Below are 144,179 nucleotides of genomic sequence, written 5' to 3'. Positions count from 1 at the left end.
TTACAATATTAAATTATTATTATTATTATTATCATTATTATTTATTACTTATTCTTTTATTCTCATTAATTTATTTAGTGAAGAAAAACACAACACACGCATATACATATAGTTCCAAAGTCAAAAGCCCACAAAGTAACGAACAAGTTTACAATAATTACTACATAATCAATCAATAAATATCAGTTCTTTTGGGGGGAGGAGGGAGAGTATATAGCTTAACCCTAATGTCATTTTCTTTGATTGACACTAATCAGGAAGCACATGACACAATCTAACATGTGTGCCTTGTAAAGTTGCAAAACTACCAAGATTCTTTTTGATACAACCATAACTGACACCTGTATACATTGTAAAGTGACATAAGGCTTATGACACCTGGCCACATTGCCCGTGAATTTTCCTTTTCACGATAAAAAAAACCCCAACAAACTAAACAAAAATCAAAGGAAGATTTGGATAAAATAGTACGATTGACAGATAGATAGGAAGTGAAGTGACATGCATTCGACGAAAGTCGATAAACTCGTTATGTCCCCAACGTAACACAAATAAACGAGCGCCGGATTATCAGATAGAGATAACTTGCTTCGGTGCAGCGACTTCCCCCTCTTATAACTAACTCTACTTTTCTTCAAATAAAACGACGGTTTTCAGAGGAATATTTGGGAACTTGATGATTAGAAGTTTCCATCTTTTGAAATATATCATCTTTATATATATACAACACAATACATGGAGCGCGTATGCCCGGGTTTTATATATATATTTGAAATTTATCCTATGTTTTGACAGGTTATAATTGCACGAATTTGTCAAGCTCAACATGCACATGATCAAATAACACCCTGATTGTATATAAAGTCTGGGTTCCATGAATGATAAACTAATAGTAATACGTATCATTATTCATACCAATGAAAATATTTTTAGTTATAGTAAACTGAAAAAAATGATGAAGTTGTTGAAGGAGTGGATTTTTAAAAAATAAAATGAAACGTTCAAACTTACCCGACTTTTCTTGATTGTGGTTTATGGTGGGCGAATGTACGTGGTGGGTGCGTGACTGAGGGGCACCATCGAGAGGGCTCTGGCCCGCTACACTCCCGATACCTGCCGAGACGCGTGCCGATTCGCTAGCCACCAAATCTTCTAATGTTGACAACGGCCCGTGACTATGGTGTAACTGGTTCATCGCTGCTGATTAATTTTCAATCGTAATTATAGAAAACAAGAAAATAGTTTCTCGAGGTAGATGGCTCACGAAGATGGTGGGAAGACCGGATGAATATTGGCGAGTTGAGGGATTTTCAAGTTCGCGGAGTTGAGTGAATGAGGAGGGATTTAGAAGCCGAGCCTAACGGCGTGTGTCGGCTAAATCCCGTCAGATAGGATTCCAACCGCCAGCACAAAGTTGACGATTCGAGGAAGATTTCGTCGTTATTTCGCCGTATACGACTGACTGACGAACGACGGCTTGGGTTGAAGGGTGAGGTGACAATCCTGGAGCTCAACCAGCGGATCACCGCAAAGGATCAAACGGGATAGTAACGGGTTAGAAGGCAAGCAGCTACCGGCGGTGGCGAATTACCGGGTAGAATAGAACAAACTAAAAAAATAATAATAATAATCAGTCATAACCAAACGAGTCTATACAAGTGGACTATTACTGAGGACGACATAAGCTTGATCTCGAGGTTCTCAGCTCTTCCAATGTTGTCCCGGAGCGAAGGAAAGAATAACCGAACTAAAGTCAAATCACTTGTTTGCATGTAAGCTTATAGCTTAGCTGATAATAACAGCACCAGCAAGAGATCAAGCTTTGAGAGAGGAAAAAATAACCTGTTAACTGGACATGCCATGGACTATACAAAAAATCTCGTGTCATCCGCTGTCGCCTTTCGCACTCCGCCTAAACCCGTCTCACCCTCTTCGTCGATTGGTAGCAAGGCTCAGACCTGCTCAACCAAAGTACTCATCAATGACGTCACAATGCCATTCGGAGTTAGGCACCCCAACGAATGATTTTGGTGACATGGGTAATAGGTTTGGGGGCAAGCCGAGCCGCTGCCGCGAAAAAGTGAGCGACGATCGGGGTCCCCAGATCAAAAGAAAAAAAAACAGATTAGGAAACGCTGGAGAGGTGCTCATTTTCTGCCGAAAACCATAGACCACTCATTGGACTACTCTGAGAAGACTGTTAAACCTAAAAACTACCATAAAGTGAGCCAATCTTCCACTCTTTTTCAATGTTTCAAATGCCCAATATGGTCAGCAGTCAATATACATCAAATGTGTAAATCAAGGTATGAAATTTAAAAATATATATTATTTGTCTGTGTTTTACATAATTTAATTATTCAAATTCCCTTTTTTGCGAATTTATCATACGACCCCCCCAAAAAAAAAATCAGGCATCAATAATGAGAGAAGAAGAGTGAAATAAAAACCAACAAGGGTATAAGACACAATAATGAACACATGATTTACTATTAAATATTTATTTATGGCTATTCATGGTAAGTTACATATTTTGTCAAATCTAATCTATGATTATTGATGAGTTATGAAGGAAACGACAATGATATTTCCATCCAAAGCCTTGGCAAACAAGGCTATAATTCGCCGGCACATCTTTAAGATCTTTAAAAAAAGAAATCTTGATGCTATAAATGGTAATCACATGAGAAAAGCTACTTACTGTTAGACATTAACTGATACAAACTGAATAGAAGATAAACAACTTATGAAAGATGAAAAATTATATGAAGATAAATAACCAAATATTTGTTATAATAAAGATAATGATGGCCATAACATTGTCAACATCTATCAATTCTAAATGCATTTTATGATAATATTGATAATGTTGAATAAAATGCCAAGATCTGGACTCTCTGGAGCAGAAAAGTGTATTTTTGTTTTATCAATCTTGCTATACACCAGTAAAGTAACAATACACAACTGCAAGATGATAATCTTGGAGAGGATTGCTGGAAAAAAAATTATATGTAAATATTTGTAGAGCAAAATAAAGTTTATCTCGATTTTTGTTGTTCTATCTGGTGACCCCATTCAATACTAGTAACATCAGGCGGCCTACAATGTTACGTGAAATGCATTTTCTGGTGTCTTCTCTAAAGGTTGACCCCATACCTTTCATTTCAGAGGTTTTTATTGTTAGTTAAATGCCTAACTAGAAAGAAGAGGTGCACTGTAGTTTGTTCAGTATCAGATAAAATTAACTTTAAAAGCATATTTAGCTCAGATAAATGCCGTTTAGACATTTACATGACAAAAAACAAGTACAGATGAGAGGGCATGGTATTGTCCAGATGTTATGGGGTCATTAGTTGAAGAATGGTGGTGATTTTATGAAGATCAGAAGGAGGTCTTGTTGAGTGTTTGTGAACGCCATAATTTTGTTATTATCCGTATTATCTGAAATGTGTGTCTTTTCTTTTTCTTCGTAGATAATACATTGAAGGTGTTTTTTTCCTTATGTCTTCCTAATTTAAGGACACCACCTTAGTATAGGCAGATTGTTATTCAGGTTTATTAGGATTATCCATGTTATACCTCCTCACCTAATAACATATCACAGGAGATAAAAACCCACTTTAGTTTATGCAGTCTCCGAATAATTGGAGGGGAGTGGTGTGCATTGTGTCCGTTGTGACAATATGGGCTATCGTATTTCATTGAGAATAGCAAGGAGGTGTCTATCATTTAAGATAATACCATTGGTCCATTTTAATACCCAGCGATTCGAAAATGTAGAAATTTGATATATTTACTAAATAATACTGAAATAATTATAGTCGATCTTTCTGAACCGTAGTTGATACTGGTACTTCAACACTGTTAGATACTGTTAACCCCCTTTCTCGTCTTTTAACTTAATGCTAAATGATTTATCAATGCCCGAACTATAAGACCTATCTTTGATCACGATATGAAATGAATAGATTCAGCATCTTAAATTAACAGACCTGATCAAGTTAAATGAATTATATATATAAAAAACCGCCCAATACCTCGGAGCTTATGTTGAGATTACCAAAATATCCTTTAGAGAAATTGCTATACATGCTTTCCTGTATCTGTTTTATTTTAGAGACCTTTTTTCAATTAATTCGAAATTATAATCCAATTATTTATCCGTTGTATTATCTAATTATCCATTTATTTATTCAGGGTGTCTGTGGAATATGTTTTCTTGTGTAATGAGGTATACACTCATCTTTAGTGTATTTTCTTTCACGTCAGCACCGACGGTGAATTTATTCAAAGACGACGAAAGAAATAACAAAGGTCACAGATGGCGCTCTTACTATTCTTTACGTCTTGGCAACACTTGCCGGTTGCAGTCAGCCGAATGAATCCGACTCCAATTATTATGTCATTCAGAAATTATAAGTCTTTAGTCTGTGTGGAGTCGGTTTTTACCTGTTTGAATGTGTCATTAGAGATAAACCGTGCCTCAGGGGATGGAGGGGGTCTCTACCCCCAGTTATTTTAAATAAACGTGTATAAATACATTTAAAAATTAATGTATTTATACTTTGTATTTGCCTTTATTTAGACAGCAAGTAAAACATACAAAGTAAAACATGTAAAAGGGATACCAAAAAAGGTTTTAAAAACATATACAAGCTTGAATCCCAATAAAGTAGAATTACAATAAAGTATCATCAAGATAAAAACATAAATCAAACAATCGAAAAAATAAAACAATGCAAAATACCAAAGGAGAGGATATATATTTATGTTTCAACTAAAAATAATAAAACGTGAAATGAAAGCAAATCGATAGAACAGACATAAGATAACATAATATGACAAAATATAATGAATTAATGACAAATGTCAATCTGATCATGCTGATTGTGATTTCCTCTGCCCCCTTCCCTCCCACACTTTCAAAACTGCTCCGCATTTCTTGTATATGGCAAATCATCTACCAATGTTGAAACCACTTCAATATGTTGAATATTTGTTTACATTACAGGGTTTGATCATTTTATCTAGATTATATCTAGCATTATTCTAATCGTCAAAACTATTTTTACAATGCTTATAGCATAATAATGAACTGCGTTATTCCCTTCCTCATTAATTCTTTATTATCACCAAAATTAGAACCGTTAACAAAATTAAAACGTTAATAAAAAAGAAATATATTATGACAAGCTCCCGTCAGTCCGGCATTATAAAGTTGTGAAATTCCTTTCTTTTATCCTTCCTTTGTTAACTATTTACATTTTTTTAAATATGGAATTAGCAGTTATAGCCGTTATAAGTATACAGGGGTTTTGCCATGACATTTAGATTGGATGGTATCTTAATACCAACATATCTTTATCCTTTCTTTTTACCAATCTTACCTCTGCCATTTTTACTTCTACCATTTTTACCTCAGCCTTTTTTGCCTCTGTAATTTTTGCGTATGCAATTTTTTACCTCTGCCATTCTAACCTCCGAAATTTTGACCTCCGCCATTTTAGCCTCTACTATTTCTACCTCTGCCATTTTTTCCTCTGCCATCAATTTACCCCTACCATTCTTTTTACCTCTGACATATTTTCCCCGAACCTTCAACATGATCTCTACTTAAGCCGGCATTCTACCATTGTTCAAAACATGCTATATTCAACCATTGTTCAAAAAATGCTTTATTCTACACTATATGGTATTCAATTTTCTTTTATTGCCAATATAACGCAACAAAACATAATAATATACGGCACAATTGTTTGGCACGCAGTGTATCTGGCTATATTATAGTTGGCCGATAGTTGGTGGTGAAGAGAATTTATTCAATCACGGTTAGCGGGTTAGGTGAGGAATAAATATGGTATTTGTGAATAATGCAATGACGGAAGGAAGAAATATTTCCGTCGCCGTAACTACATAATATCCGATTTTATTTGATATTGGCGTTTATAGCACAATTTTATGAAATGCCATTGCTATGAATTTATCCGTGGAGCTCTCAATCAGTGTATAGGGATACTTTATTGAATATCTAATATAATTCTTACGAAATTTTCATTCATATCGGCAATGGGCCACTGTATGGGCGTTTTCATGGAATAGAATTCATTTTAATTGCTTGCAAACAATTGTAAAAAAATATTATAGTAATTTTTGTTTATTATTGTTTCAACTGATCAAATAAAACTAAAATCTGAGGTAGCGAGATGTTTTATTTCATGTAATTTTTTATGTTTTTTTTTCGTTTCATTTATTTTGTCCATAAAAGAATGATTATGATATTTATTTTTTATTGTGCAACATTGGACAAAAGTAGATTGCAATTCGTGACTGACATTAAGAGGGTAAAACACAGTTATAAATCAATTAATTCGGTAGGGGGTAGGTTGGTCTTTGAAAAAAATCTGCAATATAAGATAAGTTTTTATTTTTCATAAAACCTTGCTTCTATTGTAGGCATATACGAGTAAAATTGCCAAAAATCAGCTGGGTGCACATTATTCAGCAATATAGTTTCATGTCAAAGAGTTTATTTTATGTTGGCTTGGGTAATGCTATGTAGAATATGACTTCATGATATCATTAGTCCATCAAAGGAACCCTCTTTATATAATGTGAATGTGGCGAGAAAAATGTTGAACACGGTAACGTGTGAAATTGCTTGTCCTATTATGAACGCCTGACTAACATGACTATGAAAAACAAACATGGCTCTATAGGATAGAAATCAATCTTCATAATTTCAGATTTCATCACTTTATCATGTCAGAAAGTGATACAAATCCCTCATTTCGCCTGTCTAAATAATGGAAGTGGGTTATTTTCACGGAGGCGCGTTCTTGTATTCTCAGCTCATTAAAACGCAAATACCGCAAGCATCTGGGGGCGTGCGCCTCAAGACCCGGGGAAATTTATATCAAACATGAGATTGTTTGTAATGCACATTGTCCGAAGAGAATGAGGGGGATAGCAGAAGAGAGGAAAGAGGTTTTTGACAGCTCAATTATCAGTGGCGACGTAATTGACCAGAAGACTTTCATCAAGTGTTGCTACTTGATCATTCTAGCGAGTAACAGCGATACATCATCCTTCCATTATTGCACCTTGTATCATAACACACGATCAATAAGCGATAGTAAGGAGTCGTTTAGAGACGAAGGAGCATCCCTTTCGAGGAGAAGTCCCCTCGGAACTCGACAATCACATACCCGCTGTCGTGTCTATTCCCCCTAGACGGTCACGGAAGCGGGAGTATGAGTGTTCGTGAAGCGCGCAGACGATTTAGGAGGTACGGGTTTACCTTTTCACGCATAGCTCAAGCCAGCGCGTAAGCCCCAATTAATGGCGGACGTATTTACTTTCAATTTTGTACCATAATGACTGCAAATCCTGTCGGATGTATTTAAACACGAAATCCGTGCCTCTAGATAGCTACTCAGTTGGTTCTAGCGTGCTATCTAGTTTACAGCACCGGAGGTTATTGGACGAAATATTGCACTCCTCTTGGGCATTTGGCGCGCTTGAATTACCATTGTACATGCAGTGAAGGGAAAATATAGCGGTAAGACTGAAGATGGACGTCATTAAAATGCTCTTTAAAGAAAAATCCAGCTTCAATCCCATCGTCTCCACCTCTTTCTCCTTGGCATGCTTGAGAAAAGATGAGTGCCGAAAGAGCTAACAATTTTCTTCTTGAATTATCTTTTTTTTTTCAGATGATCATGACTGTGGGGGAGGGGATGGGTAACAGGAACTCACCTTCTTGTTTAGACTGCATGTTAAGACATATTAATGAAACAAAGAATTTTAAATCACTGATGTTTACAGCATGCAAAACGATTCATTCATTATTAGCGCTCCTACATGATTATACAACATGTACAAGAACAGAGTATTTTATGATTATTCTTGATTATTGATGTAACCACTGTGACACGTGATATGTTTTTCTTGAACTACACGTTTACACTGTCTACTTCTTTTCCTTCTTCCCCTTTACCCACTTTCTTATTAATTTAAGGGTGAAAACAACGGCGGTACTATACGATTCTGTTTATTCTCGATATTTCATGATACAGCCATTTTGAACAAAAATATTTGAATTTCATCATGATAAAATACATTGAAATAGAGACCCATACAATCATCAATGTTTCATTCTCTGAAAATAAATGTAATGAAAAAAAAAATCGTATCTTATTTTAAACCACTCATTCTTTTCCAATTGTCTTTTCTGATTTCATCAAGTAATTTCACTCTTGTGATCAATTTTCAACGTTAAACGTTTTAATGGAGTGTAGTTTTCTTTTGTATGGTGGGTTTATGTAGATATAGATACGTATCCATTATAACTTATGTATGTGGAACGAACGTTAATGCCTCTATCACGTAGATGAGAACAATGGCACAAATGATTGGTCTCTGAACGAATTCATTTCCACCGTGCTGTTATTATTTTTCTCCAGGCGAATGCCATAGTGAGCTTACACAAAATGATCGTAGATGGCGATGTTTCAGTTTAATCTACAGCCCAATCAAGTAAACCACGTACGTCGAACTCGCAAGGCAATCGATGACTTGCGAGAAACAAACAGGCCGAGATGCAATTCGCATACAAATTGAGTTTCCAAAAGGTTTCCAGCTCTGGTGGTTAATAGAACTAAACCATAGAAAATGGTTTGTATTGAATTAAACTCTAAAAAAAAAATTATTGCCCTCTTTCATTTTATTGTTGCTCTTATATCTTTGCTTTCAAGTCTTTTTCTTCTTCTTCTCCATATTCATCTTCTCCTCCTCTTCCTCCCTTCCCTTATTTCTCTCTCTCTCTTCTTTTCTTTCACTTTTCCTCCTCCCCCTCTCTTCTTCTTCTTTTTGTTGTTGTTGTTGTTCTTCTTCGTCTTCTTCTTCTTCTTCTGCTTCTTCTTCTTTCTTCCTCTCCTTCCTTCTCCTCTTTTATTCTTCAGGTTCTTTTTGGCCTTTCTTCCCCCTTCTTCGTCTTCCTCCTCTTTTTCTTCGTACTTTGTAAAAATTTGAATTTGAACAGATTTATAGACCTCTGTCGGTGATGATTTTGTAAGGGCGCCGTTCAGACCCTTTTTATCACTAACATGCAGTTTTTTAGAAAAAGTAGGAGCCCGCCATCACGTCGTCAGGCGTGAATTAATGGCGATCAACTTTAAGGTGGTTTTGATAAGCGCAAAAAAATTGTATGAGTGGCTATTTTAATTAAGATTTGAATTAAATTGAATTGAATTGAATTTATTTCTATACTTCACAAATTATATAACAAAATATATTAACATGAAACAAGAAATACATTTTGATTACATACAGAATACAGAAAATTGTAAAAGTGAGATATCAAGGAACCTGCATAAAAAGCAGAGCTTGTAATGTCTGCAGGAACCTTTGCAACATCTGTGGAAAAAAAAACAATAACAAGGATTTGCATAGTTAATAATTTGTGAAGTCACATGCGAGCGACTATCGTATGTCATTTGATTTAAGAAACAACATTAATATTTGCCAGAGCCTTGTACGTTTTGGGGAAACAATAAATAAACGTGTTTAGAAATCTTTCAACCTTGCTTTTGGTCTTCAGATATTGATGAAATTTTTATTGTGTGTTAAAATTTCGTTTCATTTGATAAAAGCAATGTATTAATCTCATTTTAGATGTATGAATCAAGAGAACACCCCCTCGACCACGTGGACTCTACTACTGTTAAGAAAAAAAAAATCTTGACTTATTATCTTAATTTGCTACTTATTGATAATGAAAACTTTGAAAATAAGATCTTCGTTTCGGACGATTGCTTTTTTATTTTATATTTTATTTATTTATTATTTCTTATTTTACCAGGGTGACTCTGTCAGTGGGTCAAACACTGTTAAACTTAGAGGCCCTGGAAAAAGATGAAATAAGAAGGAGATTTGAAAAAAAAAAAAATACAAAACGGACTATAACCCAATTTGTATTTGTTGACGATTGTTTAAAGATCATATAAGAAGGAGCTTAAAAAGGAAATACAAAACTAAAACCCAATTTGTATTTGTTGAATATTCTACTTAGAAAAATATCGATTTTAATCAACTTAACTGGTATTGTTTTTACTTATTTTCAAGATCTGTCGTCCTACTTAATTGACACTGATTAGTATTAGTCTCCTACTCAGCTGTCTTCCTTTCGGCATGCTAACATCGAAACGTCTTACAGCTTTGATCGTAGGCGGACATTCCCCAAATGAATTGGCATACGACCCCTTGGCACTCAGAAGAGTATCGTTATAATTAGTTTAAATGGGTCTACATTCCATGGGGTTTTCAATTTCAACTCATCGTTGGAGAAAGCTAATCATGTACAGTATGTACTACATGAGAAAAAAAACTTTAAGGACATTGTTCTGTTTATTAAACAAGAATTGAAAAATGCAATAATTTCAAGAAACTTCGAAGATGCAGATGATAGGAAATAAAAACCATGTGTTTGCCATTTTAATGATATAAATGCATTAACCAACTCTGTCAAACATATTCCATGTTTTCCCTCAATTTTTTACCGAATTGCCACTTTCTCTCAATAGATACCTCTTAAATATGTCATCCTAAAAAAATAGATGTTGACTTTCCTCTGAGAGGGTCTTCGACCTTGGATTCTTGGTAGCTTGCTTAATCATAATGTGTGACAATCCCATTATATCAAATGAAATATAATAATGATTAGGAGTATTTTATCTTTTGGTTTGTAAGGATAAAGAAATGAGATTCATATAGCACCTAATACCATAACATGCCTAATGCCAACAGATGCAAGTTTCTAGTTTTAAGTCTGCACAAAATACGTAACAAAGTAACGGAGATCAACACCATTTTTGCATTCTTCTTTATAATCATTGTCGCAATAATCCTCCTCATAGTATTCATCATCGTTGTCATCATCATCGTTGTCATCATCATCTTTATCATCATCATCATCATCGTCGTCGTCGTCATCATCATTATCATCTTCATCATCATCATTACTATCTTTATCATCATCATCACACCACGACCGATATAAAAATCATCACCACCATCATCATCATCACCACCATCACCAATATCATCATCTCCGCTACCACCATCTTCAACAGCGTCATCATCACACTACCACCACCATTACCAACATCGTCACCATCGTGAACACCATAACCACCACCACCACCATCATCACCATCATCATCATCATCACCATCATCATTATCATCATTACCATCATCATCATCATCATCATCATCATCATCATCATCATCATCATCATCATCACCATCATCATTATCATCATTATCATCATCATCATCATCATCATCATCATCACCACCATCATCATCATCATCATCATCATCATCATCATCATCATCATCATCATCATCATCATCACCACCATCATCATCATCACCACCATCACCAATATCATCATCTCCGCTACCACCATCTTCAACAGCGTCATTATCACACTACCACCACCATTACCAACATCGTCACCATCGTGAACACCATAACCACCACCACCACCATCATCACCATCATCATCATCATCATCATCACCATCATCATTATCATCATTACCATCATCATCATCATCATCATCATCATCATCATCATCATCATCACCATCATCATTATCATCATTATCATCATTACCATCATCATCATCATCATCATCATCACTGTCATCATCACCGTCGTCACCTTCATCATCATCGTCATCATCATCATTATCATCATCATCATCATTATTATCATCATCATCATCGTCACCACCATCATTATCATCATCATCATCGTCACCATCATCATCCTCATCATCATCATGAAACAAAATCGCTTTGAGATGTTACCACGATCACCATCATTATCCGCAGCAACGTCAAAATCTTTATCAGTTCATTATCTCACTGTATAAATGAGAGGGGGTATTATTCCAATAAGGCTATATGCTATGCTCAGCCATCCCATCCATCACACAACCCATGTTTCCTCCTCTCAATTGACATCTTACTATATCCTTCCTATTTAGTTTCATTCCCGTGGTTTCCGGTGCCCCTTACAGACTACAGGTAGGCCATCGGTAATTTGGGTTTATAAAAATGAAGGCACTTCCAACATGTCCAAGAGACCAGTGTCATATCCAGGGCATATTTCATTAGAAGGGATAATTGTTTTCAAGGATATATTAACGGGAGTGATGGAGTTCTACGCTTAATTTTTTCAATTTCTAATTTTTATTTATTTATTCATTTGTTTATTAATTAATTGATTGATTGATTTTTTTTGTATTATTATTATTATTATTATTATTTTTTTTTTTTTTTTGGGGGGGGGGGGCACTGTCCAAATATGTATTGCCTTTTATTGTGTGTAAAATGTCACTAATATTGTTTTACATGGTCCCCATGAAAACTGTTCCATAACTGGTTGGGCCTTTTTAACCGTGTTTAAAATATCAAAGATCGATAAAAACATTAGAGATGATAAGATGGATGGGTGAAGATGCGAGGAAAAAAAATCCTCAGTCAACATTGACATTGAATAATCCCGAACTTTAACGATAAAAAAATGAATTCGTGTCTCCCCCATGTGGAGGAGGATAGGGCGGGGGGGGGGGTTATCCCCTGCGCCAGTCCTTCTCCTCTTAATCTTGGCTTGTTGAGATACCGCTGTGACGTCACTCGTAAATGGATGAAATTACTATCGTCTGCATTGAGTTCCTGTTAGTGATGGCGAGTCTTTTCTGCTTCAAAGACACCGCTCAATAAATTTGGCCATGATCAATATTGTTTTGATGATTTGATTTTGCCAACCTCGTCCATTTACGTTCTCTTGTTTGAAATTCCATTTGCACAAAATAATGCACCCTCCCGTGTACCACATTAAGGAATAATTGAAATAACTCCACGGCAGTGATACAGTTTCCTCTTGCTTTACTATTTTATTGTACACGTTATTTGTTACTGTCATTGTATTCATCTAGAAGAATTCTCAATGTAGTTTGTACCAGTGATTTCAATGTCACAAAAGTCTCACTTTCATGACTACATGTCATCAGTAATGACAGACCTTGATACCTGACAGTCACGTATAGGATACTGAAATATTTTTAAAGCATTTTTTCGTTATTTAATTTCTATTCAAACATGATACAAAATGAAATTAATCAGATACAAAATATCATATTGATATGTTAAAGAAAAGCAGTACAAAATAGAGCATATTATGGAAATAGTAATGAGGTGGGGGGGGGGGGGGGCTACAAACAGCATTGCTTTAAAGTGTGGATTCCTTTGAAAGTAATTGGGTAGGGAAAGGCAGGGTAAGTTGTGACACTTTTTGCATTTTGCATGTTGGAATTGATATGACTAATAATCTTGTAGAAATAATTACCTTGCTTTTTAAATTTAATTCTTGGGAAATATTTTTCATCTGTAAATGACTTTCTACCCCCACACTGCAAGTCATTGTCACCTTTGAAAAAAACGATGTCAAATAGCTCAACTTGCCCCATCTGTGGGGTAAGTTGTGCCACCTTCTGGGGTAAGTTGAGCCACAAAAACTATTTACAAAATGTATGCGAGAAGAACCAGCATGTCATTTTTTTTATTTAAAGACTTTTCACTTGCTAGTTCTCTATAAATACCAACATCCTCTAGAAGGAAAAGAACTGTCATGTGAAATTGCTCCTTTCTGCCTGCATATCAATGACTTTTAAAGGTTTTTTTTTATTGTACATTACTATAAGAATTACTATGGCTCAACTTTTTTGTTTAGTTTTTTTTTTCCCTCCGATAGGGCATATACGCGCATAAACATTTTAACAATGATATAGTAAACATAATACCAAGCATAGCATACACACATAGTATAATTTTGAACAAAGTATAGGCCTACAGGTATTGGCGGCGGATGGAAAAAAATTTAGGGGTTCCACGTGAAATTTTGGGATGGACACAGATAAAAAAATTTGACCCCCCCCAAAAAAAAAAAGTTATCAAGCAAAATATTAGGGGGGGACCAAATAAAATTTAGGGGGGTCCACCTGAATTTAGGGGGGACGCAGGAAACAAAATTGACAAGCAAAAAAAAAAAAAAAGTTCTCAACAAAAAATTTAGGGGGGATCGTCCCCCCCCCCCCACCTCAAATTTAGGGGGGACAGGTCCCCCCCGTTCCACCCGCTTCCGCCGCCTATGTCTACAGGGCGTTTCAAACAAAAGTCAACCAATCCCTAGAGTGGCCATGCCCTACGCCCATCCGTTCCGCCGCCGACACATGCAGCAGCAAAAACAATGAGCACCGAACAAGGCCCCTCCAACAATAATTGATCACCTCTAACCCGAAACACACTGCATATTCATCATGGAAATATGTTTACATTAAACAGAAATAGATATCAAGGTCCGGAAATCTTATTACAAAATGACAAGTATTCTTTCGAAATTAACCAATTTTTTATCAAATTTATGTGTTTTGTTTTCCATAATACTAATTTGCCTCTCATATTTGTAACATTTTCTTATATATTGTTTAATTTTCTCAAAACTAGGTATGGTCTTTTCCACACGAGCAGAGTATAATTGTTGTTTCGTCCAAATTATTAAACAATTTAAAGCATCGTTTCTTTTTTCTGTGAAACCAAACAAAACATGTACAGCAGATATATTTATTCTAAAGCTTGTTAATTTGAATAACCAATATGTAAATCGTTCCCAGATAAGATTTACCACATGACATTGATTAAAAAAATGTATGGCGTTTTCTTCTTCCCTTCCACAAAAAGAGCATTTTGCATCTACAGTTATTTTCATCTTTACAAGATCCTTATTCAAATATAATATCATATTTAGTAGTCGGTACTGAAAGTACCTCATTGTAGTATAAGTTGTACATCGAAACATTATTTTAAAATAATTATTCACATCTCTGGTGTCCATCGAAATGCCATTGACAAGCCATCTATCAGTCTATTACACAATTTAATCAAGTTATCATAATTTTCTTTTAACATGATATGATATAGTTTTTACATGTCTACATCCTTTTTGTCCTTCAGTACATGAGAGATATAAGCAGGGCATATTGGTTCATTAGATTTCATATTACACGTATTCAACTGAGCTTTATACTTACATTTGATAATCTGACATAGGGCATAATAATGAAGAAACTGAATTTTGATTGAAAATCTGTTTTCACACTCTTCTCTTTCCAAAGGTTTTCCATTCTCATCTAATAAATCGTTAATAAATCTAATGCCTTTGTCCCACCATTCCTTTAAGAATATACCTTTTCCTCCAATAATTTTTACATCAGAATTGTACCATAAAGGAATAGCCGGTCAAAAAAAGAGAAGTACACTGAACATTTCGAATAAAGGAGGAAACTATAATAAACATTTCCTTCCAAAAACTGTTTTGGAACATGGGGGATAGTTTAATGAAATATATATCCCCTTTACCCCATTCTAATAATAATAATAATAATAATGATAGTGATATCTTATTGAGCGCGCACACCGTCCAGAGACGCTCATGGCGCTAGCGCAGCAACAGTTCCTTTAGATACAAATATTTTATACACGTACATTACAAACAGCTACTTACATATAAATAGAAATCTTAAATCACTACAAGTACCATCCTGCATCACCATCTCTGAAATTCCCAGCTACATCCTGGTGGGGCCTGGTGCCCTTGTGCTTGCTGCCCCGTTCACCGACAATTTAAGGGACAAGCCCGGTCAGCTCAGTACTCTAACAAATAAGGGCACCAGCCCCCATAGGAAGCCAGTCAGACCAGCGTGTGATGACAGAGAGTGTACCTTAAATGCATACAAAACAAATATAATGTTTAATACTAATGGTTTCAAAAATGCATACATTAAATGGGAAACTTCTTCACATGAATTTGACAGTATTCTTCTTATCCAAGGCAGCTTCAAAGCTCTAGAAAATTGTCCAACATCGATCATTTTAGTCCACCATTTTCATAGTTACAAACAATCTATTTCCTGCTTATTTTGTCAGGTTTCCCCTTCCATATAAATTTATAAAAAGACACATGTACTGATTTTATGGCTCAACTTGCCCCATGTTGGCTGGCTCAAATTACCCCAGTCCGAACTTACTGCGATATTTTCAAATCCATACATTTATTGTGCATCCATCATGTAAAAGACTATGACATAAATGAGAATCCATACCTGGACTAACAATATTGTTCTTATTTCTTTATTATATTTAAAGACGTGTGTGGGTAAAAACACTGATATATTTCACACTTTTTTTTTCTTTTTTGGCTGAAATTTGTATTTTCCCTCTTAAAACGTATTTTTTGTTTCAAAGTTTAAAATAATGTGGTGGGGTTAAAGTAATGTAATGGGCCATCAATACATGACACCACCACAATGTCTGACTCACTCATTATTTGCCTGGGGTGGTGGCTCAACTTGCCCCTATGCTCAACTTATCCCGCCTTTCCCTACATATTAAACATTACTTTTTATTATGGGAATGAAATGAAGAAAAAGAATCAAAACCTGATATCACGACGAGGACTGTATTAAAGGAGAATGAAACTCTTGGAGCAAGTTAGCTTTTGTGAAAGCAGAAAAATCAAAGAATAAGATCAACAAAAGTTTGAGTAAAATAGGACTAGCAATAGAAGAGTTATGAGCATTTGAATGTCGAGATCACTAATGCTATGGAGATCCTCATATTGGCAATGCGACCAAGATCTATGATGTCACAGATGAACAACTCTCCCCTTTTGGACACTGAAAATATACCCCAAAACATCTCTTTTTGCTCATTCTTATCATGTGATAAATGATTCATCAATGATATAATGTTGTGAAACCTCTGTACTTGTCCTCTCATAAAGAGAACACCTCACCTTGTGATAGACTCTATAAAAGTGAGAATATAAGTGAAATAAGTACTAAAGTAATGAGGGAGATCTTGGTCGCATTGCCAATGGGAGGATCTACATGGCATTAGTGATCTCGACATTCAAATGCTCATAACTTTCTTATTATTCATTCAATCTTGCTCAAACTTTCAACAATATGTTTCTTTGATTTTTCTCTTCGTTATGGATTCAGCTGGTTTCAAGGGTTTCATTCTCCTTTAATGTATATTTTTCAAAAACCTAAAGATTACCCTAATGACAATAGGTGTATGCTGTAGATTCTTTTATTATGTGGGTTTCCAACAATAAAGTGGTTATTTTGTAATTCATTATTTTAAAAAAGTTTTGGTAAATGTAATTAGTGAGACGATGAAGACCACATAATTACGGCAATGATTGTCATGATTGTAATATTAAATAGCGCCATCTGGGACAGCGACAAGCAGATATTCTGATAATGATATGTCAATCAAAACGACATGTAAGACATTTTCCACGATCACGGGAGAGGGGGGGGGGGGGCACTCCTCGAAAAACCCTAATCGTAACACACCCTAACTCTACCTCCTAACCCTAATCCTAACCCTAATCCTAATCCTAACCCTAACACCAACCCTAACCCTAAATCGATTTTTTGTTTGTTTCATCAGTGAAACATAACACTTTTTTAAAAATGAAATAAGTCATCACAGTAAAAAAAAAAAAAAGGGGGGGGGGGAGAACGGAAAACAAAAGGACATAATCTTAACGTAAACACGTGTATGTGAGCGAGCGAAGCACGAAACATTTTCAATAATAAAACTTAGCATTCGACATGGGTAAGAATATCAAAATTTATCTGTTGATTAAAGTTTGTATGTATGAAATGAAACGATCTTGTATCTGTATTTTTTGTCTTTTGAATTTATGTTTTTATAAAAAATAAAAATAAAAATAAATAAATGAATGTTTACAGGAACAACACCACTGATACCCCCAAAATAAGATATGATGAGGCAATTATTAATATATTGATATATTTTGGCCTTCCCTCCCCCCCCCCCCCCCCCATCATCAGGTAAGCTAGTGCCTTGTTATGCTGGTTCAAGGGCACCTTGATGTTTTGTGCATTACAGAAACCTGGTTAAGTAATCAGGATAATGTATCAATAGGGGAGTGCACTCCTATAGGATATACATTCATTAACTCTCCAAGAGACGCAAGTAAACGTGGAGGAGGGATTGGAGTACTGTATAAAAGTATGCTCAAATTAAAGATTAAGAACATAGATTTCAAGTTTGCCACATTTGAATGCGCTCATATTACCGATTTGTCAAGCTCTATCCATTTTTTCATTGTGTATAGACCACCCCCTTCTTCAGCAAATAGATTCACAAGTTCTGACTTCTTGAAGGAATTTGATGAATACATATGTGAGATATCACTATGTCCAGGAAAATTGGTGTTATTAGGTGATTTCAACGTCCATTGGGAAGATATGAATAAAAATGATGTGCTTCACATGAGGAACACCATTTCTTCGGCTGGGCTCATTCAGCATGTCCAAGGTCCAACACACAATCTTGGTCATACTTTAGATCTAGTTTTTACCAGAGATGACTCAGTTATCTTACAGTGTCACACATTCGACACTTGTATTTCTGATCATTATATGATTCGTTTTTTATTGGCTCATCAGAAATCAGAGCCAGTCTCTGTTACTTCTTCCTTACGTAATTATCGCAAGATTGATAAAGCTCAATTCAGTAATGCTTTACTTGACTTAGTTTCATCTCAACCAGAAGATTTAGATAATGTGTCTCTTTTTGACTGGTATGTTTCTGGCGTCACTAAGGTACTCGATACCTGTGCACCATCTTCAACCAAGTCCCGCCCTCTGAAGCGACGTAGACCCTGGTTTAATCAGTCTGTACTTGTTGCTCGCCAGCACCGACGTAAAGCAGAACGTAAATGGCGTAAAACACGACTAGATTCAGATCGCACATTGTTCATAGAAGCTAATAGGAATGTATGTCAAATCATTGATACCGCTAAAGAAGATTTCTTGAAAGAAAAGTTAGGTTCGTGTTCTGTCAAGGAGGTATATCAGATCATTCATTCACTTTTGAACAAGAAGTCGAATCAACTTCCCTTATACGAATCTGCAACCAGATTAGCTCATCAATTCTCTTTGTTTTTTGTCAACAAGATAAGGAGAATAAGAGCTGAACTTGATGCATGTACTGTACCTGTTAACATTCAGTTTAGTGATACTGAAAATCAAAATATTCCACTTTTCGCAGAATTTCAGGTGCTTTCTCAGTCAAATGTATCCAGAATCATTATGTCTTCGGCTACTAAATCCTCCCGACTTGACCCGATTCCTACATGGTTTTTGAAAGAAAACATTGTTCATTTATTACCATTGCTCACAAATGTAATCAATCAATCTCTTTCTACAGGTATTTTCCCTGATCAAGCACATTCAGCAATCATCAAACCTTTTTTGAAGAAATCAGGGTTGGACGTAAATGACATCAGTAATTATAGACCGGTCTCAAACTTAACATTTCTAGGTAAACTCATCGAGAAGGCGGCATGTACTCAACTAGCTGATCATATTGAATCTAATAATATTTTTGATCCTCTCCAATCTGCCTATAGGCCAGGTCACAGCACCGAGTCAGCTCTGATCAAAGTAAAAAATGATATCATGTTTTCTCTCGACTCAAATAATGTAGTTTGTATGGTGCTGTTAGATTTATCTGCCGCGTTTGATACAATAGATCATAACATTTTCATATCTCGGTTATTCAATAGAATAGGCGTTAGGTCCAAAGTCTTATCCTGGTTCCAATCATACCTGTCTGGATGGACTTCGCAAGTTGATATTGACGGCACATTGTCAAATCCCATAACTCTAGAATTTGGACTCCCTCAGGGGTCAATAGTCGGACCCATAGGCTACTCAATATATACTCTTCCAGTTGGCGACATCATCCGAAATCACTGTATCAATTATCATTTTTATGCTGACGACATACAACTATACGTTTCTTTTGATCCGAAGACTCCTGGAGCTCTCAATAATGCACTGGTTAAACTCCAGAATTGTATATCAGATATAAGACAGTGGATGATAGTGAATAAGCTAAAATTAAATGACAAAAAAACTGAATTTTTTGTTGCGGCCTCTACTTATAACTTGCGCAATCTTCCAAATGTTCAACTTGATGTTGATGGTACACTCTTTAGACCATCAGAAAAAATAAGAAACCTTGGTGTCATATTTGATTCCCGCATGTCAATGTCGTACCATATCTCTCATATCTGTAGCACAGTCACTTTTTATTTAAGGAACATTTCTAGAATCAGAAGGTTCATTGACCAGTCTGCCTGTCACAATGCTGTTCGTTCATTGGTTCTGTCTCGTATTGATTATTGCAATGGGCTCCTTTCTACAATTCCCTCTAATCAATTAATTCGTATTCAACGACTACAAAATTGGGCAGCACGATTAATTTTACAGGTTTCCCGAGATCATCCTTCCCAACCACTCTTTAATTCTCTTCACTGGCTTCCTTTTAAACAGAGAATTACGTTCAAATTACTCTTGATTGTCTACAAAACACTGAATAAACAGGCTCCACAGTATTTAAGTAACTGCTTGAATCTGTATACACCAACTAGAGCACTTAGGTCGGCCAGTGATTACCTTCGCCTCACATATTCATTAACTCGTACATTAGCTGGTGACAGAACTTTTACAGTGTCGGCTTCAAAATCCTGGAACGACCTGCCACTAATAATTAGACAGTCTCCAACATTAGCAATTTTCAAAAAGTCATTAAAAACTCATCTTTTTCGTACTTTGTAGTTTTTAAAATATTACATTTAATTAATTCATTGTAAGCGCTTTGGGCCTAATGGGAAAAGCGCAGTACAAATAATAAGTAATAATAATAATAATAATTAAAAAAAAAAAGGGGGGGGGGGAGAACGGAAAACAAAAGGACATAATCTTAACGTAAACACGTGTATGTGAGCGAGCGAAGCACGAAACATTTTCAATAATAAAACTTAGCATTCGACATGGGTAAGAATATCAAAATTTATCTGTTGATTAAAGTTTGTATGTATGAAATGAAACGATCTTGTATCTGTATTTTTTGTCCTTTTGAATTTATGTTTTTATAAAAAATAAAAATAAAAATAAATAAATGAATGTTTACAGGAACAACACCACTGATACCCCCAAAATAAGATATGATGAGGCAATTATTAATATATTGATATATTTTGGCCTTCCCTCCCCCCCCCCCCCGCCCCATCATCAGGTAAGCTAGTGCCTTGTTATGCTGGTTCAAGGGCACCTTGGAATCGATCGTATTACCAGAAGGATTTTCCGAACTCTGCAGAAATATGAAATTTCATAAATCTTTCTCTACAAGAGGGGTGTCGGATTCTTCCTTCGCACTTTGCCATGTTTTATACTGCGCTATGAAACGGGATGCGGAGATGCGTGCTTGAAATGAAGAGAAAAGCACTGAAATGGAGCTGGATAACATTCGATGGGCAATTACGTGAGAAAAGAGACTTTATTGAGAAGGCATCATGTCTCGTTTGAGAGTGAGAAGAGTGCGGGGGTGAATCAATGCTAGAAAAGGAGATGGTTAAGAAATTATGTAGGATAAAGTACAGAGATGTTAGTTTTGTGACGAATAGGAGAGGAAGGGGCAAGGTTGTAAGAGAATTTGAGAGTAAGGAGTGTATTGAAAACGATGATAGGAAAGAAATTACAAGAATCAGAACTTCCAGCAGTCTTTTAAACCATTCTCTTATCAATGATTACCTTTGATATCTGTCTAACCTTCAAGTTTCCTATAGCATTTATCAACGTAAGAATATTTGTTTTTGTTTTATATTTCTATTAGTGTGACGTATAGCATAGGCATGATGGAGATACTGAACTAGGGGCAGGGCCTACCCCTGTTTTTTTTAGAGGGGCAATATATTTTTTTTCTAAGGGTTTTATAAAATTACACGAATAATACACATCTGTTAGACATGTTAGATGCCCTTTATTCTTCTGTTTTCTATTTTTTCTTCTGATTTCCTCCTCCTTATTTTAAGACTTGTGTAATGATAAGGGCGGTGCCTCATCCCATGTGGAGCCGCTCTTGAATGGGGGGGGGGGGCAAAGCTTGAAAAAGATGTTAAATGATTATGTGAATTAATTAATAGGGCATTTTTATGGCACATATTCTTTTGTCCAAAGCCTTAACAACAAAGCAGCCTTTGTTGAAAATTATTGGTGAATGAAAACAGCAGTGTCCTCCTAGACACAGGACAAACGACATATTGACAATTTTTTGTCAGGTTCGAGTCTGATGTGCTGTCCCGGTCCACCAAGTTTCGTCAATGACCTCTAATCTGTCCATTGTGATTTGACGGATATTTTCAATAGATTCTGAACGTTGTATAAAGCATCTGCAAAGAAGATGCCAAAATGTGCTACTAATAGGAGATGGAATGGAGCTTGATATCAAGGGCAGAAGGGGGGGGGGGTATATAGAAAAGTGACGGGAAATAAATCTGATCAGGTAGTTAAGGGAAATTAATAAAATCTGAATATTTATAACATTAACGACATATGCAGTGATGGAAGGAATGGGTGGAATCTTTGTAGAGACAAACAACGGAAGGAATAGCATTATCCGATGTCCATTTCTGAAAATGTTCCATAAACATGATAAAAGTCGATTTCATAATTTCTCTTTTCCAAGGGTCAGTTCTTACTTTTTAAAAATCCCATTACTTCAATAAATCTTCTGCAGTTCAAAGAGATTGAGAACATGGGGGAGTAAAATCCAGCTTTATACTATATATAGCATGAATTATGCATAGTCTTGTTAAGCCTGGAAAAGTCATGAAAATTATGATTGTCTTTTAAAAAAAAAATCTCCAGACCGAAATCTCTGATGAACTTTACCTTGGAGCGAGGACATGGCTTGTGATAAGATACTGTAAATGAAATATTAAATGACTTTGTGATTGATTCACATTTCTTTTGAGGGTATTGGGGGGAAATCAATACGAATGCAATAATAATGTGGTCTAACGAACTACAATGTCGAACAGCAGTCTTGGGGATGTTAGGAATATCTATTTCATTTTGTCCACATGAGAGAAGTGTTGAAAGCAACATCAGCTGCGTTTCAGGCTAACACCAGATAGGACGGGTGTCGAAAAATTCCCGCTAATGTTACCATGGATACGAAGACTAAACTGGCATCACTTTTCTGACGCGAACAAAAACGTTTATATTGCGGGCTGCCATGCAATAAATAACCTGATTTTTGCTATGTATGAATGAGTACAATTTAATTCTGAGTAAGTTGGTTTTAGTGGGGGTGGGGGTATTTAATATACAAAACCAATTGTTAAGCGTGGAATTGGAGAAAAAGGTTATAGGATACAATCTTCGTATATATTTCTTGAGAAACATTAAAATAATTCCCGCCAGTTAAGACGAGCTGAAGAAGCGTCCCGGATCGGACGTGAAACTGTTTTTCGTTTCAATAACAGTAAGTCCAGATGAACGGATTTATTTTTTATTCGTAATTTGTATTTCTTCCTGTATGAATAAAAAAACATACATAAGTTTATTAAAATAATTCATAAGGTAAAAAATAGAAATGTTTTCATTAACATATCTTAATAACAGTCACCGAGAGAGCGGTCCAAAACTAATAATCAGCCAAATTTAGAATCAATCAGTAAACAGTATATAAGGATAACTGTTCATTTTCATTATTGAACCTTCACTCACGTTGATCCCATGACTTTTCAAATTTCAATCTGATTTCACAACGCTCTTGAATTATTGGTTATTCATTATTATTGTTATAAGAGATTATGAAAAAACATACAAAACACACAAACAAATGAGTCGACGTATGGCAATTCATATATATGTACATACATATCTCATTTATTCAAACAGGCAATGGCATAGGCTAGTTCTTTCTTTATATCCTTTGTGGAAAATATACAACACAATCCAATGCAATAATACGCACTTCATTCGTTATACAATCACTGCATACTACTTCAACGTGAGAGACAGAGGAATGATGTCTCTTTTAGACACAGCCACTCGAACGAAATCGACTGCAAACCGACCGTAGGTTATTACAGTGGAAATAACGTTCAAGCTTTGGTCGGTCTAGAGTAGATTTCACAAGTGTGACTGTGACATTGTGCATTAACGGTTTCTTTTTGTTTGTTTGTGTGTTTCAAAAAGACGAGGTCATCGATCAGTAACGCAGGGGTAAATCAATAGCTACTTCAATTCCTTTTCCAAAAATTACTGAGAATCAAACTGGACAGGTAAGTAAATTCGTCTGTCTATTCATGGCGTTACATATACAAAAAAATATAGACACAGTAAACATCATTATTCTATCGCCAACATTCTGAATTATCGATATCGTTTATAACAATCATTTATAGGTAAAGGATCTCGCTAATTATTTTAACTGATTACAATATAGAATTATACCAAATAACATGTAAAGTGTAAACGAGAAACAAAATTAAACGAAATAATTTCTCGCCCATAAGACATTATAATGACATAAATAACTATTTTTGTATGTAACAACATAACTAACAGTGCGTATTAATCAACAAACTATTCTGTTTTCCTGTGATGTTATATCCATACATTCTGAAATGGGACAATGAAGTGAACGAAATTACTACATTACTGTCAACAATCCTTATCAATGCCGGATCCATTGACGTTCATGGGGGGAGGCGTTCCCCGTTGATTTTCATCTATTAATAAAACAGCATATGGCAAAGGGTCCCCCCCCCCCCCCTCCTCCGCCCAACCCAAATAGCGACACGACCTTTACTCTGGCGACAATCGCTCCGTGCTTTATTTCCTCTAAGTTATAGGATTAGGGTTGCATTAGGGTTATATGTTAGGTTTAAGGTATAGCGTCAAAATTTAAGAGTTGAAGTTGGTCGTTTCATTGGTGTGTGGAATTTACAGCGAAGCAATTGTCGCCGAAGGAAATGTCATGGAACCGACCAATTACAAAATCTCCGACAGTTGTTGAACGTAGTTTACATGCATCATCGCGCATGCGCTTCAAGGAACCAAAGATAGCGCCTTCAACATCATTCTTTTCGTTTTTATTGGCTTGTGCTGAAAGAAAAATATCTCTAATATTCTAAAACCGATATCGTAAGGTGATGAAGAGACAAATCAGAGCAAAGAGTTTTGTAAACTTGTTAGTTACACGTTTTTGTTTCGCAAAAGTAGAGAATGATGTAATAAAAAACCAATGAAATCTAATTCATATCCTTTTAATGTTATAATCTGTTGGATCTTGTATGAAATTGACTCGTTCAAAGCTTTATAAAAATTGAAAAAAAAATAAAAATATGTAGATATCTAATAAGAAACATATACAAAAAAAATCAAATACATACTGCTAAAAATGTTACCTGGTTTGAACTTGTACTTGAACTCTGTTGTACAATTAGGTCATATATACTCATATTCTCACAATGAGACCAATTCTATCAACCATCAAGTAATGTGAACGGAGTATCATCCCCACAACTCAAGTTAAAAATTCAAAATTCGTGATATCCTCAACCCCAACAAACCACGAATCAAAATGGAATATAACATGTATAAAGAAATAGACTAAGGAGATAGGAGGTATAAACTTCAGAACCCTATCACTATGTATCATTCATCATCTTAATTAGCGTGGTGAACTGAGATTGTGAAATTTTGGACATGCAGCTTCGTAATAAGATAAGAACTATGAATTTAACACCTCACCAAAGACAAGAACATGAAGAACATAAATAAAAGAGCGTAAGAGAAGCAAGGAGGTCCAGCATATAGTTTTGCAGTTGTACTTTTGACATGGAACAATAGCTGAAACAATAATGACCAAACTCACAACCGACGTCCCAACAAGGTAATGAAGAAGAACAGAAAATGGCGCGGATGAACATGGAAGGAGCAGAGATGAAATTAGGTGGGTGATTTTTTTTTGTATCGGATGCAGGGAGCAGACATCTTTCAATATGAAAAACATCATAGCCAATCTGCGCTTAGAGATCTGGCAAACTGATGAAAGGCTGGCTTGGTTTTGAAGACCTTCACTGATAAAGACGAAACATAGCAAAGGATAGCAATTTGAAGAAAGTGGTAAGGGCATTGAGAAGTATCGCTTTCTGTCTATATAACAACTCATTAAGGTACCCCCAGGGTCGTCTTGTTCTTGTGACGCATTTGAAGATACACCGATCGAACTAGCAGTGGTTGGTAGTCGATTGACCAGAACATCCCTCGGGGGGTATTGTTTTAACCGATTGATACCAGGTTTTATCATTAAGAGGTAAACGACTTTCTAAACAATACGAGTATTAAAAGTCATGTTAATAACCCCCAAGAAAGATCAGGATTTTTCTCTCCATGTTTCCTCTTTACCCGATTGTGTTAACAAGGAGCTTGGTTTTTAACTTCTTTTGGAGTAAATCAGTCCGTCTGAACACAATTCGAACATTATTTTTGTCAGTCACAAGGGGAAAATTGATAGTCAAAGTCATGAAAGTCCGATTATTCATAAGAAGTGGTTGTTGTACATGATGTAGTAAGTATGTTGAATGTCAGACAGGCAGATTAACCGGCTGATTAAAAGGAATATTGACATGAATATTATTTTCTCCATAAAAGTATATTTTCCCTTCAACATATTTCCTTTTGCGCTCTGTATTAAATGAATTTGTGATAAATCCAGATCGACTAAGGATAAAGACAAGTCTAAATTTGGATTAAGACTGAAATCATGAATATTTTTTGGTAAATCTTAGATTATCTAAATTCTATATGTAAATCTAGTTCAAGAATTCTGCTGCAAAGTCACATAACTGTTCTGGGTCTATTATAAATATATGAAATTAACTGTATTATTCTCCAATATCAACAACATGAATATCATTCTAAGATACCGCTGTAAAGCCGGGGTAATAGAATGTAGCGCTTTGAAACATATTGTATTAAACGCTATTTAAATGTTGCATATAGTATTATCATAATTATTCTCTACTATGTCCCTTTACAGTAATCTCTTTTTAGTCAGATTTTAGCAAAAGGATTTACAATACTGGTCAGATTTACATAATGCTAATAAAATTTACGAATTGCAGTCAGAATTGTGGCTTTCCTAAGTCTTTCCTAGCTAAATAGTCTTACTGTAGTCTTGCCAAGTTTGGCCACAATACTGATAAACCAAGCCAGTCTGATGTTGTGTCTACATTTGTTCTGACGGTTTGAGCTTTGTGGTTATTATAATTCTCGAGTTGTCACGCAATGGTAACTTGATAACTCTGAGTCCTGTCATTAAACACCCACTCAACACCGGCGGTTTTCATATCAGCTAAAGAGGGGTGTTAGAAGGCGCCACTTACAATCTCCATTTCTCTTTGAAATTTCTTGATTTTATACATCAGCTCGGAGTCCAACGCTCAATGTGGCGTATGTATTCAGAATATGGATAACAATTGGAACCATTGCGTTCATCCACCCCCGACATTTAGAGACGTAACCAAGATAGTTATATATAGTATTATACTATGATAAAATCACTTCTGGACATAGTCTGATACTGATGTTGTTAATTTAAAGAATAAAAGCCTAGCGATCTTATCCATTTCATCATAATATCTAAAAAGTAATAATGCGTGGGATATACCTTTTATCATTGTAGCTGGATAGCAAGGTTTACTAATGAGATAAAAACTAAGGTAGTGCTATAATGCGAAGGCCTATAGCTTCGGTGCATATATGCTATCGTATTTCAATTAAGATACTACAATTCTGACAAAACAAATGCAAATAAAATACAAAATTTCATCCATTTCGGAGAACATCTACATACTATCTGGACATTCTAGTCACGTTAGTACCAGTGTCGGTATGTCACATCGGTTCCGTAACACAAAGGTTTGCAATCAATCGCTAAATACCACTGACCAATCAAGATCATCGTTGCATGCGTACTCTGTTTAATATACTGACCGGGAGCCAATGAGTGCGGTTTTTTTCATATTTGCAATTCATCGCAAACCTTTGTGTTACGAAGCCCTGCAGTAAGTCAATGTCAGTAGCGTAATAAGCCAACAGTTTTGAGGGGGCATAGAATGAGGTGTGTGGCAGTTTTTTAAATTCCCGAGCGAGCGAAACGAGCGAGCCAAAATTCTTTACTGTTAAAATAAAAATCTAATGTTGTGGTAGATTTTCAAATGATATTCAGAAAATAATATATCTGTGTGCCAGTGGTCACACTCCCCCTGCCATGTCTAATTAAAGCCGAAAATAGAGAGGGAAAATGTAAAAAAAAAGAGCTGAGATACTGGTGATCATTCATCTTTATCAATGATACAATTTTCAGTAGACACTTGTATTAAAATGATTCAAAATTTCCACAACATTGATAATGTGTTGCAAATCTGCGTCTTTTCTAAATGAAAAAAAAAGGAAATCATGTATAACGGTCATGTACTCAATAACTTTCCCATCATCACCATCACGTTAGGAACAGTTCCGACAAAATTCGAGTTTCCTCCAGCCAATTACGACTCGAAATTCAATACAATGCGCGGCTCCTTTTACGCATACATCTCCAAATGTATTAGGAACCCCTTTCTCTATATTCTGTTATCATGTTCTTTGCCATGATGATACATTAACGTACTTCTTTCGCAAGGTTCCAATAAACTTTTCATTTAGAATCTTCTCGATTTGTAAATAATGTCCATTTCTATCAGTATTTCTGTAGAAAATAAAAGGAAATACAATGCATTAGAAGATAATGAAGTATGTTACTATAGCAATTTCAAACTAATACTTTACACAATACCAGAATAGGATTTGGCTGATGTTTCATTTCTTTGAAACTTGATTTTTACAAATTCTGACAACCTTTCCATCATTGTGTTATATGCCCCTACGGCAGCTTGTAACAGGCAATCGGAAATAAGACAGTGTTTGAATGATTTCTTTGAACACGTGTAATTACAGACGACACATGTTATTATCACAATTGTTATACCAACTTGGTTTATCAGCGTTTGGAAATGATATTCCAAAAATGTAATATGGAACTTAATAAAGGAAATATATTATATCATTAGCCATAAATGTAGTTCTTATCCAACATGTCAAATTGAAACATTGAAAATGTGTATAATGTCTGAAGGAAACGTGTTCAGTGATGGACAAACGGAATAGTATAATACATCCCTTATATAAAGATAGCAATAAACCCATAAGTTTTTCATTATTTTAATGGGTAAATAGTTGCCTATCTTTTCACATTATATAAACAAACTATTCTTCAAATGATAAACAACACGCACACGTAAGTGTTGCCCTACTTTAACATTTTAAGGCATTGTTGTATAATTTCTGGAGAAGACTTGTTTATTTCACAAACTCATTACAAGGTCTACCGCTGTTACGATTATAGGATCAACAAAATATATTGACTTGTCAAATCGAGGAAAAAATGATCTTCTAACAGCTTTCCCTTAATCCACAAGCTCACCTATTTTTTTACCTGGGAATAGATCTACCTCGGAGTTTTGATGATTTTTGTAAATCCGATTTTGGTTACAATAGTTTCAGTAGCTCATTGTTATTATCCACACAGTGGATTTAATGAGGACGGCTTCATAATCATGATGGTGTTTGTATAATTTAGCTGTTCGATAATTTTTCCCCACATTGTTAAATAAGAATAAACAGGTGTGACCTAGACAAGTTTATACCATTAGAACGCGCATATATTTTAAAACTAGTCTGTTCATTTCAATAATAGCAGGTAAGTAAAACTATTTTTGATCGAATGTGTATCCGGCACTTTCCACCGCCTGGATAAACACCATCCAGATAACTGCTTGCAACATGGGCAAGCTAACCTTTCAGGATTAACCTTTAGGGAGAATACAAAAATACCACAAGGACATCCCCCACCCCTTAGTACCCAAGACGAATACCCCTGACAACTAACCCCTACGACAATTATGCTTTAGTTTATAGACTATCTCCCCGAAGAGATATTTGTTGTTGTCAGTTGTTGCGCCATAGACGCTAGAGGGCAGTATCGTCGCCTATGCTGTTAGGAGACTCTGACAGTCTTCATTTTAACTAAATGAATATACCGTCGATACCTGTTTAACTGTTTTCATTAATTGAATAAACACCAGGATAAGTACTTCCAGATATTACCCCCAGCATTGTCCCCAGATGATAATAAATGTGAATGACATAATTCATGGTAGTTTTATAGTCTTTACCAGTGGCGTACCGTGGGTCACGGCATTGGGGGGGGGGGGCACACCAGCAAAAAAATTGAGTCATTTAGTGAGCGCGCGAAGCGCGCTCAGTTGCTAGGTATACTGACCTAATAGAGACATTTTAAGTACAGTGCATTAAACGGATATGTATGTCACTGACCAAATAATGCGAGCGCGAAGCGCGAGCTGAAAATTTTTGATATTCAGACCCAAAAGGGACATAATTATAAGCAAATTTTTTTAATCATAATACGTACCTGTCTCACTAAACAAACAATGCGAGCGCGAAGCGCCAGCTGAAATTTTTGTATATTTTGACCCCAAACAGGGATATTTTAAGGACTATTTTTTAAAGGAATCCATTAAGAGTATGCATATCTCACCATAGTCATCTAATGCGAGTGTCAAGCGCCTCCTAATTTTTTTGTAATTACATCTAAACACACGAAGCACTTTTTGTTGTCGTAATCATGATTATCATACGCATCTCACTAATCAAATATTGCGAGCGCGAAGCGCGAGCTGAATATTTATGAAATTCAGACCTGAAGAGGGGCATTCTAAGGCTTGTTTGTAGGAATTCACTAACCGAATATTGCGAGCACGAAGCGCGAGCTGAATTTTTTTATATTCAGATTTAACTTAGAAAAAGGGACATTTTAGGGACTGATTTTAGAAATTCATGAAGAGCAGGCAAATATCACCAATCCACTAATGCGAACGTAAGCACGGACAGAAAATGTTTTATATTAAGACCTTAACATGGAGCAATCACTTTAAGTAGTCATGAATAAGAAGCATATTTCACTGCATAAAACAATAATAACTCGAAGTGCGCGGAAATATATTTGGTGTATATTGACTTGAAAACGGGAGGTTTTAGTAAGATTATATATCTCGTTAAACAGACAATGCGAGCACCAGGAACAATGAAGACATAGGCCCTGAGCAAATCATGTTTCATAAAGTTATGAAAAATGTTTTTTATGCAATATAACATAATTGTTATTATAATTATAATGAAAAATAATTTATTCTTTCCCGCTACGTTTCTCTTCCTTTCTCCCTCTTTTTCTCCTTTCCCGTTTTTTTTGTGGTCAGCCGATGGGGGGGGGGGGGGGCACGTGCCCCCCATGCCCCCCCCCCGTAGTTACGCCACTGGTCTTTACGCTGAGTCATCGACAAATAATAAAAAAAAAATCATGCTCGCATATTGTGCAGGTCATCAACACATTTATAATGAATCGTTTATATAACGATTGGAATACAAAATGATATGAGACATGTACTCTTTTAACAGGTAAATAAATACAGAAATCATTTGGAGTCAAATCCTTCCGTTTTACTTCTATGAATTTAACAAGATGGCATTAGACATTAAAACTAAACTGGGGTTAAAAATACAACGTATATCTGAAGACAACTAATTAACCTGCTTCACATTGACAGAATGCAATACCCCTTTCTTGTTCGTAATACTCGTGGGATAGCCCCAAAATGGAGACAAATGCCATCAATTACAACCTCAATTTTTATCCAAAAAATATAGATTTGATATAGGTTGGACATATTGGAGGAGTTAATGAGGAAGATCAGTTTTTTTGTTTCATGGTCCTTATAAGATGCTCTCATACAAGAGCAATGGTCAAAGTTAGACAGTCGGTCAGTAGAGTATTTTAGTATTCACTTCGCAGACGATTTCTGGAAGTTCAGAATCTATTGAAAATGCCGGTCAAATCACAATGGACAGATTAGAGGTCATTGTCGATTGTTGATGGACCTGAACAGCACATTGTCTAAAGATTTTGACCGGACGAATAATTGCAAAAATGTAGTTTGTCCAAGGTTCAGGACAACACTGCTGCCTTGATTCACAAATTTTCGGCAAAGGCTGCTTTGTAATGGAAGGCTTTAACAAAAGAATATCTGCTTTATAGAAAGCGTCTGCAAAGTGATTGCTAAAATGCCCTAATGGAGGATAAAAGGCCTTCTTGAATCGTTCTTGTTCGGTCTACTACGCTCTGCTGTAACTTCATGCGTTCTTCTGCGACTGCATTATGGCATCAGTGCGATCCAGAACGGCAAAAAAAGGTCACTAATATTGGTCGTCAATGCTTATATCCGACCTATCCACATTTGATACCAAATCGTCAAGTTAGATGCTTAATTGATGAAAACAAATAATTGAGGTGTCGAAGATGGGGCTATTTGTCATTTCCGAGGCAGTTTGGATGTAGCTATCTTCTCAAAGCGAGGCTGATGAATTATAGCGTTTAGCTTATTTCACTCATATCTCCAAGAACGTGCATAAAAAATACATTAAGGGGTTTGGGGATAGTAGTAACCAAGGCGACAATGTCAACTTTTTTAACAATATAAAGTTAAAGTGCAGCCAAACAAGAAACAGGGCAGTCGGACTACTACATGAGAACGAATGGAACACACATGGCCTGTATTTCAATTATCATAATTGTTCGGCATCAACAAATTTCTCATGCCTCGGAGTCAAAATACGGCAGAGATATTCATAAAATTCATTCTCATCAACAAAATAAAAGTTTTCCCCTGTTTAAATAAAGGGAGGGTGTTGTAGGCAGGCCTGTTCACTTGTCATGTGTATCTTATCTTCAATAAGCTGATGCATTAACATCACGAGAACCGTTCCGTTAGGTTTTCGGTCAATGCCGTCTCCACTTCCAGTCCTTACACATAGGCGCCCATGAAGACATCCAGTGTTATTCTGTCCAAGCACATTCGGCAGAGTTTGACGAATGTTCGGCATCACATTGTGTCTTCGGCCGGAGTTCGGCATCACATCGTATCTTCGGCTGAGTCACTGGCCGATGTTATACCGACCGAAGGCATCCGATAAGACACAGTTCTGTGGTCTTTGCCGTTGACTATTCGTTGGCTGCACATGTAGTTGGTTGTGTTGGTTGCGTTTGAGCTAGCAGGGACGTTCGAACCTTGCTGCTGATTGTATCCATTGATCCGGATTGGTAAAAGACAGAGGAACACTCTCTTGAAGCCGTATCGAAATCTGTATTAGAAAGATAAGAAAAAGAATACTGGATTACATAATGGGTTATCTTGAACCACGAAATAGTTCTCTCCTACAAGCATTGATGTAACCACGGGATGAGTTGTATTGTGTCAGAGGCTTCTGCGGACATGGTGGCTGAGTGGGAGAGCGCTCAACTGGCGAACTGGAGGTCGGGGTTCGATATCTGGCCGAGTCTTACCAGGGACTTAAATAAATGGAACAGTCTGCCTACTAAATTGTCAAGCGCTAGACTAGAGCAGTGCTGACTTAGAGATCAGCTATGTGGCTACCCTGCATGTTGGGTGAATTCAAAATCATTATCATTATAAAATTATTTTTCTGATGATTCACCTGATGCCCTGACCATGCGATGCTCTTGTTTGGTTAAAGACAAAGCAAAAAAGTAGCTTTATTATCAATTACATTTCATTATCAATTATCATTTGAGTTAATTTGACAGACTCGGACTTTCTTCCTAACACTTCCTGAACCCTCATTGCGAAATAATAAAACATATAATGTGGGTATTATCATTCTTTAATACCGACAAGAATGATAATGGTATTATCTTGTTCTGGATATTACACCCACGTGGCATTTATTTTTCATCAAGCTGGATTATAAATACTGTATACATAATGAGTGCAGAATAATGAAACATATATTAAGGTACAGGGGCGGGAAGGGGGCAGATGAAGATAGAACACGGAAGCAAACAAAAGCTACCTTGATAGACAGTCTCATGAAATATTATCTATCAGCGTCAGAGTGGTCACGAATTTGTAGGGGCGCGATTTCATCTCGAACTGGGGTATGTTTGCAAACGGGGGACGTGGTGAATGCATTAACATCCGGGACGTTATTTCTCCTAGATACCCCCCTGGCGGAATAACATTATACCACAAACCTCTTAACAAACAAGGGGGTTACATATTAATGGCGCATTGACTAAAAATAATCAATGATAATTATGATTATAACTGTATCTAGTCCTTCTCTTATGAAACTGAATCTGCAAGCGACGATCTGATTTGGATGTGATCTAAGGAAGCACGTATGTGGGCCAGAGACCAGGCGTCGCCCGTTGGTGATATCTAACACGAGTCAATAAAATTGAGTTAAATTTATTGTTCGTTTTCTCGCTTTTGAGGTGAAAAAGTCACACATTTTGCAGATGGACATCGGGTGTTGGATGTGGGAGGAAGCCACGAAGTGATTGATTTCTGCGATAAACTGTTGGCCATTTTAATTATAATTGCGAGTGGTGTGACTCGATGGAATATGGAAATAAAATAACTGCATTGGAAGGTGTTTTTTTTTCTTTCATGCATTGATGAATGGATGACAAACTAAAGGCAGTTTAGTAACGAGAAAGGACATGGGATGACATAGAGTGAAGGGAATTGGAGATAGGTTTTGAGTTGGTGGGAAAAATACACAGAAATTAAAATGTTGTAAAAAAAAAAACCTGTAGGAAATTTTGATAGCATATTTTCATGTCGCTGTTGTGATATAGTGGTTGAATAAATGTTTTACTTGTTGGTAGCCAAACGTAAACACTATTATATTACTTCTTTGCCATGCAATTTACCAGATACTACCAGCTCTTCATAAATGCGATCTTAAAAGAATCTTCGTTTTTTTTTCTTCAATCTTTTCCCCCTTATCTTGTCTTCCTAAACTTGAACGCGCTGTTTCTTGAATGTCGTGTTTGATATACAGGGGGGGGGGGGGTGGTCTCATCCGTTATTAATAAGACAAGAACAATCGTCATCTGATATATAGAGATCAAAACAACTCTTAAGAGAGGTTTCCCATCCTCTTTATAAACTTTATTTTATGTTTATGATATTTTGCATTATATAATACTCTGTTTTGTTTTACTTATAGAAAAATATCATATATTGTACATGCCTCAATTTATATTGTCTGTATAAGTTCATTGTAATTATTTCGACCATTCTACTTTGTTCTGTTGAAAATGAAATAAATTGAAATTAGAAAATTGGAAATTCCTATTCTTCAATTTAAATACTTTCTTATTTCTTTACATGAAAGAAACAAATAGTGTGTTATAACGCATGACAGTGACTTGAAATTAATATATGTATGATACAAGGACATGTCTATAACTTTTACACATGGTTTCTAAGCTTCTGGTATAGTTGCAAAATGTATGTTTCAATAATATACAGTTTGTTCTAGCGGTGGTTAAGTTAACTGGAAAAAAAACATATAAAGGATGCCTTTTAAAATCTCACAGTCCAACTTTTTTTTGGAGGGGGGGGGGATGGGGTGCGATTCTGTTTTTTTGTATTGTGTTGTTTTAATTGCAACAATATTTTATAGAAAAAAATGTAGCTAGGCTTATCCGATGGAGTCTGACTGTGCGAAAGTTTTGATAAAGATACAAAAAAATATGCCACCTTTTATTCAAGTCTTGACCAAATTTCATTCGTAATTGATTTTAAAATATTTTCTTTTCGCGTCTGTAGTATGTAGAAATTCTACACATCCCTATTACCACTAATCCCCCCCCCCCCAAATTCTGCTTCTGAAATGATTTCACGAACAAAGTGGCCATAGTTTAGCAATGAAAATTCCTTCTACATTCCTGCCGATGTCCATTTTAAACATATGGAATTATTTAGTAATTTGTATATGTATTCTCGAGAAACAAATCGGATAAAGTTTCAATATTTATTCTGTGTATAAAACATGATACGCAGTAAGTGATTCTTTTCTTCATCGAAAAAAATCAAAATATCCAAAACCGAACATAAATGACAAATAGCCCGGGTAAATATATATTTTTGATATTTTCATTATCGAATGTTCCGTCTACATTGTGACGTATCGTAGCCAAAAGCTCTAAGTTCAGGAGCAGTTCTGCGCGTCTCAAATTTCAAATCCATTTCACGACACAGCCTGAGGGAAGGGCTTTGTTTCCAGAGTTTTCTTCTTTAATGTATCTCTTTTTATTCGCTGCCCCTGTTTTAGTGCAGAGTTTCTGTTTGTGCTGTTGACGGAAAGGTGGTGTAAAATAAATATATTGAATTCTATCGCAAATGTTTTTAGCATTTATTACTTCAGATTTTATTCATACCGAATGGACAAGGAAAAAATGGAGAATAACTATTACTTCAATACACTCTAAAAACAAATCAGTAAAGAATGACTAGTTAATAGGGTCAGCTGAGTGCAACTGTTATTCTAATCATATTTGACTATTTTCTATTCGTATTTTACCACAACATAGTTATTTCTGACCAGAATATATGTCAGAAATGTGGCTAGATATATCAGTTGCACCCAGCCGACTACTGGTGTAGTCAATTTGACTGATTTGTTATGAGTGTATCTTAATTCTATTATTCATTAAACTAAGAAACGCGCAAACATTTTGGAGGAAGCACATTATATAAAGAAAGAAGAAAGTACCATTGTAGCGATCTGCCTCTTCAGTTCTCTCACAACTGAATGAGAAGTTTGAAATGCCCAAGCAGCAAACGACCTAAGCGTTCTCACATCAAACACGTTAAAGCATTCAACGAGTAGGGAGAGATACTGATCTTAAAAGGCATAACAGTTTTTGAAAGCACAGTTGAAGTATCGAATTAGGCTTGTATTACCGGTGGAACGGCGCCACTTTGGCTCTTGTGTTACAAATGCGATTGTGCGAAACTGGTTACTTCCAAAACCAAATGACGCGGAGGGATAAGCAGTAGAAATCATAATTCAAGAAGTTAAACTTTTCTTACGCTTTTTATCACTTGTGTTTTGATACAGAGAATCGTGATAAAACATCCAGATTTTATTTTTTATTGAAGTAAACTCTTTTCTTTTTATCACAGTTAGTCAAAAATAATTAGTCCCCTCATGCTAATTAAAAAATATTGACCCAATAGAAAACAAACAATTCAAGCGAACAAATTGAAAAACACCTTCTTAATGCGACTTTGGTCCTCTGTTTCCAAATATCATCATTAACATGATTAACAGATGAAAGTCGTATCGTTTCATTGCGTTCTACTCTATATATATAGGAATAATGTAATTCAATTATAGAAGGCAGTTACATTTTGTATTAAAACGCCAATAAAAAAACAAAATGGTTGACGTTTCCCATGTTTGACAGAATTCCAACATTTTCGATCTTCACAATTCTCTGTTCCCATGTGATTCTTTATCTTTTTATCATTCTTATTCGCACAATTTTCTATCCGCTTTTTCGTTCACCACCCCTTTCTCTTTGGCGTTTCTTCTGATAAACTTTTTGCATAGAGTATTTACAAACAGCCATGGCTGCTTTTAACCACACGACCTCAAAGTCCGAGTAATGGTCAAGTGGATTTGAATCAGTGCCGCTGGACAGGTCATCGATCAGGTGATTGGGGGCGGTCATTCTATTCTCAAAAAGCATTCAGTTTGAAGAAGAGTGAAAAGGCTCTCAAAAAACCAGAGAAGTCTGATGAGAAGCGTATCGAGTATGATTAACCTTACCACCCATCCTAGTTTGATGGAACTAAATAAACACGAAGTAGCCACTGTATTTCACCGTTTCTTCTACGTATGCCCATGGACCTATAGGTCCATGGTATGCCTCAGGACTTGTATCGGTGTCAACCAGGGGCGTCGATCCATTTTTCAGATTGGGGGGGCGAAATCATTAACGTTCCAAAGGCGCTCGATCGTACAAAACACCCACCCACACATACACACACACACACACACACATACATATATATATATATATATTATATATACACACACACACACACATATATATATATATATATATATATATATATATATATATATATATATATGTATATATCTATATATATGTATGACTCATGAGACACAGACACGTATCTCACTACACAGATAGTACGAGTGCCGAGAGTGAGCTCAAATTTCTTTATATTCTGAGCTGAAAACTTGATATTCTAAGCATTTTTGGTACCAATGATTAAGATTTGTATCTAAAAGAGAATAGATGCGAGCGCGAAGCGCGAGCTGAAAATTTTGATATTTCGATCTGAAAAAATGACAGTTTACTGGACGTTTTTGATAAAGAACAAGCTATATATCCAAGAAAAGATGATTGCAAATTGAAGCAGTTCTTTTGAGGCTTAGAACTGAAAATGGGACATTAACATTCACCAATTTAATCATGAAAAGTATGGGTTTTTGCTACAGAAATGATGCGAGCGCGAAGCGCGAGCTGAAAATTTTTATATTCCAATCTGAAAAGCGGACATTTTGAGCACGATTTTAAATAAAGAACGAGTTGTGTATCTCAATCTCGCTTGCTGAACATTACAATCTTGTTTTTTTTAAATGCATATCCGGAATTATTGGGGGGGCAAAATGATATGTTTGCCCCCCCAATATTTTCATTGGTGGGGCGATCGCCCCCCCTGCCCCCCCCAGGATCGACGCCTCTGGTGTCAACGTAATTATCTTCTTTGAGTAATAGACCAGGTTTGACATGGTCGACAGTTTGTTCATTTAATGTTAAGGGTTTCTCATTTATATCTTTCCCTTTAAATCCTTGAAGACATCTGTCATAAGAAGTGGCTTTATAAGCCCCCTCCCCCCCCCAAAAAAAAAAAGGGACCAGATAATGGCGTATGGGGCAAAAATTCTAGAAGCTGCGAAAGAGAGAAGCGAGCAATCAAATAATTTGATTATTTTGATACAAAAACAAGTTATATTAAATAATTTGACGTACTCTTCAGAATGTGTATCATATTTCACCCTTTTCCCTTTCATTTCTGTCTTTTTCTCCTTTTTTTGTTGGTCGTGAAACTTTTTTTTCTGGGGGGTGTGGCATGGCCCCAAAGTCCCACATCCTTACGTGGTCATAAGACCCACATGGCAGAACCAAGGAGTGCTTCAAACAAAATAAAGAATTCACCTTGTAATGTTCCCAAATTTATTTTCTAACATGAATAGTTATTCTATATTTAAAGAAATCAAATGAAGTGTTGAACCAGCTTCCCCTACGTCACAATTATTCCTATTGCTTTTTAGTAATACAAAAGCATTGACCTCACCCCCTACTCCGAATCTTTGATAAACCTCCGATCTGTTAAATGCATAAAGGGTTAGATATGTCGGTCAGCTGTCCTAACCCAGACGTTTAAATATTGACCATGATTGATCGTAGCCACTTGTTCAAAAAACAGCTGCAGACCTAGAACTTTAGAACAAGTGCTTACACATACATTTTGCAGGAGAGAAGTAGTAAGCATGACTACTAAGTTTATCCACAGAAAAATCCATTAACATGCCAATTGTAGTTTTTCCAGATTTAAGTATGATGATTTTTGTTGGTCAGTTGACATGTATATAACAGATGACAAGTTTTTTTAATATCATTATTGCAAATTGATGGGATGTCGGATTGGGGATTTTGCGGACACAGTGGACATCGTAGTGTTTGTCGTGAAATTGTACCAATATGAACTTATGACCCTCGATGAAAGGGATTTACCAGATGATGGCTGTGTCGAAGGGGGATAGGGCATGACCTTTAGCTATGACTTTAATTTCTTGTCATGCATGTCATATGTCATCAATTAATTGTCATGATTGATACCTGCTCTTCACAAGAAAGTAACCACATCATACAATGTTGCTACACGAACCAACGAGATTTAAAATTTGAATGAGCGCAAACTGATGGTCCTTCATATAGAACTCCTTTCCTTGCCTAACCCATCTCTAAGGGTTGTTACTTAAAATGGGAGTACCATGCACCAACTAGAATACCAATATCTCTAAATTCCCGTTTGTATTTTTATGCATTTAGCCAGCCTAGGGAAATTGTAAATGCGTTTTTCGACCTTGAACGTACTTCAAAGTTTTGATTGATTAACAATTTACGAAACAATAGAATAATTATTTCGAGTCTTTATACCTAAAATAACTGTTTTCAAGAAATAAACAACTTGTAACTGGGAGAAATACTCTGAACATACGGAAAGGGCTCACCTACAAGGTCATCATGATCATGATAGAGAATCATAACTATGTTATTATTATTATTATTATTATCATAAAGTCTTATTTATCCAGGGTAGCCTCATCAGTGACTTACACTGTTCTCCCAGAGGGCCCTGCTACATTTAAACACATAAAAAAGGACCAAAAAATAGAACGATACAAACAGAATAAAGTTTAGCGAGTTGTCTTATAACCGGGGATGAGATTTACGGTTTCTCCAATAGGATGAAATAAATGATTGCAAGGATGCAGCCCTTCTTACTGCAGATGGAATATCATTCCACAGAATTGAACCGTGTTCTGAAATCCTTTTCTTTCCCTTCTCTGTTTTACATTTGTGTATTATGATCCCATGTTAGATATGTACGACATACAGTGAGCGAACCGATAATGATTTCGAGGCTGAATGTGTTAAAAGCACTATTCCTGTTTAACATGGTACATCTTCACGCCTAAAGATGAGCTTCATCGCACCCTCGACGGATAGGCAAAACATGCTTGGAGATTTTGGCTATTGAATTACGTGCTGAAGGTTCTTTTCTCAATCATGTACGATCGTTTGTTTTGTCTGATCGATTTCTTGTCACGAGAGGAAACGATGGGTATTTTGTGGAAATTACACTCCTCCTCTATCCCTGGTTCCTTCCAACAAAGTAAATAGTTCTTCCATGTCTTCGGGATGTTAGTGTCGGGGAGGGGATATGAATAATGACACATTTTGTTTTACGTCATGGGTAAAGGACGCAATGTGAACATGCAGTCTCTGGTGATGTTCTACATATAACCTCTTCAACTAGGCCTACATTACATGCATGTCCTGATGCCATGTATCGTAACATGGATAGCGACAAGGGACATACAAAATAATACTTTTTTTATTTGTATTTTGAAGCATAATTCTTTCACAAATTTTAACTTTACAAAAAAAGCATCACTTTTATATCCCATATCGCAATCCATGTTGCGACACATAATTATACCAAACGAACCGAATTGAGTCAAATTTGCCTACGCAGTGTTAGTTGCAGGGGTCATGAATCAGTCAGATGTTGGCGCCTTGCATTCCGCCATCACCGTAACAGAATACCTTTGAAAGCACACCAATTTCAATTCAAAATAGAAAAAGGAAGGTAACAAATAGCCTGCGGACATTGTTCCGTCTACACTGATATCTTACTAAGATGTGAAACTATCAGTGGAATGCATTGTATGTTAAAATATGGGAATCAATTCTTGTTTTCAAGATTCATCCTCTTCTAGATCGTATGTTTTAAACTTCTGTGCAATCAACTGAATAATTTTTTAATCAATCAACTACCAAACCAATTTATCAGTCATTCAATCAAACGAACGATAAATAAATGTATAATTGATCTAACTTGTCAGTAATTTTATCACACACATTTCAGCACTGGCATTCCTTTGATTTTACTACAATTATCGAGATAATCATGAACTGAAATAGCTGTTGATTCATCATGGAATGAAGTTGATCGAGTGTCGGTCTAACTAGATTCAGGCGGGGAATAGCCAATAAAACGTTTAAAGTAAAATATTTAATAAAATTATTTCTACAACTTCCTTCTGATAAACAGTGAATTCCCTCCTCTCCTCCTCGTCTGCCCCACTCCTCCCTCCTCTCCTCCATGCTCTCCCCCCTCTCTCTCTCTCTTTCATCTCCTATCTCTTTCCGTCTCACCTTATTTTAAAAGTAATATCTGTGACATGAATATCATCCTTAATTATCGCCCTTATTTAATGTTATTGCTATAATATAATTTTATCTTAATAATCAATATCGGATTGTTGTACCAAGGAGTGGGCCTAATGCCGATTATTTTCATTCAAATTCTTTGTTGCCTACATATCGGCTATTCAATCCCTATCCCAAGTGTTTATCATGGATATCGGATCCTTCGATTTAATTGGATTAAAACGATTTGTTAAATACAGCGCACCATGAATGCATCAGGTGATTTCGACCGGAGCAGCTTGGCGTGTGGTACAGTAGCTTGGCGTGGGGTAAGGTGAGATTGAAGCCCCCGCGTGCAAACATATCGATGATTAGTCATTAGTGATAGAACAAGGCCAAGGCGCTGGCTGAAAGTAGGTCGTCATTTTAGAAAACAGTTCGGATTCCGAAAAAGACACAAAGCTTGGCATGCTTGGTGTCTCAAAATCACATTCAGCCATTTTCTGTCACAACATGGAGGGTTGGGGGCCTCGGATGGAATGGGGTCTGTGACGTCATACCCGAAAAATAGTTTCATTCTTTCTATTGCGATAAAGCAAAGCAAATTTGATTTTTTTTTTACGTTTGCTGTTTCTAAAATTAAAGAGGTAGGAGGTGTATGATTCAGGTGATTTATAAAGTATGTACGGATCATGTCAACGGAAAAACATGACCCTGAGCAAAGGCAATAATAAAGAATATAGAGAATATAGACATAAGACGAAATGAGGAAGTAATAATCATTGAAACACGTAACAGAAATGATTTCGATAATTCTCCTAGAAATTAAGATCATTTTTGACTGGTTACTGCTCGCACTTCCGAAGAAGGTGCACTTAGAACAATAATCTTGATTAGCCAGTGATATTTATCAATGACAAGTTCTGACGGTACGGTGGACTTCAACGCTTTATGTGATTGTGTTGATAACGGATAAGCAGGAAAGCTGAAAAGGACAAAATAGTTTATGCACATGACAGAACGCATTGATAGTAACCATAGTAACAAGGCTTTTGAAAAGGAATCAAATCAACGACAAATTAAATCATTAACCGGCAATAAACAATTTCTACATTTAAAAGTAATAAACGAAACCTGATATATTTGTATGAAAATAAACACTCGGCTAAAATCCCTATAGTCTCTTAATGAAGTTTCAAAACAATGCAATATCAATTCTATAGGAATCGACAGATACGGTTAAACTAGCAACACGCACTGAGTTTGATCGTGTAACGATAAAATAACATGTCAACTGCGAATCTAATATCTTTGCTTCAAAATTCAGCAAAAATACTTTTTATTGCAGTTTACAGTGCAAATGAACATCGAGTGTTGTGTGCCACATATATATTATACATGTTAACATAGATACTTATCAAGGAATTCTAGATTAACTGAAAATCCTGATTGCGAAAAGATACTCTAAACGGCTATGAATGAATGGCGTAAAATGTGACTTTTATGTTTTCCTTCGTTTTTTTCTATTTCCTACAAAAAATGAGAAAAAAAACTTACGCCTTGCTCTTAAATTTTCTTTTCATACCCTAAACGCGCTTCGCGTGGATCGCGTTTGAACTGTTTTTGCATTTTTAACGGGGACGGATTCTACATTAGTAAATCCATTGAAAATGTCCGTCAAATCACAATGGACAGTTAAGAGGTCTTTGTCGAAAATTGATGAACCGGAACAGAAGATTGTCCTAAGGTTTGGAGCTGATGAAAAAATGCAAATAATCGTTTATGCAGGACGTGTGTGGGTGCAGGACGACACTGATTGTTTTGATTCACCGATTTTTGACAAAGGCAGTTTTGTCATGAAGGGCTTCCCCTTATGTTACGAATTCTTAATTATCACTGCGTGCTTTTAATATTTTTATTTCGCTGAAAAATAGGTTTGACTTGATCCTACTATAACATATGATTCCATATAATTTAATATAACTGAAGAAAGACAACTCTTTCGGAAATCCACTAATATAAAATGGATCTCTGCGAAGTACAAAGTACAATCAGGAGATTTGTAGTTTAATCTGATAATTACCTGTCATTTAGCCAGCAGTAGATGAAAGGGTTGTACATGGAGCTACTCATAGCTATCAGCCATATTGTAATGTAGATATGACGGCTTCCCTTCACCGTTAATGCATCAAAGTTCAGATACGTCATGAAGTGGTAGGCATGGAGTGGTAGCCAGCATATGGCAAAGACAGCCACTACTATCACTATCATCTTAACAATCTGCAAAAAAGGAATGGAAGATATATATATAAGATTTCATGTCAAACTTTGACGTCCATAAGTATTGAAATCAGGCTACATTATTTTCCGATACACACATCCAAAATCATTTGTTATGTTCAGAAAAAGAAATAACCATAATGTTATATAAAGGAACGTCCATCCAGTTCTTCTATATAAATATGAGAAATCCAGCCATACTAAAAAATCATGAAAAAATAACAGTGACGCTTTCTTTAAAATTCAATATTTAAAAGTCCGAACACGTTCGACTCTACAGGGCGAAATCATCTTAATTCAATGTGTTCGATGGAACTCTCCATCGATGACGAGTTGGTTTGTGACTAAAAACTGTGAAGGGCTTCGTTTATACGATATGCCTCCTTCTTACAAAGCGCCTGTGGTCTAGTCTTACATCATCCAAATATCACAAGCCAACGTGATAATATTCTTACTCCGAAATTATGTTCTTGTAGACGTGTTAATGTGATATATATATATATATATATATATATATATATATATATATCAGCAAGCATATTACGTGATTTTCTAGAAATTGTATTGAGTAAATTTCTGCATTTTTTTTTTTTACGTCAGAAAACTAATTGTCCACGATTCCATGAAAACAGTATGAATCCGTTATGAACATTATAAAAAAAAAACAATATATGATAAAAAAAATAAATATGAGGCAGGGTGGTTTTTAATATATGCTAGCCTTAAAGCGAAATGATGATTAAAAATACACAATGCAATTGTAACCATATCTACACATGTAATTGAAAAAAAAAACTAATGAAAGACATAATCGCGATATCGATCCTGATGAAGGAAAATAAAAATACCAGGAATGTCGAAACCTCACATAGCATCATATCCGACTCTCCAACGCTCATGTGTACTCTCTAGCAGGACAATAATCTCACCTCCAAGTCATTAAATCTCACCTGGTTTCCAGTCATTTTAGGACTGCACCTTATATCTCGAAATAAAGTTCCCACTCTTATTTTTCCCCATTCTTGCCTGACATTTTTCATCTCTATCACTCCATGGACCTGAGTAGTAGTTCAATGATCACTCCAACTTCAAACAATCCTCTTAAGGACTAACAATTAGTGAACCATAAACATCTTCAACGTTGAAAGTATTTATATCCTAACAGATATAGTTCCCGATTAAACATACATTTAGATACGAATCTACGTATGATTATGCTATTATGTACATTTTGTTAGTTTGTACTCTGTTTTCGACCTCCTTTATCTCACTGAACTCAGTAAAAAAAAACTTTGATTTTATTTGCTTTCAACACCTGTGTTTGTATTGTTTGTTCTCGTAGTGTTGAATTTCCGCTAAAGGGGCGGTGTGTTATAGTTTACATTTTCTTTTAACATAGACCTGCCAATTACATGCCAGGCATAGTATAAGACGTGGGCGTTCTGTTTCCATGTGTTGGTTAAGAGTGTACACCTTCATTTTGAGAGGTAACCTCATTACATCACTGTAGAATATGAACTAAAAAGGGAGGAAGAAGAAAGCATGGCGTATATCACTAGGATAAAGACAAGTAATGCAACACAAAATGCGAAATATATCGTGGCAATACATTCTTGTCAATGATGCAAGTGGATAGACACGTCTTGATACCAGCAACAAGATATGTTTTTATTATCATTGTTTATGTTGGTTAGCGATACATTTAATTTATATGTTCTACTAAGTGCGTGGATAATGAAATAGATACACTTGTCAGAGTGTAGCAATCTTTTTCTATATATCCAAGCAATTGACGGAAATCTGGATGTATTGCAGAATGATTTTTTTTCATTTTTACATTTCAACACTCTAAAATCTGAGGTGTTAAATCAATCACACCCTAGAGTTTGAACATAACATGTAAACGTGTAAAAGTGACAACCAAGGTGCTGTAAACTTATACATGTAAATGGATGTTGAAGTAAACACCACAGATTCAACACGAAAATAAAATAACTACCTGTCTACTCTACGTATGCCGGTCAACACCACATATTTCACATTAAAAAAAGATATGCCGGTTATCCTAAAATGGTCAAATTAAAATAATCGAGGACAAAACGACTGACAAACGGAACTGAGTAAAATCCTTGACTACAGCTACACAAGAGAATGTGGTTAGGAATAAATACATATTGATAAGATTATAGATTGCGGTATCATAAAACAAGAAGAAATATCAAATGGCCATATCGATTTCCAGCCTCCTTTAAGCTGGAAGTGCTTATTACGAGCTCTCATAAATGCGTTGATTTATTTATTCCAATCTTGTTTTTACAGCGATGACGTATTTTGTGGTGTAGGAAGTGCTTAGGATCGTGTAAATCATAAATAGCTATGCGGTCGATTTAGATTGTTTATCATTATTATTTGTGTTGCTTGTGTTTTTTTCTTGAATAAGAAAGAACAAAAAGACGAGAGGAGTTATTAGAATAGGAAAATCGAAGCGAAGTCATGACTTCAGTCAAAACTTTGTGAAACGCTCTTAAAAAATAAAGTAGGTATATATATATATATATATCTATATATACATATATAAAGAAAACAACCTTCGAGGAAACATTTTATTCATCCAAAAGACATTGGGCGAACTTCAAACCTCTGATATCCACCTTGCCAATCCGCACACACATCAACCTCCGCGATTGCCAGCTTTTTTTAGCCGAGCAGAGGTGGTCAATAATAGAAAAATGATTGTGATCATATAAATGGGCGAGTAGGTTGGTGCCTGAAAGGAGAACGCTGATGAAAGTTTACTTGTGTGGGAGAGCGAGGAGACTGGTAGAAGTATGGATGTGGGTGTGCGGTGGGAGAGAGATGCCTATAATAGTAAGATGGATGTGGGTGAGTGTATTGGAGAGGAAGGATTGAATTGAGTTTATTTCCGTTAAAAACAAATAACAATACATATGAAATGATACATGTGAATAGATAGATGAAAAAAAACGGGAGGATGGCCCTACTCAGCAGCATCATTCATGGTGCTGCTGGACAGGTCTACCGAGAGGTTCTCATGTTTTGCGAAGAGTGTCTGGGTGCGAGGTGGCTGGTCAGGAGACTGGTAGTAGTAGATAGATGTGGGTGAGTTGTAGGGAGAGAGATGCCTATAATAGTAAGATGGATGTGGGTGAGTGTGTGGAGGAGGAGGAGACTAGTAGAAGGATGGATGTGGGTGAGCATGTGGGGGAGGGAGGAGACTAGTAGTAGGATGGGCGTGGGTGAGTGTGTGGGGGGGGGGCGGAGGAGACTACTAGAAGTAAGATGGATGCGGGTGAGTGTGTGGAGACTAATACATGTAGTAGTAAGATAGATGTGAGTGAGTGTGTGGGGGAGGGAGGAGACTAGTAGTAGGATGGACGTGGGTGAGTGTGTGGGGGAGGGAGAAGAGACTTAATATGTATGTGGGTGAGTATGTGGGAGAGAGAGAACACTAATACCAGCGAGATGAATATACATGTAGTTGAGTGTGTAGGGGATGGAGATACGTATTCTGACAGACTTGAACTTTAATAGTACATGGCAGTGCGTTGATATGTTGATGAATTTTACTCTACAAGCCTGTAAATGTGTTGCAGACAAATTACATGCAATTATACTTATTAATATTTAATCTTATGGAAAATTGCACTTTCCTTTTCCTATTGTTGAAGAAAGATGGGTACTTGTTCCTAAACACTTTTAATTGGGTAGGAGTTTGTAGGGGCAGCGGAACATATTTTCCTTTTTTGGGGGGGGGGCACAGCCAAACAAGGGCACTTATACCATGAGATTATCATCTGCGTGAAGTAATTGCGTGTTTTGTAGTAATTAAGTTGAGCAAAGACTTTTTGAAGTGATATCTGATTGATAAATAATATATTTAGTCCTTATTTTTTCCGCTAGCGAGCGGTTTGGAAAAAAAATCAAATCTGAAGTTGTGAATCTCGCTTTTAGTCAAATTTTTAAAAAGATTTTCTAACCTAAAATGTATTGTGTTTTACTTCAAAAAGGGTATTTCATTTTGAAAAAGGGCACATTCCATTTTGAAGAAAGGGTACCTTCAATTTTTAAAAAGGCAATTTTTTCCTACGAGGAATGCAATTTCAATTCAATTCAATTTATTTTATTTTCATGTTTAGATAATGGACATAGCAACAAACATAATACGTACATAATATACAAAGCAGAATAAATGTCATAATATATACTTCAGTTACAAATAATATTATACAAAAGTGATCAGTAAAAAAATAAGTCGGAGTTTCAAACACATTTTGATAATGAAATAATTGAAAATTACAGGCTATAGTTAACATATGACAATGAAAATGAGGGACTTATTGAAAGCAAAGCAGGCATTGGTAAGCCCCTCTGGAAATAAACAGTGATTTTAATCATAGCAATCAAAAGCCCACCCCACCCCGGTTCCGCCGCCCCTGGGAGTTTGGGCATTCCCAAGTAAAGTGAGCATTGGCACATGACTGGCACATGATTACTTCCAGATGACTTTATTGAGGGGTGGTCATATTCTCCTTATTTCCTCCCTTTGGTTGCGCTAATGGTACCATATCTATAGAACATAAAAGATTCGATCTAATTCACCCTAACGAAGGCACTATGCAGCACTTAAAGCATTTTACCTTGGGCTGGAGAAGGTTCTTTCATATCGTATTTTTTCCGTCAAGTGATTCACCATGAATTTTCGTTTTATCAGACATCACTGACGACCATACCGTAGAGCAATGCATTATCAGATATCACTTATCTCTTATCCACCTTACTCTCCTTTCTTTTCCTCTCATTTCCTTTTCTTTTTCAACTCTATCATTATTTCTATCGATTTGCCTATTCTACCTCCGGTTGTGTACTTGTACGTTACAATTTGTTTTTTTATTCAAATGTTCCATTTTAAATGTTTTATGATTACTAAAAGACCACTTTCCCTGTTCTCGGTCTTCTTTTCCTTCTTTTATTTTATGTGTTTTTTATGTTGAAGTCGTTTGGCAGGAGTCATTCGGATGACAAGTAACCTTTATTTTGTAGGGTGTAAAATGGGCTTCTATTAAAACTATGCTTTCAAAATATAAGCACAATACACATAATTACTGAAGAAAAAAACCTTGATAGTTCAAATAATGATTCGACGCATTCCTCGATAGAACCGTGGGGGGGGATACAGCTTTGTATTTCTTGTCAAAAATGAAATGATACTGTATACATGTTAACTCATGAAAAACAAATTAAGATAGATAATGGATGTGGAACAGACAAAGGGGTAGGGGAGGAGAGAGTGAGGAGAGAGGGGGAGAAAAAGAGAGCGAGAGAGGGAGATCAGGAGAAAATCAGAGGAGTGTCAGAATAAGAGAAAGGGAGAAAGATTGGTAGGAGAGAAGGGATTATAAAGAGAGAGATGAAGAGGGTAGGGGGAGAGAGGGGGATGGGGAAAGTACAAAGAGTCGATAAAGACAAAAGGGAAAACAAACTGTTTTATTGTACTTGGTTGTGAAGTAACATCTTAAAAGGAAAAAAATGATTGATTTCATACGTTTCACTACAATACCATTCGTGTCGTGGTAACGAATTATTTCATAAGGTAGTTTAATGATGAACAATGTCGACATTTCTACTTCTCTTTTATCCATTCATTACATAATGAAATTGATACAAACACCATTCACTTTGATAGTTAACGATATAAAAAAAAAAAAGAAAATCAGTGCATTCGTGAATGTAGTTTTATTTTATTTCATTTTCCTCAGCTCCTGTCATGCTTGTGTGCTTTTTTTTAATTTTCAACTGAACCTAAAATTCAATTCACATTCTTTCCATGTAATTTCGTTTTGAGATCATTGCAGCAGAAGATTATACATATATTTTAGCAGTGCACTCTTTATCAGATTCCGTCAGAAATTCATTTAATCTAGCTTCATTCCACCGGAGCGTGTTGCATTTTTTTTAAATTTTCACCATGTTTACATACGGCTGTTCAAGGACATTAAAAAAAATACATGATTCGATCCAAAGAATTAAATACAAATAAAATTGAAATATTCATATGCAATTTCAACGTTGTTATTGGTCATCTTAAGTAAATTCAAAGTTATTGTTTAATCAGCCCTTAATTACGTATCCATCCAGTGATTATCACTAGAGGACTTAATGAGTTGTTATTGCTGCTATGCTTAGATTTCCTCTATTCCAAAAGAAAAGGGATGTAATGATGAAGAAAACATTATTCTTCGAGAAAGCACAAGCAAAGACGCATCTTTTCGTCAGTGAAGGTTATGTCATGTTTTTCAAAATATGGTTACGATCAAATTAATTCAAAAATTGATGAGTAAAATAGCAGAATACTAACATTAATTAGCATAACTATCCAAACCTATATTTGCATTTCCAACTGACTAGAAAACATCTAGAAATGTAACAAAATACCGAAAGAAATGACGTTTTCAGTACCCTAACATAAACGCAATATCTTAAATTCATTCGTTTAATGCATTATATATATTATGATATATTATTTTGACAGTACAAGGGGCTTAGCTGATTTTTTGTACTAGCATTGTTATTGTTATTATCATTATTATTATTATTATATCACATCAAATAAAAGCACACTTCCTAAATGATATCATAGCATATTACCACAAAATCATTGTACATTTTCACTGAAATAAATAGTATAGCGTACTTTATTCCCGTTGGGGAAAAAAAATCAGTGTAGTAAAGAAACCAAAAAAAATCTATCAAACGGAGAAGAAGAGTGGATTCTTCGGTTGAACACCTACCTTTCGTTTTGCTGTTATCTGTCGTGCTCTGTTTGGTATGTTTTCTCCTAGTAGACCATTACCCCATAGCTTTGTACTGATGATGGTATAACATACAGCCATGATACCAAGAGGCACGCAGTATGTTACCACAAAGTTTGCTGCATTATACCTGTTGACAAAACAGAATAATATTGTATTTAGTCACAATTCAAAGGAATCCATAAATAAAAACATACAAATAACTTATAAGACGTTGTAAGAATAATTGAGGTGGTGAAATTTTGTTAATTGATTGTCTTTTCGTTCTTCGCATATAGATAATAAATATTATAGTAATAACAATAATAATATTAATAATAATGTTAATAATAATAATTATACAGTAATTATTTGGCGCTTAAAAATGAGAGCACCTATCACACATCATGTTCAGTGTGTTATAACAAATGAAAAACTTATATTTTGACAATAATGGCTCCAAGTAAGCTTTAAATTGAATCACACTTGATTATTATAAAGAACTTCTACATTTTCATCTTGTTCAAGGAAGAGCAAAACCACGTCTCTAATCATGAGTTAAAACTGAAATATTTTATATTACATGTTTAAAGTGGAGATAAAAAATCCGCTTTTCCCGTCGCACGATGAAATGTCGCATGTAAAAGTACTATTCTGTTAAGAAGAGATCCAGTGCTTCGCGTTGATCAGATTTTGTGCATGATTAAAAACTGTTCACCTCTGGGATCTTGGAATCTTTGATAGATCTTGATAGCATGATAATAACAACAGATTACACATTTAAATGAAGCTCCAAATCCAGGACAGAAGGGGAGGGTCGAGGCACAAAGGGGCCCACTGTCTCTCGTTTGGGGAAGGGGCTCCAGATTTTAATTGGGTAATAGCTATGGCAAATATAGTGAAATGCAACATTTAATTATTCGCTTTAATCATGGCCCATATGCAGCACCCTCTAAAAATCTGGTACATATGCTAAAAAGTAAAAAAAAACTGCACCAAAAAAATGTTCGTTTTGTAGTGAAAACCTTCATTTATTCATTTTATTAAGAAAATTGTTCCCACGGCCCTGCTTAACGTCAATGAATACGAATACGACATTCAAGCAAGAAACAAACATGTAATGTGTATTGAAAAGACTGAATTTAGACAAGTATTTGTTGGATTACAGAGGGGATGAGGACTTATTCATAGATTATGGAATCGCGTAATGATCAAGTGTAACTATGGTTACCGTCTATTTTCCTAAATATCGTCTTGGTGCAAAGTCTTATACCTCAGGCACGGCCCATCGTTATGATTATATTACGTAATCGTTGCTAGGGTATTTGATAATCCGATTTTCGTACGTTTTGCTACTTCATCATGTTCATGTTCCTATATTCCCTTTTCTCAGTTGTATATACGTGCTCTCATTTGAAACATTTCATCCATGTTTAATATGTCCATGAATTCGTTTGCTCGAAACGATTTACCGCCCTTTTAAACGGTAAAAAAAATTGTAATTTGAATGGTTCCAGTGAAAAAAAAGGCTAAGGACGAATGTTTAGCACGTGTGAAACCAAACTAAAGCTAATCACAACCACGAATTCAAATCTACTCGGGAGGTGAATTCCAGTTAAGTTTCACTCAAATTACGGTACGAATTTTCCGTGTGAAAGGTCCGATGATTCTAAACATTAATGGCAATCATCATCCATTACAATGACGATTCAAGATTCAAGGCCCTTGGTGATGATCCGGAACTATAATTGAAAGTCATACAACATCGCATTGTAGTTCATAGAATCTATTAAACGGAGAACATTATTACAAGGTGATTCATCGCCCTTTCACACGGAAAAAATCGTAATTTGAATGATTCTTCCAGTGAAAAATAAGGCTAATGACGAATATTTAGTACGTGTGAAACGAAACTAAAACATGATTAGAATCACGAACGCTCATTAATCACAGTCATGATTACAATAGCAATCATCATAAACAATGATGATTCAAGATTCTCGTGTGAAAAGGCCCTCGGAAAACTTGGATTTAATGTGTTTAATTTTGTTAATTTTTTACTAATTTAATTCACCCAGACGATGGCATCTTGATTACGTTGATGCATTTCTACCGATAATTATGTACGCCTCACATAATCTGAAAGTATAATATGAGACTAATTGTTTGGCAATTTTAAATCTTCTTTCTTCATAGAATCAATGTGGGAGTAGTGAAAAATTTACCATTCGCAGTACACCATTTTATTTATATCGGTAAAAAGGGAAAACAAACATTGCACATAGCAGCCTTGCGACTAAACTACGAACAATTTTCAATTAATTATGATTGGCACAACAGTACAAACCAACATAAATTAACAGTTACACTTCGTAATTCCGAAGGTTCGATAATCCGAAAACGAAATAAGGTTCGATGTTCCGAAGGTTCGATAATCCGAAAACGAAATAAGGTTCGTTGTTCCGAAGGTTCATTAATCCGAAAACGAAATAAGGTTCGTTGTTCCGAAGGTTCGTTAGTCCGAAAACGAAATCAGGTTTGTTAATCATTTCGTTTTCGGACTAACGAACCTTCGGAATTATTAACCTCATTTCGTTTTCGGATTAACAAACCTTCGGAATTACGAACCTCACTTTGTTTTCGGACTAACGAACCTTCGGAATTACGAACCTCATTTTGTTTTCGGACTAACGAATCTTCGGAATTACGAACCTTCGGAAATACGAACCTTCGGAATAACGAACCTTCGGAATATCCGAACCTTCGGAATAACGAAGCTTCGGAATTACGAATGTATGCGAAATTAACATTGAAGAACATTGAAATAGTACATAAATAATCATACCTAATCTAATTAAATATTGGTAGTAGAATAAGGAAATTGGATTTGGAAAATAAAGATTTTTAATTATTGTTTAATCAGATTTAATAATACTTTTCGTATTTCCCCTTAATATCAAAGTTCAAAGGTAGTTAATTGTATTTGCTTTTTCCCCAAAACTGGAAAATGACTTTAGTCTGACGATTTTTTTGAAAGGCAGGCCTGTGTCCAAAGTAGAGAGGGGAGAATTAAGAGCATGGGTGAGTGAGGTTTTGAGTCTAATCCAATAAAAAAAAAAAAAAATCGTACATGACCTACAAATCAGACCTTACTGACCTCACTCCAGGGGGCGCTACAGGGGCGACCCCCTATGATTTTCATAGTAGTAAATAAAAAAGAGAAAAGACAAAGAGAAAGAAAATGGAGAGCATAGAAAGAAGAACACGAAAAAATGCTAGTCGTTGTGTAAATCTAAAATACCCCTACAATTGAATTTGAAGGGGGAAACAGTGCATCTTTCCCTTATCAAAATATCCCGTGGCCGCCCCTGCCTAACACCGGCCATCCCCTGCTTGTCTCCTCGGGTTAAACCCTGTTTTATCAAACGAGAAAGGTTGATGTATTAATTCATCTAGCAACGTGTGACTGTAATAATGTGAGTGGCAAACGAATCACAGTTGAGTGATCTGTGGTGGTCGAAAAATGTCCAATTATCTCCAAATTTAGCCAGTTCTGAAACCTAACGTACATAGCTGTGTAAAGACAGAGGAAAGAGACAGATGAAGAACAACGAAGAACAACGACGAAAAACAATTTATTGGAATCTGGAAAAAAAAAATGTTGGTTTCGTTGATTCAACAGCTACTGATCCTTCCCCTCTCCCCCCCCCAAAAAAAAAATTAATTAAGTAATTAATCAAATGATGAAAAATACAATAATAATAATTAAAAATGATTCTTAGATAAAATACAAATTATTTTAGAATGGGCAAAGTTTTCATCACACTGAATAAATGAAAATGCCCAAAAGAAATGCCGAGTGTTGGCTGGACACATAATTACCCTCATGGAGCATTTTTACCCAATATTTTTATAGTGTTTATAATCGGCGCTAATTTCTGAAAGGGGCTGAATGAGAGGGGTAATGTTTGTTATCGTATTTCGGTAAATTGAACATTTGGCCTTTTCACACGTGAATCTTGAATCATCATTGTAATGATGATTGCAATTCGTCTTTAGAATCATTGGACCTTTCATACGCTCACTCGAAAACTGTGATTTAAATTCGCATTCCCAAGCGAAGGTGGTATGTGTCATTGGTGACTTTAAACAAACTCAAATACAAACTCCGATGAGTGCATAACAATTGTATCATCTACGGAAGTGCTTAAAACGTCACGTAAGCTCCGCCCCCGAAAGATGTTTTGGAGGTCAAGCCTTTCCCACGCAAAATTCGTACCGTAATTTGAGTGAAACTTATAATTTGAGTGAAACTTAACTGGAATTTACCTCCGAAGTAGAATTTGAATTCGTGATTGGGATTAGCGTACGTGTTTTAGTCATGTTCTAGTTTGGTTTCACACGTGCTAAAAATTGTCATTAGCCTATTTTTTCACTGGAATCATGATTCAAATTACGATTTTTTTTACCGTGTGAAAGGGCGGATTGTCACACAGGCTCATCTTTTTAGCTATATATTAAGGTGCACCCTCAGCAAATTTGGATACGACGTGCCGTTACCAACATTTGTAATAAAAATGGTACTGTTGGTAACTGCACATTTTGTTTTGTTACTGGAACAATTTAAAAAAATGAGCCGTAACATACGTGCCCACGTCTGCCTGGCAGTCATTTTTAAGGGAGGATTCATATGCCTTCACCTACCATAATGGTCACATTTGCACAATTTATGACATGTAAATAAGTGATTTTCTTTATTTTATGTTTCATGACTTGAGAAAGTGGGCAGTAATTTTATACAAAAAGTTGTCATTTAGACATGTTAGAGTGATTCAGAACTAAACGGCGCAACAGCAAAAAAAGTTCATTTACCAAAAAATCAAAGATTCGTGTAAATGGGGCAAGATACATGATATAATGACAAGTGAGGCCGCACCGTGTACATTGAAAGAAAAATTCTGGGTTAAATAAATTGAAGGGGTAGAATAAAAGTAGGAAGAAAACGCAATTTTATTGATTGACCCAATAGCTGTTTTTCCTCTAACACGGCCCACCAGCATTGTTCCATTCATAAATCATGTAAATACAACTTCTCTCTCTCTCTCTCTCTCTGTGAAATCGCAATAAGTATTCCAGCTCGACCCATATTACATTGATAAAAATAGGTTATGCTCTCACGAATATCTCATCCATTCTGTCTCAGCGGCTATGATACATTGCGCCCTCACAAATCAAATGTTTAAATACTTAGATCACCGGGCGTATAGACTGCCGCTGTTGTAAACACTCAATACAGGGCTGTTTTCCAATCAGAACATTAAGATGAATGAATTCGATAATCTATCATGATATGTGGGCAAGTTTGCGCATTGTGTTAACCTCAAACTTTCCCTTTTTGACACCTTTCTCGGGGATTACGGTAGTACTTCATCCTTTCAAAGAATCATGCAATCATCGAAGTATTCCAATTTCAAATTATACAGGAATACAAAATCATCTTATTCAGAGGCTGCGCCAGAATATTGTGATGGGGGCACCCAAAAGGTGATATCACATTTCTTAAAAAGGGATGCGCCGGGCTGAAAAATATTGATATCTAAATAAATAAAATAAAATTCGCAAAGCAAAATGCTGAAAATTTCATCAAAATCTGAAAACAAATAGCGAAGTTAAAGTTTAAAGTTTAGCAATATATTGTGAAAAAAGTTATGCACGTTGCCATTAATATTCATTAGATCGGCTGATGATGTCACATCCCCACTTTCCTCTATCTTACATGAGATCATTATTGTTTCATTTTGTCATGCATGTCTGAATTATATGTCTCCCTTGTAATGAAATAAGTTGCAGCAATGAATATCTGATGCACTTAATCAGTTGTTATCTTCAAATTGATAATCTTGGTTTTTGTAGGAAAATAATTGAATAAACCTAATTTCATAAAATAAAATACAAAAGAACAAGTGGGGATATGACATCATCAATTTGCTCATTGAATATTCATAAAGACATGCCTAGAACTGTTTCACCGGAATAATGCAAACCTTTAAAATGCCATAACTTTGTTATTCCTTGTCCGATTTTGATCAAATTTTCAGTGTTTTGTTTGTCTGATTTTTCTTAATCTGTTCAAATCATATTATTTTCAGCCTGGAGTACCCATTTAATCAAACTATAGGGGTAATAATAGAGTTACAAGGCCCAGGTTCTCTATCTTTTTCTTTGTTACTCTACTTCCCTTTTCCCCAACACATAGACTGAAAACATTATGAAATCAGCTAATGTGAAAAAAAGTCTGAAGAAAGAATATTTAATGATTCTATTCATACTGCATATGTTTTTTTTTGTTACTGAGTCAAACAAAAATCAGTTCAAGTATAGAACCTCATGCCGGTGCTTAGAAGGAGATTAGGACTTTGATTTGTCATGTTTGTATTGAAATTATGGCACACAATACCTTCCTTTTATTTGGCCTGGCTGGGCGTTGAACACTGTATGATGAATTTGTTGCGTTTCAAACAAACTATGCATATTATACAGTTATAAATATAGGAAATTCTGAATAGGCGCGGTATCTATAATATATCATTAAGAAATTAAAACTCTACTTTCAACACACTGACAATTCTGCCTCAAAATTTCTGGCTATCCCCTGCAGCCTTTATCAGCGATGCGACCCGATCTATCTCTGATAGATTATTATTGCTATTATGATAATTGCTTTTGTATTGTGGTAATGATCCTTCATTACAACTATCATGAAAACAATTGTCCACATCATTAAACCACAAGTCAGGGCCCCGTCTTACAAATAGTTACGATTGATCCAATCAATCTAAATCATATGGAAATCCATCAATGTCATACTTTTGTCTATTAAGAATGTACACAATGTCCTTTGTAAACAAAGTGAAGAACATTGTAATTTCTCAGGAATCGATGAATGTTTGAATATACAGCATTATATAGAAAAAATTGAACAAATATGCATTTGAGATGTTGACGTTGCTGGCTTTCCGTAGTTGTGCAAGGCTGTGAAGAGAAGTAACATCTCTCAGCAGGTTATTGTGTTAATGTTAGTGGTAACATGTCCTCTATAGTTTTCATTCCTGGGGTAATGAGAGCAGCTTGACGCCTCTGGAACCGGGAGGTGATACAAGAGGGGACCCCGTCGAGAGAATACCTGGTCAAGAGTTTAAAAGTTACGATCAATCATATTCTGAAAGAGATATCAATGGCACATCTTAACCGATGGAACATATGTCACAATATCTTCCGACGGAGAAAGCATCGAACCTTTACACCACCCGCCTTTCCAGATATTAAATAGAAACTGAACAAAGAAAGAAAAAATAATCGATGTTTCTAAGTATTGTCGCCATGCTCAATGATTCACAGACCATGAAACATGTAAAACAAGTTGAAAACAAAAATCCTGTGAGTTTTAGTTGACTCTTCTTCCGAAAAATAATCAAAACAAACAAACAGATAAATAAGCAATAAACGAATAAAAAAATTGAAATATGATATATATCTAAATGAAAAAATACACCTGTTTTCCTTATGCAACCATATTCACACAAAATCTCAAATTTATTGTATTCAAACAATTATACACCTCTGCTCTGTGCCCATAAGACTTAAATTTTAAACTTAATACAAAAAAAGATAGTCAACTTGCTATCTCATTCAAGTCTAGATGATTAGATGAAGCTGGCAATGTTGATGTGAATTAAAATCCCACTCAACTTTTCTGTGTTTTATAATTTTTATTAATTTCTAATCGTTATTAATGATGCAGGCTCTTAAACCTTTGCTTTATATTATAACACACGTCATAATGGTGATGAGTTTACATCGCTGACATTTTCGAAAGATACCATGGACAAGACCGAGATATGGTTGTCATGGTTACATAACAATTATGACTGTCGTCACTCTATAAAATAAAACCGGCTGACGGTGATTTTTTCAATTTAAATTTGTTTCACCTCCTCCCCACCCCCTCTCTCTCTTTCTCTCTGATCTACTCTTAAGTAATTGATGATAACATGAGAGTTCACCTTTCTGGGTGAAACGATGCATTGCTATCAAATTAATACTTAATTAAAGAACAAGCTCTTGATGATTGTTTTGCAATATGATGTTGCACATCCGCACTAGCTTGAATTATGATAAATAATTAAAAAAAACAATGATAACTCATTCACACCGCAATGGTCATTTAAAAAAAAACAGATAGAAAACACTGGTAGTTATTTGATTGTTAAATGGTCAGGAGAATTTATTTTGAAAAAGATCTGATTGGACAACGTTTGTAATGATTGGTACAAAGACAGAACAATTACAGCGTTAAATGGAGTGAGGAATTTGATTAATAAAACAAATATATGTATGTCTAAGAATCGCACGTACACAGCGTAGCTTTGGCAACACAATTTTGAAAATATCATTGAAAAATAAATGGAAACTGAAACAAATGGTGAGGGTAGTTTTATTCAAGGCTCCCCAGATCTACAATCTTTAATTTATATTTTGTTGAGGCCGAATGAAATGTCTCTGCCGGGACTTGAAGTGTTATCTTTAATATGCCTACGATTTTTGGTATATATGAACATGCATCAATATTTGAGGGTATGTCTTTTGCTCATGCCCCCCCCCGCCCCCTCTCTCACCAGCCGTCAGTGTTATTGTCCGTCTATACTAGCAACTCTCCTGACATCAGACGTGTTAAAAACAAGGACACGTGTAAATGGTGTTGATTTTAAAATGTAGGACCAGGACAAACCGCAGAGCAAAAAAAGTGGTTAAAAAACTGTCATACAAACGCCAGTCCTTCCCCTTCCCTCATCTCTCTCTCTCTATTTCCTAATACCTCCATCTCTCTCTCCCTCCCTTCCCCTCTCCTACTATCTCCATCCCTCTCTCTCCCTTCCTCCCTCAATCATCTCTCCTTCATTCTCGATCTCTCATCTTCCCATCACCTTTCAGTCTATACTTTGGCTTCTTCGCCCTTTCCTGTGATATATATTTGCTCATCTGATCAAGATGATATTTCATCCAACCTCGTTTTCTAATCACATGCTCTCTCTCTCTCTCTCTCTCTTCATTCAGGATCACCACCAGTAAGGTGCGATAGGGACATGCCTAAAGCAACGTGAGTATTAAAGCGAAGTTCATTTAGACTGGGTACTTTTAACCAGGTGATTCTAACTAAAGACAGGCTCAATATCAGTGATACGATAAGAAAGTACGTCAATGATTGTTTGCGAAGTTAAATAACACAACTACAAGATGATTAATGGTTGGGGCGCCACTCTACCATATCCACCCAACTGTCCTTGTATGAAACCCTGCTATGCTTAATTTGAAACACTGACTAATGACATGCAAACCTGGGAATTCAAATTAGCCGAATGCGATTTCATGTGGAGCCTTTTCTCTTGTCTGAACGGGTGTCGGTGATATATTAAGGAAGAAATGATAAAGATGAGTTCAACTGTGGCCCGTCGCAATAAAACTTTTGATTAAATTACCCTGTCTGGCATGTTGTGTGTTTCATGTCACTGATTTATCTTTAGTAATATCTGGATTAAGATTGCCACAAAAGAGCCACAAGCAACAGTATTCCAAAGGCAATACGTGTAAATATATTTCGGGAGTTTACATTTATTATCAACGCATTGCATTAGTCATATAGTTTTTCAGTCGTATCCCGACACAAGAACCTGCTTTCGGGGTTTGTATGCCTTCTACCATACTTTTTTTAAAATCACAATTATAATTTACATACTGTATTTTACATCAATTGTTGGTAATATATTCACGATATTATTGATTTGTATATCTTGTATGAAAATGGCTAAATGTTTAATTGAATTGTATTGTATTGAATTGAGAATGATGTAGAAATTGATTACTGACTGGAATTGTGGCAACATTAAAAATTACAAAGCCTAATTGAAAACAAATGAAGAGATAAACTTCCTCGTTCGAAGCTTGCAGATTTCTTTTTTTTTTCTTAAAAATATAATTGTTATTTTTATCTCTCATATGAATTGTGTTGTATATTTTCTGTCTACAATTGATAATCATTCATTCCTTAATTAACTTTCATTATTATGGTCGCTCGAGTATCATAGAGTTATATATACCTACATGTAGTGTAAATCATATTCATATTTTTTAAATAAAAAAAAGGAAGGCAGGTGATGTGATCAATATAGGGAATAACTAAGTAACCTATTTCCCTTGTGCCTTAAACATTCTATATACATCGCAAACCAAATTGATATTGTTTCAAAGCAGGTACGCAGGATTCGGCTTGATTGGAATTCCCAAGTCGAGTATCATATCAAGCCAAGCGCTCGTGCAAAAAAGCGCATGCGCATTGGCACATCTCGAACTGTTCCAAGACCACTCCCTGGAGATGGCCATTGATTGCATTATTTCAATTGTGTTGTGAACGATTGCGTATTGATTGCAGGCACGGTCCGTGGTGGGTATGTCACCTCGCCCTCTCTGCCCCGTGAGGCCGAAAGGCAATTTAGGCTAAGTAAAGTTTGATTGTCATGCTACCGGCAGACTTAAGAACTATTCGAGAAACAATACATTCTTGTAGGTAGCAAAGGGGAAGAACATAACCAAAAAAAAAGAAAGAAAAAAAGAGCATGAACATGAAGAGGAAGAACATGAACAAAGAGAAGAAGAAGAAAAAAGAAGGAGAAGAAGAAAAGGAAAAATAATAAGAAGAAGAAGGAGAAGAAGAAGGAGGAGGAGAAGGAGAAGAAGAAGAATAAGGAGAAAAGGAAGAAGAAGAAGAAGAAGGAGAAGAAGAAGGAGGAGAAGGAGAAGAAGAAGAAGAAGAACAACAACAACAACATGAGGAAACTGAAATCACAATCAATTGCATCATCAATGATCTAATGAAAAACAAAATACCTAGAAGTTAAGTGGCCTTATAGTTCGAAACAGACTCGTATAGCGTTCGAACTTGAACCTCAATAGTCGCACCTGTCTTATGCATCTGGGAATATTAGAATGAGATGGTAAGGGGTAATGGAATATGTGACAACCGTGTAATTGGATGTCACACAATGCACGACCTGTCCCGAGCATTTTTATTTGTTTGCTTGGAGGGGTCGGGTATCTTTAAACGAGGATGCCTCTACATAACACAAACCCGTGATGCAAGCGCACTAATCGCAGCACAAATATGCTCGGAAGCAGATGCAACATCGACGGGAATACATAGGACCTGTAGAGTGAAAGAAAGAATAGGAAATAAATAGAGAATGTGGGAGATATTGAGAGAGGGAGAGAGAGAGCTAGAGAAAGAGTGAGATAGATAGAGGGTGGCGAGATAAAGAACTGTTTGACGAAAGATAAACAGATAAGAGGGAAATAAAAAGACAGATACAAGAAACAAAAGAAGATAAGGAAACAAAGAAGAACAATAACAATAAGCACAATATAAACAACAAGAAGAAGAAGATGAAGAAGTGGAAGAAAAGGAGGAGGGAAAATAATAAAAATACAATGAGAAATAATGACAATACTGATGCCCACATGCCAATAAAATAGAGTTCCATCCTCCATTGGTCATTATTGGAAACAATTGTTGGCGCCATCGTCACAGCACTACTATCAAAATGGAATTGTTGAGTGCAATTGTTGGCGTCTTTGCACATTTAACTCCAAGGGCGTTCAACATTATCAGAAAGAATGGAAAATACTTAAAAAGAATATGAAAATTTGATTTAAGAAAAAGTCATTTCAAACCCTTTTTCTCTATGTCTTTCAACATATTGTTAGGTTTGGGTGTAGTAGGAGTTTCATTGGTTGTCTTCGTCCATGAAATTTATCTTTCTTTATAAGAATCAACAAATCTTTAGAATCCACTAAAGGAGCAACAAATAACAAATTAAGAAAACAGATTACATATTGCAAAGAACGGTAAAAAAATAGACAGAGTAATTATAAAAGGAAACCATACAATTCTTTATCAAAAAAGCAAACCTACATGACCTAGGTTGTGGTAATTGCACACGAAATATGACTATTAAATGGATACACATTGTTAGGTGTGTTTTTCCATTTATACTCATGTGGTGAATAAAATCTGCAAGCCACTTTAATCATTTAAAATGGTATACAATTTCATAGTCAAAATGATTGTGTGAAATTCTCAGATGTCGTATGGCGAATAACGGTTCCATGACAATTATCACTGGTAAAAAGTAAGAACTAATCATCTAACGGAAGTCTTTTCTCGAGGTAACTTTGTAAGTGAATAAGATTTCATCGGGGGTATGAGCTAGATGCTACATAATTTCGTACATAAGCATAAATAGAGGAGCTCATAAAAATCTTTGTATAGTGTTACAATTTCCGGTGTCGGATATTGGCATTGGATAAAATTATATTAGTTACTTCTTGAAAAGAGATTTCAAATCAAACTTGATAACCGATATATCGTAGTCATGGTGCATGGTTAAAATAACGGTCCATTTCCGTCTTGTTATATTTACTTTATTTTATCTATTGTTTATGAAAACTGAGATATATTCAGTAAAGTTCACAAAGAGGAAAATTTTCTTTTGACCAGGTTTACTATTAAGACAGTGCTGACACATGATGGCTAATCTATTATCCAATGGTAAATTGCCCCTTTATTTTCCCGGTTGGTCAATAACCTCTCCCTTTCCCGTTTCTAGAACAAAATATATACCAAAAATGACTTTAAACTCATATTACGTCTTATGATACGTTCAGTGGCGTACCTAGGATTTTCCACAGGGGGGGCAAAACCGTCCGCCAAAAAATTTGACAAGCAAAAAAAAAAAAAAAAAAAAGGTCTTCGATGACAAATAAAGGATTTCGTACCAGAAAAAAATTGACAAGCAAAAAAAAAAAAAAAAAAAGGTCTTCGATCACAAATAAAGGATTTCGTACCAGAAAAAAAGGGACAAGCAAAAAAAAAAAAAAAAAAAAAAAAATCTTCAAGCTAGTCAGGGGGGCATTAAAGGTCTTAAAGCTCGTCAGGGGGGGGGGGGCAAAAAAGGTTTTTCAAGCCCGTCAGGGGGGGGCAAAGATACGTTTTTGCATGGGTTGTGACTCGTCAGGGGGGCAGAGTGCCCCCCCCCCCTGCCCCCCCCCCTAGGTACGCTAGTGGATACGTTCAAGATTCACACAATTAGATTTGACCTAGTTAATTAAACGTCATTGGTTAAACGTGAGTAACACAAACACATAACACTGAAAATTTCTTTGAAATCTAATGGACGTTAATTGGGTTGTGGCATTTTGAGAGTGGCGTGACGTTGATGAAATGGCCGATGATTTCATATTTTCTTTTTTTGTATCTCAATATTACACGAAATATTATACATGTAAAAACTTTCCGGTCTGATTCTTCGTGGAAGATGTAAAATCTTTTTTTATTACATCAAATCTATTTCACCATCACGAGTTATAAACGAAAATATTTTTTTTAACGTATGACAGAACCAAGCAGGGTCATTTCCATGGATAAAAGAAGTACTATGACTGTATTTACATAGTTTTCATAATCAATAAGATACAATACTGAAAGAGAAAAGCCGAAAAGCATGAATAAAGAGTAAATGCGGCATTTTCATTCATAAACCCTATTATTCTCAAAGAATTATTGATTTATTTCAATTTTATTGATTTGTCAGGATTTACAATAATGTAAAGAAGAAAAAAGGTCAAGGGTTATGATTTTTATTTTTCATTCAACACGTGTTTGAGGTGTCTCCTGCTGCTTTTTGATGTTGTTTTTGCATGCAAGCAGATAAGATTGACAGTTTTAGTGGTTGTTGAATGGAATACTCACTCCTCGAATACGCTAGCATTAGCTTCATACCCTCCAGCTTCGTATTTCGGATATGTGCGCAATATAAATTTCCTATATTATTATTATTATTATTATTATTATTTCCTCGAAGGTCGTTTTTGATTTCCAAAGAAAACAAGCACAACTCAGCCTTAACCTTGGATTTATTTTACTATTGATTCGTTACCTAGGGGACATACACCTCCGCTCTGGGTATTCATTTTCATCTCATCCGATTTTAATTTGTAAACCCATCTTTAAGTATTTTACGCCTCACGTCTCCCTCCGGCAAAGTCTTTAAAGATATGTATTCACTGTCATCACGTATTTTCCCCTCTTTTAGAATATGGTTTCAATAATTTTTTTTTTTAATTTCAGTTCGATTTTTTTCTCGGTTTCTTATGATTATTGAAAGTTTCAATATCATATACTAGGGATTATATATGTATATTTTAAATGGAGGAAAACATGTTTATGACCAAGACTTCAAATCAAATACATAACCAGTATAAATGCGACCGTGTTTTGGCCATCTATTTCGAGTCTCTAAACGATTCCCCTATGTTTGTATTGTAAAAAAATAACGTTTTCCTACATACAAATTTGCCGCAGATAACGAACGAAAATGAGAGTAAAGTAACATGGGAAAACATTTATTATAAAGGTAAAATGAGAAACAAATAGTTATGTGTAACTTATAAAAAACACAAATAAAATTCAAAAAAAAAAAAAGTTGTAAGATGTTCTAGCCACTAAACATGCTTAAAACTTGTTAGAGATTGTTTGATAATATTCAATCAATTTAATATCCGTAATTAAATCATATACATCATCAACAACATTATAATAACGTCGTTATCATGAACGTTCTAAACTACTTCTTAAACAAATATATTTCAATGATTTGAGAACTACAAACACTCAGGTGTATCACATTCCTTATCTCTAATCCTTCATCTACTTACATTCGTTCGTCCTTCCATATATATATATATATATATATATGTGTGTATATATCACATTAACATGTCTACAAAAAGAACATTTCGGAGTAAGAATATAATCACGTTGGCTTGTGATATTTGGATGATGTAAGACTAGACCACAGGCGCTTTGTAAGAAGGAGGCATATTGTATAACGAAGCCCGTCACAGTTTTTAGTCACAAACCAACTCGTCATCGATGGAGAGTTCCATCGAACACCAACACTCGTATTAAGCACTATTGAATTCACCTTCTCGTTTGAACATGTTGAAAGGAGGTGCTTTCGATTACCAACCTGTATTTTAGGAGATCCTTTGCGCTACAGTCATACCAATGAAACCGACCAATGATATGCCATCCGAAATAATGTAATAGCTTTGATCGGTTTGGAGTCGGTTTCGTTGGTGTGACTGTAACCGAAACCGACTCCAAACCGACCGATGATATGCCATCCGAAACAACATGGTAGCTTTGATCGGTCTTGAGTCAGTATTGTTGACGTGCTTGTATTATGAGTCCAGGGGGCCGTTTCATAAAGCTGTTCATAAGTTAAGAGCGACTTTAAGAACGACTTGTGATCCTTTATTTTGGTAAATGGTATATTCATTGGCGATGGTATAGAGCGTAAGAAAGGATCACCAGTCGTTCTTAAAGTCGCTCTTAACTTACGAACAACTTTATGAAACACTCACCTGGCATGTCTTTCACCGTTCATTATATTTTTCAGATTAACATTCCGTCCATCCTATTGTCAGCTACACCATGATCGGTATTGCAATTACACTTATCGATCGTACCAGATATTCGCATTCAAGGGATTTCTTTTTATGTTTTACAATTTTGGGACATTGAAAAGGCGCGGACTATATTATTATCCGATCGCCAAACTCACCAAGATTTTCCAGCATTTCAGGAATTCCCGAGCAAATCAGGTGACTAAAGAAGCTAGAGACAAAGAGGGATAGAGAGAGAAAGAGAAAGGCACACACACTCACCATGCACATACAGATAAAGAGATGGAGAGATCGAGATACAGGGAAAGGTGGACCAAGAAACCCCAAAAATATGACTATGATTATGAATCAAATCACTTGCAAGTCGCTGGTTAAACGAACCGATTAGAAAGAAAATTCAGCAGGCGAATATTCTCTAATAACTGAATTATGTTTATGTCACGGGTATATCATATGAATATAATTTTGAGAAAGTTAGGCTTTAACATTATCGAAATATACCTCTATGGCACTGTATTCATCCTCACTTTTAGTTCGTGAAACTTCCTTGTTTAACACACTTTCCCTTTCTTAACTGTATGCATAGCAGTGCCAAACAAACGTGAAGATCCCTTAATAAATCTATTTACAATTTAATCTAGTTACACTTACTCAACCCCTTGCTCTAAAATAAACAATACTACTTCCACGGGTCATGTGATATTAAGCGTCTATATCATCGACCAGAAAATAACCTAACTTTTACTTGGACCGTCAGTCGATGAAAACCTTTTATGCCCTCGTTTAAAATGTGCATTCGGAATTATCTTGTATAGGCATGCTTAGATTTATTTTTTTCGTACAGTTCCAGTTTAAGACATGATTGTTGACGCCAGATTATGTTTTGTGAGCCATAGTAGGTAAAGCGATTTAAAAAGATTTTAAAATCTAGAAAACAGTATATGATTCCTGGAGGTTATATTTGTCGAAGCCTCCCTGTCGACTTTTTGAAATTTATTCGTTTTTCATATCCTTATTCTAATTGGGAAATTTCTTGCTTCAAACCACGTTAATTGCAAGAGATAATTGAAATCACTGTTCAAATTGACTGTGATATGTTGACTTCAATTCGTGCTTTTTACATTTTTTATCCGACAAATCACTTTTCCTGACATTTACCATGAAAGTAACATGCTTTTCAGCCAATTAAAATCAAAGAAAATTGTCAGATTTTGCAACTTGTAAGAAGATGAATGTCGATGAAACGGTCCCCTTGTCAATGGACTGCGAGACCACTGGTCTACACTTTAAATCAATAATAACAAAGGAAATGATGACAATGATGATGGTGATGATGATGATGATAATAATAATAATAATTATCATTATCATTATCAGTATTATTATAATACTGTCTACTGCTACTGCTGCTCCTTTTTTACTACCAATATACTACTTCATAAGTCTTATGTTATCCATTTCATCATTCTTCACCGACGATCTTCAGTAGATATTAACGTTTTAACAGATTCAATTCGCCGGCATCAATATCAACAAAAATACACTACTACAAGAGTGACTGCTGCTAATACAGCAATTACTACTACAAATTCGGCTGCCGTTATCCTGCTTCTACTACACTACTACTACTACTACTACTACTACTACTACTACTACTACTACTACTACTACTTCTACTACTACTACTAGTACTAGTACTACTACTACTACTACTACTACTGCTGCTGCTGCTGCTTCTACGTCTACTACTTCTAACTCCTATCATACTACTACTACTGCTGGTGCTACCACTACTACTCCTACTACTACTACTACTACTATACTACTACTACTACTACTACTACTACTACTACTACTACTACTACTACTGCTGCTGCTGCTGCTAGTACTATACTACTACTTCTAACTCCTACTATACTACTACTACTGCTGCTGCTGCTACTGCTACTACTACTACCACTACTACTACTATTACTACTACTACTATTACTACTGTTACTACTACTACTATTACTACTACTACCAAAATACTACAACTTCAGCGATGTTTTATCCGTGTCATCGTAATTCATCCTATACGATCTTTACATATTTCTTGCAACTCGGTGTGTTGCAAGAAATTTAAAAAACGCGAAAAATTAAGTAGAGATTGAGAAATGTAACATAAGCTATTCGTTGTTTTTACAAGTAATCTTGATATGACAGATAGAGCAGGAATTTAACTAGAACATTTTTTTCTGGGTTCCAGTTTTCTTTTACTGTCCACCATCAAATGGCAAGAACCAAAAGGTCACCATCTACCTAAAAGCATTTGTACATGAACGAGAGTTAAAATACTTGTAGGTCAAGAGTTTTTACCATTTCTATGGCCCCTGGATGAAAATGATGTATTATAAACCGTCATGCCAACCTCCGGAGAAACGAGGGGTTTTGTTTAGAAGTAATCATGTCTAAAAACTTCCTTCTCTGATAAAATGCTCATAAAGGCAAAACTCACATTGCTCTCACTGATTTGAAAAAGCTTGGAGGCTATCTAAAGGTTGGGAGAGAAACGAGACCACCATCTCCTACAGTATATTGTCGTCTGTCATGGATACATATTATTTTTGAAAGGTAAATGTTGCTTTTTCTTCAACACACTTCTTGTATAACAAATACCTTATTCATATATCACGTTTCAGAAGCAATGCTTGATAACTTGATTGAATTTAAAGGTCACTGAAATCAGTTATTAGGAGCAATGCGACTATTTTTTTAATCTAAATCATCTTGGTCTAAGGTTGTTTTCTAAATGCTTTTGTACATCATTTGGATATGATTTTTATTCATCCTGTTATACACCATAATCATAGAATTTGTCAGTATTTTTCATAAGATAATTTTTATTTTGCGATTTTTAATTTGATAGCAATCAAACCTGGATAGGTACATGTACTTTAAATCAAATATAAGATGGTGTACATAATATTTCCCAGAGATTTGCCAATTTACGGGGGAAAACAGCTGATAGGAATGAGCTGCATAATTAGACATCAATCATACTTTCAAAACATACTTTGATTATAATTCCTGTCTCTGAGTATACTATCAATATTCAAAAGCAGATATTTCACTTCCATAATTGATATTGCCACATGTATAAATATTTTTTTCTGCAGTTCTTTATCGCTCTGAAGAAGCATTATTTGGTCGATAGCTCTATATATCCGTCTGCAGTCATTTAACCATCAATGTAGACAGTTTCTCAATTGGCTCGTTATCGCGAGGAGTATGCATTTTGCGGCTTGAGAGTAATTCAGATAGTAGCTGTATTTTGCTACTTAGGAAATGTCAAGAATGTATATTGATAGGCCATGTCTATTTAGTGCGAACCTCCTCCTCCCCCCCGTAATGGAAGATCAAGGGCGAAAACGACAACCAATGGGTCGATGATCTATATGTTAGTAGATGGTCTAGATAAGTCATTTTTGACATCTTGGGTCAGCTTAGCAATTATCCTATAACATATTTTAAAGATTGATTGCATTGACTAAAATCTAGAATTATTATTCGGGAAAATCAAGGATACGAATAAGAACTAAGCTTTGTATTAAAAAAAAGTACAAGCGAGTTATCAGTAATTGTTTGATAACAATAGCAAGGATTCGGGTTATCTATTTGCACGTTGGAACAAGTTGAAGATTCGCTCCGCCACATCAGGAGTGCGATCCCGTGGTATCATTAACGGTATAGGAAACAAAAAGAACTTAACCATCTTTGATAGGCGCAATCTTAGAAAACTATGGGAACGTTTCAACTTTACACTTTTATTAATTTAGAGGCCAAGTACAAAAATGTGAAAAAAAATGTTTTTCCATCCATTTTCTTCGTTTTGCTCCTCAGTTTTGCCTTTTCTTCACCCCCTTGAAATTGGCACCGGGTGCACTTTCCCCTTGCTTACAAAACAACGCATTATTCGAACCTATTACCTACTCCAAGCCCCTTGGAATTACCGGCATAATAGTTACTGATCGTCATCTTGCTATCTGGTTGTGCCGAAAAAGGGAAATCTCACTATTAACATTATTTTCTTTAATTGCTGTACATATTACAACTACACTAGACAGCATCTGATCAAGTTATATAGTCATGGTAGTAAAGGCACGACTGCCTTCTGCATAAAACAAAGCTCAAATGTGACATGCGAAACGACGAAGGTCTCTGGAATCGTTTTAATTGCAAGAGTTACCAATAAATGCACGACTGATGTGATTTAAGATTGATCAAAGGTATCCCTTCCATGATAGTTTCTGACAGCAGTATCCATGTTAAGAGATAACTTACATTCCATGGTATAATTAGGCATTGGCTGAACCTACCCGTGACACAATTTCCCGTACCAACCTGAAGCTAAATATATACTAGACATGCTAGACGACTTGAATCTCTCCGAGCAAACTCATTGCCATAGCGTCCAGAGTGGATGGCAGAATAAAAAAGAAAAGGAAGTTTTGCTGCTTATTAATGTGAATGAGGGTACTGAACATAAATACAGTCGGGTAGGCAGTGCGCCCCCGAGTGAGAAAGCATTTTAGCAAATTTGAATTTCTTGCCATCCTGAAGACCCCCTTAATCCTCGTCTCAATGCATACAGGGTGGTATCTCCTACTCTTTTAATTCCGAAGGGAGCTAATCAAGTGCACATGACTGTATGGGGGTTGGGAGCTAAGCGACCCCCTTCTCATTGCATCTTCCCGCGCTATCATTTTCAACATGCCCAATGAGAGAGAAATCTTTATTTATTACCTGTGTAATAGGCCGTGATGTAATGCCAAGTAAGATTTCTTTCCTTCTATCCCGGGGGCGCTTATCATATACGGTTGAAATATCGTTCATGAAGATCCCCCAAAGTCTTTTCTCCTATCACCATTATTGCATTTTCTGCTCAGCAGATTGTATCACGCTTAGTTGATCTCGCAGTTCCACTGAATAACACTATTGCAGCATATGATTTCGTTATATACAGTCATATACATTTGTGGTAGTTTAATTATTGTTACTAAAATATGATGTGGGTATCCGTAACCATGGTAACTGGCAAATAAAGCATTCAATATAGATATTTTCTGTACGACATAAATTATATCTCGGTGGGCGGATACGAATAAAAAAAAAAGGGGGGGCACAGAGAATCGTCCAAGAACAATATACGCCAGATTTAATTGCCTTTAGGATTTCTACGAAGTATTAGAATATACGAATGAAAGTCATCGAGAGAATATCAAAAGTACGTGTTGTCCGAACACAACCTTACCGCGACTTTGAAAGAAAAAAAGTTATCTCCAGTTTCTTCATGCATTCTTTGCAGGTTTAGACGACGGTATATCCTTGCTTAGCATAAGCGAAGTTAGGGTACTATCCACTTTTATACATCCTACTCCAAAGACAGGTATTAATTTAAATAACTATATTTAAAAGGGAAATGTATAGTTAAATCAATAAAGCAATAAATGACAACCGTTGACATGGTTAATATGATTAGTAAACTCTTCCCTTTACCATGTTTACAGAGTGATATAAAAATAGTAATAAGTGAACGATAACGTGTTCATGCTATGTCAATATTGTGCACTGTTCGTCCTGGAGTTTCTTTTGAGAACGGAGGTTAAATTGTTTTCGGGCCGGATTTATGCTAATATAATGGGGTGCTAACTTATATTTTCGGTGAAAGAGTATTAAGTAAAATACCTATCATGCTTATGCATCGATGTTGCGATAGATATTGAAATAATCACACCATTAATTGTACACACATTTTGAATAGTTTGAGTGTCAATAAACTTTCTATAAATCATTCATTTACTTGCATCACATGCAAACGACAACATACTTTGTCCGTTGCTTATCAAGGGCAGCCCCACAAGAGAGGACGGGGCAGAATTTTCAAGAATGAAAAAAGAAGGAAGAAAATAAAATAAAGAAATAACAGGAAGGAAGGAGGAATGAAGGTATAAAAATGAGAGGGCTGGGACGTGTTGCTCCTAATACTGTAATATTCCTATAATCATGATAATTCAATTAAGACAACATACTGTGACGTCACCTATAAATCGTCTTGCCCCTATGAACACAATAATGGAGGCGCCGCCACTGCTTATGATTATAATTATGTGCAATAACTTTTATGGTAAATTGCCCATTCGTCTACTGCCAACTCGTCCACTCACAACATGGTCTACTTTCATTTAGCCTAATGCATTCCGTCCAACAACATTTCGTCTCACATCCATTTGGTCCAATAACCATTTGGTTCAATTATCACTTCGTCTAATCACCATTTCGTCTATGACCATTTCGTCTCATAACCAGTTTGTCCAACACCTATTTTATTTGTCATTCATTTTGCACAATTAACACTTAGTCCAATTAAACCAAGTGGTATATGGACTAAATGGCTAATGGACCAACTGATTATTAGACGTAATGGTGAGTGGACGAATTTGCAATTAGACCATGTGGACAGTATTAATGATAATAATAACATTGGTTTTTATTTACCCAGGGAAGCCACTTCAGTTCTGAAAACTGTTCTCCCAGCGGGCCCTACTATATTATTACCCCAGCTGTAGCTGGGCTGCCTAGGCGCTCAGGCATTTCAAGGAATTTCTTCCAACCGGATACTGATTCACCTCACCTGGGTTGAGTCCACACAATGTGGATGAATTTCTTTTTCTTACAAAGGATAGTGAACGAACTGATGGTAGACCAAATGATAGTAGGCGAGTTGGCAATTGGACGAATTGGCACTAGACGAATCGGAAATAAACCGCTTTTATTACTACTTTATATACTCCTCCGCCTCTTACTACTACTACTACTTCTACTTGGAGCGTTGTGGCCTTGTGGATTTGACTTCTGACTTCGAAACAGAGGGTTGTGGGTTGAATACCAGCCATGGCGTAATTTACTTCAGCAATAAATTTATCCACATTGTGCTGCACTCGACCCAGGTGAGGTAAATGTGTACCTGCAGGAAGTAATTCCTCAAAAAGCTGTGCGCACCAGAATTGGTAGAGTAGCTTAGCCGGGATAATATAGGAGCGCATTGAGCACCTATATAGCAAGGTGGATATGTGCGCTATACAAATCCTATATTTTTATTATTATCATTATTATTAGTAGTAGTAGTGGTAGTAGTAGTAGAAGTAGTAGTAGAAGCAGAAGTAGTAGGTAGTAATGTACTATACTATTATTACTACTGCAACTACTATTACTACTAATATTGTTATAGACTACTCCTACTCCTACTACTACTACTACTACTACTATACTACTACTACTACTACTACTATCACTACTACTACTACTGCTACTACTACTACTACTACTACTATAACTGTATATTATATAATACACTGACTACTTTCATTGCTAACATACCACTTCAGAATCTGCCTATAGTAGCTCCATGCTTTGATTATCCTGTCGATACGACGACTTAAAAAAAGAAGAAAATTTAATTCGAACCCACTTTATCTGCATTTCTCTTAAGTGAGCGATCGTTAATCATTCTAAGGCCATAATCACTGTTATTGTGATTCAAATGAGAGAGGCATGTGCCCAATCAAGCATGTGTGTGAATGGCGGTAATTGCATTTAAGACGTTTCGATTGGAAAGTGATAAACGGCAGATGTGTTGAGATAGATATATGACTGCTCATAAAACAATTTGATATCACCGAGGATAAGAAAATCTGAATGATGTTTATCTTTGGTGAATAAGCCAATCTATGTGTCCAGATGGCCCGTGTTTAAAATCACTTCATAATGCATATTCAAAAGAATTAAGATACATGTAAAGTAAAATCATGGAGATAAGTGAATTCAGGGAATTAAACGCCATCTCATTTATGTACGCATGTACGCGTATATATATATATATATATATATATATATATATATATATATATATATATATATATATTACATATGTATATATTAATGAATTTGAATATATATATAAATACATTACATAAGTATTATTTTATTCGTGACATGTTTAAGAGAGGTGGTTTTAAAAATCGACATTTCATTTTTTCACTTATTTTAGTATAAAAATTAGTAGTAGTAGTAGTAGTATAAATAGTAATAGCAGCAGCAGCAGCAGTAGAAGTAGTAGTATAGTAGTAGTAGTAGTAGTAGTAGTAATAGTAGTAGTAGTAGTAGTAGAAGTAGTAGTACACTGTTAAAAAAACACGTGATTTTACAGAAAAAAGGAAGATTTTGCAGAAAGCAATAACAGAATCATTCTGTAAATTAATAAAATAGGAATTTTTATGCAATTTAAAAGAACAGGTCTGTTTAAAAAGAGGGAAATGGTGTTTTATTGAAGGAAATTTGTAAGATTCCATACACCAAATACCAATTTCCAGTAAGATTACGCAATCTGGTAAGATTACAGGTTTTCTCGAGACTCTGCTACAGGAACTTCTTTTATTTTAAGGATAAATTTTCTAACAGTGTAGTAGTAATTTCTTCTGTTCCTATCACTACTCTCATTCTATCAAATCTATATTTCTGAGAGTTGTTATATTGTGTTGCAAGCTGAGTATTACTTGCAGTGATTAGCACATCAGATAAACGTTTAGTACCATTATCAGAGGAAATGTAAATTCAATGTCAATATTCAACTACACACGCACATATTCATCCTCACTCACATAGCGAAAATAATCATGCTTACAAATGCATGGTACAATCTATCAGCAAACCAAATTTACCCACGGAGTTTTGACGTAAAACATGAAGCACAATAACCATAATCCATAAGCCACAATAACCACATAAACAAAAACCCAATCGAACAGAATGCTATTTTTTTTCAAAACCACTTAAGGCCTCAGCATTGGAATACAATATGATGAATGATTACATCCAAAGATGGTATTTGAAAATAGCTCATAGATTATCACGACTTGAAGTACATGTACATGTCATCCCATTGCATTACTAGTAAATAAAGTTTCACTGGGGTCTATAAACTAGTTGACGATCAGTGAAATTGATGTTTGGAAAAAAATGTCCCTATCCAAATGATACATGTCTTCTTAACCTCCTATGAAGGTAACATTGTCAACAAAAGAAGCCTCGGCTAAATGGTCTACGATGACCCGACGGAGAACGTTCACTCTACGCAGAGTTTCCCTTGAAAAAGCTTTACCTGTACTGTTATTGTACGGTATAATATCCCTGTGGGTACCTTTGCATCTACATGTGTGAAGTTTGGGTAAATTGAAAAACAAAAAATAAGTAGCCAAAATACTTAATAAGTATTTTGTCTACTGAATTGATCTCGTCGTAACATCAGCGCAGAAGCACCGTACTTAGACCTTGCTGATTGCATGCATGACGTTTGCTACGATATGCAGTAAAAATACATCGTACGGAGGTCGCAAATGCAAGGAAGGATCTACATCCGGTGACACGACATTTGTTCCGGCGACAATTGCTCGGGGCTTTGTTTTGTCTAAGATATAGAATTAGGTTTAGGGTTGCAATAGGGTTTTATGGATTAGGGTTAGGATTAGGATAAGGTATAGCTTTAAATCCAGGGTTGAAGTTGGTCATTCCATTCGTTTATGTGGAATTTACAGCGGAGCAATTGTCGCCGGAGCAAATGTTACGGAACCTGATTGTGAACATACTAAGCCTAATATACGCCGTAGAGCGTAACAATTATTGTCACATCCACATTCGCAAGAAAAACGTAAAGAAAGTCAAAGTACGACGTCCGTAATCAAATTTGACCCAACATAACCAAACCGACCGACACTATGTCACTGGTAATAACGCAAAACATTGTGTCGGTCGGTGGCCCATTTACAAAGAGTTGTGATTAATCCGCTCATTCTCAAATATGGAAAACCAGCAATGTCATAATTATTCAAATAGGAAATGTACACAATATCCCTACAGAAACAATGAGGAGCTCAATTATTTGTGAAGAAAATCATGCACGTATGGGATGACATAATTAGACAACATTTTGACACATGTATTGTAGATGTTGCCGTTGCAAGCTTTCCATAGTCATTATTGATCAGATCGATCTCAAGTCTTTATAAAACGGGGTTCTGGAGAGGTTTCATCGGGATGACTATATAATTACACTCTAAAAAACGAAGACCTTATTTAGCTCTTAAAGACCGTATATTGTGACTGCACTTCGGAGTGCAGATTTGTCTAGTTCAAATTTGAACGAGAAAAATCAGCACTCCGAAGTGCAGTCACTATAGCTCTTCGTAGCTCTTCGTTTTTTAGAGCGTACATTCTCTTTTCCAAGGTCTGATCTATGTCCGTATATCATCATCCCCATGTGGTAGACAATTTATGACTCTAAAACAAAACATCAAACAAAATCTCGGGTCAGATCGACCCGGAATATTAAAGGTTTGATTAGCCCCGGAAAGGGCCAGATCTGACCAGGGTCATTTGTTTTACCTTGAACAGAGTGCAGGGGCCGCGGAACCGGGGGGCTGGGGGGGACTTCAGCCCCCCCCCATTTTTTTTTCAAAACCGTGTACAAAAATGTAAAAATTACCATATGATTGTGATTTTTAGCATGGTCAGCCCCCCCCACTTTTGGCTCAGCCCCCCCCCCCCCCCACTTTGAAAACCGTTCCGTGGCCCCTGGAGTGTGGTACCAGCCACCCTGCATTCCAGCTCATTTTGACATTTTGTTATAGTGTATACGGCATTTTAATTAAGAATACTCACGCTACATCATAAGATCCGTAGGGTTGGCCATCGGGTGGCCATATGATGTAACAATGCACCCTTTCCGTTCCATCTGAGTAGATGAACTTGTACTGGCGAGCAAAGAAGAACCTCGGGCTTGTCCACGCTGCTGCTACAATCCAGATAGATATGACCGATCCAATAATGACCCGTTTAGGTAGCCGAGGTAGGAGCGGATGAACTATGGCACGGAATCGGTCAACGGTCACAGCCATCAAGGACAGGATACTAGCCACTGCTGACAGATTCGCCACAAACTTGGCAATCCTGCAGCCGACAAGACCGAAGGGCCAGTTCTCTGTAACGATGTAAGTGAACATAGATGGCATGTCAATTGTGGCTATCATTGTGTCCGCGACTGCAAGGTTCAGGAGGAAGTAGTTCGTTACCGTCCTCATTCTCGGGTTGGTTAGGACGATCCAGATGACGATGATGTTCCCTGCCCCAGCGATGGCCATGATGGAGCTGGCAATGATACTCCAACAGATGACAGATTCGACGCTAGCCGTATGGGTAGCGCTGAAGTTGAAGGAGAAGACACCTACAAATCCTGGATGCGATTCCACAGGGGAATCAGCCGTTACATTCACGATGCTTTCCATGATGACTAGTAAAATCCTGCACAGTTAAGATTATCCAGAAACACAGCTTCTGCGGCAACGTGTGGTTTTCAACAGCATTATCTTCAATATCGAACGGCAAAACTACTTTATTTGCTAACCATACAATCCTTGTTACAAATTAACATTGCTGATCATAGAATATGGATTCTAATGACGTGATTTAGCTTGATTCTTTATCACTTTGATTTTAATCACTTTTCGATTCATGCAACTTTCCTGAAGTGATTTGTTGTCGAATCTTACAGAGCATCACTTAAAACAAACCAAATAGTGAATTGAAAGTAATGACCTTCTGAAAGAAAATACCAACGTGCAAACAAATAAATTGCTCGAGGAGGATGAGGGAGATTGAAGTTTTAAATTCTCGTTGTCAATATTGCTCATCTGAGTTGAATATCGTGCATTATAACGAAGGCTTTACATCCAAAGAAACGATATCAAGTATGACAAGTGAGGCGTTCAATTATTCAAAAAGGAAACCAAAGAGTGAATCCAGCCTCGAACTATCTTTCACCATAAAACCTGATTCCAAGGCAACCAAAGGCAACAGAAGTGATTCCTCATCGAATATTCTCCATTACAAAAAAAAAAACTATGACAGATATAATACCTTTGAATTGTTTGGATAGTTTCAGTATCTACACTCCTCGCTATCCCAATCTACGATAAGATTAATACTAGTCCACCGGCTAGCGAGGCAGACAGGGCATGCAGGGACAGACTCATCTACAAATGAAATAAAACCTGTTCATCTTCGAACGATGGTTCGCTACGAGCGATGCACGCACTTCTCGCTCTTTCTTTCGCATCTAACCATGTCTAGTTTAGAAGAGTTGTTTAAGTTGAAGATAAACTCCTTGCATCTCTCTCGCACTCCCGAGCGTTCTCTCATCCGCTCTCCTTCTCAGGTTCGATAAAAAGGTGCGCAGTCTACCCACTGCGCATCTGCTCAGATATTATTCGTGCCTTGATTGGTGATCAAAGAGTGTACGTAAATCTAATGCGGTGAAGTAAAAAACAACAAAGTGGTCATCCCTCTAATTTATCTGTCTCTCTTGCACTTATTATATTTTCTATCTGGTTGCTTGTTATGATAGACACTGCGGATGCAGAGGCAGCTGAAGGGACAAATCGGAAAAGGATGAAAAGCTTAATTGATTCATTAAAAATATCCATCAACGTGGTCAGATATGTGAGATCAATCACTACAGGGTTAAGTAGGAACAGTGTCCCTTTCCCGCAATTGTGATATTAAAGGATTATTCAACCAAATAAATTTGAATCAAGTTCCTTTTTTTATTTATCCCCAGTGGGGAATGATCAAAATGAGGCTTTGACTATAATCTCTGCATTACTGTGTATTTCATTAACTGCATTCTCAGATTTGTTATCCAAATTATTGGGCCTATGTCATTATGATATGTGAACGTGTAAAATGTGATGGTATCTTCGAAAACAAAAGATCTGGTGTGAAATTGACCCCCCACAGGCATCGGATTCACTAAAAGCCGAGTCACGTACCCAAATATTATTCCACATAAACATTATTACCAAAGAAATAAAGGAAAATGTATTTAGGGCATTGTTGAACTGAACCGTAATATAATAGTATACTTGAAATGGGATATGAATTGAGAGGTATTTTGCCGATCGACCGGCAGGGATCGCTATCCGATGCTTAATTTCATAATGCTACTTTTTTATAATTTAAACTATTTGCTATTTTTTCATCTACTTTCAATATCTAATGTATAAATACACGTGTTTCCTCATTCAGTGTATTTTTAAACTTATTGGATAACCAGATTTATTAAGGATCGGCTATTTTTTTACATTAATTTATATCGGTAAAAGTATTTCGTAATGCTAAATTATTTGATATTGCTACAGCTTTTTATTATTTCAATATTTTTTGTTTGTTTAATGAATACACCCATTTCCTAATTTGTTTAGTGTTTTACTTTATTATTATTCAATTGATAGGTAGATGTATAAAATAGCTTATTGTTACACTGATGCATGTCGGAAACAGGATTTTTATCGCCTCGAATCAATGACCCAAACTTTTAGAGTTTTACTTTTACTTTTACAATACTCATTACTATTTATTACCTTACACTGTAGAAAAAAATCGACGAGAGGACTGCCCCGATAGGTAATAGAAATACACCATGTACTTTGAGTATAACGCCAAATGGTGTTTATTATTGTGTTATAATAATAGCAATGTAGGTTGAGCTAACACCTTGAATTTTGCATTTGCGTTAAAAAGCTTGGTTCTGTTCTCTCACGACGCTGGCTGGTACAATGCTAACACCACTCTGTTTCAAAGTGTTTGTAATTAGATATTTTAAAATGTGTATGGATTTAGTTAGTATTAACAAAATTTGGTAGGGAATATACGTCGATATTCATCGGTTGATATATCCATGGTACATATAATCATAGACAGATAGAGGTGTAATACTAGTAGAACTATTGGTATAATAACACGGAGGGGTATACTTTCATGATTGCAAGTATTAATAGAAAGTGCGACCAGGATGATACTAATCAGAAAGCACCTGTTTCGATTAATATACTAATTTACTTTCCATCCAGCCACCCAGCTAGGCACTGGTGAGCCAGATCAACCCTCTTTCTCTCTCGCTCTTTCGTCCCTCTTTCCCATCTATTAATCTTTCTTATTCTTCTAAGCATTATCCATATCCATTTTCACACCATTAAAATTAATTATATCATGCTTTATTTCGAGTTGAGTTAAATATTCCTCAATATCTTACTACCTCCACACGCCCATCCCCTTCTCCTCCCCCTCTCTCTCTCTCTCTATGTACGCGTGTGTTGGTCTCCTTCCATACCCTTGTGTCTTTAAAGGTCTAGTCCACCCCAGAAAAAATGTTGATTTGAATGAAAAGAGAAAAATCAAACTAGCGTAATACTGAAAATTTCATCAAAATCGGATGTAAAATAAGAAAGTTATGGCATTTTGAAGTTTCGCTTATTTTTCAAAAAATAGTGATATGCATAACTCAGTGACATACAAATGACTCAGTCGATGATGTCCATCACTCACTATTTGTTGTGTTTTTTATCGTTTGAATTATACAATATTTCATTTTTTACATATTTGACAATAAGGACCAGCTTGACTGAACCATAGTATTAAACAATGCTAATTTCACATGTTCAGGGAGGAATTAATCGTTGTTTAACTTGACAATGAGAAGAAAATTTGAATATTTCATATTTCATATTATGAAATACAAAAGAAATAGTGAGTGGATAACGTCATCAGTCTCCTCATTTGCATACCGACCTGGATGTGCATATAACTGTTTTGTGAAATTAAGCGAAACTTTAAAATGTCATAACTTTCTTATTTTACAACCGATTTAGATGGAATTTTCAGTGTTATGCTTGTTGGATTTTTCTCATTTTATTCAAATCAACTTTTTGTTGGGGTGGACTTGTCCTTTAACGGGTATCTACATATCTGTCCATAGATATTTATATACTTTATGTCTTTCTCCATCTGCCTTAGAATTCTTCATTTAAATATAAAAACACTAACGACAAAACATCGTGTGTTCATCAAGATTGTAGTTCAACCCCACTACGCTGTATCAGTTTGATAACCAGAAATATGCTATTGATTCCCGCTGGGAATCGTAGCATCAAGAAAAATACGAGTTTCATGATCGTTTTTAATGAAAGAGTGGTGGCTGTAACATGACTTTTTTTCATCAGAGAGTAATTTCAGGTTCATCTCGTCCTCCATATATCCTTGGCCAGGTAATGCGTAAGATCGATATGCAATAGCAAACCCCGTTTCTGGTTATAAACAGGCCATAAATAATGCAAACTTCTTTGACTGCTTTTCAACCAGTGCACATGATATGGATATTTCAGAGCATTCAGAGGAACTGGAGTAAGGATGATTTTGTGAAGAATCGTACGCTCTTTGTCTGGATTTTAATTACCAAAGTTGTTTTAAATGTAATTAAACGGGGGTAATTGATACAAGTTCAATGTTTGATTATTTTTAGGAAGATTGCCTTCTTAATGTTACAAACACTGCTGCAGCTTTTTAGGCAAGCCTCATCCGTCTTGTTACTTCATTTGTTTAAGCTTGGTCAGATTGGTTGCCGATAAATTAATTACTGAAATTATGTTTATTGTTGTACCTTTATTTTTGATTGAAATTCTGGAAATATTTGACTTGTGTTTGTTAGAAATCTGTTGACAGAAAATAAATCAATCTGTGAATCTAAATCTATGAATCCTCCATTTAATACTCAGCTCTTATATTATATAGGCCTACATCATCTGCCCACTATTGCGTGTCTTGGCATCTGTCCACGTACCCCCCCCCCCCCCATAATCTCGTGTCATATGATTGCATTCGCTAACACCAAATTGATTGATTTTGGATGCATCCTTTATTTTAATCGTTCAACAGTATATATATAATCTTTTTTTTTTTAATCTAAGATGATATTTTTGTTCTAATATTGAAATATATTGAACAATACAAAATTAAAAGTGAGTGTGTGACGTAATCGGCCTTAACGTTGATTTGCGAGGAATAGCAAAATTTCAGATGTCAATACTACTTTGTTTTACATCATTTGTTTTATCAAATTGTACGGAAATGCGAAACTTCTATCTTTCCAAAATTATGAAAAAAATGCTTAATTGTAGAGGTGAATCATAGCATTTTAAAAATCAATTCAAGGAGATGACTGAAACATGTCGATTAAGATAGACACGTTTAAACCGGTACCTTGAATACAAACCAGTAAAAAATACATTTTCCCCCTCTTCATGTGAATATTGATTATCGGCATCCATACTCTTATGATCATTTCCTTTTTTATATAATGATCATGTAATCCTAAAAGCCTTCTGAGCTTAATCATGAAGCCGGGAGTTCCGATGTTTACCAAAATTATGATTACTGTGGTGACACTCGCAATCATTCATGTACCCCAAGCCATTGCATAAATTCATGATGTGGGTATGAAGAGATGTAAATTTGCGCCAGAATTTTACTTTGATTATTTTCTCAGGAGATGAGACGGTAGCGCGTAGCCGTTTAAACTAAATCTAGTAGCATTGGCGTGATGATTTACAGTTGGCATGTTGCAAACAGAACGGCTGTATTAACAAAGATAGAATATCCAAATCTCGATTAATATTATCAGTGTCAATGCCTAGGTCACAGATACATCGGACAGAAATAATATGATATCAATCGCTACCTAAAGTTTTAAAAATTGCATGCAGGAAAAGAAACCCCCAAAACAAAAAAGAATACCAATCATTGCCGTACGCATATTTTTATGGGGGAGGTGGGGACAGGACGCGTAAAAAAATCGAAGCGACCGAGCTTACAATTGGGGCGATTTAGCATTTTCTAAAGGGAGATTAAATGTTTTTTTTTTACACTTGTGAATTTTGTGAAAATACTCAATGCAAAAATTAATGTAAGGTTTTCACATCTTCTAGGGGAAACTACCCCCTGCCCCCCTCGCTCCCTGCGTATGGCCATGATAATAATGAAATGGGGAAAAGGGATGACCAACGCGAGAGGTTTTGAAGAAAATAAAACAGAAGAGGAGAAAGAGAGAATAAGAGAGAGAACATGGGGAATTAATGAAAGACAGTATAAGGGGGAATGTATCGGTTGAACATGTAAAGAATGGGGAGCACGGGAGAGGGAGAAAGAAAGAAAGCACACGGGAGACCAACAGACTAACCCTCCACCCCCATTAAACACACAAACGCACCCACACACACCCTCAAACAGGTAAGCAGATTTGAGAGAAAAGAGTTTGGATAGTGGAAAGAAGGGTCCATGACATCAAGAAAGATAGAGGAGGAGGATGGAGATTTCAAACTCATCCTTTATGCATGTCATGAGTTTTATTGGTGTGTTTTCGTCCTGATTCCGAACGAGGGTCACTCTAGATATTGTAATACTTGGAGCAAACAATCATCTGCCTCAGTTAAGGGTAGCTTCACGAAGGTGACTTAATGACAAATCATCTTCGAGGGCAGTTCAAAACGATTGTTTTCTAATGTTTTTGTGTGTGTCGATTCTACGGAAAATGTATTACCCTCATGGCCATGATTGTTATATTAACTTTTTAGCATATTTGTTTTCAAGTCTAACTGAAGGCTAGAAAAAAATGTATGAACATAAATGTGATTGCGGTATTGCTCCTTAAACGCAAATAAGATTTTAGAAACAGAAAACATCTCAGAAGAATTAGAGATCAATTTCGACCCTCATTCCTTCAAGAAAAAAAGAGATCAGAATCCAAATGGCATGATGTTTAAGATCTGTGAGAAAAACTGTGCGAAGATCTATATAATCTTCCAGTATAGAAATATAGCTGATTATTGTTGAGCACATGAGGTTAGTACTGATTTAATAATTATTTTCGTTGTTGCTGTTTAATAAATATAAAGAAAGTATTTGCGATTCAAATAACCAGAGCTAATCTAATATTTGTTCCGAGATAGTTTTCTTTTCAGTCCAACCTCAGATGAACAATTTCGCACTATACTTTCCCCAAAGCCAGGTACATTTTTTTCGACGGTACCATTACCGGTCATAGTCAACGTGATCATTATAGCACCAACGCTATTTCTTTTATATTTATTTTTCTTAGGTCCTGTTGACTGGGTGGATATTTTCAACGAGATCATGTCTTAAACATGTTGAACGAATTAAACATTAATCAATAATTAAATCATTATTTTCTTAATAATATCGTGATTGCATTACCAGCCTCTTATAATGAAATCTTCCACCTGTTAAAGGTAAACGAATAATTCAACTCTACTCTGTTCATCATCGAAAGATTAAAACCCCAAATCAATGTCGCCATACCAGATATTATGGACTTTTTATTGCCAAATCCAATTGACTCACATTACTACAAACGAGACAATCCATTGGCCCAAAGATTGACTGAACATAGGTTATTGTGTACCTCTATCACAAGCACAGGTGAACGGCCGAGTCAAAAGATTAAACACCAGTCCTGACCACAGATCACTCTCTGCAAACGTTGACACTGTATATCATAGATTAACCAAGATGACGGCTTTATTGAAACTGAATACCATATCTCTATGCTCTAATGAAGACGGTCTCTCAGGAGCACTCACAAATGATACAGTCACACTAATATAACAGACTCAAGGCCCCCGTAACACAAAGATTAGCGATCAATTGCTAAATGAATTGGCCTATCAGGGTCCTCGTTGCATGCGCATTTTGATCAGTAGACTGACTAGGAACCAATCAGAATTGATCTTTCTAAATAACCTTTGTGTTACGGAGCCCTGACCTATCAAATATATGGCATTACTTCTAATGGCAGTCCGTCGGTCGATTAGGAAACGAATACTTTGGTGTAACTTGTGCAAAAGTGACACTCTATGCCATTAGATATCATGTGTACATAAACATATACACCTAAACTTCATAGATATTGTATAACAGAAAAATGTTTTGGTTCACGACGAGTGCAAAGTGTGCTTGAAGCCTTTCACTGTCTTGAACCTAATGCTTCAATCACACCCACGAAACTGAATCCAAACCGACCGATAGTATATCATTGGAAATAACGTAATAGCTTTGATCGGTCTAGAGTCGTTTTCGTTGGTGTGAGTGTAGCAACAGATTCATGTCAACTGCGCCTTAAGTATTTTGTTATGGAAAGATCGACAATCATAAGGGAAGATCGAAATATTCTGGTGTTGTGGCGTGCTCCTGTATTGCAAGCTACAAGCTACAAGAAAGTTACAAACTAATGCAGAGGTTCGAGGTTCGAACCCTTGTCACGTCTTCCCGATGGTGGCGTTAAATGCCGGTCCCAGAAATAAATAATCAAATCTGATTGATGTAAGTCTGTTAAAACTCAAACTTACACAGGAGGAAACATATTGAGAAAATTAGAGCACTTTCCGGAACCTGGGAACGATGAATAGGGAAATGATTACAAACCGTCAAGTTTTACCAAGGAGTTACCAGCACTCCTTGGTTTTACTATAGATAATATAATCTTAACAGCACACTGCATGGAAGTGACAGCATCTCTGAGCGACTGATTTTACCGTGTTTAGCGGATATCTGGAGAATGATCTAAGATTTTCAGACAGGAAAATGAACATGATGAAATACGAAGACGATAAGTTTCCGAGGGTTGAGCTTTTGAGATCAACTACACACAATGTGCCATGCATGAGAGGCAATGGCGACATATAGAGAGTGGGTAAAAGAGAAAGTGAGAGAGGAAGAAAGAGAAAGACGAAGAAGGGGGAATCTTTTTTTTCTTTAAAGTATACGAAATACAATAGGTTTATTAATTTTTCAGCTCATGCAAGTCACGATTTGATTTTTTTCCAGGAAGAGAGCCGAGAGTCAGACGTCTTTGTTTGGAAAGAGACAAAAATCTAATGAGATTAGATTGCATTTATAAAGCAGATATTTTATAATGAATTTTCTTTAATTGGGTTTTCTTGTTATTGTAAAGCGCTGAACTGTACAGCATAGCAACATTGGGTAAAATTGTTTTGTACGCATATACATTGGATCCACCGCAACGAATACAGACGATAATCATAATTAAAAAAAACGGGAAAAATGGTGGACATTAAAACATCAAATGCTTAAATTTCGTTGTGAGTATTGCGTATATTTGCAGTGCACGAATAACGATGTTATTTTAATAATGTCATAATTATCTATTTTGTAATTTATCTAACATATCTTGTTTACCGTATTGACCTAATCATTTTCTGTAATTCCACGCTCTAAAAGAACGCCCATCCTATGTTTTTCATTGTCTTTTCTTTCTCAATGCTTTGTGTTTGCACCATGTCAATCGCACACGCACCCACCCCACATACACATACACAAACTAATATGTAGCGGCATGCATGTCAGATTCATAAAAGTTGCTCGGTGGCCTACGTTAAACAAACTACTATTTTGAATTGCCCAAGCTAAATAGCTTGATAACTGGTAAAACAATAGCAGGTATATCATTTTCATTGCCAATCGAAATGGTGTGAAGATTGATAACCGGTGTGTATTACGAGACCTCTTTTCACTCCCCTCTAGCCAGCGGAGACATTATACATGACATCGGGGAGGCAAAGGGGAAGTAAACGAGGAGAGTGTGGAGTTTGGGAGGGGAGGAACATTTTATAACGGAATATGAGATGGCCCAAAATGTACCAAAGTTTTGAAAACGTAGAATATTTGCGGAAATAAAAACTGATAACAATGTTAATGAACACATTAGGGAAAATTTTGTGCCTCCCCCCGTTATTACAAATAGATTCGATTCCCCTTATCGTCACCTGCCTTATTTTTTTCAAGAACTAAACCTATTGTATTTCAGGGGCTCTCCCTGATGTGGATATGGTATCTATGTAATTACACGAAATAGAGACAAAAGTAACGAAAAAAAATAGAGAAAATTTAAATTAGATCATTATTCACGCAATAGTTTAAGATCTAACGAAGATAATCAATAAGTAGGGCGAATGGGTAAATTACCTCTTCGTTTACATTTTGTTTGGTCTCATATCACGCCGTCTAATGCAATACAATCGCAGTTGTCTACATTAACTATTGTTTAAAACTGCCATTTAGCCCATTGATCATTTTGTCTAATATCCACTTAAAACGTTTCCATTTTGTCTAATCATAGCCACTCGTTCTAACCCCAATTACTATATCAGGATAGATACACAAGATATGACAATAAGGTGAAAATCGTATGATTTTTTTTATTATTTTAGAAGTGATTCTGATCATTTATTCTTCTTAAAACCATTTGCAATAAGAAACAATTTTTCAAATACCTTATGGATTCAAAGTTACAATGAATTGCTGAGTCTGAGACATGCTTTATTAACACATTTCGAATCATCAAACAAAACACCTTCTTGTCATAATAAATCTTCGTTTTCTTATTGGAAGCTTAAAGTAACAATTAAAAAAGAATAGACACACTTAACTATATATATATATTAACCAAGAGATTTCCTCATTTCGAAAGGGGATAAGTACTGGCTGATATATAGTCGGCCTAAAAGCGCCAAGAGTTGAAACCACCGATGGTTTTTGCAGCTATGATGAGTAGTTGGCGCACTCTCAGAATGTTTATCTTTCACTTCGGTTACTCAAACCAAAACAATCTACATCGATTGGAGAAACACACTGATATATATCTTCATCCCTACTTCCCCTCTACACCCACGTGACCCCATTCACTCATTCAAACATGGCCGCTTTGTGAAATTGACGCTCGGGTATGTAGAATCAATTTCACACGAGGGAATCTACGTGTTGGAATGGGGCATGTCCCCCTTAAGAAAATTTACGTAAAATGTTTGTTAAAATGAATGATAAAAGATAAGTTCTGCTTCGACGATCCCTTCTAAATATGCATCAAAGAGGCCTTTCTGAAATAAATCATATCGTTTAATATAAAGACTATTAGTTATATATGTCGTTTAATTGATTATATTCTTTATCTACATATGCCGGTGATTTATCTATTAACTTTAATTGGCAAAATATCAAATATATTTTCTGGTACACCCACTTATCCAGATAATAACAGCGTGTGTTAATGACAATTCCTTGATTTGACTTTGAATTAACTATTTTTAAGGTCTAAATCTACTATACTCTCCTGCTTTCTAACTAATTTATTACATGATATATTTAAAACAATTAATACTCATCTTTTGACACAAAAGAACGACAAATAAATTATTTTTATTATTTCATGATGTCATAAATTGGAAGATTTTGATGCCAGGAAATATCTCGCCATACAATTATGATATTGGCATTTTCATAATATTTTTGAGGCATTATGAACGCTTATAATGTGGCTACGATGAATTGCTTTCAAGAACTTTTTTAATAAGGCTACAAGTATTGGACTTGTATTTTGCAAAGTCCTTTTTCAATTTCAAACAAAAAAAAAGAGGATAAAAACCCTGCAAATTAAGGTTTGCCCATACTCGATTAAAATTAACACCATTGTCATTGTAAGCTCGGGGATTATGCCATTCAGCCTCGATGACAAATGCAAGCTAACTTATTATATATGAATATTCATGAGGTGCATTCTTTTACAGAATAAAAATAAAGACAATAAAGAAAATAAATTCTGAAGCCTCTAAAAATGTATTTGAAAAAAAGCACCCCTTTCACATATTCATATCAGAGTTCGGCCCAAACCTAGTATCATTCAAAAAGTGTTACTCCACGTTAATCCTATCCATACTTGGCATGCATACAAATTAAATGTGACGTAAAGACCACCCCCTGAGTAAAGTGTCCAGTGCTTCATCATTGTTTACTTTTTTGTTAGCAATTGATTTTTTTCTCAAGTCGTTATAATCTTATTAATACGTTTACTACAATCATTAATCATTTAATTATCAAAATCACCTTTGTTTAGTATCTGCACCGCTCCCAACATCATTTTACATGATATGAAATGGCTTATTTACCATTGTTATTATCAGTTTAATCATAATCAGAAGTACTACTACTTCCAATTCAACGACCACTACTATACTGATACCAGTTCTGCGTCAACGATTTACTGTATGCATGGTATGATTTACCAACATATTGGCTTATATTTTTGTCATATATGAATCAATAATATAATTATGTCTGTCATAGTCGGTGAGTTTCTGGATATGTTTTGGGATCGTTTCCCCCGGGGGAAAATCATAATACTGAATGTGTATTGAACATTACTGGTCTATGAGGGTATCCATATAGCCTTCTGTAAATTGAAAGGATTGGTTCACTACAGCCAAGATTCAGGATTAATATCTGAAGCAATTTCAATGTATAAAATTTATCAAAGGCTATACCATTTGAAGCAGCTTCCTGCTTCAATCTTTCAATTTCAATAACAACATCAATAAAAACCAAAGAGAAAAAAGTAAAGTGCGGGACGCTAATTTGAAAAGCGGTCCCGCGTCAGACCCGTAGGAGCCTTGTTTACTAAAACGAAAGAACAGCAAAGATGATTTTATCTGATTTGCTCTAACGCATGATACGTCTTTCTGATTAGTTGGACATCTTCGTGAAGACGTCATGACTGTGATGAAGAGGTCGGAATACTTTTAAGGCCACCGCACACCTTACGACTGTTCACCATCCGATTTTGGAACAAATCGCATTTTGCTCATTTTCTGAAAATGTGAATGGAACATATCATTTTATTTGAGGTTAGAATTAATTGAAAGAATACTAATATAACCATTTTGAAAGATTGCAAGCCTTTATTTTGGAGTAAAGGCCAAATTAGTTTCAAATCGTAGCCAATCGTACGACTGCTATGACGTCATTACGACTAGATATATAATTCGCTTTTAGTCTAAGAAGGATGATAGCATAGTCACATATTTGAACATAGGTATTCGTACAATGATTTAGAACATTACACAGTAAGATATTCCAAGTCTCAATATTAGCATCAAATTCTACTACACTTTATTCTGAAATCGGGTCGCAGACCATTCGTAAGGTGTGCGGTCGCCTTTAGGGTAGGGAAAGATGGAATGATTTATTGCTATTTGTTAGGACTGTAACATATCTTGACTGAAGGTGTGCGACTTTTCTAAAGAAAACTATACAGGGTTATTGAGAATAGGCGTATATTAAAATGATAATAAATAATAATATGCAACATGTATCTAGCGCTTAATACAAATGTTTGTAAGCGCTGCATACTATTACCCCGGCTTTAGCACGGCTATCCTGATCGCACGCATCGAGCATGGGTGAATAACATTAAATAAGATAAAAATAAACATTGATTGCAAAAAAACTTAACTAATATAGAAACTGTTTGTTTGATTTGAAGATGTAAGATGCTGGTATAGAAATAAGATTATGCAATATTGCTTGTCGCATCCCCGTAGTGGTAATTATAAAGATTTTCGTCGTTACGGGCGGGCGTGTTATGATTTAACAAAAACGGTTATCAAGACATCCGAAGGATCTAGTGTCACAGATCGTCCTATTTATCGTAAATACTCTAGGGTCATCTGTTGGAGAAAGAACCGTATTTCTCACCCACTCACCCTTCACGTCTTTACTCGTCAGCATATAAGAGAGCCTGGATATTTCTTGAGCCTCTCTTGAAACTTTACCACTTATCTTCTTTCATCTCCTAAGGAGATCTTAAGGAGAAGTGCGACAATTTTTGACATTCTACACCAAACCCTCAACCCGGCTATACACGCACACACACCCACACACACCCACACGCAGGAATCCTTCAATGTGGGTCAGAAGTTGAAGGCCTCTCATCCTGCCTGCATCTCATTTTCGGACCATGGTAGAATGTCTTCACTCTCATCACAAGCACATGATTGCAATTATGTCATTAATTTACAGTAATTTCGTTTGCAATTTTATTGCAATTATCCAAACGGGCACCCATTGCATGGGCTTCATCAGAAATCATATATTAAAAATATTTCATGGTATTATTTTATTCAAAATAATGGTTTAAAAATCAAACGAATAGGGTCACTGCCGGTGGTATCCTCTTACTTTGCTTTTATTAATGTATTATCACACTTTGATAATAATAGCAAAACAATCGTATTCTTCATCTTCCATGTCTATTTTACATGACTTTGTATAAAAGTCAGATTGTCAGTTTTCTCATTTGATCAGTGCATGAGAGGAAAAATGAAATTCTCCAATTTATCTTTGTCTAAGTCAATTTTCTTTACTTTTATGGTCCTTCTTTTTTGGCCTTCTTCTCCTCTTTCTTCTTCTTCTTTTTCATCTTGCCTTTTTCTCATGCCGGTTTTTCCCCCCTGAATATATACATTTACAGAACTGCCACCTAGTTAAAGTTTGAAGACTGCTGTACATGTATTCTAAATATGAACATGATAAAGTATTAGCCAAGGTGCAACATCGGGAAATTCCCTCTCCATAATATTCTTGTAAGACCTGTCAAGAAGTAATTAGAGTGGTCATTGTCAGAAATATATAAATATGGACAGATCTATTAAAAGAACGATGGCGAAAATATTACATTAGTAATATAAGCTATTATTACAAAGCATAAAAAGCAACTAGCTTACGTTGTAAGAAAGCAACGGAAATCTAATTTAGAGAGAAGACAATGAAAAACATTACTTCAGAGGAAATCAGGAATTACTATTCTTTAAGAAATCATAATACCAGTTACTTTCTTCTTGGAAACGGATATTATTTCAAAGCCTTTGATAAGGAGAGTATTTTTTATCTGCTGAAAGTAGTCCAGGATAGGCCCCATAGAAAATTGTCCAAATCTTGTTTTTTCATATATACAATGTTTTTTTTATGGTTTCTTGTCAATTCGAGGGTGCTGATTACGAATCTGAATGATGCCACTCTTGTAACCTTGAGCATTTTCCGCAAATTGGCAAAATCCAATATGGCCGCCAAAATATGCAAATTACCCATAAAAATCATAAAATTGCCCGCACATTGGTTATAAAATGTATGTATTTGATGTATTTTGATGATATGATATATTTCGTCAGTAATCATGTTTTCAGACAATATTTCACTCATACAACACCATTTTTAGTCAAGCAAAGCCAAAATCTGTTAAAATCATTTGTCCCCATTCACATTGAACATAATACTGTTGGGGCCTGTAGCGGCCATTTTGACTTTCAAAATACAGTATTTGTCACCTACCTGGCAGAATAAATGATATATCTTGTTAGAAATTATGCTTTCAGAAAATATTTTACTCATAGATCACAATTACGTGCATTTATGGTGCTCATTCGTGTGAAAATTTATTACCTCTTTCGCATTGTACATAATACAATCAATGTCTATGGCGGCCATTTTGAAAGTCAAAATACAGTATTAAAACACAAACTTTAAACCTGAATGATATATTTCGTTAAAAATTATGTTTTTTAGACAGTATCCCATTTATTCAACACAAATAAATGCATTTCAGTGCTCACTCTAGACTTGTGATTTATTTGGTTCTCTTTCTCATCGTACATAATACTGTTAGGGCCTTTGGCGGCCATTTTGAATATCAAAATACAGCATTTATCATATACATTGCATATTAAATAATACATTTCGTTAGCAATTGTGTTTTTAGTCAGTATTCCACTTGTTTCTCTTAATAATATGCATTTTAGTGCTCACTCTTGCGATTTTTGTTGGCCCCTTTGCCATAGAAAATAATACTATTTGGGCCAGTGGCAGCTATTATGAATATTAAATACAACAGTTTTCCCATACATGACATAATAAATGATATATCATGTTAGCAATTCGTCCATAGATCACAATTACTTGCAGTTTAGTGATAATTTTTGTGAAAAATTAATTTTCCCTATTCATGTTGTACATAATAGGGTAAACAGAGGTCTGTGGCGGCCATTTTGAATATCAAGCATTTTTTTTCATAGAGTATTTCACTCCTGCAACACAATTACATACATTTTATAGCCAATTTGCTGGCAATTTTATGATTTTCATGGGTAATATTCATATTTTGGTGGCCATATTGGATTTTGCCAGAAAATGCTCAATGTTACACGAGTGGCATCATTCAGATTCGTAATCAGCACCCTCGAATTGACAAGAAATCATCAAAAAATATTGTACATATGAAAAAACAAGGTTATGCCTCTTCTATCCTGGACTTAAGTATGAAGAATAGAAGTAACCACATATAAGACATGAAAGGGATTGGAAAATCTGGAAAATGATCACAATACATATCACTTTCTCCGCCGCACTTTTTTTTCCTGCTGTACGTATTACCCTCAATGAGTTTAACATCATACACGATATTACTCATCCAATATCGACCATTATCCGGTCCGTGAACTAATATTGATTTTGTGTGTGGTTAACTTGAGTTATCATGGTTATTTTGTATCCAATTTCGAAAAGAAATAATTCTATGTTCACCATAAGTATTAAGTGTTGGACTTACAAAACCTAGCACCTGCATGTACTTAACAACGGGCAAGGAACGTAATCTGGGACTTGCACTTCTTGATATTCCTCTAAATTATGAACATGATTTGATAGTTGTAGTGATTATTAGCTTCTTTTTGTTAGAGAGCGAAGTTGGCTCAGTCAGTAAAGTGTCTGCCCCGGGCGGATGACTGAAGCCAGTGCGTTGTGTGTTAACGTCTCTCCCCTGTTTCATAGATGCAGGCTATGTTACAGTGGAAAAAAAACCCGTTCCTCGGATAGGACGTTAAATGGAGGCCCCCTGTAGAGGAGAAACACCACCTGCACTATTTCCACTGCACTATTCTAATAAGAGTAGGGGGAAATCCCGGTGAAGTGGTCCACCTGCATTCCCCCAACCAGTTATATCGGGAGGAGAGACCTGTGGGTCACAGTTCTGTGTGCGCGCCCCTCTAGTCATGCTTGGCGACCCAAATTGGCTTGCTCCTCCAAAAATGCGCCTTTGAATGTCCTTGAAAGATATATGGCGCTATACAAATGCTGTGCATCATCATCTTTTTCACGCGTTTCGCTCAACTTTAAATGGTCTTTATCACTATCATAACAACATACCCCGCCCCCGACTTGCCTTTGTATTTTTAGAGGGGAAAAAGTCTTTTTCAATTTTAAAGACCCCCACGCAAAATCTGAAACATTCAAGAAACAACAAATCCTAACATGACGAGAGAAGGCCGCGAGGGATTTCCTTGCTATAAAACTAGGTTCTTTCTTGAATGGCAAATATCTATGATCTTGCTTGACATGTATTTTTAAAATCAAGAGGGGTACTTAGAATCTCAAGCAGACAAGCTTCAACAATCTTGGCTTCTCAAGTTCCCTCGGCGACCTGACTTACTTGGGGTTAGCTGTTTAATGTTGGTTTAATACACTCATAGAGATACGAATATGACTAGTAATGCTGATGCTGAATCACCACGGATATTGTAGACTTTTAGGGGTTAAGATTTAGATTTTGTTGTTGATACTACTACTACTACTATTACTACTACTACTACTACTACTATTACTACTACTACTACTATTACTACTAATACTACTACTATTACTACTACTACTACTAATTCTACTGTTTCTACTACTAATACATCTGCTATTATTCTTGGGTCGAACATTTTCTTCATTTCTTATCTCAGTTATGAAAACGTAATGCATCTTATTTTTGCGGTTTTTTTTACACTCCCTGTCTTATATAGTCTTATTCAAATCTAATTTCAATACCGGTAGTTCATAAGATAATCGGCAAGAGTTCCCTAGCTGTTCCGTGTTGTGACAAAATTCGGAAGAGTATGCAATACCACTAAATCAAAATTTGATTGATCCATAATAAATCCAGATTGGCCCGGATAAGTTGCACAAATCAGATAAAAAATCAAACAAAAGTCCTAAATGCGTACATCTGATTGGCTGAAAAGTAAGTTGCGCTTGATTTTTTTTTAGTTGTGTTTGATTTATTTCAGCAACTCGCCCCATTGGGAATACCTACCATGGTGGAGATGAGCACAACCTGTATAGAACAAATTAAAGATTACCCCCAATACTGATATATATTTGATTATGTTAAGGAAAATAACACATGAACTTAAAATGAAAGTAGAACACAACTACAAAGAGTCAACTTTTCTCCGATATAATCATTGGTTAAACCCTTCGCCGTGATAGGATAGTAATCTCTCCCTTTGGCATGTCTAACGTATTTTCCCCCTTTAATTCACTTTCTCTTTGTTATATGCCCCCTACGCTACGTACCGTTTACAAATACTTTACATTTGCTTTAAGTCAAGCAGCCTGAATTTTTTTGTAAACATGAAATCACTAGAGGATTGGGAGTGATGATTCTCAAACGGAACAAAATACAATCGATTGAATTGAAAGTTTTAACTAATTACATCTTATGCAATTGATATTCCACCAATCAGTGTCTTGCACTTGAGAATGGCGTTTGATTTTACAAAGTCGCGCGGAAAGCATCGCTACTTGTAAAGGGCTCTCGTTCCCATAGCAATTTTTAGTTTCCTAGGGGCTTTTACTTGACCCGAATATAATTCTAAGAATATGGGACCCGTTTTAGAAAGAAGAAACGATGGAATAGATAAGCCTCTTCCTCTAACAAAAAAATATGTTATCAAAATGGTATGTTTATGTTTCATCTTCGAGATAGTCTGGAGAGCCCTTGAAGATTACAGCAGATGATGATGATGATGAAAAAATAATCTCAAACTTAATCAGATTATGATTTAAAAGTTGATAAATTATGTTAGGGCGTGTTTTATATCATTAAAAAAAATAAAAAAATATATATTTAAGAAAAAAAATCATAAAAAAACAGAATGGGAACTGTCTCGAGTTTGGTTTTATACCCCCATACCACTCCTACATCTTTTGGTTAGGTTATTCCATGGTATACACGCCCCATTGCTCGATAATTAGTCGATATTGATGATAATGTTGATACATTATTGATCAGAAACATGCAGTCCTTTTTGTTGTTGTTTTTATTGTGAAGTGAAGCAGATAAATTTGTTGTCAGTTAATTGGTGTATATGATCAATTTGTTGCATTCTGGTTAAGGAACTTGGGATTTTTTAAAAATGTCATTTAGGGACTGGAGATTATTGTTTTAAAGGTGTTTACTGAATAATGCCTTTTTAAATCTTCACTATTTTGAAGTGTGCGTGCAATGTCAGTGTATGTGGTGGTGGGGTTACTGAACATGCTGAAAAAAAAATCTTCGAATGAAAGCTAGAGCAAATCGCTTCAAACGAAGTGAATTATAATACAATGTCTGACATGGCTGATGGCTTAGATCCGGAGAAGATAGATGGCGCAGAAGATTGGCGGGAAAATGCCATCAGGTGATGGCGACCGGCGCGAAAAAGAAAGAAAGAGAGGGATGAGAAATAGAGGGGGAAAGGGGGATCGTAATGACAGAGAAAGAATGAAAACAGAGGGAATATCAATTTAGGGAGAGAGAGATAGAGAACATGAAAATAAAAGGAGATTAAGAAGATGCAGAAGAAGAAGAAGAACGGAAAAAAGAAGAAGAAGAGAAAGAAGAAGAAGGAGACAAAGAAAAAGAGAAAGAGCAACAACAACAAGAAGAAGATGATGATGATGATGGTGGTGATGATGATAAACAACACCGAGGGGGGGGGGAGGCATCACAGCGAGGGGGCGTGAGAGAGATAGACAGAGAAAGAGAGGACGAGAAATACAAACTGGAGTACAGTTCCAGTATTATCTAATGATGCAAATCGTACATTGGCGCCGTTGCATCCGTCTTCTTTTAGATTCTTCTAGGTTCCATCTAACTCTATACACTTTTTTAAAATGCACGATTAGTGTTGATGAAAGAGATCAATTAATTACAGTTGAAAATTGTAGACGTTGAAGGCATTAAATGTCCAGCTTGGTTTCAATCATGAGATGCTCAAAACGTGCTTATCCTTTCAAATCCAACGTCCTTACTACCTGCTTTCGCGGGTATCCGATCCCCGCCTCGGGCCCAAAACCGGCTTCCAATTCACACTGTTTAGCAAAAGTTAGATATTGGCGGCTACTGGTTAATATCGGGTGAAACATCCACGTATGTAAGTTCAATAATTGATTACTTAAAGAAGGAAATAAATTGTTATGCTTCCGTGTGTTTTTATACAAACAAGTTTGGGACATTTTTCGGTAAATGATTGATGGACGCGAGGATATCATAGATGTAGAGAGATAGAAAGAAGAGTGAGAGAGCTGGAGAGGAGAGAGAAAGAGGGAGACAGGGGGACAGGGACACTGAAGCAATCATAAAATGCATGGATATCGAGAAAAAGAGATGAAGAGAGAGAGATACAAAGAGAGAGATGGACTTACACAAAGAAAGAAAGAAAAAAAGAAAGAAAGGGAGAGAGAAAGCGAGAAAATAAAGAAAAACAAGAAAGAAAGAAGCAAAAAAGAGAAAAGACAAATAATATAATAGAGGGGGTGGAGGCAGAGAGAGGGGGAGGGTTTTAGTTAAAACCTTTCTGGATATACCGGGTCAAAAACATCTAGATGCGTTTAATACAGAAGAAAAATCACAAGTTATGAAAAAAAATGATAACAATATGGACTATATAGATATAGCGCAGATACTATATTAATATACTCTACCGCGCTTTACATTTGGTATCATGATATTATAACCCGACTGCAGCCAAGCATTCGAGGATTATTTTTCCTACCGGGTACCTATTCACCTCTCCTGAGTTGAGTGCAGCATAATGTGGCTTAATTTCTTGCTCAAGGACAACACGTCATGTTTGGGAATCGAACCCACGTCTCTCAGATTGAAAGACAAGAGTTGTAACCACCAGACCACTGCGCCTCCACACTAATCTGGAAAACCAACAATGCACACACCCACCCCCACCCCTATCCTCACATACACAGTCCGGTGTTTTACCTTCTGGTGGCATTGTTTTTTATAATGTCACTATCGTGCCACATGTATGCAATCAGCGGTAGATATGAAAGTATTACGAACTTTTGGTTAGTGAGCTTTAGCATCAGAATCGTTTTCATTATTCACTATCTATACAAGTATACAATGACTAACATAATTACTACCAGTTACTAACACCCAATAAATTTGAAATGATTCTATAACAAGCCCGGAGTAACAGAGTTAATTTGGACTAATTCAAAGGCTCGGGTCTGGAATTATGCCAATTACAAGACAAATTGATTTACATGAGAAAATAAGTCTTATTCGATTAACTATCGCCACCTCAAAATCATGACGGATACTTTATTTCTAATCGGTCATCTTAAATAATAAAATTGCTTACCATAGTTTTATACCCTTGAATTTTGATTTGTCATAAAATAATATCCCCCCCCCCTTATTGAGAAGATAAAAAAAAAATTGTAGTACCTGAAGGTCATCTTTTCATTTTAACAAATGAAAAACGTACTGTTGAATCGTAAATCACTTTATTATTGCTACTAATTTGTCGATGATATGATTCTTTTGAATTTTGTCAGGCATCCATTTTTCAGGAAAAAAACATAACTGAATTGATTAATATAAAACAAAAGCTCCTATCCTTCACGCGCTGATCATAGTTATCATAACAATTCGACTTAAAAATCAAAATATTCAAATTGAATAACTTTTGGTATACGTGCCTCAAAACAACTCGGCATCTCCTTTTGGAATAAACTGATCTCTCTCTTGGTTGTAATAAGTGAGTTTACAATCGGTGCTTGAATCTACGGCTAATGGCTATACGTATAGCTTCATGCATCATGTGCATTGTACATTTTCAGTCTGTCGCTCGCTTATTTTTATTTTTTATAATTCTTGATGAAAACACAGAAGACCAAAGCGAGATAAATATAGCCGGACTTAATTGTCGGAGTTAGCATGTATCCTTGGTCAGTCTGTGGTCCAAGTAGGCCAGCAGTTTCCGATACTAATACACGTTTGAGCCACTGTCGTCATGATTAAGGATTTAGACGGTGGAAATAAACTTCATATGTAAAATAATTTACTTTTCCTCAGAAGTCATGATTTTCATGTTTGGTCGTCATAACATTTATATTTACCTTAACATGTAACAAGTGTTTTTTTAGGGGTTATAAAGGCAGAATCATCGCCAGCTTTTCAAACTTCACGGGAAATCCCCTTCAGAAATGATTGACATTAATGTTAGCTTGAAACAACAGTGGAATACTCATCTTTCCCAATAATTTAAATTACGATTGCTTTTGTTCCCGCTTAGCAGCTATCAAGATATTATGCTCGAGGGAAGCAGACATCGAGCTTCTTCTAACTTAATATTGTTGCATCCATAACCTGATTTGATTTGCATGGTCACATAGAAAATAAGATGTTATCTCCAATGTCACCAGCAGATGAAAAACATGTTGAGAAAACGGGGGATTGGAAAAGGGGGAAACAGCTGAAATAATGTTTTAAAATGCAGGAAGTGGGCGTATACATAATGAAATTGAACAAATTTGATCTTTATGGTTGCCTCCTTAGAGAACATGTGCTGTGCACGACTGACATACAGCTGCTCGTGAGAATCAATTTGTTTCAATTTTCTTGTTTCTTCAGTCGTTCTCCGCGCACATCTGATCAGTAGAGGAGCGGTTTCCCCCCGTGTTGAACCAAAACCCTTTTAATCGACAGCAGTGGTTATTGACTGGAAAAACAAACAACAGAGACAATAAAATCCCAAAGGGGCATACGCAGTTTCTCTAGATGTTTATTCTAAAAGAAATCTGTGATGAATTTCAAAATCAATATTTCTAAACGCCTGGATAACCTAGACAATGTGTTCACAAAGACACAAACAATATCAGCACATATCGGATCTGTTATGAAAGATTTCTTATAAGGAGAAGTGACGTTTTGGACAATTTCAAAACACTCATTTTCTGCGTTCTAGTTCTTTACCGATTATAAAAAAATAGAATAGGCCTACTTAAGTATAAAAATGAAAAAAAAGAAAAATAGAAGTAAACAATAAAAAACTGGCAAAAGATCGCACAGTCATAAAATTACAAAACAGCTAATTTAGCTGTTAGAAAAAAAAATATTTTTCTGAATTACGGACACAATAATAGGATTGAAATGACCGAGTGGAAAATATCATTTGTTTTTATTCTTAAGTTACACATTTCGAGTTAAGTACTACGGCTAGATGTTCAGTGGGCGAAAAACCCTATTTCTACCCAAAATACACGCATGTATTCTATTTTAATATGAGAACTGAAACCATGCACGTTAAATAATTTTTGCAAGGAATATAATATTTATTCAATGGCACCAAGCATACCGAGGCAATTAAATACCACAATCGTTAGATATCTTGTTTGCTAGCGCCTCGAGACATCAACGACCGATTAATATATTTCTCTTTTTGTCTAATTATGTCAACTTTTCTATATTCACTTTTGTTTCTGGGAAGAAAATCGGGGTCAGATCCCCACTGAATTTCTTTCCAATCAATTACTCGTTGCCAAAGTACATATGATACGCCTTTCATTGCTCAAGGGATGTTCCACAAAGGCACACTTGTACGGCCTATCTTCCCGGCATTCTTGTAGGAGACACTCGCTCTCTGTAAACACCGATTTCAACTCAGATTCCTTGTCGGATAAATTCAATGTTTCAGGTCTATGATACATTGGAACCGAAGCTTTGAAGAAGAAGTATGAAACACATTAATTTGCAGAAAAACAAACTTGTTAAAAAAAGATGTCATCACATTTTCAGACAGATTTCTGTTTGCGAATTATCTATCAAACAATCGAGCCTACGCTCCCAAATAAATTAATAGATATAAAAACTGACCCCTCGACGTCATTCTATGTCGTTGTCTAAAGTTCGGATCTATTGTGGCTAATGATAACTCAAATGCTATGTTTTGCTATTCTTAAAGACAAATATGAGGCTCGGAAATTATGACTGGTTAACCTAGACGTAAAATGTTTCCTAGGTAATTGTTTACATACCCAGCTTCGAGTTTTCCAGCAGAACGCTGTCCTGCCGAGTTCCTGCGGGAGTTAATATAAATACAAACAGAACAGAAACAAAAATTGATCTTCATGATTTAATCCTACGACATTTAAAAAATGAACTAAAAACTTCCAGATTTACTAAATATGTACAATTCTTTAGTTTTATCCAGTTCGTTAAACCTACACACATTATGGACTGAAGAGTCACAGATCCATTATAACAGACACTATCGTGGCAATTAATCGTCGCCAATTTTAGAATGCAGCAGTGGTTTCATTTTACAAAAACAATTCGCAGAATGCAGATCGTTAGAGATGAGACATGTAGTAATATTTTGGTGTTATCTTCGGTGGTTGGGGAGGCGATAGCCGCATGGCGAGAACTTACAAATTAAAAAAACCAGAAAAGCACATGAGAGCAGAAAAGTATTTCAAAGAATCTGCTAGGTCGTATAATTATGCAGAATACCCTATTTAAATTTTGAAAGAATGGCGTCATTTTAGTCCACCTCGCGCTCTTCTCTATCAAATAACCTGACGCCGTCCTTTGAATTACTTTGCACAAATGACTTGGTTAATAACATACCATGGAGCTACTCTGTGTTAGCTCCATGCCCATACCAGCTCCTAGATAAAACCATCCGTGGTAAAACTATTATACAATGGAAAGCTCAAGGGATGCTTCACAAATATTTAAGTGTCACTTAAAGTCATGATTGGTGTCGATGAGCACAAGACGCGCAAACATTCTCTTAGCATGATTCGACCAGTGCGGTGGGGGCCTTTATATACCTCACGCAACTGGCAACTTAAGTCATACTTAAATCTATGTGAAACACCCCCAGCATAGGTAAACTGCTTCCTTTTGTAATAATCTTATGCATGTCATGGTGTCATTCCGCAAAAGAGGAGCGCAAAAAGCCTAATTTGATAGGTCGCAAAGTCAAGTGTTTACAAAGCTAAAATTAAATACCCAGCTAATAGACCAGTTCGTATATGTTACTTCATGGACAATTTTGGTCAAATGACCTTTCATTTATTTCATTATGATAGGCAGATTTCAAAGCAAGATATTACGTAAGCATGCCTTACATAGCAGGATGAAGAAATTGAATAGTCCAGGTGACTAGAATAGCACACCAATGAACACTTTATGAAGGTATTTGTTGCATTCCTACTTAATTTTAATGCATATCATAACATGTTGCACAATGTACTTGGCAAACTGTGAAATACCAGTCGTTCGTGGACGCATTGTTGTTGTTTGTGGATGTAAATGAAAAACACAAATCAAAAGAATATGGACATGCATTAAACATGCATTGTTATAATTTGTGGCTGTTGATCTCTCCATCATGTCAACTGGTGTAAAATCTGTCAACCTGACTTTAGTTTTGCATCATGAAATAATATCTTCAGATTCTGAAATTCCTATGTTCCTATGGTTAGTTGCTCAAAAACCCAGACATAATAAAATACAGATATGAAAATATATGAATGCAATGCGAATAGTACGAGGATATATATCCCTTCTTCAGAGGGAAATAAATAAGATTTATTTTGGCATGGTTATGAAATCGTACATCACCATCCACCTCCAGCTCATTAGCAGGCTTCGGAGAAGCTGAATAGTAAACACGAAAGTATTTTAAAGTTCGTTTTTAAAAGGCTCCTTTCCTTAGATACGTTTTTGATACCTCATAAAGACCAATTTTGTGGCTCAATTCAGAGATTATTAGAATAGGATGGGTGTATCAACCCACCTATACAGCCTACACGTATCTCATTAAGAGAAGAAGATTGGAGTGGATTACTAAAAAAAGGCCTAATCAATCATTTTAACTAATGCAGGAAATATAGTAGATTTATTAATCTTTAACCTATCACAGTCCAGGAATAACATTTATATCTAAATACACATGTGCAACCTGTATGTTGAGTCAGTGTTGATTACATTTATTCATTTTATTTTATTTATTTTATTATTATTATTATTTTTTTTTTTTTTGGGGGGGGGTAAAGAACAAATGCCCCAACACGGTACATCTCTGTGACCCTGTGTTCTTATAGGAAGCGAGGGATTTTCTTTCTTTAACATGTTTAAGACGTGATGATGTGCTGTTAGATTAATAGTTAGAGAGAGAAACACCCTCCAAGCTAAGATGTGCTACATTAGTGTTTCCTGGGAACAAAACTATTCAAGATGAGAATATTTCTGAATGTGACGTACATTTTGTTCTAGTCATGTCAGTAGATGAAGCATTGGACTAATTTACTTCATGACAACCAAAATATGATACCATTGGTATCAATATAATCGTGAACTTTAAACTTAATGAAAAGATCTTATTAAAAAAGTTTATCGCATCTATTAGACAATACACACGACAGAGCCAGTGTCCGGTGATTAATAATTTTGAAAGGGAGTAGATATACTACAAATATTCACCTGCTGCCAGAAATTCCCCCTCAAAATAATAACCACATAATAAAAATGTAATGATTATTCATCAAGTAGACGAGAATAAATATAGAGGATAGTCGCAGATCTGCATGGAGGATTACTCTAAAAAGCTTTTAGTGAACTTCTTATTTTCTTTTACACGTTAATGTATTCGCTGTGTATTTTCCCAAGCATTTTAGCATTCCTTCTCAATCGAGATTTTTATCCAATGGATGTAACCGGTGTTTGGTCTTGGCAGAAACATTTGTCTCATTCAACTTCATCTGCTATACAATGCATCTTATGTCCATTGGGTGTGAATCTTAACACTTTCACCACCTGACCATACTATTACAGAATGCGTTATAATTCATACAATTAGATAATGTAGCAATCAGTATTAGCTACCCCTCCCAATGTTCCTTTCCTTCTATTTAATATCCACTGTCCTTTTCGCCTCCGCGTTGTTGTAATGTAAGAACAACCAAAATGTATAAATTTAGTTATTTAAGAGTCAGTCGCTTCCCGTTCCTGAAAATAAAATGTTACGAGACGCAGATGTTTTTTAGAAAGTGCTTCATCCACTCAACATGCTCAAGCTGCCAAACAAAATGTCAGCGTTCCAAACACACAAGAAAGGAGTGAAGGCATAGGGTGATTGGGCTGGAATCCGAGTGTGAGGGTTTCACCTGTTTTATCTACAAAATATTCGTAGATCCGTGTCCTTTTTTTTTTGGGGGGGGGTAAATTGCCAGTTTTAATACACCGGGGTTTTTTTCTTCCGCTTTGGTCTCATCCAAAACAATCCAATCCTGGGTCACCACCAACCAGTAAGCCCACTTACCATTGGTTTATTTTGGGGTGTTTGTGAATAGATAAAATGTTTATAGAAAACTCTCTGGGCATTCGGACATTATTGGCATTCGGACTAAAATAATAGTTAGACCAGGTGAATATAGGCTAAATGATGGTTGGACGAAATGAAAATTAGACCAAATTAAAGTAGACCAATCTGGTTTAGATGATAATGATGATTATGTGAGGCAATCTGACAATTAGACCCTTTTTGAACGAGTGATGATGTATGTTGATTACCATGGTCACATCCTGGTGATTTATTTCACTTTTATCTCATAAGTTTGCCTTTCTTTAATTTCTTGCTTCCTTGCTATAAATTTCTCCCTCATTTTCCTATTTTCCATTTCTGCGTTCTGCCACTAATCATCAATTCCATTCTTATTCCAAACCTTTCAATAGGGATGCACCCTCCCAAAAGCAGAATACCATTTTTTTTAATCTCTTGATTTCTTGCAATAACCCCCCCCCCCCAATTTTCGTAAAACGCCCTTTACCCATATTTGCATTCTGTCTCTTAACCATCCCATGCTTACTCCAAACCTTAACAGGTGTGCCCGCCCCCTCCCGAAGTGCTTCCATGGCGACGAGATACACCTATGGTCACGACAGGAAATGAGAGGTGAAGATGACATGTGACGATCAGACGTCGACTAAAACGGAACCATAGAGTGCAATTTTCTTCCCCGTTTATGCTCAGAGATGGCACTTTTATTACCTTCCCATCAAAATCGTCTCGATAAATATACTCAATGTGAATATTTTGGGATTAAAGAATAACAACCTGAAGAAGAATGGGTGTGTATTAAAGTGACCGGGCCTGCCAGGTCTCGCCTAGACTCAAAGGTTGCTGAACTATTGAAATAAACCAAACTCTTCCTCTCTTTATGAGGATAGGAAATCAGAAGAAGACGATGGAAGCTCATGAAATGAAAAGGGTAAACGATTCAGCGGAAGGCATTTTATAGTGCGAGTTGAAACCATGGTATTCATTATTGCCACCTTTCTTTAGGGTTTTATACAGAGATTTGACACCTCTGGCAAGAAATCTGAGAATCGCAACTGCGAACATGAATTTGACATGATGCAGCCCGGGATCCTACAGACGTCACAATATGATTAAAAAGTTTGTTAACATTACCTAGTTCCGAAATCAGAACATAAGTGTTTATGTTTTATTCAACTTTCAACAACCAGTTAATGATATATTTATTTATTCTATCATTGATTTTAGTTTCGCATGGATTTCTTCGTACAAACATGATTATACTAATGATCTGTAGTAGATGTTGATGTATTAATCAGCCACGTTTGTGGTTATTATTTATTTCTACCATTGTATGTCGTTGATTGGTAATATAGCCTGGCTAAAATTGATAATAATCACATAATATGGTAAAACTTCAATGTGTTGCAAATTTTATGATTGTGTAATAAGCGAAGTTATGAACAATCGAGAACTGTAGTATTCTTTATCATATGATAAAAAACAAATGAAACATGAAATCATCTTATGTATCAATCATTTAGTTTGTTAATAATCTAAATATGCGTAGGTGTTTTTTTAGGGGGGGGTAAATAGTTATATAAATTATGCCTAGAAAAGTCGGAAAAAAATTATAATCATGGTAATTAAACTAAATCCTAGTTAAAGTAATCCTAGAGTTTAATTGGAAATAAACGTCAATAACGTGTTGACTATTGTTAAAGCACTCACTATCCATCAAATAACATATTTCTTCTGCATTTTCTGTAATTGATAAATATCCGGATTTGATTGATAAATCGAAATGTAACCTAATGCTTAATGGTACCGAGTGGGCCCCGAACAAACCCGATTGGAATTGCAGTAGTCAACTGCATATGGTTAACATCTTTCACAGATTTATTAGTGTGCCGTACTTTAGGGAATGCTAATTTAATGAATAGATTATACCAGAAAACTATATACGACAATAGATCATTCTCACATCTCCTCACCTCGTTAGGCTGAGTTCATCCACAGTTTGATGTAGCCCTCTTCATGATCCCTCCATGACTTTCTATTCTGAGCCAATCTAGTCCAGTTGCTGCCTACATAATGATATCATCCAGCCAACTACGTTTGTATCTTCCTCTCGATCTTTTCCTGTCTCTTGGAATACATTCTGTGGCCCTTTTTGACCATCTATCATCTTTCCTTCTCATTAGGTGTCCTGTCATCTCTATGATAGGTATAACAAAAAATAAAGTACAAGATATCAATACATTTGACAAGATGTTGAAAGAAAAAAGATGAAAGTAAAAAAAAAATATTCCAAGAAGGCCACTACATCAACAAAAAGTAGGGTGGGTTGATGACTGACTATACGTGTCCAGAAACTGTAAAGCTTGATTTCTCACTACCATCTACCTCTACGTTCTTAAAACAACTATTGGCACCTATCAAAGAAAGTCTCGCTAAAATGTTATACAAATCAAATTTCCATGAAATACTCGGTATAGCGCAGTGGCGTAATGAGCAAAAAATACAAATAAAACTTAGGGGGCAGACGTGGCTTTTCCGGCAAAACATCTGCGAGCAAGCGAGGTGATTGAACAAGAATTTTTACAGTTTTAATACAAAAACCTAATTTGTAGTGGATTTTGATGTATTATTTAGAACAAAATGTCATATTTTACCCCCTTTTCTCGTTTTTCATGGGAGTGATTTTTATTTTTTTTATTTTTTTTTTTTGGGGGGGGTCCATGGACAGTTTGCCGCCCATCTATAGTCATGTGACATAGAGTCGAGTATAGTATTGATCAAACGCATTAGCTGGAATGTTTGAGTCATGATAATACAGTTTTGAAAGTCTAGATGAATTCATGTAGCAAATTATGATTATTTTTGGGGTGTACTCATGCTAATTATTGCGTGCGTTTCTTTTATTATGACGCGAACCTATTCCGACACATTAGACAAAATAGATTAGTACTCGCTGAAGCATGAACAAAACGCTGTTCCTGTATAACACCTGATAGAGAATACTTTAGAGCATCTCTCTATATTTAAAATATCCTTCATATCAAGAAAAGTAATTTTAAAAACAAATGTATATATATATATATATATATATATATATATAAAGCACTTTATAAGCGGTTGGCTTATAAATATACATGCGCATTCTCGCTTATTCCATTTTACATTATTTTTTTTAAGGTGTAAAATTCAGACTCTAAAGAAAGGGAAAAAGAATTTGTTTTTTAATATTTTTATAAGAATAATAATGATACTAATAATAATAATGGTTATTTTTATATGCGCTATACACAGAAGTATCACAGCGCTCGCAATTTTTGTATTGTCACACATAGAATATGAATATAAATCTTAAGTAAAAAAAAAGATATATAAAATTGTGTACATTAAATTGAATCACCTATTTGTATTCTCAACTACGCCAGGTAAGGCCTGGTGGCCTCTTGCTTGCTGCTCTATTCACAAGCCCGGTCAGCACAACATTCACAGAAGCTCTAGTAAAGCACTTTTTGTCCAACCGCAATGGCGACACTGAGAATTCCTAATTTCCATAATGACCTTCTTCAAGGGCATGGCATAAAATTGTTGTGGGAGTATTAAATAATCGATGTACATTGAGGGTCAAGGTTCAAGCAATTAGTCCATTATCTCTCTGAATAATAAGGTGTGTGGGAACTCAGAGAAAAGTTTTGAAAACCCTACTCTAGCCACTTCGAAGAGAGGGTTCCCTGATATTTGCTCCGGCAAAAATTGCCCCGCTGTGAATTCCACATCCACACACTAATGGAAGGACTAATTTCAGCCTGGATTACACTATACCATTTCTTAAAACTAACCCTAAACCCACACTCTAAAATATATTGGGTAAAAGTGTTCTATGAGGGTAATTATGTGTCCAACCCACATTGGGCATTTCTTTTGGACATTTTTATTTATTCAGTGTGATGAAAATTTTGCCCATTCTAAAGTAATTGCTGCTTATTTCTTAACCTTACTGGACAACCTGCATTGAGTAAAATACTGCCCCAGATTGGTTGGACACATAATTACCCTCGTCATGCTCGTGGTGGTAAAAACATTTACCCAAAATCTTTTACAGTGTAACATAAAACCCTATTGTGACCCTAACCCTACATCTTAGACGAAATAAAGACACCGGAGCAATTGTCGCAGGAGCAAATGTCGTGTCACCCGAATAAAGATATCCAAGTAATGACTTCCATGAGATTCCTTATAGATTCTGGCAGCCATCAAATTGGATGACTATTTAGAAGTTTCCAGAAGAAGTCAACGAAAGATAACCTAACTTACAGCAATCAAGAAAAACAGGCCGGGGAAAATTCATGTTTATGGCAAGTTTTGCCAAACGACGGGGGGGGGGGGCTTACAGAAATGACAAACGTATTGATTTATTTTGTCTCATGACTTTCTTGGTGAAATTTGGTGATCAGCAATTGAAATAGCTATCTCCAGATTTTGACAGCAATAAAATTAAATGTTTATTTAACTAAGCAATGAAAAATTTACAAAATGATTTTCTGTTTCGATAAGAGCTCACTTTTACCGCTTTAAATGTATGGTAATATGGCGTTCTTCATATCCACGCCAGGCTTTAGAAACTGTGTGCATTACAGAAAAAACATTAGGTACAAATGTTTGTTACGTAGCTCTATCCATCGTAATGTTTAATCTGAATAGAAATAATAATTATCATATTCACAAATTTTGTTGTAATTTTTTTAGTGCTGAAATACGATTGCTAACTTACTTTCAGCAGCCTTACATATGACTTTGTTTGTATGTCGCATAAGGTCTATATGGTAGTCCACAACGTATAAGAATGTTATTCTGGACATAGTTACATATGTTGCATTTAGTCGTTTAGAGAATATATAACAAAAATCATCGATAACAAACATGACTAATACCTTAAGACAAGTGGAGCGCCTCTGACAGTCTCGCCTGCATTACGCAATTCAATATAGCAGCTAGCAATGCTGACTTTGAAAACGACTATAGAATAATCATTCACAAAGAACACCATTCATTTGATGATAAATACTATGTTCATTGACCCTAAATTACATTTGACCTCATCGCGTGTCCAAAGACTTGTGCAAGACGATCAGTGATACTTGATTACTCTTATGTCCACATTTCATGAACTAGATCCATAAACTTTCAAAGTTATGATGGCAATTCAACAAATACCCCCAACACGGCCAAAGTTCATTGACCTTGGTCATGTGACCTGAAACTCACGCAGGATGTTCACTTATGCTTGATTACTCTTGCGTCCAAGTTTTATGAACTAAATCCATATTGTTATAGAGTTACGATATTTGAAATACTTAATTTTGGTTAAGATTTCGTTTTGATTCCCCCAACCTAATCTAAGTTCATTGACCCTAAATGGCCTTTGACCTTGGTCATGTGACCTGAAGCTCACAAAGGATGTTCAGTGATACTTGATTTACCTTTAATATGTCCAAGTTTTATAAACCAATTTCATAAACTCGTCGGCGGTCATCCGAACCGTCGTATCCACATACGACGGTTGAAACCCCATTTCAGAGAAAATCGACTTCAAAGTTACTATAATTTTCACACATAATTCTCCGGCCTTACAACATATTCATTGCTAGAAAAATACATGGTTGGAAAGACCAAGACAATTGCTTGACAATGGTATCCTTATTTTTGCACAAAACCAAGAATTATAAAAAATATCGCAAAAGAGCTCCGTGCTTGTAATTTCGGATTGAGCGGTTTAGATTTCCCCTGTACAAAAACGCCATAGGGAAAACAACAACCCTGACCGCGATTTGAATGCGCGCGGTCAGTCAAAACGTCGTATCGCTTTTCACGTGCAAAGTCAATGCAGCGCAGGTGGCCGATACGACAGTTTGGTTGACCGCGCGCACTGAAATCGCGGTCAGTCAAAACGTCGTATCGCTCTGTCACAGTACACGTTTCCAATGGGATTTGCGCGTTTTATTAAGAAATTGTATGGCATCGCCATGAAAATTCAATCATATCTCACAAACTAAAATAAATTGCTGCCTAGAAATTAATTTATGAATAGAATAGGACTTGTACATTAATTTTCTGCAAAAATCTCAAAATCGATTTTTTGACCAAAATTGACTGATACGACGGTTCGTATGAACGCCGACGAACTTTCAAAGTTATGATGGAAATCAACAAATACCCTCAACATGGCCAAAGTTCATTGACCCTAAATGACCTTTGAACTTAATCCTTTGACCTGAAACTCAGATAGGATGTTCAGTAATAGTTGATTACCCTATGCCCAAGTTTATTTATGAACTATATCGACATGCATTTTAAGTTATGACGACATTTCAAAAACTTAACCTTTGGTTAAGATATTGATATTTATTCCCCAACATGGTCTAAGTTCATTCATTGACCCTGTGACCTCGGTCATGTGACCTCAAACTCTCGCAGGATGTCCAGTAATACCTGATAATCTTTATGTCCAAGTTTCATGAGCTAGACCCACAAACTTGCTAAGTTATGATGACATTTCAAAAACTTAACTTTTGGTTAAGATTTGATGTTGACGACGCCGCTGCCGTCGCCACTGCCACCGCCGTCGGAAAAGCGGCGCCTATAGTTACGCTCTGCTATACAGATGAGACAAAAACGAGAAAAAATCGGAAGAAACATGAATATATTGTTTTGTTGTCAGATTGTATTATTCTCTATTCATTAATTCTACCATCATCAAGGCCATGGCGAGTTATCATGTCATCTTGAAAACTAAAACGAATCTTCCGAATCATGCTGTCAATATATCACACAAAACATAAGAAAATTGAAATAATATATCAAGATGTGAGGAGAAAACAAGTATTCTAGTGCTTCTTGAGACCTTGTTGATGTGGGAATCCTTGAAAAATACATCTGCTTTTTTCTGATTGAAGCGATTTCTCAATTACAATCAGCTATCCTGGAAATGTGATCGTGTGACCTCCATTAACGGTAGTATTGTTTTGCATTTATAATGGCATTGCGATTATAAAGATGCAAAGGTAAATGGGTTTATAAACTAATACCCAAGTCTGAATACAACGATGTGAATAACTAGAGTAAAAAAAAAAATTCACTAATACTACTACTACTGCTTCTACTACTACCACTACTACTACTACTACTACTACTACTACTACTACTACTACTACTACTACTACTGCTACTGCTGCTGCTGCTGCTGCTGCTGCTGCTGCTGCTGCTGCTAGCTGCTGCTGCTGCTGCTTCAAGTTACTACTGCTCCTACTACTACGATGACTTCTCCTTTAACATGTTTAACTTCGAATACTGTTGCTATTGATATAATACTGTTACTGATAAAACAATGCTGTATCCTTTTCGGCACAGAAGCGTCGCTGCATCCTAAAACTTGATTGTTTATCAAGGCCGTCTATTGGTGCACTTATTCAAGACTTCAAGAAATTATTAAGGAGACCTGTCGGTATATCCACAACCAGTGTTTTCAGTGACATGGTTCGTACATTCTTGCAATATTGACTTTGCTTTGCGGCTGTTATGGTTAAACCCTTCATTTTCCGTCACTTTTCATAATTTCCATGTGAGAAAGCGATGGAATAAATTGGCCAGAGTTAGAGGCTTTCTTTTGAGTAATGGTTTAGCTTGATAACTCGGATGAAAGAAAAGTTACGGATGTCTTCCTATGGTGTTGGTCATGTTGATGTAAAGACTGCCGAGATTTTGTAAAGCAATTAAGCGTATACGGTAACGGACTAGCCTTAAGTTAACATATCAGTGGCATTGAGATGGGGGGTGGGGTGGGGATTGGAGCGCTTGCCCCCATCCCCCCCAAAAAAAATCACGATCAAGAAAAAAACTAAAAAGGAAAGGAAAAGGAAGGGAGTAGGGTGTAAATTATGCCAAAATATATCACAAAGTTGGATTTTGTAATATAAAGTCGAAGTTTTTGCTCGTTCGCACCATTGTATATATTTGGGCCGATACACCATATCTCGCCCCCCAAATTTTGGGGATCGTTACGCCACTGAAAAATAGTTTTTTTCTTGAGAAGGCATCATTCCCCTTAACATGATATCGGCGGTGTTTAATAGCGATGAAAAAAAAGTTTATTGGACTCAATTATGGTCAATATAGCAAACAATTGCTGAATCAACTGGCTTCATCATAACATGTTATATAATGAATAAATAACAATGAAAGTCGCCTTACATTCCTATTCATCTGCTTATGACTATGTTTGCAACAATTATAAATGACATTGACATCATGCAAAGTCATATCAGTTATACTAGGCTATGCATTACCTAAACTCATCTTTTTATCACACAAATCTCGCAATTGCCAAAACATGTTAAAATGATGCATCTGAGAATTACGTAACATTGACAAGTACATGTACACGTGCCATATAGAGGTGGGTTTGACTTTGTTATATCCACCTTACGACATGCACGCTCTCATTCACGTAATAACTTTGACTCATCAGGTTAGTTACTTTAAAGGGGAATCCAGCCTTGGCCATAAAATGTTGTCTTGGGAACAGTGGCGTACCTGGGATTTTTCACAGGGGGGGGGGCAAAACCGTCCGCCAAAAAATTTGACAAGCCAAAAAAAAAAAAAAAAAAAAAAAAAAAAATCTTCAAGCTCGTCAGGGGGGGGGGCAATAAAGGTATTCAAGCTTGTCAGGGGGGCAGGGATACGTCCTTTGCATGGATTGTAGCTCGTCAGGGGAGGCAGACTGCCCCCTCTGCCCCCCCCCCCCCGTAGGTACGCTAGTGCTTGGGAAGGAGAAAAATAAATGAAACAGAATGGTGAAAGTTTGAAAGAAATCGGACAAGCAATAAGAAAGTTATAGCTGCTTTAAAATTGAGATCACTAATACTATGTAGATTTCAAATTGGCAACTGAGTAAGTAAATTATGACAAGGGGCAAGGACAACTTTCCCATAGTCCATGTACTTTATTATCAGGGATTGGTGGTTTTCTCCTAAGTACCCATTCCCCTGGGGCAGTAATCTAAATGTAACCCAGGTAGTATATTGTTTTATGTCCTCATGAAAGAAAAATATAATTTGAAATAAAACTTTTTGAAAAAATGACATTTTAGCCGTAATATGTATTGGAGTACATGGAAGAGTAGTCCTTGCCTTACATCACTACGACATCCCATATGCGGCCAATTTGAAGCCTCCATGGGTATAGTGACTACCAATATTTACAACTTTTAAAAATTCATAACTTTCTTGTTGTTTGTCCAATATTGTTCAAACTTTCACCTATCAACTTGTCTGATTTTTCTTTTCCTTATAAAAACAAGTTTTATCTGGGTTGGATTCCCCTTTAAGTTTGTGCTTCATCATGCAACTGGATGTAGACAATAGCATTGATTTCAAGATAATAAAGTAATTCTACTCACGTTATTGAGCTTGTATCACGAAATAAAACCAAATAAAAGACAACCCTGGACAGGACTATCCCCATGGTGAGGAAAATTAGCAACACGCCCCCAGCGGTCAAATTCAAATTTATTTCATCGTCGCTTCAGACGTTAATTAACATCACAAAAATCATTATAATAGATAAAGAAATTACAAAATTTCAGCCTATACAAGACAATTGTCAATGTAATAATGAACACTGTTGTTGTTCTTCTTCTTCTTCTCCTTCTTCTTCTTCCTCTTCTTCTTCTTATTGTCATTATTATTGATATCATTATTATTATTATAATTGTTAATATTATCACTATTATTATTATTATTATCGTTATTATTATTATTATTGTTACTATAATCATTAGCATTAATATTACTACATTATCATGATTGCTATTAATATCATAAACCCATCACTCAACCCAGGTGAGGTAAATGGGTACCGGCAGGAAATAATTCCTCAAAAAGCTGTGTGCACCTGAATCGGAAGCCTAGCTTAGCCGGGTAATAATGATAGCAGGGACCGCTGGGAGAACAGTTTCGTAAATATACCGTTATTATTATTATCATTTTTTTTTATTATTATTATTATCATTATTATTTTTATTCTTATTATTTTTTTTATTATTATTATTCGTACTAATTTTATTATCATTATTATTATTATTATCATCATCATTATTATTATTATAAATATAATAGCTCCTTCACCTAACATTTCCAATGAATAACCAAAAATGCGAACCAAACGAAATAACATCGTCCCCAATATTCAACTTATATTTTTCTTCTTTATTATTGATTAATAATTATAAACAGCAATTTGCCGCTATTATCAGTTAAACTCATATGACACTTATTTCTGCATTTCAAAATAAGTTTTGAAGCTTTACCTTACAATTTTCTCGAGGAATCAAAAAGTGATTTCATTCTATGAAATAAATATTCTGTAATTTTCTTTATTTTTTACCAAGCAAAGTTTTGATTTCATTTCCTCATTTCTCTGCAATACTTTTTGGCTTAAATTCAAACGCATTTAATTTGGCTAAACGGCCGAATTTCCCTTTAATTTTCTTTGCGGTGTTCTTTACATAGATTTTTTTGTTTTGCAGAGGCTGAGAGCACCCCCCCCCCCCCCACACACACACCCACCTTCAATCACCTTGCACATTGACATAGTCTTCTCGCTAGAAATTGAAATGTCAGAGCAAATAGCTCAATTCAGATTTCACGCTGGCTGATTACCGGGGAGTTATATGAACACACAGCGGGAGAAGCTCGGCACAAGGGGCCAGGAGGAGTTTAATTCTTTATTGATATCCTCTTCTCTTCATCAGTAACTCTGCTTTTTTACCGATACCCACAGAGAATGATACGGGGATAGGAAGCTGAACGGCTATAAAGTCAATGAAAAAGCCATCGGAGAGGATATGAAAGGAGGCGATGCAGGGCGAAGCGAGGTGAATTGAATGTAGTTAGACGCGAGTAATGAAAAGAAGCAAAATGTCAAAAGACGACGAAATTAACTGTTTTTTCGGATTAAAAAAGGGCTCAACGCTGGGATACAGAAGGAAATTTAAAGACCCGCATTTATGAATAGGGAATAGCTTTTCATTTTATAAAATGAAAAAAAAATTCACAGAAGGGTTTGCAATGATAGATCTTGTGGTGACGTCTGATGCGTTAAGACACGTATATTCTGAGAAAAGGGTGAAGGGCATGTATTGCCACGCCAAGAGACGTATCGGAAGGGAAAATGAGTTACAACATTTCCCAAATGAATGCATCATGCATCCATAGTAAACCTGAAAGTGATTGGTTGATTTAAAGGAAAGTCAATTCTACTTTTCTTACGATATTCCCAATGTTCAAAAACTGTGTGCTAGCCCATGGTAACATACAGAACAACTTTCATCAATCGGAGACAATAAACTGCCTTCCTGCCGGAAAAGAAAACAAACAAAAGAATTCGAATTCGTTAGAGCAATATCTCGTTACATTGACACGCATGTCACATAAATTAGTTATCAAAATTGTTTGCATGTTGCGTGTCGTGAATATCTGTATCATTATCAGATACCAAAACCAGAGTTGAAAAGTGATTAGCAGTGCCATATATCATTTACACGGCACTGATGATGAGGGAATATACTGCCCTCACTCGGTCATAAACAATAATCCAAAAACTCCACTCGCCCGTAACTTGCATTTCTGGCGGTCATATTTTGATCATGTGCTGACAATTACTTTACTAAAAATAGAAGTTGTAATTCAAAAGGATGATATTTCAACATACCAATTATGACTTTGGTGGGCATGGTTTCATGCGACCGTTTAATTAAAATCATATGAATGATATATTCACTTTTTGTCTAGCCTCCTGTTGAAGTATGAAATGTGTGTCAAGGGCTTTGGCTATGGAAGAACAAATTTTAAATAGATAAATTGCTACTTGGTCTGCACCCACTTGGTCTACGTTCAGTTTGGTTTCAACCCACGTGGTCTAATCCAAGTTTCGTTTACAACCAGCTGTCTTTAATAGTCAAATTGCCACTTAGCCCATTTACCTTTTTTTTCTTGTTAGGCTATACCAATTTCGTCTAATATCCACTTGGTCGAACATCATTTGGTCTATAATATGATCAGACGACTTTTGCTAAGCAAATTTTCATATGAAAAAGTGCGAAAATGTAAAAAGTAGAGGAGAGGAAATCACAGCAACAGGGAATTAGAATAAATGAAGGTTATATCTGACCACGTGCACTGCAAAAACTCCGGTGTTAATTTAACACTAGCCTGGTATTTATATCGGTCCACACCAGAGAGGTGTTAAAACAACACCGGTTAAAATTTGGTTTAACACTAATTAGTGTTGCTTAAATGCCAAATTGGTGTTAGCCTAACGCCAAACCGATATTGTTTCAACACCTCTCTGGTGTGGACCAATATAGATTACCAGGCTGGTGTTAAATTAACATCGGCTTTTTGCAGTGTGATGGTTGGATCAACAAAATTGACTGCAGACAATTTGCGGTATTCAGTTGTTAATAAGTTGGAAGTGTTTTCATCTGCACGTGAAAATTGATTTGAATAGTCTTTTTTGTCTCTTTGTCTGCTTATCTTCTCTAATATTTTTATTTCCAGAGATAGTTAATGTCTGTAAAATGTTTAACATGTTAAATACTTTATTGTACAGATTTTTTTTCATTCAAAATATAGGTCAATATTCCTATTGTAGAATCACCGTCAACCTCATTCGAATCAGCACATCGTACCTTCAAACATAAAGGATAGAATTTAGTAAATATATTTCGAACACAGCTTCTGGACTACAGATTCATTACATCTAGAGCTTTCCTCATGTTCTTTGTCACTATGACGACGAGACACTTATATCTATTGATATAGTATGTGGTAGAAATAAATCTTTAACTTCATTTTCTGTTCTCTTTCATGTATAACAAACGAGGTAAATCGGTTAACTCATATATAGCCCTCTTCCTCTATCCTATAGGGTAAATATGAATGTATCCCACATCAGTTTGGAACAGACTTTTCCTCCTCAAAATGGAAGGGGGCTCTAAAAATGAAACATCTAAATGATGCAAGTGGTACACCTAACTTACCTCCCCCGCCCACAGCGCATTATTGGCAGTGTAAAAGGCCAAAAGATAAGACATCTAATTTCCTCAAATATCACCCCTTTTTACCAACATATTCATCTCCCTGAGAATCAGACTGCAATCACTAGTATTTTAAAGCTCTCCTTTTTAGTATCAAGTTCATAATTTTGTAGGTTTTTGTTTTCATACCCCTATTTGTGTTTTTGTAGGTTTTTTTCTGTCTTTGTGCAATGCACTTTGTACATCTATCTCATGAAGAGGTGCTATATGAATAGAATTTATTATTATTAGTATTATCATCATAATTATTATTATCATTATCATTATCATTATTCTTAGTATCATTATAATTATTATTATTATCATTATTATCATTATTACTATTATCATCATTATTATCACTATCATTATTATTATTTTGCCTCCGACGAAGATTCTGCTAGGATCGAAAGCTTAGGCCCCTTTTGACTTTCTAATTATTATTATTATTATCATTATCATTATTATTATTATTATTATCATTATCATTATTATCATTATTATTATTATTATCATTATTATCATTATCAATATCATTATTATTATTATCATTATTATTATTATTAGCATTATTATTCTTATTATTATATAATCGATGTGGTTGAGCCACCCTCCCCCCCATCCCACTCCATCCCAGCCCTCTTCACCATACCCGTTACACCTATCCCTAATGGGACATTACGTGTGATGGATTGGGCTATATGTAAACAACAGTGGCAGTGCATTGAATATATGATATCATATTTCTCATTCTAGTTTTGTCAATGTCAAAAACGTTTATTGCTTTACAGAAAAAAAATGAAATAGTATACCGGGCCAGGAAGCGCATCCGTGTCTCGCCACAAGCGTTTTCATTTTTCTCCCTTCTAATATTTCGTTGAATTGTTTTTTGTGTTTGTCATTCACCTTACATCGCTGTGTTGTTTTGCAAGCTTTGTTTTTATTTCATTCAAAAATCAACTTTTCCGTAATTTTTTTCTTTCGCCCGATACATAAATTATATACAGTACAGCTGCCATGATAACATATTATTTATTTACTCTCCTGATTGACTCTGCAGGTTGTTCGAAAAAAAGACCGTTTCATTTTGTTACAGTATTTTTTTATATTCAAACATTCATAATTGTTATGTCACCCTAATCAAAGCTAATCAAACCAAGTTCGATTTTTGCTAACTTGACGACCCTAACTTGTCAGTGGTTTCTAATGGAAGTATCAATATTTTACTTTTATTAAAGAAAACGTCCCCCCCCCCTGCAGTATTGACTCAGCCTCCTCCGCCTCCTCTATACTTTCAAAATAATCCAGGGCCGCTTATTAGTACACACCACCCTTTCAAACGGAAAAAAAATCGTAATTTGAATGATAATTCCAATGAAAAATAAGGCTAATGACGAATTTTTAGCACGTGTGAAACCAAACCAGAATCACGAACGCTAATCACAATCACGAAATCAAATTCTACTCCGGAGATGAATATCAGTTCAGTTTCACTCAAATTACGGTACAAATTTTACGTGTGAAAGGCTTGGCCTCCAAAACATCTTTTGGGGGAGGAGCTTACGTGTCCTTTCAAGTACTTCCGTAGATAATACACTTGTCATGCACCATCGTATCGATGCATTGCTTTGATTGACAATTCACGAAGGACGCATACCGCCTTCGCTCGGGAATTCGAATTCAAATTAGTTTTCGAGAGAGCGTGCGAAAGGTCTGATGATTCTACAGACAAATTTCAATCATCAATACAATGATGATTCAAGATTAACGTGTGAAAAGTTCCACAATAACTTTTAAATCTCGACCTTTTACAACTCAATTTGACATTCCGCCCTTTCACACGGTATAAAAATGTAATTTGGATGATGATTCCAGAGGAAAATATGGCTAATGACGAATTTCTAACACGTGTGAAACCAAACTAGAATCACGAACGCTAGTTACAATCAGGAATTCAAATTCTACTCCGGAGGTGAATTCCAGTTAAGTTTCACTTAAATTACGGTACGAATTTTCCGCGTGAAAGGCTTGACCTCCAAAACATATTTTGGGTTGAGCTTACGCGACCTTTCAAGCAATTCTGTAGATAATACAATTGTCATGCACTCATCATAGTTTGTATTTGAGATGCCGTGCTTTAATTCCCGACCTTTCGTTTGAGAACGCGAACGCTTATTTACGACGGTAGTTGATTTTGGAAGAGACTTTTGGGCCCGTTGTCATGGTCGTAAAACTCTGTCCTGCAATGCAAATTGTGTGACATGAGATTCGAATTCGAATCTAATCCCCATTTCTGGGGAAAGTAAAACATAATGCCCATTACATTGTGTGCTAGAGGCATACCGCTTGTGTAGGAGTAAACAAAAAAAAAACGGAAATTCGGCTGGTACATGTTCAGATCGACGTTTACATGCTGTGTACATAATCAACTCATGCGAAATGGTTTCGGCTGGAGAGGTGATTTGACCCATGGAATCAATTGCCAGAGATCCACCAATAATCCGCATTAAATGCAATATCGATTCGATGGACTGTAATGATCTATATCTAAGCCTTAATTCCTCACTCAATATTATGTACTCGATTTGTTTGAAAAACCACTTTCTTATCCATGTCATAATCTATTGTAGGTCCTGCATTTCGAATATCTCCAGCCATCAGTCGTAATGTACATGCATGTATGGTGCGGGTGTCGCGGGAAAAAATTTGCACACGAAAAGCAGATCTGTAGGGCCTGTAACCCCCTGTAACACAAAGCTTAGCATTGATTGTAGATCAGTTTTCTACGTTTGATTCTATTGACTATAATGTACAATCAATCTTAAAAATCAAGTTTACGATTAAGCGTTAACTTTTGTGTTAGGGGACCCTAATATTAGCGTCCGTGAGGATTGCGAAAGGTGGCAATTGACAAGTCACCGAGGACACATACCGCCTTCGCTCGGAAATTCGAATTCAAATCCCAGTTTTCGAGTGACCGTGTGAAAGGTCCGATGATTCTAAAGATGAATTGCAATCGTTTTTACAATGATGATTCAAGATTCACGCGTGAAAAGGCCCATTATGTTATCAAGATTAAAAGGTCCGTTAGCATTGTATTTGTGCTGCTCTTAATAATCGCTACCCTTAATCTGGCCACGGAGGATTATCTATTGTTACTGGGGGTACCGTGAAAATGCTCAGCACCCCCAGTAACAATAGAATAATCCTCAGCGGACAGGGCCCTGTTTAAGCCCAAGAAAACACGCCACCCTAGCATACAATAATGGTGTTCATTCAAATTAATCGTGTTTATTGACTAATAAAAAGATCTTCATTATGAACCGATGTCCAATATAAGTACCTTAACGTGTTGTTCTCTGCTAGGTTTACATCGGCTACAACCTGCTTGCTTCCTCGACGCCTCGATCGAATGCAATCGCATGGTAATCTAATGAGGCCAATTTGTAGGGATATACGGCGATGCATATCCGGGAATTTCGACTCGTATTTCGCGATTAGTTGATGATTAGCCTACCGGTGCCTCGGATCACCGGTCATTCTCCGGGGAGTGAAACAGTGTCCTTACCGGGTCAAAATGCCCACTGGGAATGCATACAGAAGGCCACAGCAAAACAGGTGAGATGAACAAAGGGGTGTTTCATACAACGATATGCAAGCGATTTTTCACTGACCGCTGCTATAAGCTACGGAAATCTTTGCATGTGATTGGCTAAGGGAATATTTGGAAGGGGAGCTCACTGTCAGGGTATATCATGAAACACCCCCAGGAGTCTAAACTGCAATGGGATAAAAAGATGATAGTAAAGGATGATGGTAGACTAGAATGCAGGATATTAAAGTTAAGAGCCAACTTTTTAGATGTGATTTGATATATTTCTTATATCTTTGATTTTACATAAGAAATCTATGCATCACTTTCACGTTCGAGGTCATGGCATTATGGTTTGGATCGGGAAATAAGTTGGATAACACACGATAACCCAGATCGTCACACACACACGCACACACACGCCTAGATGTATCTTATTTGCTTAATTCAGAAAATACGTTATACCCCATCAATAATTTCCTCAAAGCTGATAAGCCATTGGCCTCTGCTGGAATTGGAGTGATCAAAGGGAGTAATAATATGATGGCGCCCTCTGGTAAGGATTTCATTTCAATCCAATCGGACTTGTGCTTCTTTTTATAAACTGCTAGGCTAAAACTTGACGTCATCATCTTCAGTCAGAGCATATAAATTCATACATAATTCGTTTGCACAATAGACTCAATTAAAGCGAAAATCGCGTGTTACTGCAAAAACAGTAAAAGGAAAAGTCGTCATTGTCACTAGGGAGCTCTTACTACCACGATGCACGACGCATTCGGGAACATGGAAAATGTATTATCAAGTGCAATACACACAAAGCAGTCTTTGTTGAGAGTTCGTCCGTTACTCTCGACAAACGACATAATTATTTGCATTTTTTCGTCAGCTCCGAAACCTACGACGAAACTGTGGAGCGTTGTGGCCCAGTGGATTAGTCTTCCGACTTTGAAACAGAGGGCCGTGGCAGGCGCGTAGCCAGGGGGCGGTGGGGGCGGTCGCCCCCCCCCCCAAAAAAAAAAAAAAAAAAAAAAAAAAAAACGTCCCCAATAGAAAAAAAAAAGAAAAAAAGGAGAGGAGAAAAGGAAAAGCGAAGGGAGGAAAGGGAAGAAAGGTAGCTTTGTGGGGTTTTCTTTACATTATTTATTTTTTTCTCAAAAGAAAAACTCCTTCACTCTTGCTCTAAATTTATATATATGAATTTTGCTTCCGCGCTGCGCGCGGTTAAATGACAATATTGCAGTTCTCCTTTGTTTCCCTTTCTATAACCCTGTTTTTCGACCTCAGCTACGTGTTTCTTGCCAGTTAAAGTTAAATGTATACATTAGGGCATTGAATAAGAGTAAGGTTAGGCCGAAGTATATGAAGTTATTTTTTTTTTCAAATTGATCGCGCAACTTCTGGTCGGGTCGACTCCGGGCGGGTAAAATCTTTATATCAATTTCTGCCGTCACCTCCATATAGGCAACTTCTCCCGCTTTTCAGCTCATCACTAAACAACCATAATTTGGGGGCAAACAGGTTCCTAATTTCAAAAGAGGAAGGTATAAAATTCGTGTCGTATTAAATAAAAAAAGTACAATATTTTTTTAATCAAATTCTATTAAAATTTCCCTGCAGATTCATCTCCTGTCCTGTTTTGCGCCCTCAGTTTGAAATTTTGAATGACACTTCAGTTTCTTTATCATTCAAAATTAAGCGCTTCTGGATAAATCAAAGAGATTATACATCATCCTTTTTTATATAATTTCAATAAATCACAGAAGTTTTAACTTTTTGGGCACTATTTTCCTTGTAATGAAGTTCAATAATCTTAGAAAATTAATTGAATTAGAGCCGATGGGGTAGAGATATCTGCATTTAATGAAACGTCCGCCCTTTGAAATTTTAGAGTTTCATTGCTCTGCACGGGGAGAAATATCTTCCTCCCGGCATATACCCTTCTTATTTTGCGAGTTAAAGATATGCACTGCCGCTAAATTGTTTGTAATCAAATCTGATCTTTCCAAGGGAAGCATTCAGTATAACTTAGGGAATACCCTTATCTCGGGACCCTTTTCTTTAGAAAAAACTTGATAAAACGTTTAAGCTTTCGCGCTTCGCGCGGGGTAAATATTATTTTAATTTCCTCCATTTTATCCCTTTTTGTGCGTTCACAATCACTTTTAAAATCAAGGTTCAAAATCAAAATATAGTCACTGAATTGGAGCTGATATACGTACTAGAGATAAGAGAGACGGCTCCTTTTCATTTTAATTTAAGAAACACCGAAAGCTTCGCGCTCCGCGTGGGAGGGGGAAACTCCCCCTCCCTGCACCCACCCCCTAGGGAGCGCGCTTCGCGCGCTCTGTAAGTGTTGGCACGCTTTGCGTGCATTTACCGCCCCCTCCAAAATGAAATCCTGGCTACGCGGTTGGGCCGTGGGTTCGAATCCCAGCCATGGCGTAATTTCCTTCAGCAAGAAATTTATCCACATTGTGTTTCACTCAACCTAGGTGAGGTGAAAGGATACCCGGTATGAAGAAATTCCTCGGAATGCTTGAGCGCCTAGGCAGCCCAGCTACAAACGGGGTAATAATAGCAGGGCCCGCTGTGAGTTTTCAGAACTGAAGTGGGTTCCCTGGGTAAATATACCGTATTATTAAACTGTTGTTCTGGTCCATTAATTTTCGACAAAGGCCCCCCAGTTGTTTATTGTTATTTTTAAGCATTGCTGTGTTCTTGGGCCCGTCCTCGTTCCAGTGGAGAAATGTCCCTTATACTCCCAACCGCATACGACACAATTATATAGACAATGTTGATGTCATTTTGTATACTGCAAATTCACAAAAACAGGCACAAAGATAAAGAGCACAAAATCGCCCTTCCTAACCACCACTATGTTTTGCTTTAAATCAGCATTTTTTATATTCTCATCAAAGAAGAAAAAAATGTTTTGTGCAACGTTTTATAGATGGAACATAATTTTTTTTTTAAGCAACGAAGTCGGTTTATAAAGCCTCGAACATGTAAAAGATTGTGTGATTCTTATAAGCTTAGAAGCTGTTCTTTGTTGTTGTTGTTGTTTTAGGGGTAGTTTGCTCATTGTTTATTATACATGTTATAAGAAGACATCTCAATATGCAACAGCTATGGTTATTGACTATTTATCCTTCATAGCAAACTCAGAGTTGAAACACATCAATTTCATCATGAGATTTTTAATCTTCCCAACAAATTGACTACAGTATAACTTTAATTTTGTGCAGGAAAAACTCTTTGCATATTCTCCTTAAACTCTTCGATCGGATCGCGTTTCACTGATATCTCGAAAGAGGCAAAAATTGCCTGCACTTTATCACGAAGAAGGTCTCACCTGTCGTCTGTGAGTTCAGGAGGTAGAGGGAAAGTAGGTAATGAGTAAGGAGGAAAGGGCGATCCCGGGAGAGGGGACAAAGGACCTACCCCCCCCTCCTTTATTTAGAATTTTGCACAGCTGGCTATTGGATATTGTCGAGAGGGTCCCATAAAGGGACAAGAAATCTGAACCAATCCTTGCTCATTCGGCCTACCCTGGGCAGAGTATGAGGGGGGGGGGGCTGAGAACAAAATATTGAATTACATTGACTTTTATTAAGATGTAGGATGTAGGATGCTGACCCTAGGGGCATGTGACATTCCATCTAATTTCAGCCGAGAACAAATTTGATGAAATAATTCCTTTTCGTTTTAATGTCATGAGTTAATTCGAAAATTTCCCATCGGTTTACGGCGTAGTAACCATGGGCATAAGACAAATTGCTCATTATACGATATTTTTGTTCCATTCAGGAATTGACAATATCAAACTTTTGGGGGGGACTTTGATTAAATCCCTTTATGGCACATGATACATGCATATTAAGAAACGGTGAAAGGATGAAGAATGGTAGAGGGGGGGGGGTAAGGAGGGGATAGAGAAGGGTGGTGATGGGAGTATTTCCGTTGTTACCCCCCCCCCCCCACCCTCTTAGTATTAATGACATAAAATTAAAGTCAATATATTTTCAAGGAAATCGTTATTCATGCAACATGTGTCAAAGAAAAGAAGAAAGTGAAAATTTAACAGCCTTCCCCTTATAAGATCAGAATTCAGTGTCATTTTGTTTTCAGCATACCCAAAATCTATATTTGTAACCGTAAATTGGTTACCTAAATAAGTCTTAATACGAATACCACATAACGTGTTCAAACATTATTTTGTCCTCATAAAACACGTGAATGAGTAATCTGGAAAGAAATGGGCAGGTATTCATAACGTATACGGTGATCTCATTTGACAGATAAAGGTTAATTCAGTGTAAAATTTCCGTTTTGTTTGGATCCCCATCGTGCCTTCTGGCGAACAAGAACGATTACCCTGATTTTTTTCTCTCCTGATTTCGTTCTCCTTCATGAGAATAGAAAATGTCATTTGCGATCCGAGGGATGATTGTCTCCTCAAATTTATTCTGTCTTCACGGTCTATATTACCATCAGCAAATCGGCCTCAAGACAGACGAATCAGCAGGCTAGGGATTTCCCGTTCGATCGAGAGTTCAGGATGCGAAGTATCGGGGTAATGAAAGGAGGAGGGGGGAGGTAGATGTAAAATAAATTTACTAAATGGTGAAGCTAATAAGGAAAGTACGTATACTTATGCAGGGGCCGCGGAAATTTGGAGGGGGGCTTATACTGTACAAGAAAATCAGATTGATGTTTTCTTTACGTTTTTTTTTTGTACAAGCTAATTTAAAAGCCCCCCCCCCCCCCCTCTCCTGTCCCAATGCCCCTGTTGAATTAGCATGATTGAGCGGGAGTTTGACTTTATAACATAAGTTTCTAATACTCATGGTTGACAAGCCAGTGATAACATTGCTAAATGACCCACATCAACAATTTACTCAATCATTGTATTATGTTCCCTTTTATGTTGGTTTATTTTTGTATGCGCCTTCACATACAACTTTGAAATAAAAAAATATTTCCAATTATCTGACTAACATGTGCTGTAGACTTCATTTGACTAATAAGCGTGACAAAGTTCAAGGAATTTTGTTCATGATATGTCAGAGGTAAGGCAATGGTTCTCTTTTGGCATATACATATTTCTGATTTTAATGAAACATTTACAAGGAAAGCAATCTGCAATTACCTATTTCTTCTTCTCATCCCCATTCACATCTTATCTAAGCTTATTTGAATTCCTATATATGAAATTTCTTTTCGGAGGAGAAAAATCTGTATCCAGACTACAAATGCACTCCACAAAAACAATATATACTGTATGTATATACGCATATAAGTGTCGCATGCGAGGTGTATATTTTCTCCTGCAATACATCATGTTCATTGGGTGTATAGGATTAGCCTTATTGGTCATCGGTGTGACGGTGACTTGCAAGCCGATGATAATGGAAACGTTAAGGAAATACGGTTCCAGCGTATCATCAAGAAAGTGATATCTCATATTGCTTGTGATTCCTCTTTCAAGGTAACTTTTTCATTCTCTCATGTCATAAATAAGTTTGTAAATGAGCAATACCGCATTTGTTCAAGTTGAATTACTTATGAATTACTTATGTCACCACTGCAAACCTTTTGGCTATATATGGCCTCAATAAATTATACGAAAATCTGTAAAACAGTGGTGTATAATTTATTTTCTAATGAGATATACATGAGCTAACGCATTTTCAGGTCTGCTAAACCATGTACAAACCCACGAGCTAAATAGATTCAATACAAATACAAAAATCTGATCTTTTCTTGGTTTAACATTTTGTCTGTCGGAGTTGTCGTATTTTTTGGTGATAATAGAGCGCTAAAACTCTCAAAATACAAAAAAAAATCCATGATAAATTAAAGCTGTAGCAATTTAGGGGAAGGTTATTTAACTTATTCACCGGAAGCGCTTCGAGTGTACAAACTTGATAGCGTACATGCATTTTTATTTACAAATGTTTTGAATTGTTTACATGTGTAACTTATGCGTGTTCGGGGGGAGGCTGGTGAAAATAGATAACCGATGCAATTATTTTAGGAAGTTCTTTCACAGCATACTTAAATAGAAAGAGTTGCAGAAGCTTTCGTATAATTTGTTTAGTGCTTGTATGTTAACCATTTCAGCATGAAAATAAAGAATTTGTGTGTTTTCATCATATTATGTATTTGAGCTACGCAATTTTTCTCGCAAATTAAATCTATTTGTATACAAAAAAGAGGGGGGGAACACTGAATAAGAATGTGTGAGGAATAAAACAAGGAAAAAGGACAATGGATAACCCATTTCCGATGTCTTTATTTGAATTTGTTATCGATTGTTAGACAACTAAGACATTTGAGTGATTGCGCCTGTCAATGGTCAGGTCATATATTCAATCAATACACTGGTTTTTTCTAGTTGTACTAATTTTTCACAAATCGGCATCGCTTGTAAGTCGTCTGTGATTAATGAAATCTTTTCTCCAGAAATTATGAGAGCCTTGATATACCAGATAGATGATCACGCAAACAAGAATTAAAAAGAAAACATAGTAATAAATAATCACACGATCCAAAACAGACCAATTATATGGAAAATGGCAAATGAAACAAAACGGACAAAATACATGGAAACAAGCAACCATACGACAAAAATAGACCACCAGCATGAAACAAACAAAATAGAGAGGAAAAAAACATAGGGACAAAGAAAAACACAAGAAAAATAGGCCAACAACCACGCAAACAAACAAGGTAGTAAATGGAAAAAAAAATTAATTGAAACAAATGAACATGCATAAACAGATCAACAGAAATGGACATATTAAAGCAAAGGTAAAAACACATATGGTAACAAATAAACCAACATACAAAACAGACCAAAAACATGGAAACAAAGTCAGGAGAAAAACCTCAAAAAAACAATCAAACTAGTAACTCACATTTATATTAATAGTAATGGTTTGCACATGTTGTCAGATTTATGAATCTCATCTATAGTAGATATGAACTCCGTGAAAGAACAAACAAATGGCCAAACAAACAAAAAGACATACTAGAGACAAACGCAGACCACAGAGATTGTAAAAAACCAGCAAGTTGATAACTACGGAAGCTTTGACGTTTAATCGAATAGTCCAGATGTCAAGTCATCATACATAGTTGTATGTTAATGTAATGAGATAAGTTATCTCGCGAAGTCGACTCATAAAAAGCGGTATGTCAAAATGTCTGGCCATTTACTTTTATATGTCGACTATGTCAATGGCACTTTTAAGCTTCCGTAAAAAGCAGCATTTCTTATTTTTTCAAAATTCTAATCATTTGTTTTGGTTATTTAAGAATGAAGATCAAATTTGATCTTCAGTAGATATGAACATCCTGCACAGGGAATGAACAAATAAATACATTCTTTCGTACCTTTTTTCTTTTATTTTGTTTGGTTTTAAAAATTATTCTTCTCATTTGGTCGTCATTTATCTATATTATAAGATTTAAGGGCTCCTAAAACAAAAACACAAAGAAAAAAAGAAAAAAAGAAACATAATGTCTTATTTTCCAGGTAGTTTTGTGTCACTTGAAGAAATTATCTTTTTCTTGCTTTGTGGGTCATAATGGATCGGATTACCTGAAATCAACATACAAAAACCAAAAACCAACCAAAGAAAATACACACATGTTATTTCAAAAGAACGAGAAAAACACCAAAAATGAATAAAGAACAATTATGAAACTTCATAAAGTACATATTCAACTTTTAGTCCATGTGTGGTATCGTGATTACAAATTACTCTGATTTTTTTCTTCATTGCAAACATAATGTATCATAAATCGTGTAGAGCCTTATTTAGTAAAGATGTCAAAGCCTCGAGAAACAAGCAATGAAACCGACAAAAAGAGAAACGAACAAACATAAATAGATAAATAAAAAACACTTACGAAATCGAAAAAAGCCCCCCCCCCCCCCCCTTCGAAAAGAGCTCATTACAAAAGTTAATGACTTCACCATTTAATTATGCTGCAGTAATACACCAGTAAACCGACCCCATGGCTGGCCGATGGTTTATCATTAGAAAAAGCTTTCATCGGTCTGGGCCCAGTTGCACATAGATATGCGTTTGATCGCAACTAAAAACAAATCAAGCACAAATAGTGAATGCTCGCTTTTGCTTGGCTCATTATCAAGTTGCGTTCGATTTTTTTTTAAGTTTCTTCTGAATGAATCTTTTAAGTGACGGGCCCCAAAAAACGATTGGACCAACGTGATTGCGGCATTATTGCTCATAAGTGGGTTCACATGATACAGTTTATTCTTGGCCCTGTCTTACAAAGGGTTACGACTGATCCAATCAACCTCAACTATATGGAAATCCATCAACGTCATAACTTTTTTCTACATAAAACTTGCACGATGCCCTCTGTAAACAACAAGAAGTGCACTGAATTTTCAAAAAACAATGAATGTATGAATATACATCATAGTTAGAAAATATTTTGAACAAACGTACGTTTGAATTGTTGACGTTGCTGGCTTTCCATAGTCGAATCAATCGCAACTCTTTGTAAGACGGGGCCCAGAATTAATTGCCAAATGTATTAACTTTAAAATAAATAATGGGGTTTCTTGAAGGCTGCTTCATCATTGATTTCTAATGACTTGTTACATACATACCCCATGTTGGTTAATTGTGCTTTTTAGACAAGCGAAAACCATTATGCGAACAACTTTATGCAATTATCTTGGTTCCAAGTAACATCAATAATTATACAAAGCCCGTAATAATACCATGATGAGATTATGAGAAATTATACCATAATGAATCCGTCACCGAAGACATATTTCCGAGAGAAAATTGCAAACAATGCTAAAATAGATGATAAAATGCTGGACACGTGAAAAGCTTTCACGTTTTTGAAATTGAATAACTAAATAATCTTAGGTGATCAAGCTAAAAAAACGTGGGAGTGTGCACATGTCCATTATAAAACATACCAAATTTATTGTCGGATCGTGTATTTTTTTATCTAGGGCGGTGTCACCTTATCAAGCTTATACTTTTTCAAGTACTGATACATACATTTCTAAAAAATAGGAGGAAAAATAAAAAGAAAGGGAGGCTAGAAGAAGGAAGAGTGTTAAAAATATAAATCAAAAAAACAAAATTTACGTCATTTGGGGTCGCCTTGCCACCTATCAAGTTGTCATAAAAAATGTAATATTTGTTTAATTTATGCAGGGCCCCCGGGGAAGAATAGATGGGGATTTTATAGCCAATTTGAAACGAGATATTCCTATACGATATAAGTTTTACATTTTGTATTGCATTCAATGTTGTGCTTAGATAGTGTTAAACATAATCATTTATATCATACAATGTATGTTTTGTGTATATATATATATATATATATATATATATATTTCAATCGTGAATAATAAAACCAAACCCTTGCGTCGCATCTGTTGGTATCTGCACTCGATTATCAAGCTCATGCAATGTTCTAGAACCTCAATGCTCATTTTGGCTTTCATGTTTTTTACGTCGATGATGTTTATTCTTTGTAAACCATGTCTCATAAAATCTTATTGAAAAAAGAAGACACTTATCAAAAACAGACAATAAATTCATTATTGCCATTGTTATGTCAAATTGCGATCTACGTCGTATGAAAGGGTTTTGTAAAACAACAATACTCTGAATAGAGAGTGGTGTCAGCGAAAAAAATCAAATGAACATGATGAAGAAAAGATTAATTGAAAAGAAAAGTTTAGTGATACACATTTACATCTAAATCAATATTTTGTAAAATATTTTTTTAATTTCTGGCAACATGTAAATGGGGGCAAAATACATGCGAGGTATCCAATAATATTAATACAAAAATATGTCAAGGTGAATAAAAAAATAAGTAATTCATGATTTTCACCAATTTTGCTTTTAGGTAATCCATAACCATCAACGTTCTCATTGTTTTTCCAGAAACCCCTGATGTAAATGTTCGATATTATCACCGAACATTTCATTTTTTTTAACAAGTTCATGCCTGGTTACCAATCATGAGTAAAACATTTCCATTTATTCGGATGCAGGATAAAAGATGCTGTGGCCGGGGATCTAATCCCGGACTTTACATGTATAGCCAGGCGCCTCAGAGCACTCGGTCACGGCACCTCTACATAAAATTCACTTCCGATACCAAACTCCAAACAAAATAATATTCATGAGACCACGAGGTACAAACGAGAATTTAGCATGGTTAGGGACAAATCGCAAGATGAACGAATGCCGAAAACTCTCTGATATGGCCAATAATATGAAAATAGGGAGAGGGGGGATAGAGAGGGAGACGGGGAGAGAGAGAATGAGAGCGACAGGAGGAGAGGGGCCATCGATTCAAGTCAATTATTACGGAAAATTTACAGGATATAGTAGCCTCGGGCATGACAGAGGTTAAACACTGAAAGAGGGCAATTCGACATTGATAAGTTCTTCATGCTCTTCTTATGTTATCAAACACCATTTTGGCAACCAGGTGAATCTTCGTGGCACTGCCCTGTTTTTTTCACTTCTGTCCCCAACCTAGATTACTGCTTCATTTAGAAATCGTTTGTATGGAATACATGTTTTCCTTATTCAATTTGACCCTAATTAATAGCTTTCGTTTGTTTGTTTTCTAAAAAAAAACAAGTATCATTTCATACAGTCCACTCTTTAACCTATTGTTATTCATTCTACATTGGTTAAAAACATATTTATGTTAAAATGTTCATTATAAAGGTATTTTAGTCTACTCCTAATTTTTCCCCATTCTTCCTTTTGACATTACTTTTTTATCTGTATACATTTCTCTCTGTGTTCCCCTTCAAATATTATACATTGGTATACTTTTTTTATACTGTTTTGATTGTTTGTTTGTTTGTTTACTGAAATCTTACTCTGTACAAATTCATGTAATTCAGCCTTTGGCTGCTAATTGAATTGTTATCACTATAAATACCATCTATCTGTCTAGCTAGCTATCTATCTATCTTCCAAAATGATATAATTTGATATATAGCCAGTTAATATTCGAACCCACGATAAAAGGGGCCAAAAAAAGCAATGTGAATTTTCTTTCCGTGGTCTGGTGATTTTAGGAGCTCCTTTCTGAAATAACTTCTTCTCACATTCTGTATATAGTGTGATTGTTAATCATGTTAACTGTAGAGGGAATCAGCAGATACGCAGGTTTCTTCCAGATGTTTTCTTTTGGTTAGGGATGGCAATATGCATTTATGTTTTCACTGGTAATAATTGTTATATCTGCATGTGTTTCTACTCTACGTTGATAACATTTACCGTAGTTTTTCCTGCAAACATTACAGCATGCCCCGATCTTATTTTGGATGATTGAAACGAATTTGAATTATTGAATAATGCACAATCGATCATTTTGAAAAGGTGCTTGCTGCATATAGTTCAAACCAAATTGAGATTTGTGTCGAGTATAACATAGTCTAAGAGGGTTTATCTTGCGCTCGCGGGAAAACCCCGATTAGATTTGGACCCTGCTCTGGTTCAAGTTGATCATATTAATTCTCTCCAATCTCACTCGCTATCCAGATAAATGCGATTTGTATTGAGTAGACGATTTATTCACCCATCATTAAAGCTAATCATCGAACCAGCTTTTCCCCAACTAGAAAATGTAAACATTTCCGCCGTCGATCTAAATTCCAAACATGACTTGGGGCGATAACAAGTGATATAATCTTTGAAATAAAATCAAAACAGATTTAAAATATGATTCCTTAACGAAATATTGTAAAGAATATTAAATGTAATACATTTGACTTTTCTTCCCTCGCTCGAAGTGAAATAAAAACGATTTGTCCGAGTGTTTTGAGGAAAATTGGCCGCGGGGAATCACGGAGAAATGCCGCCATGGTAATGAATATACAATCGTTTTGGTTCTCGTGTCTGTCGCGAAGCAGGACTAATTTGATAAGCAAAGATACTCGTATTTGTACAGGCCCTGCTTAGAGAGAGGGTAGACAAGTTTTATGAGGATAATTCGACGCTAACGGCCCGCTTTGGGCAATGAGTTCGCTGTCGAATATTATTAAGAGAAGTACATCAATTCAGAGAGCGCCCTCATCGCCAATCACAATGGATCGTTGAATCGTGAAACAGTCAAAAGGAAGAAAGAGAAGGATGAACGATGGAGAAAATTTTCGGGTGCTTTTAAAATTTAGGTGATGTCAAAGACCTCTAACAAATACACGGCATTTCATAAAAAACACAGGGATTAATATGTCCTGGTCTAAAACCAATTTGAGATAGATAGATAGATAGATAGATAGATAGATAGATAGATAGATAGATAGATAGATAGATAGATAGATAGATAGATAGATAGATAGATAGATAGATAGATAGATAGGTAGGTAGGTAGATAGATAGATAGATAAATAGATAGAGAGAGAGAGTAAGAGCGAGAGAGACAGAGTGAAAGAGATAGTGTTTGAGAGAGACAAACATATATGAAAATAGGTGGCACAGAGAGTGATAAGGAAATAAGGGTGGATATAAAGATATGAGTCATTACTTTATCAGTTTATCAAAATATACGAGTGTATGCCATGTAACATCTAAAATTACATAAAGTAACAATTACATTTCAATAACCTAAGATTACTCGACACCATTTCTTTATTATGTTTAATTTTGTCTGTTTGTTTCTTATTGAAAAGCGTGATAAGCAAATTATACAATAAACATTTCATAAAAATACTGATAAATATTGTGAATTCAGAATGAAGCGTTTGTCTTTGAATTTTCGAATAAGATTCTAATTCGTTTCTTGAAAATGTATACATCTGTGCTGTGCTATTTTGGTTTGAGGTATATACGGCTTTGTTATTTCAGGTTGAAATTGTATTTTAAAAAAGGAACTCTCACCAGAGCCACTTATACTTGGTCAATAAAACGAATACTAAACCATTGAGAGTGCTTGAGTGAATGAGGGGTTACTGGGTGTCATCTTTTCTCTTGAAATGCTTCATAAAATTGGAAGGTAAAAAAATGTTCAAAAATACCCCAAACTTTTTCCACAGTTTTATTACATGTAATATGGAATGGTAGAAAATAATAAATTGCTTGATGAAGAACGTGGACGACCGAAATTTGAGAAAGAATGCGAATATTACAAATTATTGGTTGTATTCAAATATTTGGTTGGACACACATTTCCTTAAAAGGAAAAATCGTACATTATATATCATGTTATATTATGCTGCACTCAAGCAAGATGGTTAAGTTACGAATGACTTTATACACAACTGATGACCCTTTATACATAATTATATACAGATGAAGCTGATTTTGCGCCTAAAAAAATTCGAGTCGTTGGTAAAAATCGTGCGTAAATTTACGAACTGCTTTACGAAACACCCAGATGCTCTCGCGCTTTGTTCGGTAAATGAATTTGGGATAATGATACACATCCCATACACTGTTAGAAAATTTATCCTTAAAATAAAAGAAGTTCCTGCAGCAGAGTCTCGAGAACACCTGTAATTTTACCAGATTGCGTAATCTTACAGGAAATTGGTATTTGGTGTATGGAATCTTACAATTTCCTTAAAGAAAGCACCCTTTTCCCCTTTTTAAACAGACCTGGGGTCCGTTGCAGAAAGAGTTGCGTTTAAACGCAAGTCAAAAAATCACTCGCAAGTCCCAAATGCCCGCTGTTGATTGGTTGAAAATCATAGAGTTGCGATTGATTGCAACTCTTTCTGCAACGGGCCCCTGTTCTGTTAAATTGCAGAAAAATTCCTGTTTTATGAATTTACAGATTGATTCTGTTAATGCTTTCTGCAAAATCGTTTTTCCCTGTAAAATCACGGGTTTTTAACAGTGTATAAACATTTTAAACTGGATGTCTTCACCACCTTTATCATGATTATGATTACAATGATGTTATTGGCATCTTACAGATTCTTTCCAAGAAAAAGAAGACATTTACTTACTACCACCGATGTCCTTGTGATAGGCAGGTCAGAATATACACAGTGTATCAGGCTTAAAAATCACACTTTTTTTCTAGAGTGCAGCGTGCCCCCTTATTATTTGAATTACCATTACCTGATATCTCACAGAAGATTAAAACAAAATATGACTAATTCCGTATTAAACAGCCTTTTTAGTAGAGAGATCAACCTCGTGCTCTTTCAGGTATTTTTAGTTGTTTTACAGGGGTGCTGGTTTAAATTTGACAAGCAAAACAACAAACAAAAAAAAGGTTTCGCTACAAAAAGAAGCTGATTTTGTTCAAAGATAAATTTGACAAGCAAAACAAAGAAATAAAAGGGTTTGATTGAAAAATTCAGTCAATTTCCGTTATATTTCTGCTATTATAGCCTATAGGCTAAACTTTCAAACAATGATTAATTCTTTTTTAAACAACCATTGTTTAAAAGTTTAAACATTAGTTGTTAGAGTGACTGGCCTAAACAGCGTTGCTTAACATTTTTAACTGCGTGTTAACAGTATACCTACCAGATTTCCAGGGGTGCTGTACCAAATGGAAAATAATACACGCAGCACCCCCGCTCGCCGGCCCAGTCCATGTGCTGGTTAAAGCAACCTTGCATGCAAAATGAATTGGGATTTTTTTTTTTTTTTTTATACCATTAGCGGTTCGGTTCGTATTTTGAGTTGGTTAATGATATTTCTGACAATGTGAGAATAAGTGCCTTCAGGCATGTCAGAGGTGGAACCAGTTTAACTTTATTGGATGTTCAAGACGATCTGAAGATGACGTCACATTTTTTGTTATATGATTTGATTTGATTTATTGTTCTGCATTCATAACATTCGTTTACTATACAATACATTTTTCATTACATAACAAACACAATAATATTGGTAATTGATTTTTGGCATGAATTATAAAGAAAAAATAAATAAATAAAAAAATCATTATAAACAAATATGATCTACTACCAAAAAACATATACATGTAGCATAACAGTTTGCATATGCATGAGAAGGATAGGATTGTAATTATAAGCAGACTGCCTGAAAAAGAAATGACAACCCAGGAATAAAACTTATTGAATTAATAAATAAATTATAAAGCAGAATGGAAATACTATGTTGTTTATAATTTATAATGATGAAGATGGAGATAATAAGAATTAGGATGATGGTTATAATGATTAAAATGGAGGTCATGATGGAGATGATGATGATGAGGGTCATGGGAGAGTATTTGTTGATGATTAAATCATAGGAATAGTGATTTAATGATTGATTGATTGAAAATCACATTTATTTCCTTCAAACAGATACAAAATAATATTTGACATAGTAACGAATACAGTATATATTTCGACACAATTTTGAAGGAGGCGAAAACCCGGAAAGCAGAGCTTGAGTTGGGGTCGCCAGATACAAATAAATAACAAGTTACGTACTGTAATGACATCATATGTAATTGCATATAATTAAGAAAGTTAAGAGTAGAAAAGAAACATACAGTAGATGGAGAAGAGGGAGAAGAAATGTAGGCATTAGAAGATAAGTTCATTTGAATAACAGAGTAAACTGGTCGCAATTACGTAACATTGGTACATGTATAAAGAGCTTGATTACCTGAAACTGACACAGAAAACTTACTTTAAATATTCTGATAATAACATGGATTTAACATTTGCCTTAAATGAGTAAAGAGATGAACATCTTTTGATAGACTCTGGTAGAGAGTTCCATAAATCGGGACCGTGCATGTGTCTTATCGATCTCTGTGCAATAAGCAATTTGGGGTTATTTGAATGAAAATTTAAAGAGTTCCGTGTAGGGTATGAATAAATAGATGTGTTCATTGTATAAAAATTGTGGAATGGAGGTGGAAGCACGTTATTTACGTACTTGAACATCAGCAGTAAACTTTAAAGTGAAATTATTTCATAAACTGTTAGAGTATTTAGTTTATGGAATAATGGGTTTGTGTGTGATGAATTCTGCAAATCAGTACAAATTCGAATAGCTTTTTCTGTAATAAGTTTATTGTATTTTAGTTTTATCACAGGTTGCCCAAACTATATTGCAGTACGCTGTGTGACAGGGGTAGTATGTGGAATAATGTTGTTTATTTTGTAAAGTACACCGACGTTTCTCGAGATAGTAGATATCTATAATATGTAACGCCTTAAAATATTGTATATTTTTTTTTCTATTCAGAGGAGTATTGTCTATGATTACATTGTAAGGAAAGTCAGCAATATGTGAATTTGTATGTTTGAAATACATAAAGTTTGTTTTATCAATATTAAGTGAAAGCTTATTACACTTAAACCATAAAAATATCAATTACATGGGTAATTAACATGGCAAAGCTCTCTTTTTCGATTTACTTTTTTCTTTATTCTTCCTTTTTTCCCTTCTCTGTTTTTTTCCATGTCCTCCTTTTCACTATTTCAGCAATATCAAGTGATCATCCCATCCTCCCAACTAGTGCCGCCTGATTATGCGTTCCTATTTAAAACGAACTTCATTTAGGATTACCACTTTTATCCAAAAAGTCACCTTCCCTGATAAGTTTATCGCATCAGTCTTAGATGATGAATCTGTTTCTTTAATGCGTGATTTGCCTTGTGCTTTATTATCCCCAGTTGCTAAACACCTTGTATATCCTTTTCACAATGTCATTATATTTTTGCTAACACCAGGGAAAACTTGCGTAACCATTAAAAGTTTATTTTGGTTTCCATTGCATCGAATTAGTATACTGCAAAAACTCCGGTGTTGATTTAACACCAGCCCGGAATCTATATAAATATGTCCACACCAGAGACGAATTGAAACAACACCAGTTTGGAATCAAACCGACGCTGTTTTATTACTCATTGGTGTTATACAAACACCTATATCTGATGTTAGACCAAAACGAAACTGGTGTTGTTTAACACTTCTTTGATGTGGACATATATAGATTCCAGGCTGGTGTTAAATCAACTCCAGAGTTTTTGCAGTGTAAATTGTTATCTCTCCCATATTCCATGGCTCATTTAAAATCAGAAATTCATCGGGCTTGAAAATCGATGCTTACGATCAGTTCCATAGTCAGTCTCTGCCTCTTTCTGGCATCTTGCTGGATTGCAGGTAGAGTGTCAATTATTATCCGGGATTGTATTCGGTTCGGTGTAAAAATGGCAGAGTTAGAAAGGACAGAAGAAAAAATGACACAGATGAAAATGGCAGAGGGATAAATGGCAGGGAAAGAAAAAGTAGGTCTTACACCACTATGCAATAAAAATATCATAGAAAGGCCTTTGCACATAACGGCTTATTCCCTAAGAAAAGGATAAATAATTAACAATGGAAGGCTATAGATGAATCCTGCATGCTTAGTTTGTTATGGCGACCATAACAGGGGGGGGGGGGCTTAAAAAAAGAATAAAGCACTTTCAATGAATTAAGCCAGGTGCGCTGCTATGTCAGTGACTAAATTATCTTTTGCAAGGTATACTAAACGCCCCCCCCCCCCCGTCCTCAGGTCAGAAATTACCATAAAAAACATAAAAACTAGAGGGGGATTTCACAAAATAATGTCGGACTGAGGGTGGGGTATTCCTTGGCGACATTCTCAAGTCAAATCTTGCATTAATGTCACGATGGATGCTGATCCAATCATCATATTCAAATGTAATGCATATTTTTCACGCGAATGTCTTTCTTGGCAATATGAGAGCTTGTCAGAGGTTTGCCAGTCATAGTCGCATGTGATATATGTAAAACTGATTTCCAGGTATTGTAGTTCGTTTGTTCTAGAAAAGTTCATGTTTTGGTTAATGCTAATAGCATGCATTTCTGTCAGATTGTGTAGGAGACTCCTGTAATCTTTGTGATGTATACAGATAGTCAGTATGCACAACGATTTTGTTTTTCAGTTCAAGCGTTTTTTTGCAATGCACCGCAAGACGGCGCCTTCCTTTTCATAAAATTGTACAATATTAAGTGTAGCCTATTGTTGCAGATCTTCGGGTTATTCTTTCAAAACAAAAATCATAAAATTTGTAATGAACATCAAAGACTGTACATGTTCACATATAAAATCATTTCATTTTCAGTTTATTTCAGTTTAGTTCGGTTCATTATTAACAACTTGACCACAAAACATCGTCAAAATACAGTTGCAAAGTGATCCTTAAACATTGGAAACATAAAATACATTACGAACAAAAACGTTCATTCGATTTTTAAACGATACACGTACTATGGATTGTTACCCACCCCCCTTGTATAGGACAGATAGGGAAAAGGTAATAATGTGAATGCAAACATGACAATTTTCAACACTTGAACATACCGAGTGGAATCAATCAAATCGTTGATGAAAATGCTAAGAGCGCCCTCGTCTAAAAAAATAACGAAGTGGGAAGATTTAAAAAGTATTAATACCTCAGTCACATTTGCTCTACGGTGGCCGTATGGTAAGCCGTTTTAACATTTATTCACATTTTCTGATATCAAGAATGATATTTCTTAATATCAAGAATCAATTTCTTGATATCAAGAATTCAATTCTAAAAAAAATTATCAATTTTATCAATTTCTTGATATCAAAAATTCAATTCTTGATATCAAGAAATCTAATATTTTATATCAGAAAATGTGAATAAAAAACTGATGTTTAAACGGCTTGCCATACGGCCGTACAACGAGTCGATAGCAGCCGTTTAACATTATTTGTAATATCTTGGTGGTTTGAATAAAAATAAATAAAACGGCTGTTTTCGACTCGTCGTACGGCCGCCATACAGCAAATGAGGTAATAACATCCTATTCTGAGGTTTGAAGAGCTTGATGTTTCATATATTTTTCATAATTTTGTAGGATGTACATATTGTCAGAACAATACAACGTATGTAAGTTTTAAAGACACCACCACCCCCTCTCTCCCCTCTCTCTCTCTCTGCCAGTCTTTCTCTCTTTCACACACACACACACACCCTCACCCACACATACGCGCGCGCACACACACATGCACAGACTATTTCTTCCTAACCCAGACGCTTTTTCCCCTAAGATTTTGTTTTGTTTTGTTTTCATTCTTTACCAGAGATAACCTGTTTTGAATTCTTTGGTTGAGGTGGCGATTCTTGGACTTGTATATTTTCAAAGTTCTTCTTAATCTTTAACAGAAAACAAGATATACAAATTAAGTTTCTGTCTGTACTAGGATTCGAACGTTCATCCTTCTCATTGTAAGCGCAGAGATTATCGTTGCAATTTACTCCATATAGCTTTATGAGTTGTGTTTATGATTATTCGTAATGCGTAGTCTTTCAAGGAATAAATCCCATTATGACGCCGTGGAGGAAATTTCGTAGGAAAAAAATATTTTAGCGCCCCGTATGCATCTATCGAGTTTCTGTGATATTCAGAAGATCATCTAGCTTTGCCAAGATTAATTTATTTTTCCTTACAAGGTATCGGTACTTTCCTGAAATGTTTTTATTCCAGATGTTTAAGGGATTTCGTTTGGAAAAAAAATCCCATGACTTATCTGCAGAATCTAATTGGAAGAGAATGCATTTTAAACCCGAATAAAATATTCGTCATTATTGGATACACTTCTTATGTGGGAATTTCCCCAAAAGTCTCAGGCTATTGAATTACTACCTTCTGTCTGAGTCCGTTTTGAATAAAGGTCTGTTGTTAGCACATCAGATTTTTGCATAATACAAGCGCAACTGTATGTTCGAATCACCGATAGATATTTCAATTTGTATATTATTGATGTTTTTGAGAACGGTATATCATTTCTTCGTCTTTTTTTTATTATCATTATTATTCTTTTTCTTCTTTTCTTCTTCTGTTTTCTTCTCTGTTGTCTTTTTCGTCTCCGTTGTCATTTTCTTCTCCTTCTCCCTTTTCCCTTCTTCTTCCTTTTTTCTTCTCCTCCCCTCCTCTTCACCTTTCTATGATTCCTTTGTAATATTTCATTGATGCTTCTGTTTAGGTTAACATATGTTTTTCATATATATTGTTCGTTAAACACTGGTTTTTTAATGTTTGGGCTTTTTAATCGTGTATAAATAAAATCAATATTATCTTATCTTATCGTATCTTATCTATGCATACAAAGAGTTAAGATCGTATAGCACCCTTCAGATATGGGTATCCCAGATCAAAATTCTATTATGCGCGGATTAAAGTTCTAAAGATATATACATCTTATCACGACGAAGAGAAGGCTGTTCTGGTCGGAGGAAGCCCGGTGGGAGGAAAGGTCTGGAGTAGTGCCAGTCCGGACAGAGTTACTCCGATCTTCCTCCGACCGAGATACTCCGTCTATAAAGGGTCCCACTTCTCAACGAGGATTATCTTAATGAAACAATCTTCTATCCATTTGAACCTGCACAATTTAAATTAATTTCTCAGTCTTGTTTTGCATAAATGAGATGTGGTGAGCGGCATCACAACAATATATATATATATATATATACAGTGCGTCCCAGAAAAAACGAAACCGAGATTTAGCGATGATTTATCATAACTTAATCATAAATAAAATAGACAAATGACCTACCAATGTAAAGCTTAAAATCTCCTCTTTCATCTGGTATTACTTAGATTATTCCTCATTCACGCATGATTGAGCAAAAACAATTCGAAGAAAGGATGCCAAAAACTCATTTGGCGGGGGGTATCTGAATTTCAAAAAGAAAATCACATGACTAAAAAGTTCAATATCTTCTCTTTTCTTTGATACCTAAATCACAGAAAATGGTCAAGTAGTAAAAAAGTTAAAAGCCCTCGAAACAATGCTTGTATTTCCATAATTTCATTAAATAAACGTGTTTTCACCGGTTTCCCACTGAAGCTATCGCACGGTAACAAAAGACTTAATGCATGGCTGATCGTCAACAAAACGGAGTGTCGAGTGAGTTTGAACGCTAGCCTGTAAAACCTCTTCATTTTATGAAATTGTTGAAATTCAAGCCTTATTTCAAATAACCAGAACTTTCTTATTTCTTGACCATTTTCTGTGATTGAGGTATCAAATTAAAGAGCGGATATTGAACTTTTTAAAAATGTGGTTTTCTTTTTAAAACCCAGATACGGCCCGCCAAGTGACTTTTTGGTATCCCCTTTTCAAATTGTTTTTGCTCACTCATGCGTGAATGAAAAATAATTTAAGTAATTTCAGATGAAAGAGGAGATTCTAAGCTTTAAAATGGTAGGTCATTTGTCTATTGTATTTGCGATTAAGTTATGATAAATCATCGATAAATCTCGGTTTCGTTTTTTGTGGGACGCACTGTATATACATATAATGTATAAAAAATCGGTAACCAACTAGAAGATAACCAAGATCGATCACTATAATACAGAACACAATCTAGAATGTAAGCACATTATACCATGTTTACTGAAGAAAGGCTTTGATAATGTCCTTAGTCAATTGTAATGCGTTGTTGCTAGGCAGTCAGCCCAATAACCTTATTCGTGTATTTCATTTCGTATCCCCAGTCTCATTTTAAGGCATCGTTACAAATTCAGGAAAATCCACCAAGGGAGTTAGAATATGAAAAATTTATTATAGCTTGATGATATCTTTGTTCTAATGCATTGTTATGTGATTATTTTCTTTGAAATTATGATTAACTATTAATGTATGACCCAATATTTGAGACCGTCACCAACATCGCTTCATTATTATCCATAAACCCTTTCACACGGTAAAAAAAAAAGCGTAATTTGAATGATAATTCCAGTGAAAAATAAGGCTAATGACGATATTTTAGCACGTGTGAAACCAAACTAGAATCACGAACGCTTATCACAATCACGAATTCAAATTCTACTCCAGAGGTGAATTCCAGTCAAGTTTCACTCAAATTTACGGTACGAATTGTACGTGTAAAAGGCTTGACCTCCAAAAGTTTTTTTGGGGCGGAGCTTACGTGTCCTTTCAAGCACTTCCGTAGATAATACAATTATCATGCACTCACATACCGCCCTCGCTCGGGAATTCGAAGTCAAATCCCAGTTTTCGAGTGAGCGTGTGAAAGGTCCGATGATTCTAAAGACGAATTGCATTCATCAATACAATGATGATTCAAGGTTTACGTGATGTAAAAAGGCCCCAAATTAAATTATAAATTATTTTTATCTGTATTTTTATTTATTTAGAGTTAGACAATTAAAACAGATAAAACATGTCATGTGATACAAGAAATATTAAGTTTGAAAACCCTGTATACAGTGTGTACACCCCACCCCCCAAAAAGTATAAATTACATTACAATAATATTGCTTCAAGATTTAAAAAAAAACTTTAAAACAAATTACAGTCTGAACATGATTGAAATATACATTATTTAGATATCGTTGTAAATATATTAATACGTATAGATGGTCCAGGTGCTCAATATCAACTATAAATCTTATGCGAGCGTGAACTACATGT

General features: G+C 35.8%; 2 protein-coding genes across 2 annotated transcripts in view; both read right to left on the bottom strand.

Moving 5' to 3' along the window:
• LOC129282050 (pituitary homeobox 2-like) overlaps window positions 1-1,931 on the bottom strand; it is a 10,272-nt gene extending 8,341 nt beyond the window's left edge. The window contains exon 1 of the mRNA XM_054917986.2: window positions 1,012-1,931. Within this exon, the coding sequence (XP_054773961.2) occupies window positions 1,012-1,195 (184 nt within the window). The 5' untranslated portion in view covers window positions 1,196-1,931. The remainder of the gene's footprint in view (window positions 1-1,011) is intronic.
• Window positions 1,932-33,120: 31,189 nt separating this feature from the next.
• Window positions 33,121-78,598, bottom strand: LOC129281190 (tachykinin-like peptides receptor 99D). Its single transcript, XM_054917134.2, has 4 exons — window positions 77,480-78,598; window positions 51,149-51,299; window positions 44,143-44,339; window positions 33,121-33,349 (listed from the first exon to the last, which is right to left on the bottom strand). The coding sequence occupies exons 1-4, from the start codon at window positions 78,100-78,102 to the stop codon at window positions 33,121-33,123; spliced, it is 1,200 nt and encodes a 399-aa protein (XP_054773109.2). The 5' UTR covers window positions 78,103-78,598.
• Window positions 78,599-144,179: the final 65,581 nt, after the last annotated feature.

The sequence above is a fragment of the Lytechinus pictus genome, chromosome 18 (assembly GCF_037042905.1).
Source record: "Lytechinus pictus isolate F3 Inbred chromosome 18, Lp3.0, whole genome shotgun sequence".
Taxonomy (NCBI): Eukaryota; Metazoa; Echinodermata; class Echinoidea; order Temnopleuroida; family Toxopneustidae; genus Lytechinus; species Lytechinus pictus.
The sequence above is the reverse complement of the archived record's forward strand: the minus strand, read 5'-3'. Positions and strand labels throughout refer to the sequence as shown.

Coding starts and splice junctions, on each gene's coding strand:
- LOC129281190 (XM_054917134.2), bottom strand. CDS start 78,102: ATGGAAAGCATCGTGAATGTAACGGCTGATTCCCCTGTGGAATCGCAT. Junction 44,340..51,148: donor AGATAACAGCAAAACGAAAG/GTAGGTGTTCAA, acceptor CCTTTTTTGCAG/ATTGTTAAGATGATAGTGAT. Junction 33,350..44,142: donor TACTGCTGGCTAAATGACAG/GTAATTATCAGA, acceptor TTTCTAATACAG/ATTTCGATACGGCTTCAAGA.